The 130,980-nt window shown below is 38.3% G+C and overlaps 5 protein-coding genes and 1 pseudogene across 8 annotated transcripts; 5 read left to right on the top strand and 1 right to left on the bottom strand.

The window, feature by feature from the left end:
* Positions 1-17,635: 17,635 nt before the first annotated feature.
* On the bottom strand, positions 17,636-21,566 carry LOC306860387 (glutathione peroxidase 7-like). Its single transcript, XM_079402058.1, has 3 exons — positions 21,310-21,566; positions 19,553-19,814; positions 17,636-19,083 (listed from the first exon to the last, which is right to left on the bottom strand). The coding sequence occupies exons 1-3, from the start codon at positions 21,442-21,444 to the stop codon at positions 18,920-18,922; spliced, it is 561 nt and encodes a 186-aa protein (XP_079258184.1). The 5' UTR covers positions 21,445-21,566; the 3' UTR covers positions 17,636-18,919.
* A 4,088-nt stretch (positions 21,567-25,654) lies between these two features.
* On the top strand, positions 25,655-56,474 carry LOC306860621 (terminal uridylyltransferase 4-like). The gene is made up of 30 exons (XM_079402404.1): positions 25,655-25,844; positions 28,667-29,144; positions 30,247-30,383; positions 32,386-32,502; positions 33,975-34,152; positions 34,264-34,352; positions 34,441-34,492; positions 35,545-35,614; positions 35,736-35,862; positions 35,946-36,065; positions 37,621-37,797; positions 37,874-38,048; positions 39,235-39,737; positions 40,558-40,708; positions 40,844-40,930; positions 42,764-42,867; positions 43,985-44,042; positions 44,129-44,232; positions 44,357-44,446; positions 45,335-45,448; positions 45,541-45,618; positions 46,715-46,892; positions 50,346-50,393; positions 50,710-50,792; positions 50,878-50,993; positions 51,066-51,220; positions 52,164-52,267; positions 53,227-53,773; positions 54,785-54,937; positions 55,538-56,474. The coding sequence occupies exons 2-30, from the start codon at positions 28,730-28,732 to the stop codon at positions 55,618-55,620; spliced, it is 4,413 nt and encodes a 1,470-aa protein (XP_079258530.1). The 5' UTR covers positions 25,655-25,844; positions 28,667-28,729; the 3' UTR covers positions 55,621-56,474.
* Positions 56,475-58,703: 2,229 nt separating this feature from the next.
* LOC306860848 (cytochrome P450 2D16-like) lies at positions 58,704-63,350 on the top strand. Of its 3 annotated transcripts, none has more exons than XM_079402808.1 (6): positions 58,704-59,093; positions 59,251-59,407; positions 60,563-60,715; positions 62,657-62,841; positions 62,912-63,014; positions 63,162-63,327. In XM_079402808.1, the coding sequence occupies exons 3-6, from the start codon at positions 60,571-60,573 to the stop codon at positions 63,191-63,193; spliced, it is 465 nt and encodes a 154-aa protein (XP_079258934.1). In that variant the 5' UTR covers positions 58,704-59,093; positions 59,251-59,407; positions 60,563-60,570; the 3' UTR covers positions 63,194-63,327. The 3 variants fall into 3 exon arrangements, with proteins under 3 accessions (XP_079258934.1, XP_079258932.1, XP_079258933.1); XM_079402806.1 differs by having other exon boundaries at positions 58,707-59,093; positions 63,100-63,350; XM_079402807.1 differs by lacking the exon at positions 58,704-59,093 and having other exon boundaries at positions 59,392-60,715; positions 63,100-63,350.
* A 613-nt stretch (positions 63,351-63,963) lies between these two features.
* Positions 63,964-68,260, top strand: LOC306860846 (cytochrome P450 2B4-like). Its single transcript, XM_079402804.1, has 9 exons — positions 63,964-64,171; positions 64,315-64,474; positions 64,862-65,014; positions 65,779-65,939; positions 66,292-66,465; positions 66,673-66,814; positions 67,489-67,676; positions 67,749-67,890; positions 67,975-68,260. The coding sequence occupies exons 1-9, from the start codon at positions 63,977-63,979 to the stop codon at positions 68,163-68,165; spliced, it is 1,506 nt and encodes a 501-aa protein (XP_079258930.1). The 5' UTR covers positions 63,964-63,976; the 3' UTR covers positions 68,166-68,260.
* A 33,053-nt stretch (positions 68,261-101,313) lies between these two features.
* Positions 101,314-105,863, top strand: LOC306860847 (cytochrome P450 2B4-like). Its single transcript, XM_079402805.1, has 9 exons — positions 101,314-101,677; positions 101,821-101,980; positions 102,376-102,528; positions 103,307-103,467; positions 103,919-104,092; positions 104,300-104,441; positions 105,061-105,248; positions 105,321-105,462; positions 105,545-105,863. Exons 1-9 carry the CDS (start codon positions 101,483-101,485, stop codon positions 105,733-105,735), a joined length of 1,506 nt encoding a protein of 501 aa, XP_079258931.1. The 5' UTR covers positions 101,314-101,482; the 3' UTR covers positions 105,736-105,863.
* Positions 105,864-114,592: 8,729 nt separating this feature from the next.
* LOC306860943 (cytochrome P450 2J2-like) lies at positions 114,593-122,931 on the top strand (annotated as a pseudogene). Its single transcript has 8 exons — positions 114,593-114,664; positions 114,885-115,038; positions 118,075-118,372; positions 118,593-118,745; positions 118,829-118,970; positions 119,157-119,344; positions 122,522-122,663; positions 122,741-122,931. The product of its transcript is annotated as a cytochrome P450 2J2-like (transcript).
* Positions 122,932-130,980: the final 8,049 nt, after the last annotated feature.

Genomic DNA, 130,980 nt, shown 5'->3' with positions numbered 1-130,980 from the left:
GTGATCAGTCCAATGCTGCACAAGTGACAGGTGCTGGTCACAGTTTTTACGTGTGTGTGTGGGGGGGGGGGATGTAGGGAGCTGGGGGGGGGGGGGGGGTAGTATCAGAGTTCAGTGTTGCATGGGGTAAAAGAGGGGAGGGGAGGGGGGGCAAGGACGGGAGGGAGTTCAGCTTCCTGACAGCCTGATGTATGAAGCTGTCCTTCAGTCTGCTGGTCCTCGCCTGGAGACTCTGCAGTCTCCTCCCTGATGGCAGCAGACTGAAAAAGCTGTGTGTCGGGTGGGTGGGATCACCTGCAATGCGGAGGGCTTAGCGGGTGAGACGGGTGCTGTAGATGTCCTCGAGAGAGGGGAGAGAGACACCAACGATCTTCTCAGCTGCTCTCACTATGCGTTGAAGTGACTTGCGGCAGGATGCGTTGCAAGCGCCATACCACACAATGATGCAGCTAGTCAGGATGGGGGCCGGGGCTCTGGCTCTTCTAAGTTTGCGGAGGAAGTAGAGATGCTGCTGTGCTTTCTTGGCACAGCATAAATAAATCAAAGATTATTATAATACAGTTATTATAGGTAACTATATATTAAGCTTATAATTTCTAATATATAAATTTAATAAAGATATAAATATAAAGCATATATATATATTAATAGACATAGATACAAGATCGATCATGCATTCACTGCCGATGACCTGGGTCTTTCCGAGCATACTTACCCAGTGAAAGTACTGATGAAGAAGTACAGTCACTTACAGGGGCCGTCAATCCCAGCAATTGACAAAGTGAGTCCAGTACTACTGATTGGTTCTGACTTTCCACATTTGCTCATCCCTACTCAGCCTGTTCGCCTTGGCCCTTCTGGGGGACCAGTAGCAATATGCACTTCCCTTGGTTGGACACTTCAAGGTCCTGCCAGTGTGATTCATCTTCCCTTTGACAAGTAGCAGTGTTTTTTTTTTCCTTCAGTTGGACCTACACACTTTGATCTCTAGGGGCATGTGGAGAAACTGTGGCAAATTGACACTTTGCCAAATATCAGTGAGAAATCAGCCATCCGATCCCAGCTTGATCAGTGAGCATTTGACTTGTACTGTAAGTACAAGTCACTGTAAGGGTGAATGTGAGATATGCCACAGCCCTTGCCTTTCACTGCTTCGAAGGACAGAGCGAAGAATCGTAAAGGAAAGGGAAGTGGTGTGTGAACAAGTATGGTGAGCCATACTCGGAATTTGTGCTCTGCATTTAACCCATCCATGTGTACACACAGTAGTGAACATACACCCGGAGCAGTGGGCAGCCAATGCTGCGGCGCCCGGGGAGCAGTTGGGGGTTCAGTGCCTTGCTCAAGGGTCTCACCTCAGTCGTGGTATTGAGGGTGGAGAGAGTGTTGGTTATTCACTCCCCCCACCTACAATCCCTGCCGGAGCCGAGACTGGAACCCACGATCTTCGGGTTACAAGTCCAACTCTTTATCCATTAGGCCACGACTGCCCCAAATGCCACCAAACAAGCCATGACCTATTGTCAAGAGATCCAGAAGCTGGAAAATGCAGGCTATGTGAAGAGATTGACACCTGAGGTTGTAGACTCCTCTATTGAGTCATGGTACCTCCCTCATCACTTAGTCCACCACAATAATAAAGCAAGGCTTGTTTTCAATTGCTCATATCAGTACCAAGGACAAGCACTGAATGATCAACTTCTTCCTGGTCCCATTCTGGGTCCTTCCCTTCTTGGTGTTCTACTCCGGTTTCGTGAGCACACGGTGGCTATCAGTGGAGACATTAAAGCAATGTTCCACCAGATCAGACTTTTGCAAGAAGATCGCTCACTGTTACGATTCCTCTGGAGGGACATGAAGAGGGACTAAGAGCCAAGTGTCTTTGAGTGGCAGGTTCTCCCATTTGGGACTTCCTGCAGTCCTTGTTGTGCCACATATGCGCTACAAAGACATGTGAAAGACAACAGTGAAGGATACGAAGATGTTCAAAGGTCTGTAGAACAGGCATTCTACGTTGATAACTGTTTGCAGAGTCTTGACTCCCCAGAGAAGGCCCATAACCTCATCAACAGGATGCGCAGTCATTTGTCTTCTGGTGGGTTTGAAATCCACCAGTGGGCCAGTAATGTACCTGCTGTGGTAGAACACCTTCCAGTTGAAGCCAGAGCAGCCAGCACTGAACTGTGGCTTTCTGACCATAGTTTAGACCCACAAGAGCCAGCTTTAGGTCTCCGTTGGAATTGTCTCACTGACCACCTTGGATATCAGCAACGCCATTTTGATTATTTTGAACCCACACTACGAAATGTGTATAAAGTACTGGCCACACAGTATGATCCACTTGGGTATCTTATACCCTTCACCACAAAAGCAAAAATACTGATTCAAGATCTCTGGAAACTCAAGATTGGTTGGGATGTAATCATCCACCCGGAAAGCCTGTTAGTACAGTGGCAAGCCTGGGAAGCCGAACTGTCCAATTTGCACACTGTTGAGATACCCAGAGCATACATACCACCATGCGCCGATGCGGAGGACACACAGAGATCACACACATCCATATTTTCTGCAATGCCTCTGAACGGGCATACGGATTGGTCGCCTACCTTCACACTCAAGATCAGCAAAACCAGATACATGTAGCCTTTGTGATGGCAAGGTCCAGAGTGGCTCCCGCAAACAGATATCAATCCCCCATTTGGAGCTTTGTGCTGCTCTCACAGGAGCGCAGCTGGCAATGTTGCTCAGTAAAGAGCTGTCTATTCCTACAAGTGTTTTTATCCTATGGACCGATTCAACAACAGTCCTGAGCTGGCTGAGATCAGACTCCTGTCGCTACAAAGTCTTCGTCGGGACACGCATCGCTGAAATCCAGGTCATGACTTTGGGGTCAAGTTGGCAATATGTCAACACCACATATTTAACCACTAGAGGTGCATAGCTTTCATCTTACTGATAGCTATTCACTTTCCCTTTAAGACACTGCACTTTATACACCACACACACTGGGTCACATCAGTGTGTGTTCATGCAGAAAAGTACGTTTATTTTGCATTCTCTTGCAGAAACATGCATGTTAATAATGTTGATGTTATATTAATTTTGTAAGCGTATATCTGCACAATATTATGTTATTCGTTAATCTACGTTGGGAAGCTAACATGCTAGTTTCAGAGACACGTGCAATAGTGCGTAGTTGTTAATTTAACATATAAATCTTGATCTGTTAGTCATTTAAAGATAATTTGATATGCTACACTATCATAATTGTGAATTTCAGACCATTGGTGATTGTTTATCTGTTTATGTAATAATCCAAAAGTTGAAAATAAAGTATCGGGTAGGTGTAGGGAGAGCTTTATTGTACCAATAAGGTGGCATCAATTTGAATTAAAATCATAATTTACGCTCAATACATTATTATTGCATACTGTTTTTTTTACTACAATACTGAGATGCAGATAATTGCCACTATTTGCAACAAGTAGTATACATAGCACAAAATCCTGCTATTTTCACTTAGTGTAAATATAATCTATTGCTATATTGCATTTAGTTAAATAGCCTCTATCGCTGTTTACACAGTGCAAATAGCTGCTGCCTAAAAATATACATGCATGTACTGTACTCTGTATTATATTACCTTTGCATCAGAATACAAAAAAAAACTTGTTAACGCTAATGCGAGGGTGTTTCTAATACAGTGTCTATGGGAGTGACGGTAAATTTGACATAGTTCCGTCAAATAGTGATAGCAGATAACGTATTTACACTAAGCTTTGGGGCTTTTAAAGACTGAAAATGCCAAAGCGAAAAGCCAATTTATTGCAATTTATTCCCTGCATATATATATATATGTATATATATATATCAGATGAACACAAACTAAGATCTAAATCATCTAAACTAAATCAGCTCTCTTCTTATAAGACAAGTATGGGACGTCCAAAAATGACATTTCAAAAACTAGACAAAGTGAATATGACAGTAACTCATACAACCCCTGTTAATGAATCAGTGTCTTCTTAAGTGAAACAATGAAAATTACAAATACTAATATTTTAAACTTGACCGTCGTGTTCACTTTGTGTGGTTTCTGAAGTGGTCCTGTCCCCTTGCATTACACGGACTAAAAATCTTTGCTTGTGTTCATCTGAAGAAAGAAAGGTATAAACATCTGGGACGACATGAGAATCTTAATTTTCGGGTGAACTATCACTTTTAATAACAATGTGATGACGAGCTTAGAAACATATTCCAGACAGAATGCAAGAATGTGTTGAATTAATGAGGAGAGTCATAGAACTAAAACATACAACATTAACGTTTTGAAAGGCAACTTTTTTGTGATGTCTACGTCACTGTTTAAAAGGTATTTACTAATTATATGAATTAATGAGCAAATTATGTAATTATTAAGATTAAAAAAATATTCATTGAGAGTCCAAATTCCTACTCAATGTGTCACATGATGACATGGGGAAGTCGTGGCTTAATGGTTAGAGAGTTGGACTCGTGATCCAAAGGTTGCGGGTTCGAGTCTCGGGCCGGCAGGGATTGTAGGTGGGGGGAGTAAATGTCCAGCGCTCTCTCCACCCTCAATACCACGACTGAGGTGCCCTTGAGCAAGGCACCGAACCCCCAACTGCTCCCCGGGCGCTGCAGCATAAATGGCTGCCCACTGCTCCGGGTGTGTGTTCACTGCTGTGTGTGTGCACGTTGGATGGGTTAAATGCAGAGCACGAATTCCGAGTATGGGTCACCCACAAAAATATTAATTATATTTCAATTTTCATCACTGATTTTATTTGCACTCAATCTTGTGCATTCAGCCAATATATTATACAGCTAATGGATCTATCAAAACAGAAATATAATGAATAAACTTTTTTAGGGGAAAACACAACTTTGCTACCTAAACATGCTTCCTCTGATTTGATGGTGAACTTTTGAAGCCAGACATTTACCTGATGAAAGTCATAACTGAAGTAGAACTGTGTGCTTGATGCATGGAAACAATGATCATTGGTTCTCACGTCAAGCACACACTATTGAGCTTCCGTTTACCATATTTAATGTGCATAAGATAAGATAAAATAAAAATGTAATGTACCTTTTAAGTTAAAATAAAATTGTGAGTAAAAAGTACTGTTTTTTCTTCAGAAATGTAATCAGGTACAAGTAGTCCGTTTAAATTGTACTTGAATAAAGTAAAAATCCCCCAAAATAATACTTAAGTAATCAAGTAAAATTACTCAAGTATTTTACACCTCTGGTCGCTGGGGTATATTTGTAGCAACAGCCACAAATACATTGTATGGGTCAAAATTATCACATTTTCTTTTATGCCAAAAATCATTAGGATATTAAGTAAAGATCATGTCCCATGAAGATATTTTTTAAATTTCTTACCATAAATATATCAAAACTTAATTTTTGATTAGTAATATGCATTGCTAAGAACTTAATTTGGACAAATTTAAAGGCGGTTTTCTCAATATTTAGATTTTTTTGCACCCTCAGATTCCAGATTTTCAAATAGTTGAATCTCAGCCAAATATGGTCCTATCATAACAAACCATACATCAATGGAAAGCTTATTTATCCAGCTTTCAGATTATGTATAAATTGACGCTTAAGACTGGTTTTGTGGTCCAGGGTCACATATTGTTTTAAGTACGTATATGTATGTATATGCTATTATGTCTCCACCAATGTCAAAATCAAACCTAAGCACTAGACTAGAAGAATGACAAAGTAGGCTACAGTAAACGGGTATGCACTTCAAACCAATGTGTTTATGATTATGATAAGAAATTAAAATAATAGGATAACAAATACCAGTTTTGCAACATTAAGCATCACAACCTACTGTTCTCTACATGTAAAATAACTGGAAGTGAATGTCACCGGAAGCCACGCCGCTCTTACGTAAAAAAATATGTATCAATAAATTTAAAGGTTATTGTCCTCGGTGTAAACCAGGGGTGTCAAACTCAGCTCCTGCAGAGTTTAGCTCCAACCCTAATTAAACACACCCGACCCAGCTAATCAAGTCCTTCAGGCTTATTTGAAAACTCTTCTCTGTGTGTTTTTTTTTTTTTTAATTGCCCAGAAGCACTCTAATAAAAATCACTTCACAGGTGAGTCACCCCTGATATTTAATTTACTGCACAGTTCTATCATATTGATCTTGTCAGCGATTAATTTCTGTCTGTGCTTCTGCTGGCACTTAACCAAATCATAAGTCAAATGTTCAGACTGTAATTATTACTGACATTTTACTAGAACAGAGCTAGTCTGAGGACTTGCACATTTAAAACCATCATTTTCCTTTCAGATACGCTGCCTGGTGCAGGAAGTTACAAATATAGGGTTACATGGCAATCATTTAAGGATATAACTTTCATATCAATTCTTTTCCAGTCTGACTGAGATGCATGTCAACATATCATCAACACTGGGCGTTTGTTAATGACTAGCAAACAACAATCAACACGAAACTCAGCAGGATCCATTACTCATTACCATATTCATTACTAGAAGAAAACCATGTGTTCTGTGTAGCACACTCAGAATATCAGAATAATTTAATTCATCCAGAAGGTATGGGGTATGTACTGTATATCAGAGCTTCTTGTGCTAATAAAAATAAACAGATTTGAGAATGTTTAATTAAGCAGACTCAATAATTAAGATCTTATGTGAACATGTGAACTAAGGTTAATCACCTAAACAACTCTCTTTCTCTCTCTCTATACATGCACACACACACATATATATATATATATATACAAATAGCAATGAGACCTAAACTGAAAATATAAAAATAAAAGCAAAGTCAAAATGTGAATGATAAAACTACATTCTTTGGTCATTTATACTATAAATTCTAAATAAAATGGATATGGTATGAATGCTTTGACCTGATTTTATAATTTGAATAAATACATTTGTATGTTTAAATATATTATTTAATTTCAAATAAATCCAAGCTATAATGAGTATGACAACTGTTGGACAGTTCAGTAAAATAAGCTGTTGAAATGTGAATACATTTTTATTTAGAATAGAAAATGGACATAAACAGACTCTCTTGAGTCTTGAAATTCAAAGAGGTAGCTACTTTTCTTTGAATCATTTATAAAAGAGCCTCCTTCAGGCTGATCTGTTTAGCGGGTTGTGAAGTGTTTGCTTTGAAGGTTTGGAAATGAAAGCAGTTTCACAATCGTCTGACAGTGAGGAGTCGTAATCCGGTTATGGGATGTGCAGCTAAACATAGGATGAGTGATAAAAACACGTCTCAAACTTTCCTCAGCACTTTACTGTACTTTACAGAAACGTTTAACAAATATCCACTATGCAAGCCTGATGTGATTTATTGAGACGTGTTTGATAAAGCTGGCCATTTATAGTTTTTTTTTTCTGTCATCAGTTGAGGCAGCTGCTCAGACGTTCTGATATAGTACAGGGAGTTTTCAATCATCAAGCACATTATTTCTTCTGTTTATGTCAAGAAATGCTAATTTTTTATTATCTGTATGTGTTTTTTTCTTTGACGTTGTTTGAAGAATTTGAGACTGACGCTTCAGGATCCCCTCAGGTTTTAACACCATGATTCATCCGATGTTCTTCCTCTCGCTGTTGCTGAGGAGAAGACATGAGTTACGAGATGAGACGGAGGACACAAGGTGAGATCAAGAGATGAGTAGACAGCACTGAAACAAGCCCGTAAAATTATGTATAATCAGTCTCATATTCTGCATATAGAAAATTAGTTGCTCTCTGGGAGATGAGACCAATTTAGCAAACTGAATCTTTTTAATAACTCATTTGTGCCAACCTCAAAAAGACTTTTAAATAAGATTACTTTAGATTTATTCATTTATTTATGCATTTTTAACTCAGCAGATCACATTTTTTAATAATCCATTGATTTTGCTCAATGGAGTTATGTGCAGTTTCCTGAATCATTGATCAATTCAAGTCAAGTCAAGTCTGCTTTATTGTCAATTCTTCCACATGTACGTGCCGAGAATTGTAATTACGTTACTCTCAGACCCTTGGTGCATACAGTTAACATTTAAGACACTGACAGTAAATACGGATAAATACAATTTAAACATATGTACATACAACTATACAGATATACAAATGAGGACATTGTAGAAAAATAAGGAAAGAGATAGATAAAGTGACATAAGGCACATGGCAGAGTGCAAACCAGTTAAATAAAACAAAACTGTGCAGATATATGTGTATATGTATAGAGTGAATATATATAGTGCAAGAGGAGCTTATCAGTCTGAGGACATTGTAGAAAAATAAAAAAGGAGATAAATAAAGTGGCATAAGGCACATGGCAGAATAGATAGAGTGCAAACCAGTTAAATAAAACAAAACTGTGCAGATATATGTATAGTGCAAGAAGAGCTTATCAGTCTGTTAAAGTGATCAGAGAACAGTCTTTTTCTCAGACTATCCGAAGAGGTAGTTTGCAGTCAATGCTGGATGAGGTAGTGATCAGTCCAATGCTGCACAAGTGACAGGTGCTGGTCACAGTTTTTTTTTTAAATTCATTTAGCTGACACTTTTATCCAAAGCGACTTACAATTGCTATATATGTCAGAGGTTGCACGCCTCTGGAGCAACTAGGGGTTAAGTGTCTTGCTCAGGGACACATTGGTGTCTCACAGTGGATTCGAACCCAGGTCTCTCACACCAAAGGCATGTGTCTTATCCACTGCGCCATCACCACCAAGTGGGTGGGGGGGGGGGGGGGGGGGTCGCAGTATCAGTGTTCAGTGTTGCATGGGGTAAAAGAGGGGAGGGGGGGCAAGGACGGGAGGGAGTTCAGCTTGCTCTCGATGGTGCCTCTGTAGAAGGTGCACATGATGTGGGCCGGGGCTCTGGCTCTTCTCAATTTTCGGAGGAAGTAGAGATGCTGCTGTACTTTCTTGGCCAGTGCTACAGTGTTGTTAGTCCAGGAGAGGTCCTCTGTGATGTGCACACCCAGGAACTTGGTGCTGGTCACTCTCTCCACAGTCGCACCGTTGATGGTCAGAGGGGCATGCTAAGTGTGCACTCTCCTGAAGTCAACAACAATCTCCTTCATCTTCTCCACATTCAGAGAGAGATTGTTGTCACTGCACCACCCGGCCAGGCAGCTCACCACACACTGCTGCCTGCAGGTGAAGAGAGAGGGGGAAGGGAGTGGCAAAGTGTTAACAACACATCGCGCACTGCCAACCACACCCTCTTGTGACCCAGAGATAGAGGAAATTGCTCTTTTTTTGAAAATGTGGGTACCACTCCTCGGAGTCCAGTGGCGGAATAAAAACAAAAGGAAACAAAAGATTCTCCACCCGGAGGGAGTGGAGCGGACACCATCTCCCGAAGAGCAGATCCTCCCATCTCTGGGTCACCCGTCTCAGAGCCACTTACCCTTACACTTGCCGCCTGGTTTGGCAGGGGCCTGGACGGACTGGGCCCTGCCGTCTAGGTGGAGCCTGCTGCTTAGCTGAGCAGGGGCAGAGGCAGCTGCAGGGGGGTGCCCTCAGTGACGAACGACTGGGTGGAGGCAGCAGCTGGTCTTCGGGGGGAACTTAATTGCCTCCGTCTGCTTCTGTGCCGCTGAAAACTGTTGGGCGAAATTTTCAACGGCGTTGCCGAAGAGGCCGGCCTGACAGACAGGGGCGTTGAGGTACCGAACTTTGTCGGGCTCACGCATATCTGCCAAGTTCAGCCACAGGTGACAATCCTGGACCATTAAGGTGGACATCGCCCGACCCGGGGAGTGTGCAGTGACTTTCATCGCCCGTAGGGTCGAAACTACCCTTGTGCAGTTCCTTGAGCGCTTTGGCCTGGTAGACCTGCAGTAGCGCCATAGCATTACATGCTCGGGAGGGGAGACGCGAATTACCCCGCCATAAGGTAGCGGTCTTGGGACACAGTTGCATCGCCACAGATCGCTCCACCAGGGGGAGCGCCACATACTCCTTAGCCGCCCCGCCATCGAGGGTAGTGAGGGAGGAAGAAGGACCAGACCGGCTTCGGGCAGAAAAAGGTGCCGTCCACGATTTTGTCACCTAATCATGACCATCACCAGGGGCCAGGTAATGATCGCATCCAGTAGCACAAGGTCTGAATGACATCTTGAAAAAGACGCAGGGTGCTCTTTTAGGAATTTGCTCTCTACTGGTGCTTAAACGCACAGGGAAATGGCCGCGGCTACACAACAGTACAATAGTGCAAGCCTGTTGTGAGCACTCACACTCTCGTTGAAGACGCAACTCCCAGCTGTATAAACAGCAATCTCGTTGAAGGTGCCCTCTCCACGAGCTGTGAGAACAGCTGTTTTTGCTCTCTCGTGAGATCGCATTTATTTATTTATTAGTACTTTGTATTACTAAAGAAAAATGAGGAATGTTACCTTGGCAGCTAGCTAAAATAAAATAAGTTTAAGGTTTATTGTATTTTATTTCAGTTCCTGTTTATATTATTTCAATTAATACAGATATTTTTTTATACCGTGTATTATTTCCAATCAAGCAACAATTTGGTTGAATTATGAAAACACCTAAAACAGTTTCTCAATGCCAAGCTATTGTCATGTCATGGTCTCCACCTGTCTGTCTATAATGCACACAATTAGTGTGAAAATCCTGTTCCGTTTGTTTGTATTTACATCAAGTGTTTTCCAAATGTCATTTCCATCACCGTCATACTATTAAACGGAGTACATCAGTTGAGATGTGATGCAGGTTTGCTCACTATTGAAAATTGTTAGTTGACAATTTAAACAAGTGAGAGTGTAGAAATGTGTTTTTTGAGAGAGTTTTTTTTCCTAACATCTAAGTGGCGTGCCAGTAGTTGAAAAACACCCAGTTGTGTAACTAAAAATCTGAGCTACTTGATATTCTGAGTGCTGTTGGTAAATCAGAAAGGTTTTGAATAGTGAGTGTGCATAACAAGACAGCAGCCACGTCATGTTTGCTGATCAGGGAAATTAAAATTCCTGCTTCATTCAGAATATTGAAGAGTGTTTTAACCTTTAGAAGGCTTTGTTCTGACTAATGATCAGAGTGATGACTTATCAGATGTTTCAAACATATCCTCTTCTGCTCCGCTGTTCATAAACCTCCTGGCTGATGCATTTAATTCAATAGACAGCGAGTTTCCAGTGGGCTTTCTTTCTGCTGTTACTTGTGTGGGTTTGTGTGTGGAATGTGCTTTTTCTTACATAAATTACATTGTATTTGCCATGGTGTTGTGGGTGATTATATATACTTTTTTAAAGGAATGATTTACCCAAAATGAAAATTTGCAAAACATTTACTCATCCTCAGACCATCCAAGATCATTTTTTTTCTTCTCATGGGAACAGATTTGGATAAATGTAGCATTACAGCACTTGCTCACCAATGTATCCTCTGCAGTGAATGGGTGCTGTCATAATAAGAGTCCAAACAGCTGATAAAAACATCACAATAATCCATAAGTAATCCAAACCGTGCAGGCGTGACAACAGAGTTGTGGATCCAAATGCAAAGCTTTATTCTATAGAGCGTAGTCAGAACAGGCAGGGTCAAACACCAGCAAACAATCACATCCAGGGCAAAGACAAAAGAGTAATCCACAAGAGTGGCAATGGCCAAGGCAGGCAGCAAACCATAATAATCAAGGAAACAGTCCAGGGTCAAAACACTAAGGCATAGAAACAAGGAAACTAACACGGAAACTAGGAATGGCTAGGAACAAATATTCATGGCAGCCATATCACCCTGTTGCCCAAGACTGGTTGCCCACTGAAGCTAAGCAGGGTTGAGCCTGGTCAGTACCTGGATGGGAGACCTCCTGGGAAAACTATAGTGATGGCGACACTATACTGTCCTTCGGATGAGACATTAAACCGAGGTCCTGACTCTCTGTGGTGATTAAAAATCCCAGGATGTCTTTCGAAAAGAGTAGAGGTGTGACCTTGGCATCCAGGCCAAATTTGCCCATTGGCCTCTGACGAATATGGCCTCCTAATCTTCCCCATATCTACTAATTGGCTTCATCACTCTATCTCCTCTCCACCAATAAGCTGGTGTGTGGTGGGAGTTCTGGCGCATTATGGCTGCCGTCGCATCATCCAGGTGGATGCTGCACACGAGTGGTGGATGAGGAGACCCCGCCTCACAATGTAAAGCGCTTTTAGTTCCTAGAAAAATACTATATAAATGTAATTAATTATTATTATTCAATACTCAGCAATGTGTGTCTGTGTGAGTGCAACCTTTATAGTCCTCCTGACAGGAAACAGGAGGAGTCCGAGATTGGGTCCTAGACAGAGGGTTATGGGAAATGAAGACCAGGGTAAGCAGTAACGATAAAGGGTAGAGTGCCCTCTAGCAAAGCAGACGGGAACTGCAGCTGGTAAAAACACACAGCTGTTCACTTCACAGGATGTAAATTTATGGATTGGAGTTGTGTGGATTGTATTGTACTTGTTGATTTATGTGATGTTTTTATCAGCTGTTTGGATTCTCATTCTGACGGCACCCATTCACTGCAGAGGATCTTGGTGAGCAAGATGTAATGCTATATTTCTCTAAATCTGTTCCCATGAAGAAACATATTCATATAAAATGTGTAACATTAAACACATCCAGAACATTAGTACATTTAAGCATTAAAAGGCTCATAGGATGCACATTTTCCACAAGTAACATACTTTGGTTAAAATTTCTCAATGGTAGTGTAAAGCAACACCCTTTTTACCCTGTCAAAAACAGCTCTGTTCACAGCAAGCCATGTTCCCCGTTGGCCAAGTGAATTACTAAGCGAACAGAGGTTAGTTAATTGAAAGTATGGGATTTCCAAGATAATCAAATATCTAAATTAATACATAATTGACATTTGTGATTGGTTTTTAATTAGAAATACCACCTAAATTTAATGATCACTTGAAACTGGAGTCAGATTGAACACGGAGCTAGACTAAAATTGAAACTAAATCCTGATAAATTAAGTGAACTTTGCAGAAGCGCAAGTAAAAGACTTACACACATTATACCTTCGCCCACTAATTGGATTCCATCTTTGATCCAATCTGGGTGGAGCCTTACACTTGCTAACTAGCACCATTATTAGGAAAGACGATTTGCAAAGATTCATAAAAAAAACTTATACTCACTTCTTCTGTAGGTGAAGCTGGATTTAGGTATATAGATCGGGGGTACATTCCCTTCAAAAACAAACATAATCCACTGCGTCTTCAGAGGCTCAGAGTAAATGAAGCCTAAAGTTCATTATAACATCCAACAACAAAACACCTCAATCGCTTAGGAGCCATTCTTGTCTACATCTGCTCCGGCATCGGAGCAACGGCGGACTGATGACAGCTCTAAGATAAAACACCAGTGTCAATCAACAATTGTGGGAGGGGCCTGTGCAGAACTACTTCACTCTGCCAAGAATCTCAGAACAGCCTTATCTGAGAAAGTGTTCATTAGTATTGAGGATTTTAATAAAAAAAGTGCTGGGTGGGTTTTTATCATTATAGGGTGGATGTGTACACAAACTGCCAACACACATTTCAGTTCAAACAATATGTAAAAGTGAATTTAGCATCCGATGACCCCTTTAAGGACATGGAGGTGGAGACCATGACCTGATTATCAATAGTCGTTTGATAGCTTGACCTTGCGAAACAATAATGAATTGACTTTAGATGGTCATGTAAACCCTTTCTAAAGTTCTGGAAGAAAGAAAATAATTCAGTGTTAGTAGATTAAAGTCTTAGAGGCATATTGCTCTATCACAGCCTGAAGAAATGAATAAAATCATTCGAGATTACCTTTGGAGTAGGCGTTAGGAAAAAACTTCAAATGAGTTTCAAAAAGATGTATGTAATGTCTTCATTTAAGTAGTCATGTAATGAGAAATCACTCATCCTTGATCTTTTCAAATAAAAGAAATTGATGATAAAAGTTATTCAAAACTCCCTTTCATGATGTTTCATCTGTCCTATCACTGTGGTGTCGTCAGCGAACTTCATGATGATGTTGTCCTTAAGGGAGGTGACACTGTCATGTGTGAACAGTGTGTAGAGCAGTGGTCTTCACTTTTTTGTTTTCACGAGAGCCGCACTGATAGGACAAAGTCAATAGTAGAGTTGGGTATCATTTGAATTTTATAAATTCCGATTCTGCTAATCGATTCCGATTCTTATCGATTACCATTTTCGATTTCTATATGGTTAAAAAATTAAGTCAAACATTTAGATATCAAACATTTATTCTGTCTCTTTTTGCAAAGTATTTAATTGCTGCTGAATACCATGAACAAAAATCAGCCAGCTACATAAAAACTGGACTCGATTAAGAGCTGTTTGTGTGCAAAATAGAGCTGCATGATTCTGTATAAATTGAGAATTTTTTAATGGAGGTTGTAGTTCTCTCACAATTCTGAAGAAAAAAATATTAGACAACTAAACAAAATCTCATGGAATTTATGAATGGAATGATTCAATGGCTCAAAATGTACTTGTTTATTAGTGGACGAATCTGTGTTTTTTAATGAATCTCTTGAATGATTCAAAGACAAATACATTTTTAACAGCCCCTTTTCGCCACCATTATAAAAGATGCACACAGAAATTGATAGTTGGAATTTAAATTTGAATTATATAACAAGCATCCGATCCCTGACCTTGAATTGAAATTGATGTCCGATTCCCAATCCTAGTCAATAGGAGAGCCGCTTTTACCACAAAGTATCAAAAGTTAAATATCTGGGTCATTCTTTACCATTTACCAGTCACATTTGGAACAGCTAAAAGTCTGTCTTCACTGGACGCAACAAAGAAAACATTACAAATCATTTGAACTTTATTTATCTATTTATGAAGCATCAGTGCGTCATAAATAGAATGAGGAATCAGTTTACTGTGTCGTGTCGTCGCGCTGCATCCAGTATAGACAACATCATAATGGGTTCTATTCTCTTTTGTCGCCACACGCCACTCGCGTCTGGTGTAGACATGGTGTGAGTTTTTTTTAATGGGTTATGTTATAGCCCTGCTTGATTTTAATGATTTCATGAAATATCTGTATTAACTGCATGATCATATCATGGTATTATTTACTGCCATGCAAGCCGCATAATGAGTAACACTGGTGTAAAGGACGGGACTGAGAACACACCCTTGTGGGATGACAATGTTTGTTATGATAGTAGCTGAGGTCCTATTTCCAATCCTGACATACTGCGGTCTACAAGTCAGGAAGTCTAGGAGCCAGTCGCAGAGTGTGGGGTGTAGTATTTGTTTTTAATATTTGTCACCTGTGCCTCGTTTCTGGTTGTGTATTTAAGTCACCCTTCACCAGAGTAATTTGCTCAGTGTTTCCTGTGCACCTCAGGCACCTCATGAAACTGATTTCGTACAGGCAGCGTGACGGTTTAATGGTCTACAACAAAATAGAACGAGTTTTGGTGATAACTAAATGAATATTTAGTTACCATCATACTAATTTCTAGCTAGAAATAACACCAAACGTGCAAAACGCTTGTCAGAAATATACATTTACACCACCAAACGCAACTTTCAGATGCCATTTTTATTTTTTAGCTCAACTGTCACAGAATGGAACGCACAGGATTGTGGGATATCAAAGGTAGTGAAGGATACATCTATGCTGCCTTCAAAATTCGATCAGAAGAAGGTACCTCCGGAGACAGGAAGTAAAGCAGAATTTGGATTCGGACGTGCCTTGCTGCCTTCCTGCCTTGAAGGCAGCATTTTAGAGCTTTTAGACGCAGCACAAGTCTAGGTCAGTCTTGTGCTCTGCTTAATGGTAGTGATGGGCAATTGAAGCCACGTGAAGCCTTCGAGAGTGTCGTAAACAGCGCTATCTGGTGGTTAGTAAAAAATAAAGCAGCCAAATGCCTGTGAAAGAAGCTCTGTCAGACTAAGCATCCACCTCACTTTCCATAGAACGATTCATGTTCTTCGATTCGTGCAAAATAAAAGCCTAACAGTGTGTATTTGTTGAATTTCTGTCTCTGATAAATGAATTTACTGTGGCATTTAATGCAGTACGATATCAATATTATGTACTGTAATAGAAGAATAATGTACACATATGAATTGCATATGGTAAATGTTTAATTTTCTTGAAATAATTTGTACTGTTCATATTACTTGAATGACTGGGTATTTAAAAATGTAATTGAATAAGTCTGAATGAAAGCTTACTCATAAAGCAAGATCTGGGGGTTCGAATATTCCAACATACAAAGTGTAAAAATTGTAAAGCAGTTTTGTCCTCCAAAAAAAAATTATAAAAACAATTTTCTGTAACACTTTATTTTACGGTTACATCTATTAGTTGCTTATTAGCATGCATATTACTAGAATATTAGCCATGTATTAGTGGCCTTATGTATTAGCCTTATTCTACATCCCTACTCCTACAAATACCTAAACTTAACAACGACCTTCCTAACTATTAATATGCAGCAAATTAAGAATTTATTGAGGGAAAAGTCATAGTTAATAGTTAACAAGTGTTACCTATTCTAAAGTGTGACCAAAATCCCCTTTCTCAAATCAGGCTGTTCTGAGATTGCTGTCAGAATTACGTAGTTCTGTATAAGAGTCAGCTGAGAGCTGTCCACCTCTGGTGCAGGGGAAGACAAGATGTCTCCGATTAAGCTATTAAGGTGTTTTGTTGTTGGATGTAATAATGAATAAAGCAGTCATTATTTACTCCCGACATCTGAGCTGCTGAAGACGCAGAGGATTAACGTTACTTTTGCTTTGAAGTGAATGTGCCAATCCTGATCTACATAAATGTGTCTATGTTCACATGAATCATTCGTAATCCAGCTCTATAGAAGAAGTGAGTATAATGTTTTTTTCTATGAATCTTTGCACCTTTCTTAATAATGTACTCGTTAGCCAGTTTCGCGGCTAAAGTAAAAGTAAACAGTACTGAGCAGTCATGAGCATTTAAAGCAACATGGACTAAAAAAACAGCGTGCATGGTAAAGAAGGTGTTTTTTACACTACCATTGAGAAATTTTAAACAAAGTATGTTATAGACTTTTTATTAAGACCCTAAAGAATAAAATCAATTTGTGTAAAATGGGCATCCGATGACCCCTTTAATAATAATTTTAATTTTATATGGGCAAGCACCACCACTCACATTTTCTTCAGAGAAATATTTAGATATATTCCTTTTTTATTAATAATTGTTAATATTTAAACAATAGCTTTAATAATAATTTTTATTATGCATGGAAAAGTACCACCACTCACATTTTCTTCAGATAAATATGAATATATGTTATTTGTTTATTATTGATTCTTAACATTTAAACATTAATTTTAGTTATTTGAATTTTATATGGGCAAGCACCACCACTCACATTTTCTTCGGAAAAATATTAAGATACATTCATTTTTAATATTTAAAAACTAATTTTAATAATAATTGTAATTTTACTTGGATAAGCACCTCCACTCACATTTTCTTCAGCTAAATATATTTGTATTATTAATAATTTAAAAAAATAAAAATTATTTTAAATGGGCAAGCCCCACCCCTCATATTTTCTTAAGAAAACAGCATTAAGATATATTAATTTTATTATGGATTTTTAATAAATAAACATACACTTTTAATAATAATTTTAATTTTACACATACAAATGTGAGAACCACCACTCACGTGTCTTCAGAAAAATATAAATATAGGTTACATTTTTTTTTTTTTTTAAGATTTTTATTTATTTTTTCAGAAAAATGACCTTTCACCGAATAAACAAAAATGGAAAATTTAGAAAAAAACTTTTAATGGAGCCATAAAACTAAAATATATCAGGGTCAAAACAGATTTCAGACAGATCACAGAAACAAAAATGATAACGGGAGTAAAAATAAAAAATTCTACTCCAGAATCATATTGCTCATACTCATTACTTTCTGTAGCTCTATTAGACATAGCATGTAGTATGTCATTAAATATAACAGGGGTGCAAACTTGTCAGGAGTGAAAAAGGTGACAAACTTTGCACCTAACATACCTGTACATACTGAATTGTCTATTTTGTACATTGTGTTTGTGCTATTTTTGCATATTGTCCATTTTATATATTTGTACATAATTTTTTTTTATTATCTGTGTCCTGTCCTGTCGCTGTCATTCTGTGGAGCTACTGTACCTAAAACAAATTCCTTGTATGTGCAAACATACCTGGCAATAAAGCTAATTCTGATTCTGATCTGATTAAAAGACATTTGAGTGACAACTACGGTCTACAATCAACTAGGATTGTTGTTAAGATGTTACATGAACTTAGTCAGGGGAAATAAACCACAGTATCTTCATTTCAGCACTCAAATTTTTGAAGCAGCTGATGTGGACAGTTGCCTGCAGCGACTAAAAGTTAGGCTTCAGGAGTGGGATTGGTTGGATGCGGGAAAGAAAATTAAGGCAAGCCAATCAGAGGCAGAGTAGGGCGGGTCCATTCCTTTGCCAAAAGGGAAAAAAAACGCTACAGGTGACGTGACACAGGTGACTCGCAGATACGACAACGACTACAACCTAATTCATGGTGAAAACGGCGAATTTCGCCGAAAGGTGACAAGTTAGCACCCCTGATATAAGCATGAAGTGTTTTTTATGGTTTATTGATAAAAGTGGTCTTTTATTACTTGAGTTCTCGGTGCTTCTCTTTGCAAATGTGGAAAGAGAACAAATCTAATAAAACCTAGTTGAGGAAAGATCATTTAAAGTGGGTTGCGCTGGTGTAATCTCACATTTCATACTTTGAATAGGCCTAAATTAGCATGTGTTTCTTCAAAGAGATCTGTTTCTGAGGTCTGAGTGTCTACAGTTTTCAGAGCTGAAGACGATTCAGAGGACTAAAGCTCTTCTTTCCTCTTAATGATCAGCTTCCGAACCATATCTGCTATCCGTGGGCGAATTTCTTTGACAGAGACATCATGACCCCACGCGTCAACAACTTTGCCATCAGTGTCGATGAGGTACTTCCAGAAATTCCAGGTCGGCTCTTTCCTAGACGCCTCTGAAATTAGAAGAGAGTGTGACGGGGCATTTAGATGAGAGCGCAGCATGTCAAATTAATAAGCCACTAGACTGTGATCTTGTCTGAAAATTAAACACCTCCTCACATTGCAGATGAACCGTTTGTGGGCACTTCAGTGGAAACACTTGATTTGATATTTTGTATCTATTCCGACATTTTGAAGTGTGATTTAAGTGTTTAAATACTTTTTGATTTCACTGTAACCCTAGTAAACAGAGAACGTTCCCATGCAAAAAATGATAAAATGGAATGTTATTTAGAATGTTAATGGAATATTCTCTCGAGCGTTTGCATAACCAATTAAAAATGTTTTTAAAACATAAAAAAAACTGAGAGTTTTGAATGATCAGAGAACAGTTCAGAAATATCGTTTTTTTAAGGGAACATCCTCAGAGCATATTATTTTTGCTAGCTGGGACCTCACGATCATCAAATCTGTTCCACTCACCCACGAGGTATTTGTAAGCATTATTGGCTCCTATTCCAACCACAGCGATCTTGCTGAAGATGGGAAAGGAAACCCCATAGACCCGCCGCACAAAGCTGTCGATCTCTTTATCGCTGCCGGGCTCCTGCTTGCCGAACTGGTTGCAGGGGAAGGCCAGAACGTTGAAATGAAACGGACCGAAGTCTTTTTGCAGCTGCTGGAGGTCTTTGTAATGCTCATCAGTGTAACCGCACTCGCTGGCCACATTCACTATCAGTGACACCTAAAAACACAGTACAGTAACATCAAGAACATCATACGCCAGATATGATAGATAGATAGATAGATAGATAGATAGATAGATAGATAGATAGATAGATAGATAGATAGATAGATAGATAGATAGATAGATAGATATTTTTTAGTTTAAACACTGTTGTTCAGCCGTTCTCCAATGTACTTCCTGCTTAAATCCTGCAGATTTAAGGTTTATGATCATAATCGCACAGGGTCTCTGTTTATTAAACTGTATGAAGCTTTTTGACTCCGTGTGACCGTGAACACCAATTATGCTCTAAAAGCCAAATGAAGCCATCGGAGCCAATCTGCAGCAGCTCTGAGTCACTGGTGAGTGAAGAGCCGCTGTGACGTCATTTATGGGACTCTATCGCTCTTTCTTTCTCTGTTCTTGAGTCTCTATTTTACCTTTTCACTTCCTTTAAGTCTTCTCAATGATAATCAAATGTACATGTGTCCTTGTGTAAATTAGATTTTTCCATATATGTAAATAATACAAGATTGCTGTGCTGATCAGCCTTTGAACTATAATATCAGCTCTTCTGATAAAGACGGAAACAGATCTCACCTCTATTAAGCCTGCCGTGTTAATAAAAGCACTTCATGATTGTATTCCTTGTTTAGTGTTAAAATTGACTCTTCATTTGGTGGCTTACTGCTACTACACTTAAAAGGATGACTGATCGCATGTAATGCAAATCTATTTATTTTAAACACAGGTTATATGAGGAGTGGTGCAGCAGTGGTAGTAAGGGTAGTGATAGTAATTAGTAGTAGTACAATAATATATATATATATATATATATATATGTTTTGTCCGGTAAACTGAAAAGTGTGCTCAATTCACAACTATCTAAAAGAGTCAGATTTGGAGAAATGTAGCATTCCATCACTTGCTCACCAATGGATCCTCTGCAGTGAATGGGTGCCGTCAGAATAATAGTCCAAACAGCTGATAAAAACATCACAGTAATGCACAAATAATCCACACCACTCCAGTCTGTCAATTAATGTCTTATGAAGTGAAAAGCTGTGTGTTTATGATAAACAAATCCATTATTAAGGTGTTTTTAACTTCACTAGTCCTCTATCCATTTTATCCATGCAGTTTGAATTATGTGCAATACTTATCTCAGTCAGACGTATTATTAAATGCAACAATGTATGTTAATATTAATGAAAGTTATTCTGAAGTGTTCCCTTACCTTGCCAAATATCAAGTCATACCATTGAAACCCACAGCAGGGGCTGAGATATACTGCAGGAGGCTGCCACGTAGACACAGAATGAATGAAGCACAACTCCAGACTGGTTAGTAGTTTACCGAGGGAAATGCTAGAAGTGAGGAAATCTTACTGCACCGTTAAAGCATGCATGAGAAAAGCCCAGAGTGATGCAACATTAGTATTAAAGGTTTTTCTTACATGCACGTTAGTTGCATCTTACGTCTGCAGCATCAGAGATGATTTCTGGAGACTCACCGATCCTCTGTATTTTTCCAGAGAAACTAACCTCCCTCTAATGTTCACAACCTTAAACGAGTAAAAGTCTTTCTGTTTGGTCTCGGCCAGACATGATAAAATCAGTAAGGTTAGCGCTCTCAGAATCGTCCCCATAATGCTGTGAGATTCCTCTGATGTCTAGTGAACGGGACGGGTCCGATGCAGGGTAAAAAATCTAAACACCTAGAGCAGAATGAGCGGAACTTTAGTGATGCATGGCCCAAACAACCAATCACAAGCTTCCGCATTCCTCTGACCGCGCGCGCGTGAGTGAAAGCTTGTAACTTTAGAAATGTTTTCAGATACTATATGTTAATTGAGGTAGGCTAAAAGAGACCCGAAAAATACAAGAGTTTACATCCTATCATACTATAACTTATGGAAACCCGTTTCCAGAGGTGTACTACTCAAAACTTTTACTCAAATGAAAGGAAAGATACTCTACTAAAAGTACAAGTATCTGGCCAAAAACATACTTGAGTAAAAGTAAAAAAGTACTTTACAATTGTAAGTTGTACTCAAGTACTAAAAAATGGAAGTACTTTTTTTTTTTTTTTTTTTTTTACATTAGGAAGTTTGGTTAATGGGAGAAAACGAAACAAAATGCAATGGCACAGGTCAAACACATATATTGCTGCGATAACAATTAAAATGCAGCACAGTGGAACACACACACACACACAAACGTGCAGAGAAAGGGATTAAAAGGAAACTCCATCCTGTCCACCCTCATGCCATCATATATATATATATATATATATATATATATATATATATATATATATATATATATATATATATATATATATATATATATATATTTATATACACACAGGTTTTTCAATTCAAATTTATTTGTATAGCGCTTTTCACAAATCATTGCAAAGCAGCTTTACAGAAAATTTACAGAAAAGTTTCTACATTATATTGAGGAGTATTGGTGGTACTGTAAACAATCATGCAGTTAGTTAAATATATATAGTTATACTTTCGTTTATCAGATGAACACAAACTAAGATCTAAATCATCTAAACTAAATCATTTCTTTCTTCGTATAACAAGTATGGGACGCCCAAAAATTACACTTCAAGAACTACAGTAAGTGAATATGACAGTAACTCATACAACCCCTGTTAATGAATCAGTGTCTTCTTAAGTGAAACAATGAAAATTACAAATACTAATATTTTAAACTTGACCGTCGTGTTCACTTTGTGTGGTTTCTGAAGTGGTCCTGTCCCCTTGCATTACACGGACTAAAAATCTTTGCTTGTGTTCATCTGAAGAAAGAAAGTTATAAACATCTGGGACGACATGAGAATCTTAATTTTCGGGTGAACTATCACTTTTAATAACAATGTGATGACGAGCTTAGAAACATATTCCAGACAGAATGCAAGAATGTGTTGAATTAATGAGGAGAGTCATAGAACTAAAACATACAACATTAACGTTTTGAAAGGCAACTCTTTTGTGATGTCTACGTCACTGTTTAAAAGGATCATTAATCTTTTAATTGTTTATTTGGGGCATTGTGTGTGTGTGTGTGTGTGTGTGGGGGTCTCAGCAAATATTGCTACATAATGAGCAAATCATGTAATTATTAAGATTAAATAAATATTCATTGAAAGTCCAAATTCCTACTCAATGCGTCACATGATAACATTATTAATACAACTTATCCACTACCTGGTAAGAACATCACTAAACATGAATTACAATTAAGTAAACATACAATGTTCATTTAAACACTTTTTTGGAGATTTGTAACATTTAATAAAAGAAAATAATAATAATTCCCACAAAAAATATTAATTATATTTCAATTTTCATCACTGATTTTATTTGCACTCAATCTTGTGCATTTGACCAATATATTACACATGTGGCTCTATCAAAACAAAAAGAATAATGAATACACTTTTTTGGGGGAAAACACAACTTTGCTACCTCCACATGCTTCCTCTGATTTGATGGTGAACTTTTGAAGCCAGACATTTACCTGATGAAAGTCATAACTGAAGTAGAACTGTGTGCTTGATGCATGAAAACAATGATCATTGGTTCTCACGTCAAGCACACACTTTCCATTTCCAATATTTAATGTGCATAAGATAAAAATGTAATGTACATTTTAAGTTGAAAAAAAAAAATAGTAAGGAGTAAAAAGTACTGTTTTTTCTACAGAAATGTAATCAAGTAAAAGTACAAGTAGTCCATTTAAATTGTGCTTGAATAAAGTAAAAAGCTGAGTGAGCTGTCATCAGACTCTGGTGCAGGGGAAGACAAGAATGTCTCCGATTGAGGTGTTTTGTTGTTGGATGTAATAATGATCATAGCAGTCATCATTAACTCCCAACATCTGAGCCGCTGAAGATGCAGAGGATTAACGTTACTTTCGTTTTTGAAGGGAATGCACTCCCGATCTTATGTTCGTGCGAATCATTCTTGATCCAGCTTCACCTCCAGAAGTGAGTATAAGGTTTTTTTTTTGTGAATCTATGCAAATTGCCTTTCCTAATAATGTGCTAGTTAGCAAGTTTCGTTGCTAAATGCTGCTAAAGTTTACAGTCTGCTCGGAAGAGAGGGGCGGGGTCAGCAGAGCTCATTAGCATTTAAAGCAACATGGACTAAAATGGCTTGCTAAAAACAGAGCTGATTTTGACAGGGTAAAAAAAGGGTGTTTTTACACTACCATTGAGAAATGTTGACCAAAGTATGTTATAGACTTTTCATTAACACCCTAAAGAATCATGTCAATGTGTGGAAAATGAGCATCCGATGACGACTTTAATATCGGGACTTCTTAATATCACAAAATCTTTCAAATTGCGAAATGATTTGCGAACGCGCTCGATCCGAAGTTCTGATATGAATCAAAAGATTTGTGAACCCGCTCCGAAGTCCAGATCTAGGTCAAATGATTCACGAAACGCGATTTGAAGTCCCAATCTGAATCAAATGATATGCAATTTGATTGGAGAGCTTCGAATAATTTTGCTGATTAAAAACTGATTATGACTTTCGAAAAGCTTCGTTTGACCCATCACTACATGCTTTTTTAAAATCATTACAAGCGATGTCGAAATTCGAAAATTAATGGCTCGTTTGAGCTTGTTTTTGCTGGTGAATCGAGTTTGAATCATTTGGTTCCAGCGTAAATGACTCATTTAATTGAGTTGGTTTGTCTGTTCCTCCGCTTTTGCACCTTCAGCTAATATACGACACTGTCAGTAGGATATTAGCTCGCTAGTTTATGACATTAACTGAAATAAGTGAAAAAAGTATGATATGTACAAATAAAATACCCATTTCAAAGACGCTTTCCACATCAAAACATCCAACACAAGTCTACGAATATATTCTGGTGAGGTTACCGGTTTACTGCTAACTAGCGTTAGTGAAACACCCTATTAAAATGAGGAGCTCCACCTCAAAATACCTGTTAGATGGAAATATTGTGCAGTTTGTAGTAGCCTATATTTGAAATAGCTTGACCACTGCAATTCAGTTGGTGACAGCAGTTGAAAGCATTCAGTCATCTCTTACCATTGAAGTGAATGTTAAATTTATTAGTATAAATTTGAAATAAATATGGATTTTAATGGATTTTAATACTGATATTGAATGCAATAAAAATAATAATTAGCTATTTGTAGCTATTTATTTAGTTATGTAATATTTCTGTATAAGAACTTTGCATTTGAACATTATAAAACTTATTTTCGGAATATGTTTTTTTATATATGCTTTACTTATTAATTATTTATTTATCTAGGCTATTTGAATCTATTTAGCTACAAAATATTTAATGATAATAGCAATAATTTTACATTTTGTAATTTGAAACCGTTAGGCTATTTATTTTATATTTATATGTTTTTAAAATGCATATGAACACTGAATGAAATAAGCAAATATCAACCTACCTGCTGTTTTTAAATCTTTGGCAAACCAGGAAAATTATGCGTTTTAGCCTGGAGAATGTTAATTATAGCTTACTTAATTTTTTTTAATACAAAAAACAGATATATGTCTATAATTTATTTTATTTATGTTGTACGTTTTTATTATTTATTATTATTATTTGAACTAATATTTTAATGTATAAACAAAAAAAGTCATTTAAATATTTAATATCTAAAAAGTACTTTTTAGTTTTGGAATATTTTCATTAGGCTAATTAAGAAGAAGAATGGTGATACAATTTAACGTTAGATGTGACGAGAGTTCTCTTTTAGAGTGTTGGCATTCATTATTTCCGCCTGCAGGTGCGGAAACGTCGCGTCGCGTCGGACTCTAGTTTCGTTTCTCCGCCTGCCGCACTGACGCGGCCCACAATCCAGCGCGCGAGCGGAGTTAACATGGCGCGTGCGCTCAGCGACTTAAACAGGGCCGAGAACAACAACATCAGCGCCGGGATACATGGCGTTTAACGCGACGCCGATCCGTCACCGCTCCCTATGATCGTTCTCAGCATGTGCTGCTGATCTACCGCACGTTAGTGAATCCAGGTAAGACAGAAAAGTAAAGACACAAATGAGGAAAAGGTCCGCGATGCGTTAGTAGCGCAGCGCACAAGCTAACGTTAAATGTATACACTGACAAAAGTTTGGGGGAATTACTTAATTTTTTAAACTTGTTTTGCGAAAAATACACAATTCTAACTGTTTATTGCTTACTTGCAATTGCGTTCTGCATGCAAGTATGCTGGTGATGATGAATTGCTCGTGTTAGATCATTGCAAGGTTATATGCAATGTTTTTATAATTGTAATAGGAAGTCAGAAACAGGCAATAACTTTTAGGATGTTAAATCAGTGCTGGTACATGCAAATAGTGTCCTAATTCATGTTTGGACTCTAATGTGTGACTGTAAGTCCTGTACGCCTGTAGTTTTGTGTTTGTTCAGGCCTACAGGTCATTAAACTTGATATTGGGACCAGGTGAAGGGTTAAATATTTGTACATTAGTTTTGCTTTCAGATGCATATTTTAATTTAATTTCAATTTTTTAAATGCAATATGTAATTCTTTAATTAAATAATCTGATATTTAGTGTGTATTACACATTTTACTTCTGAAGTTATAATAATGTTTAAAATTAAGCAGGAAATCACTCATTATAATGGTGATATTTTGCCTTTTTGGCAATTATTCTGTAATAATCTTAATACCGTATGCATTATGTGATCTGACCCACTACATTTGCTAAAAAGATGCAGGATATATTTTTTTAAAAATAGCAGGCTGTCTGTTAGTAGCGCAAGCAACGCCAAGAGCTTGGGTTCGAATGGACTGATAAAATGTTTGAATGCAAAATTATCTGTCAAATTCATCAATGTAAAACTGTGCAGTATTAAGTACGCAGATTATGTTGAAACTAACTAGCGAGGAAGCATGTTTCTGACACCGAATAAAAAATAATTAATTAAAAAAAGGTAATTGCAACATTCTATCTCACATTTCTCATTGTCGCAATTCAGAGTTTGTCTCAAAATATGGACTTTGTTTCTAACAATTATGATTATTTGGAGATTTATATGCATGTATGTTTTTTATTTATTTACAAATAATTCTGTATATATAATAATTTTGTTTTGTTTAAAATGTAATACAATGTTATTTTATAGATGTGGTTTTTAGTATGCATATTTAAAATACATAAATTGAATGCAATAATAATATTTAGCTATTTAATACTTCTGTATATAATAAAACAAAGACATTCACACAAAGATCAGTCATTAGTCAGGTGGCGACAGCATTTGACCACTGGATTTACTAAAATCATTTCAGGTTTAAGCAGGGTTTCAACATTGCATCAACTACTGATGAACACATTCATTTTTATTTGAAATATTACTTTGTAGGTTTTTTTAACCATGTATTATTAATTATAACTAATTAAAATGCACATATTCATGTTATTTCTTAGATGCATGTAATGCAGGCATTCCAAAACTTTTTGTCATCTAAACCTTATTCACCAAATATATTTGCTTTAAGTACTGCTGAGATTTTAAAATAAATATTTCAATAATTATCACATTTGCATGTTCACGGTTTCTTTGATGTTGATTAATGATCACATGGCATGCAGGTAAATAAAATATTTCATCTTTTTTAGTAAGTGTTTTATTTAAAACAAAGACTATAGAAACACAAAGACTGTTCACTCCTATACTTATGAATGGGAGAAACTGCAACACGCAATATGGAGGATTAGTCCCACCTTCGAAATGAAAGAGTCACATTTCCCATAGAAACCTGACTAGACCTGCCAATCCACATGCACAGTATAAGCAGGTTATGATTCAGCATGCACATTGCCTGGTCTAGCCTGAAAAATAAGCTTTGTAAACGCTATTTGAGTATAAGAAACAACATTCGTGGGGCAATTAATTTCAGATTTTTGTTGCTGATTTGACATGATGTTGACATAATGTGAGTTCAGCGAGCAGTTTTTGAGATTTCAGGATTCCCCTGTTCATTAAGATTGTCTTGTATGAGCTGACTGGAGGCGTTGCAAATATGGCCGCCAAGTGAAGAGACTTTCCTCGAAAGGGAGTTCAAAAAAAAAAAAAAAGGGAGTTTTTTTTAAAATGATTTATTTTAATTCAATTTTTTTATGAATTAATTAATTGTCAGCTTTTCATTAAACTCACAACCCACCTGCAGTTCCTTTACGGACCCTAGTTTGGGAAACTGTAATATAATGTTTAATGCACTTGAAATTACAATGAATGGAACAAGTTTTCTTACTCTTTGCATTTTTTACATCATTATGGTACAAGATAATGCTATTTAAATCAATGTAATAAACGAGTTAAATCAAAAGTAATCTCAAAGTAATCTGATTATATTACCTAAAATGTGTAATGTAACCGATTACGTTACTGACTACAATTTTTGTCATGTAATCTGGAATCAGTAACGGATTACAATTTGTTAGTAATCTACCCAGCTCTGCGTATGAGGACATTGCCCCATGTCCCCACTTTTCAAATTGCTTATAAATCATTCAGAGTAAGTTTTTTTTTTTTTTTTTTGAGAAAGTAAAACCATTACGCCTATGGGATGTCCCCACTTTTCACAAAAACAAACGTATTTATGTATGCTTTATCTCTTTACCTGCCTGAATTTAATACTCCATATTATTTAGTTGGAATAAAATTTATGTATTTAATTATATAAATAATATTTCCAAGATCATGACTAGTTGCCACTCATTGAAGTACTAAGCTAATTTTCACTTCGCAATATTGCCAGATTCTTCCTGATTTTTCAAACATTTCTGGTTCCCCAAAATCTGATTTTGTCGTGTTTCTGTTCCAGAAACCTTCAACCCAGAGCCCTTTGGGCTTTTCTTCAGTCTCGTCCAGAGAGAAGTGGAGTGGCATGGAGGACCCGAAAAGCCCTGTGAAGGTGATCAAACCTTCCCGCTCGAGTGGGGGCAAGCCGTCGTCCTCCAAACCCCAGCGGGAGAGCGCCAAAGTTCCGAGCCGATGCAAGGATGTCGTCCCCAGGGTGAAAGAGGAGATCCAGGGCGGCCCCAGCGCTGGCAGGAACCACACCGGCAGCCCCCAGGAGCCGGGGAAGGGCAAAGCCCGCCGGCTGACAGGCAGAACTAACTCTGGCGAGAGGGGGAAAGGGAAGCCCCAGCCCAGTGATGGCCGTCATCATAGCCAGGAGAACAAAACTCCGGTCCCAAGCTCCGGACCGGTCAAGGATGTAGGAGCAGCACCGCTGACCAGCACAGCAGAGGAGATCTCAACACACGACAACACCATCACCGCTAAAGACCGCATAACCGGTGAGAAAATACACTCCGATAATCTGATGAGATCTGGACAATTTAGGATAGATGAACGTGTGGGGTCTGTAATGTTTTTGAAAGAAATCTCTTTATGCTCACCAAGGCTGCGTTTAAATAATACAGTAAAAATGTGGTAATATAGTCAATTAATATTATTACAATTTAAAATAACTATTTTCTATGAATATATTGTAAAATGTAATTTATTTCTGTGATGCAGCGCTGAATTCTCAGCATCTTTACTGCAGTCTTCAGTGTCACATGATCCTTCAGAAATCATTGTAAGATGCTGATTTGCTGCTCAAGACACATTTCTGATTATCAATGTTGAAAACAGTTTTGCTGCCGAATGTTTTTGTGGAAACCTGATTCTTCTATGAATCGAAAGTTTAAAAGAACAGCATTTATTCAAAATAGAAATCTTTTGTACAATTATAAGTGTCTTTACTGTAATTTTTTATCAATTTAATGTGTCCTTACTGAATAAAACTAGTAAAAAAACATTTAAACTCTAGTGTATATTTAGTACTGGCAAAAAAATACATGCATGAAAACGCTGAATACAACTATTTAAAAAAAAATATATATATTAAATTCAGTAAAGGTGTTTGAAAAGAAAATATTCATCATCTTTTGACAAGACCTGATATCTGTGGTAGTATTGGTGTTTACCATGTTTTGCCTTTCTTTGGCAGTGTTATCAATGTATACATTGTATTATAATTGAATTATGGCATAATTGTAGGTTTTTGTGTCCAATAATATTTGTAAGCGTGTTAAGTCAATATTGTGTAAAATAATTTAATTTCTGCAATTGTGTGTATTGATTTATTTTATAATAATTACTAATTTAATATTAATACAACATTCAAAATTATAATGATGTATTTGTGATTCATATTTATGAGTTAGTTAGTGTGTGTGTGTGTGTGTGTGTGTGTGTGTGTGTGTGTATTTACCGGTATGTATGTATTATATACGTGTATGCATGCATGTGTGGGAGTGTTTGTGTATTTTAGTTTTTTTTTTGGGGGGGGGGGCAGACATGTAAAGACTAATGGTTGGTTATGCTATCGGTGTCTGTTTCTTTAAATCTCAGGTGTGGAGGCGGGCAGACAGAGAGGCGAGGTCACACTCGAGGCTGTGGAGGTTGGAAACCTGACCTCTGACCAGCAGCTGGGACTCAAACAGGCAGAGGAGAGACTGCAGAGGGACTACATCCACCGGCTGCTCAAGGTAAGACATACTTGGAAAAGCTTGATATTTATTGAGGAAGCGCTGTTGTACTTGGTTGTTCAAGTCCACCAATTCAAAACGCATTCATTAGAAATGAATTAGTACATGATAAGCTCTATCAGACAGTGTTTGTGATAATGTAGATTACCACAGAAGATCATTTTGACTAGTTCAGCCTTATCAGGTGTTGTTATGTAAAGGTCATTATTGCTGAAATGCTTTAAAAGTGTAGCAACAAGACTTTATAATTTTACATTATATGTGTTAACATGAGACTAGTTTGACAGAATAACTTACTTTCCCTGTCAGTGTACAGTTAACGCCTGCCATGAACAAATAGAGCTGGTGACTTTATTAAGATTAAATGTATTTATTAATTTATTTTAATTTATTTAGGTATTCATCATTTTTTGCATGGTTTTATGTTTATTTAAAGTTTTATTTGTTTTTATTTACTTTTAATGAATTATTTTAATAATATTCAAGGATTTAAAAAAAAAAATTTACTGCTAAATTAAGAATTTATTTATTCATTTATTTTTTATTTATCTATTTATTTGTTTTAATTTATATTTCTTTATGGTTTTATTTAGTTTTTATTTAAAATTATAATTTATTTATATTCAAGGTATATTTATATATATTTGTTCTTTTTACATTTTTCCAGCTTAATTTAGAATATTTTTATTTTAATACTTTTTTTTAAAGGATTATTTGTTTATATTAAAGTTCTTACTTTTTTTTACTTTTCTACTGCTGTGTGTAGAACTAATTATTATTATTATAATTTGTTTTGTTATTGTTTTGTCATTTATTAGTTTTTTATCTATTTATAGTTTCATCTATTTAACTATTTATCAGTTTGTTTAATTTTGTTTTTTGAAATTTAAAATTATTTTAATGATATCCAAGTTAAAAAAAAAATATTATTTTTTTTATAACAGCTTTACTGCTGTTTTTAGGATTAATTGTCAAATTTTGAGTCTAACCCTATAGAGCATATTTTCTTTAAAGGGGTCATCGAATGCGTCATGAACTTCTACAAGTTTGAACTGAAATGTGTGTACACAACCACCCTATAATGATACAAATCCATCCAGTGTGTTTTTTTTTTTAATCTGGTTAAATCATTTCCCCTTTCTCATATCAAGCCGTTCTCAAATGCCTGTCTGTGGGACGTCACACAGACCCAGACCCCTCCCACGATTGTTGATTGACACTGGCGTTTTTACCTTAGACCCGCCCTGAGCGAGCTGTTACAGTCCGCCATTGTTTTGACGCTGGAGCAGATGTAGACAAGAATGGCTCGTAAGCGATTGAGGTGTTTTGTTGTTGGATGTTATAATGAACGTAGCGGTCGTCATTTACTCTCGACATCTGAGCCGCTGAAGATGCAGTAGATCACGTTTGTTTTTGAAGGGAATGCACCCCCCATCTACCTAAATGTGTTTATGTTCGCGCAAATCATTCATGATCCGGCTTCACCTACAGAAGTTAGTATAAGGTTCTTTTATGAATCTTTGCAAATCGCCTTTCTTAATAATGTGCTAGTTAGCAAGTTCAGTGGCTAAAGTAAACAGTATCATGAGAACGGTTTGTCACCCCATGGAAGAGGGGGCGGGGTCAGCAGAGCTCATTAGCATTTAAAGGAACATGCACTAGAACGGCTTGCTGAACACAGAGCTGATTTTGATAGGGTAAAAAGTGTTTTTTACAATACCATTGAGAAATTTTAACCAAAGTATGTTATAGACTTCATTAAGACCCTAAAGAATCATATCAACTTGTGGAAAATGGGCATCGATCAGTATAAATGTGACCATGTTTTCACACTTACTAGCTGATTTTACTTTTGAATGACGGTGAAAAGCGCCTTGTTAATCGAATCAGAGTCGTTGAGCGCCTCTTGATTTCTCCAATTAGCACATCTGTGGAGCGTGCGGATGTGTGAAGAGATGTGGCGTGTTGTGATTGCTTTCTCAGCCGTTGTGTATTTCCACAGCCGTCGCCGGAGTACCCCAATTTCCAGTATATATGCAAACTGTGTTCAGTCCATGTGGAGAACATCCAGGGTGCCCACAAGCACATTAAAGAGAAACGTCACAAGAAGAACATCATGGTGAGGACGCAGGCTATTATCTTCCCAACACTTCTTTCTGTGCTGGTTTTTCTGTGCTCTATGAAATCAGTGACTTTAAGCTTGGACACAATTATTCTGTGCTAGTTTCTGTTGCCAAACGTTTTTTGTCAGCCGATAGCTACAGTGGTGTGAAAAAGTGTTGGCCCCCTTCCTGATTTTTTAAAATTTTTTTGCATGTTTGTCACACTTTAATGTTTGAGGTCATCACATTTAAATATTAATCAAAGATAACAAGTAAACACAACATACAGTTTTTAAATGAAAGGTTTCTTTTATGAAGGGAAAACAAAATCCAAACCCACATGGCCCTGTGTGGAAAAGTGTCATAAAATATATTTAATCTCTTTTAGTTAGGGTTTGATTTTGTAGAATTAGACCTTGTTGTGATGGTGTCTCAGTCCACATTACATTCACACTGGGATTTTAGGAATCCAGCCAGTGTTGTTTTAGTATTTTGAGTATTTATTTTGAGATGTTATTGGAGTTTTTATTAATGCTTTGAATACGTTTTTGTTTTGGATATTTTTTCATTTAAATTTTTGTTAAAGTTTTAGTAATTTACGTTTGTTTTTGCCATTTTGGTTTAATTTTTGTAATATTTCTATGTAGTTTTTATTATTTTATTTCAGTTTAGCTGTGTTTATTTAGTACATCAAGTTAATCTAAATGAAAACGAGAAATGTTGCACTGAACCCAACCAAATTGAATAATACAAATAATATATTATTAATATAATATGAACATTTGATTATTTAATAAAATTAGTATTTTACACTGCAAGTTTACAATATTAACATTAAGTTAAAATGTTTTAATAATTACAAATTTAATGGATTATGTTGCTGACTTTGTTTGCCATGTGAATAGCCCTGAGGCTAACATTGCATTAAAAAATTAATAACGCAAACAAACAATATTAAAAACAATTATTTAAACTTTCTAATCCTTGAGCTTCAAACATTTCAAATCCTCTAGATATTATTTTGGTAGAATGTTTTGTAATGTTCTACCCACAAAAATGTATAAAAATGATATAAATTATAGAAATTGTTATTAGGCATGCAAAAGAATGCTGCATGTCGCTGTTAAGGTCATTGCACGCTGAGTCCAAAATTTTCACATGCGGTTTTCCATTTTTCCGTATTGCCCATCCTTTCAAAATGAATGCTACGGATGCGGCAGAAAATCGAACCTGATCAGAATTTATTTTTTAACGGACATACCTTTTGGAGGCAGTGTGCAAACGTGATTGACACAACGTGAGGTCGTATTTATTTTTTTACGTATGAAAATTTCGTGCAGTGACCTTTTAGCGTGCTAAAACCCTATCAGGAAAGAAGCATTCTGTATTAATCACCTTTAAAGCACCAGCACCAAAGATATAATAGCTAAATTTTGGATATTTTGTGTTGGATTTGACTCATTTGTCTTGTTTATGTGGGTCTTTGCAGGAAAAGCAGGAGGAGAATGAGCTGCGAGCGCTGCCGGCTCCCTCTCTGGCCCAGTTGAAGGCACTAGACTCGGTCGTGCTGGAGGCGGCAGAGACGCACGGCATCTCGGAGGAAGACTTCACGCTGAGGCAAGCCGTGGTGCTTCGGATGGAGGGGATTATATGCAAACAACTCACAGGTACAGTGCTTGGGTTATAGCTTGCACTAAACTTGATGTAAACTAAACTGAAGTCAAGAAAATGTTTCTTCCAGCCTGCTGAATATCTAAATGCTTGTTTTATCTTCTTAGCGTGTTCTCTCCGTCTGTACGGCTCCTGTCTCACCCGCTTCGCCTTCAAAACGAGTGACGTGAACATCGACGTCTCTTATCCCTCCACTGTGAGTCTGAACGAGCGTGCATGCTTCTGTGGGTACGTGTCAGTGTCTTACTATGTTTGTTGAAGTTTTGCACCTCTCTGTTGTGCAGATGACTCAGCCTGATGTGCTGATCCAGGTGCTGGAGATCCTCAAGAAGAGTGGTAAGTTTCCCTTTAATTCAACTACAAGCCATTATAATCCTACACTAAGTTTGAATGGTCTGAGGAATCAGTATGTTGTTGTCTAAAAAAAATCCAACTTGTATGTTTTTGCTTCATAATTCTATATAGATATCCAATGTAATGAACAGGTTTTTGTTAAAAATGAGGTTTGTCAAAATACATTTTCGAGTTAATTACTTATGCCGATTGATTAATCAAATTAATTTGATATTAACTCCCATAGTCTTGGCAAACAATAAAAATGTAAAAAGCCACAGAAAACCTAATATAAATGAATTAAATTCTGTTATGTCTATAGCAAGTACAGTTTTACATTTTAAATATTTGTCTGAGTTGGACAAGTGTTTGACTAATACTGTACATTTGTAGTACAAATATTTATGTTTACATTATATTTTCTTATATACAAATATTACTTAATGTATTTTATAATTATTTATATATATTTTTAAAAATACATGTGTATGTATTTAACTTAAAAATAAACAAATGTTAAATTACTAAATATGTATAATGTAGTTTAATAATATTTAATATGATTTAAGTTTATACATTGTACATTTTAATATTTTGTTTTATATTTTATGAAATAAATTATGTAACTTAAAAACTGAAGGGGGAAAAAGTGTAAAATTAAAGGATATATAAAACATTGTATAATGTTATTTAAAAATGTTTTACTATTTTAATATTTTTTATATTTTGTGTATATATTTATATTTATACATTAACACAAAAAACAATAATGGGAAAAAATTACTGAAATTTAGGACATTACTATTTATAAATAAAGAAAAACAGTAGTCAGAAGTTTGTCCAACCTGTTTAAAACAGAAAAATATATGAATGTAAAGTTTAGTTTGCTAATATCTTTGCTTATACGAGTCTACAATATTAATTTCCATGAGTTAAGACTTTAGATCAGAAGGTTTGTAGTATAAATGTGCTTCACTAACAGCTGAAAGTTGATAAATGCACCAGACTTGAGTTTCGAGAGCTCAGATTAACTCAAGTTTCACTTTTGTTTCCAGTGGAGTTTGCTGAGGTGGAGTCAGAATTTCATGCCAAAGTCCCTGTTGTTTTCTGCAGAGATGTGGCCAGGTCGGTTTAACGTCAGCAATAAAACGCTTCTATAAATAGTCACAGCACACAAAGAATAAACAGTTAAAGACATCAATAATAGCCTGTCATGGCTGATAGGAGTTTTTTGTTGTCTCTGCAGTGGGTTAATGTGCAAAGTGAGCGCAGGAAATGATGTCGCGTGCCTCACCACCAATCACCTTGCAGCTCTGGCCAGACTGGAGCCGAGGCTCGTGCCGCTGGTTCTGGCCTTTCGTCACTGGGCCAACGTATGTATGGCTCGCAATCAGGTTTCACAGACATTACAGTAACCGTTCTCACCGAGGTCTAACGAGATTGTGTTTATCTGTAGCTGTGCCACATCGACTGTCAGGCGGAGGGAGGAATCCCGTCCTACTCGCTGTCTCTGATGGTCATATTCTTCCTGCAACAGAGAGCCAAGCCCATCCTGCCCGTGTATCTAGGACACTGGGTACGATCTCATGTTTTAGTCAACCTCAAATGGATCTGTAATCTGAGTTAGTTTTTAAACTGGGGGCTGCAAGAGGTCAGTGGAAAAGCTTAGAGAAATAGTGTCAAATAACACATTTATAATAATAATTATTCGCAGGATAAATTGATTTTAATAAATAATGCATCTTACAGTACTTGAGATTTGAAAAAAAAAACATAATTGCAACATAATACAGACTACGTGTTTTTCAAATGTTTTATGCATGCTTATAATAATTAATAATAATCATAATTTTTCACAGTATAAAGTAATTAAAAAATGTTTAAATAAATAATACAGATAATAGCACAGTACTGCAGTGAGTGGGGGGAAAACAATAATTGCTAGATGATAAACTAAATGTTTTCCAAGTAATTTAACACACATTTAAAGCAATTTTTCACAGTATAAATTGATTTAAAGGAGACACATTATGCCCCTTTTTACAATATGTAATATAAGTCTCTGGTGTCCCCAGAATGTGTCTGTGAAGTTTCAACTCAAAATACCCCACAGATCATGTATTATATCATTTTGAAAATGCCTATTTTGAGTGGAAGCAGAAACACTCTGATTTTCGTGCCTGTTTCTTTAAATCCAAATGAGCTGCTGCTGCCGCCCCCTTTCCAGAATAGATTCCAGATTATAGCACTTAAAACCTGGAAAAGTCAGATTTTCATGATGTCACCTTTAACAAATAATGCTTCTAACAGTGACTGAGAGAAAAACATAATAGAAACTAAATATTTTACACAATTTATGATATTCCTTATTCACAGCAAAATTGATTTGCATAAAATATTTTCCAAATACTATTTTATGCATATAATATTAATATTATTTTGCACTATAAGTTGATTAAAAAAAAATAAAAATAAACATATACATCTAATAGCACAGTACTATAGAGAGTGTGAAAACTGCATATTTATTATAGAGCTGATAAAATGTAAAAACTGTAACTTGAATGCAATGTAAGTCGCTTTGGATAAAAGTGTCTGCTAAATGCATGTAAATGTATTATAATATTTATTTTTCACAGCGTAAAGTGATTCAGAGTTAGTAAAACATCTAACAGCAAAGTAATAATGAAAAATATAGCAACAAAGTATTTTCCAATAATTATTTCTGTGTATTTATCATTTGGCCTTTAAACATAAATATTAGCATTTTCCTATTCAAATATACATATTGGCCCGGTTTCACAGGCGAGGCTTAGCTTAAGCCAGGACTAGGCCTTAGTTAAATTAAGATATTTAAGCAGCTTTTATAAAAATGCCTTAGAAGAAAACGTTACGTGTGTATCTTGAGACAGAACAATGGAACGGACATATTTTAAGATATGTCAGAGCAAGATATTTTCAGTTGAGACAGCTCAAACATGCATTTTAGTCTGGCCTTAAGCCATGTCTTAAACCGGGGGATAGTGTTTTAAATTTTAGGATGGGATCCCCCATGAGGATTATCATGTTTGGAGGCTTGTTACATCTTTTTTCGATTGAAATAACTGTATTTTTGTTTCATGTCTGCTCAGATCAAGGGCTTCGACGTGAAGCGTGTGGATGAGTTTCACCTGACGGGAATGGAGTCGGACTCGTTTGTGGGTTGGGAGCACAGACCCGCACCTGCTGGCGAGGGCCGCAGAGACGGCAAAGCCAAACCTGAACCCAAAACCCAGACCGAGAAGAAGGGTGAATATGCTAAGGGCAAGGTGAGCGTTTCACTGCCACTCATGACTGTATTACAGTCCTTAGTGTGAGTATTATCAGTAACGTGTGTGTTTGTAGACTCGTCTGACGCTGGAGCAGCCAGTGAGCGTGTCTCTGGGTCAGCTGTGGCTGGAGCTCCTGTGCTTTTACACGCTGGAGTTTGCTCTAGAAGAGCACATCATCAGCATCCGTCTGAAAGAGCTGCTGCCGCGGGAGCTCAAGAACTGGCCTCGCCGCAGACTCGCCATCGAGGGTGAGACCACAGACGTCTGAGATCCAGTGTGGTTAACACTGATGGTGCTTTGTGAACACTTCATTTGATGGTTAATTTCTTGAACGCACTTGGTTTCCATCCAAATGTTTAGCTTTTTTCCGTTCATTCAGCAAAAGGCGTAACGGTTTCAAATAAGATTTATAGATTTTGTTCAGCCTATCTGTTTTCCTCCTTTATGGATGCACTGTTAATGAATGTAAATGAAAATGTTAATGAAAGTAAAACAATAACTCTAAAAACTATTTTTTTTTTTTAATGCAGCAAGTGAATTTATGAATGACAACATTATAAAATATTATTAATCTTAATTCATTGAAATAAAATTGTTACATGTTGAAACTAAAAAAAAAAAAAAAAAAACAAGTAATAAAGTTTTAAAGTTATAAAAATGTTTTTTGGACATTGAAAATAACAAAACGCAAAATTACTAAAAAATAAACTTGGGCAGTATAAAAACGAAAGCCATTTTAAACTATTAAAAACGTTGTAATAGTGTATTAGTAATACTAAAATTTAACTAAAAATGTTACTAAAATCAGATATTCTAACAATATTATTATATTCAGAATATTATAATATTCAGAAAGAATATCTATGTAGTAAGACTGTGTGAAAGTACTTTTATATAATGGCTAATAGTTTAGTACATTTAAATATTTTTGTTTTAAATTAGTTGCTCAAACTTTTGTACTTTTGAGATGCTCAATTTTTATTAAAGTGTATATATTTTTATATAGTATAATTTTAATTATCTAGTACAAAATATTACTTATCATACATTAATGTTTATATTAATATTTTGTTAATTGAGCAATTAATTGTTAAACTTGGTTAATGTTTTAAGTAACATTAACTTTTCTTAATCAATGCTAAAGATGTATTGTTCATTGTTTGGTCAGGAATGTAATGTAAACAAATGAAGTTTTACTGCAAAGTGATACTGATTAACTTAAGATGAGCATGAGATGATTGCACAGGTAATCTAAAAATGAACACTTCAATTTCCATTATCAACCGATACTGATAAACAATATCAAAAACCACAGTATTTTACAATTTAATCTGTTTTAAGTGAATTCTATGTTTGTTAGATTAAGATCCATATGAAAAGGAGCAACAACTGCAGTATGAAAGCATTTGTAAATGACTAAATGGTGTGTTTCAGATCCGTTTGCGTTGAAGAGGAACGTGGCTCGCAGTCTGAACAGTCAGATGGTGTTTGAATACATCCAGGAGCGTTTCCGCACAGCCTACAAGTATTTCGCCTGTCCTCAGAGCAGGAACGGAGCGAACGCCAGCCGCGGCTTACTGAGGAAGAAACCCAGACGCTCTCGCACGGGCCGATCCTGCAGCCTGGGCCGAAAGAAGAGCGGCGAGGAGGACGCAGACAGCAGTGATGATGAGGATGAGAGAGATATGGAGGAAGAGGAGAGTCTGAGAGCGGGGTTCACAGAGCTCCTGGTGAGTGACACTGGGATGGACACCAGATCTGAGTCTCTTTCCCAGAAACCCTCCACAGCTGAGTCTTCTTTTGCCCTGAACGGCCTGCTGATGGACAGCGAGGAGGAGGAGGAGCAGGATAAAGATCAAGAGATGGAGAAACAGGACAGTATTGCTCCAGAAGACATGCACTACATCTTTGACAGGATGATCTTCACTGGAGGAAAGGTAATTGCACAGGAGACTGTAAATATTTGTGGTGCTTGACTTATATTGTACATATGTTTGGCTCATAAATCGGGTAGATATTGATCTTGTGTAGAGTTTGTGTGAACTATATCCGGCTTCTAAATAATTTTTTTCAGCAAAGTGTTTATTAATCAATGTTTTTAAGTGAATCGGCCAAAACAGCTCTCAAAATGGTCATTAGGTTTTTGCTTTTTGCTTTTTTGTAGTATATTTGTTTTTATGCTCACCAAGAAATGTATTTCTGTGATCAAAGCTGAATTTTCAGCATCATTACTCTTCAGTGTCACATGATCCTTCAGAAATCATTCTAATATTCTGATTTGCTGCTCAAGAAACATTTCTGATTCTTATCAGTGTTGAAAACGGTTGTGCTGCTTAATATTTTTGTGAAAACAGTGATACATTTAGTTTTTCAGAGTTTATTGATGAATAGAAACTTACAAAGATCAGCATGTATTTGAAATAGAAATCTGTTGTAACATTATAAATGTCTCTACCATCACTTTTGATCAATTTAATAAACCCTTGCATAATTTAAGAGGAAAAAAAAACCTCTACTGACCACAAACCTTTGAACGATGATATATAAAAGAGGTTTTAAGGTACAGCAGTGAAAAAAATTGACTGTTTAATTATAAGAGATGGCGGAATTATCATGCAATCCAATAATTCAATCGTCTGGAGTCATTTTTTTAATATAGTTTATACTATGGCACACATGTGCATCACATGTATTATGGTAAATAAACTGGTTCTGTAAACCAGAAGTTAAATGTCTGCTGGTTGTTTTGCTTCTCAGCCGCCAACGGTCGTGTGCAGCATCTGCAAGCGAGACGGCCACCTAAAAGACGAATGTCCTGAAGACTTCAAGAAGGTCGAGCTGAAACCCCTGCCGCCCATGACTGAGCACTTCAGAGAAATCCTAGATGGACTCTGCATGCTGTGCTACTGTGAGCGCCGTCCCATACTTTACCATCATCTGTTTTAATACTCCAGTGCATTCTGATCAGTCAGCTTGAGTGCATTTATTTACATTTACCCTCACATTTACTTCAGGCTCAGCTGTGATGTTTTTGTGTTTGTAGGTGAGCTGTCGCCATCTCTCATCGAGCAGCAGAAGAGGGAACAGATTTTGGGCAGTCTGGAGCGCTTCATCAGAAAAGAGTACAACGGTGTGGAAACGCATTCATACATGTACAACAGCGTTAATACAAAAAACATGCAGTAGCAAAATATATATATTTTTTTTTATTTTTCACTTGGTTGAAATGGACCCTTTTCACATTTCCTGGGTTTTCAGAAGCAGAAGTTGTCATATACAGTGGGGGAAAAGATTATTTGATCCCCTGCTGATTGTGTACGCTTGCCCACTGACAAATAAATTATCAGTCTATGATTTTAATGGTAGGTTTATTTTAACAGTGAGTGACAGAATAACAACAAAAATCCAGAAAAAACGCATTTAAAAAAAGTTATAAACTGATTAGCTTTTTAATGAGTCAAATAATTATTGATCCCCTATCAAACAGAAAGATTTCTGGCTCCCAGGTTTCTTTTATTCAGGTAAGGAGCTGAGATTAGGAGCTATCTCTTAAAGGGAGTGCTCCTAATCTGTTTGTTACCTGTATAAAAGACACCTGTCCACAGAAGCAATCAATCGATCAGATTCCAAACTCTCCACCGTGACCAATAACTCTCAATCTCCCTTGGTCTGTGGCTCCATGCAAGATCCCACCTTGTGGAGTTTCAGTGATCATGAGAACGGTGAGGAATCAGCCCAGAACTACACGGGAGGATCTTCTCAATGATCTCAAGGCAGCTGGGACCATAGTCACCAAGAAAACAATTGGTAACACACTACGCCGTGAAGGACTGAAATCCTGCATCACCCGCAAGGTCCCCCTGCTCAGGAACGCACATGTACAGTCCTGTCTGAAGTTTGCCAATGATGCAGAGGAGGACTGGGTGAAAGTGTTGTGGTCAGATGAGACCAAAATCCAGCTCTTTGGCATCAACTCAACTGTGTTTGGAGGAGGTGGAATGCTGCCTATGACCCCAAGAAACCCACTGTCAAACATGGAGGTGGAAACATTATGCTCTGGAGGTGTTTTTCTGCTAAGGGGACAGGACAACTGCACCGCATCAAAGGGGCGATGGACGGGGCCATGTACCGTCAGGGCCAGGGCATTGAAAATGGGTCGTGGAAGGGTATTCCAGCATGACAATGACCCAAAACACACGACCAAGGCAACAAAGGAGTGGCTCAAGAAGAAGCACATTAAGGTCCTGGAGTGGCCTACTTTCCACTACTTTCAAAAGAACAACAAATTTTAGGGAGACTGATTATGGCAGACATAAGAGAGAAAGATGTCAGATTTACCATCACTTTCTCAGATGTTGTATTAGAAACAGCCAGAGGAGTGTTAACTCTTTTTATTTGTGTAATTTAATGTCAAAGTATGCAACACAAAGTGTATATATATATATATATATATATATATATATATATATATATATATATATATATATATATATATATATATATATATATATAAATAGCTATAAGTATTTAAACAATTGCTGAATTTACAATAGGTTTCCACAAACTGGGTTTCATGATCTGATGAATAATAATTTATTAAATCATAATAATGTAAAATAAAAAATAAATCATTTTAAAATAATAAAAGCACAAACTGCAGTAACGGACACTATAGTGTATACAAAAACAATAAAAAATTTTCATGCTTTCAGTTAATTTCTAAATGACTTATGCTAGCCATATTGATCCATTCTTGCCAAGAACCGCCCACTTAGGCAGGAAGTGACATATAAAACCACCAACTACAGTTCATTCCATCAATACATCTAATGTTTGACAAACGCTGTGAGTTTGATCCATGGAAAAATCTTTCTCAGTTTTTTAAGATTCTAAACAGATCTGTTAACTGCATTATCCCTATTTTTGACACAAGTTAATCTGTGTTCTGTGTGTTTTTGTTCAGATAAGGCCCAGCTCTGTCTGTTTGGCTCTTCTAAGAATGGCTTTGGCTTTCGTGACAGTGACCTGGACATCTGTATGACACTGGAGGGTCACGACACCGCTGAGGTATAAATGCTGTTGCCCCTTCAAAAGAGGGACATGCTATATTTTATATTGATTTTGACACTTTTATTTTTTTGTAAATATCTGTATCATTAGGCCAATAATTTTTATTTCATTTCATTTTTGTCATGCAAAATTTTAGAAGTACTAATAATGTGCGTTATAATATGTTGATGACTGTTTTCCCTTACTTTAAATGGTGTTTTGTTTAAAAACATTGAAAAGGAGGATTTTTGTTTTTTACATTTAGTCGTTTAGCTGATGCTTTTATTTAAAGCGTCTTACAAATGAGGACAATGGAAGCAATCAAAATCAACAAAAGAGCAATGATATGCAAGGGCTATAACAAGTCTCAGTTAGCTTAAAGCAGTACAACAGTAGTTTTTTTAATTATATAATAAAAAGAAAACAGAATAGAGGAAGCTAGTGTTAGAGGCCTTTTTTGCTTTTGTTAATTTTATAATAAATAAAAAGAAAACAAATAGAATACAATAATATTAGAGAAGCTAGAGTTTTTTTTTTTTTTAAAGAAAACAAGCAGTTAGTAAATGAATAGAGTGCAAGTCTAAAAGGGAAATGTTTTTTTTTTTAAGAATATAATTAGAGAGTGCTAGAGTTAGAGCGTCAAATAAAGATGGAAGAGATGTGTTTTTAGCCGATTCTTGAAGATGGCTAAGGACTCAGATGCTCGGATTGAGTTGGGCAGGTCATTCCACCAGATGGGAACAGTTAATGAAAAAGTCTGTGAAAGTGATTTTGTGCCTCTTTGGGATGACACAATAAAGGGATGTTCACTAGCTTCTAGAGGGTACATAAGTCTGAAGTAATGAATTTAGGTAAAGGGGTGCAGAGCCAGTGGTTTTGTAAGCAAACATTAATGCCTTGAATTTAGCCAATGCAAATTGATAAACAGAGGTGTGACGTGCATTATTTTCGGCTCATTAAAATTAATCTTGCTGCCCCGTTCTGGATTAATTGTAAAGGATTGATAGAACTGGCAGGAAGACCTGCCAAGAGAGCATTACAATAGTCCATCCTGGACATTTTTATTTTTCAATTTTTAGCCAATTATTGACTCTCCTGAGGTTTAACTTGTTACACTTTCTCATTTTTCTTGCAGAAGCTGAACTGTAAGGAGATCATTGAGGGTTTAGCCAAGATGCTGAAGAAACACACAGGTACGGGAGCGATTTATTTTGTGAAAATGAAGTCAGTATTAGTTGATTCTTCAGCGATGACGGATTCATTTATTTGTGTGGTTCAGGTTTAAGGAATATTTTGCCTATCACAACTGCTAAAGTGCCTATAGTGAAGTTTGAACACAGGCAGAGCGGACTGGAGGGAGACATCAGCCTCTACAACACACTGGTGAGACACACTCTCTCTTATATTATATTATGAGTCTGTATGAAAATTGGCTACTTCATTATAATATTAGTTATTAGAATTAGGTATTTATTTATTTGATTTGAATGTTGTTTTTGTTTGTCAGGCCCAACACAACACCCGGATGCTGGCCACATATGCTGCTTTAGACCCTCGTGTGCAGTATCTGGGCTACACTATGAAAGTATTTGCCAAGGTAAGACCATCGTAAATGTTTTAATTTTCAGAATGTAGATAGTTGCGTAAAATATTCCGTACAATATTCAAACATGCACATTCAGACAGCTAGTGCTAAAGGAACATGTGCGTGAGTAGTTCATCTACTTGCATTTTAATTAAACTTTTTCTGATGTTTCAAATGTCGTTTTTTTTTTTTTTTTTTTTTGCAAGAAATTAATACTTTTATTCAGCAAGGATGCATTCAGTTGATCAGAAGTGGCAGTAAAGACATTATTATGTTACAAAATATTTCTATTTCACATAAATTGTTATATTGAACTTTTGAACTTTCTATTCACCAAAGAATCCTGAAACAAAATTTATAACAAAAATATGAAGCAGCTCAACTGTTTTCAACACTGAGAATAGTCAGAAATGCTTCTTCAGCTGCAAATCAGCATATTAGAATGATTTCCAAAGGATCATGTGACACTGAAGACTGGAGTAATGATGCTGAAAATTCAGCTTTAATAAAAAATCAATGACATTTTAAACACATTTAAAAACTGCTATTTTAAATTGTAAAAATATTACTGTATTTTTGATCAAATAAATGCAGCCTTGGTTAGCAGAAGATACTTTTTTTTTTCTCAAAAACATTAAAGAAAAATCTTACTCGCCCAAACGTATGAACAATAGTGTATACATTGAAGAAAATAGTGAAGGAAAAAATCTACTTATTAATTAGACCATAAGAGTTCATAAAACTGTTATTTAATAATAAAGTGTAAATTTAGTGTACCATGTCACTGCTCTCTTAATTCTCTCCTTATGTGAAAGCATAGGAAATTACTGTGTGCTATAGTATTGACTACATACACACTAGGAGAAAAAAGGATGTGAAACGTAAATGTGTGTTTTGCAGCGCTGTGACATTGGCGACGCCTCCAGAGGAAGTCTCTCATCCTATGCTTACATCCTCATGGTGCTGTATTTCCTACAACAGAGACAACCACCAGTCATCCCTGTGTTACAAGAGGTACAGCGCCCTTACACAGAAGTACTGTGGTAGTACCATGGTTCACTGATAATATGGGTGCCGTGGTACTGAATGATTGTGTTCTTCTGCAGATATTCGATGGGAACACTGTTCCTCAGAGGATGGTGGACGGCTGGAACGCTTTCTTCTTCGATAACCTTGATGAGCTGGTAAGCAGGCAATAATGCAGTTTTGTTTGTCACAGTACGTTGAAGAGGCTTCATTCTACTTATATTGTACAATTTTTATTAATTTAATTGTTTATTAGATATTAACAATTTCATATTTACTTTCATTAGAAAATCCACCAAAATAACAATAATTGATAGTATATATTTGGTATTATTAGTCATTTAAAGCAATTGTAGCAATTATTATTATAGCAATTGTCACTAAATACACAAATAAAAATGGTAAATTATAATAACATATATATATATTTTTGTTATTTATAATTATAACAAAAAATAATCTATTATTTAGAGACAAGTAATTACAAAAATAATTAGATTACTTAATAATATAATGCAAGTAAACACATACATACTATCAGTTATGGATTTTCTGTTATTTAGTGACAAGTAATTACTATAAAATAAAGAAAATCCATAAATGATAATATGTAGTAATTGTTAGTAAATACACAGAAAAACTAAAATTTATTTGTAATTACTTTTCGCTAAATATACAAAGAAAAAGTGATAGTATATATTTTTTATATTAGTTATAGTGCTGTCAAACAATTAATCGCATAATATATTTGTGTGTACTGTGTATATTTATTGTGTATATATAAATACACACACATACAGTATATATTTTGAAAATATTTACATGTGTATATTTATATTCATATAATTTATAGTATATATAAATATATTTAAAATATAAACAACATATTTTTCTTAAATATATACAGGCGTGTGTGTACTTTTATAGACATAATAAATGTACACATGCATATAATGTTAACAAACTTTTATTTTGGGTGCGATTAATCATTTGACAAGACTAATTATTTATAATTCTAATATTAATAATCAAATTTGCTGTAATTTTCACTAAATGCACAAAGAAAAACAGTAACTAGTATTTTTTATTTTTTTTTATAATAGTAGTAATAAATTATTAGTATGTATTTTTATATTATATTTGGCCAACGTCACTGAATGTGATAGACTTTTATTCACTTGGACACTGTGAACAAATTATGCGTTCCGATGCATTTTCGGTGTGCACTATTTATTGTGTGTGTTTTGTGTCCAGCGGCGGCGTCTGCCGGAGCTCCATCAGAATAAGGAGACGGTCGGGGAGCTATGGCTCGGCCTGCTGCGCTTCTACACAGAAGAGTTTGATTTTAAAGAGCACGTCATCTCCATCCGGCAGCGCAAACGCCTCACCACCTTTGAGAAACAGTGGACGTCCAAATGCATCGCAATCGAAGGTTTGAAACGTTCATTATCGGCATACAGCGACTTCACTGTCACTGTATGCCGATAACTCTGTCACTCTGCTCTGAAATATACAAACATTAGATTGAGTCATTTTATTCATTTGTTCATTTAATTAATTCAACCTCTCTAGATCTAAATTTATATATAAAACAATATATTTAATTCATTTTGTACATTTGTTTTATAGTAGTATTTGTCATCCCATCCTTTCCCCCCCCCCCCAAGTAGATTTACAATGTTTAATGCACTAAAATACAGCAAATATTTGTTTTTATTTATATTTTTTCTTATATTATTTGTAGTGCTGTCAAAATTAGCGCGTTAACACAGGCGATTCATGTTTTCAGTTTAACGTGTTAAAATTATTTAACACCGTTAACGCTGGGGTTGGCTACCCCACTCGTAACTGCTAATTCTGTCTCTTTTTTTTCTTGACAAGAAGTGCATTTATTCAGTCGCAGAACGTCTTTACGAGCACATCAAACAGGACACGTTTCAGACGCTCTTCAACTTCACTTCAGCGTCAGGCGCGAACGAGCGTGGAAACAGTACTGTGCTCGCAGCGCGTGCTCTTCAATACACGCACAAAGGTGCTGGCGCGCGCATAGCCTGTATAATTTCATATCAAATTGCGAAAGAAACTACGAGCATGCAATGTCGTGATTCGTTAAGTCATGAAGTTACCAAAAAGGCAATTTAAAGCTGCCATAAAACTGTGCATGCATGTAATATGTTATATAGTAGGGTTGTGCAATTAATCGCATGCGATTCTCATGCGCATCTCGTCAGTAAAGCCGGTTCCGTGATTGGCGGTAAATCTCCATCACCTGTTTTCAAATGGAGCGGTAGTTAATACACAGAGCTGTAGTTCACTGACAAGCTACGCGATATCGCGTTCATAATCGAATGCTATTCATCTGCGATAATGAACGCGATATCGCGTAGCTTGTCAGTGAACTACGGCTCTGTGTATTAACTACCGCTCCATTTGAAAACAGGTGATGGAGATTTACCGCCAATCACGGAACCGGCTTTACTGACGAGATGCGCATGAAAATCGCATGCGATTAATTGCACAGCCCTATTATATAGCCTATGCTTTACATTAAGAACATGTCTATGAAATGGTTTTTCAAAACTGTCCTGGAGCATCTCCCTCATCTAACACACCCGATTCAACTCATCAGCTCATTAGAAGAGACTGAAATGGGTCAGAAAAGGTAGAGTTGAGAGAAAATACAATGCATGTCAGATCCGCGTCATGTTCAGTAGCAGCAGCTCTTAAAGAAATAGAAGCATACAACCTAATAACCAGCTGCTGTGATGTCTGTTCATCTAGAACAAAAGAAAAAAGAGGTAATCAATAACTTTTATAGTTTTAAGGATTCATCTGTATTTAGTGTTTGAAAACTTTATTCAATTTCTGTATATTTCTGCTGAGGGGCACAGGTAGATAAATATGACATTTATTATAATGGGTTTATGTGAAGATTGTTTTAAGTTCACTTTAATTAGAAGTTATTTTTAAAGGACCCATATTGTCAAAACTGAAATTTCCTGGCTTTTTTCATGATAACAGAGGTCTAGGGGCTGTGTAACTACCATACAAGTTTCAAATCAGTCATTTCGCAGTAAAGTGCACACAGCCTGCATAAAGTAGCTGTGCCTTTTCACAAGCCCTTGTGACTTCCGTAAAAATGTGACGTCTGATCAACTCAGTCACCGCCTTCAGTCACCATCCTGAGCACCGCCCTTTTATAAATCCTTTTGCCAAACCCCCAGACAACACTGCATCCATGCCATTCTTGAGCAACAACACGGAAACATGTCGAAAAGGTTAACTTTAAAGGACGAAACCAGATCGGCCGATCTGTAACGTTACACTCCCACTCAAAGAATGATCTGACAGGATTGTTACTGTGAGTGGATCACAGCTAACATGCATAGTAAAGACAAACTCACCTGTTCATCTAGTCATGATGATGATGTAAATATATTTCAGTTTCAGCAGGCAACTATTATTCCAGCCACAATTAATCACAACCATGTTTATACAATTACAAATGATTATATATAAATTGTCAGTTTGTTGTTTTACACATGCACATATAATATTATTTCATACACAACATAGTGAGATGCAATAAATCTTCAGACGCACCCATAACAACAAAAGACAATACTTTATTGAACCTTTTCTGATAAGAAGTGTGTGCTGCAAACAAGCATTTTTGACGATGGTTTCTGTCCAGTCCGCTCGTTTTATCGCGTTTAACCACAGCTGTAGTCGGTTTTTTGTCTGGCAGTGGCAGCAGGTATGCGATCAAATTTCTAATTTTAGGCTGTATTACATCGATTCTGGCACCCAACATCACAACAAGATGATATTTTAAGCTCCTTATGAAGCTGAATCTGCGCTGGTTTGTTTTGCTTCCAGCTTAGCGCGGTGACGTAATTGTGACGTCGGCCCTACATCATGACCCTAGTTACCTGTGGTTGGCCTAGCCGTGCGTCACTCAGAAAATAACAGGCCAATCATAAGAGAGGCTCATGAATATTAATTAGACAGGCCAAATCAACCTGTTGTTATCAGAGCTCATGAGAGAAGAGCTGTAAAAATATATTGAGATGGTTTTTGGTACTTATACCGCGAATATATATTCTTAAGGACATTAAAACCTAAAATAAAACTCCAGAAAGGTGTACAATATGGGACCTTTAAAGTCTAATAAATGTTAAAATTGATAGCTCTTAATTATAATGTAAAATTGAATGGCTATTGTCAATGGTTGAATATTAGGGGGAAACATTTTTATAGGGAAGTCACTATTAATTGCTATCAGTGATACTGGCCTTCAGTCATAAAAAATAAAGATGCCATTAAACGCACACAAAAAATATACTGTTTATTTTGTTTGTACATTTAATTTGAAGATTGAATGTGAAATTATTGCAATATAAAAGTATATTTAATTTTTTTTTTTGTTAGGTGGGATTAATCGCAATTAATTTCAGAAAAATATGCGATTAATTAAAAAAAAAAAAATCGATTGACAGCACTGATTATTTGTAAAAAAAAAAATGTTGCATTTGTATTTTTTACGAATTTGTAATTTGATTTTATTTGATTAAATATACAAAATTATATTTTTATTTATAATTCAATTAAAAAGTTATCTATTTTTAATAATTGTTTCACTAAACGCACAAATACAAATAGTGTATATTTAATTATTATTATTATTATTATTATTATTATTAAAAAAGGTAGTTTTAGTATTGTATATTTAGCCAATGCTGAGGTAACTTCACTGAATGTGACCGTTACAGTTTGACTTCTAATATTCAGCAATATTTCATTTCAACAAGACAATTGTTACATTCCCCCTAGCGAGGTTAAATGTTATATGCTGTGTTTTTACATGACTATTTATTTTTAACAGATCCTTTTGACTTGAATCACAATCTTGGGGCTGGTGTTTCTCGCAAAAGTAAGCAAAACTATCCCATTCCTCATATTTTTGCGTTTTTTGCTCCAAACAGAAGTTCTAGTAAAGGGGTAGGCAACTTCGGTCCTTGAGTGCCGATGTCCTGCAGAGTTTAGGTCCAACCCTGAAAAAAAACCTCACCTGCCTGTAGCCCTAGTAATTCTGAAGACCTTGATTAGCTTGTTCGGGTGGGTTTGAGTAGGGTTGGAGCTAAACTCTACAGGACATCGGCACTTCAGGACCGAAGTTGCCTACCCCTGTTCTAGTAAATGTATGGTGGATTATGTCTCACTCGTTCTCTCTGCCTTTTATTATACAGTGACTAACTTCATCATGAAGGCCTTCATCAACGGCAGGAAGCTGTTTGGAACCCCGTTTTACCCTCAGCCGGGAACAGAGGCCGTGAGTCGCATTAAAACTGCTCCTGAGCTCCATCAGCCTTCACTTCATACCTCGTTTCATCTTCGTGTCTCTGTCTCTCTGTCAGGATTACTTCTTTGACTCGAAGGTGTTGACAGATGGAGAACTGGCTCCTAATGACCGCTGCTGTCGGATCTGCGGGAAGATCGGCCACTACATGAAGGACTGCCCAAAGAGGCGCAGGTGCGCTGTTCAGACGTGCAGAAACTTTTACCTTTTACAGCAAAGTGCTTAGCTGATCTAGTCTGTTTTCAGATTGAAGAAAAAGGAGAATGAGCGCGAGGAGGAGGTCAGAGAGGAGGACAGGGAGCCGAGAGAGAGGCGTTGCTTTCAGTGTGGTGATATGGGTCATGTGAGGAGAGACTGTCCCGATTACAAACACCTCCGTCAGAGAGCAGCGGCCGGACCAGGTACAGCTCTACTTAACTCGGTCGTTTCTTCTGTCTGATTTGTTAAGTAACGCAGCCTCTCCAGAGCTGAACTTCTAAGACCGTACAGTTTATGAATATATTTAATAAATAAATCTAATAAGTATTTTATATCTATCCATCAGTCTATCTATTTAGTGTGTGTGTGGAGAGATCTGTTTCGAAGTACATTTTACATGTGAAATATTAATACTAATAATTAATATTATTAAATAATACAGTAAAAATACAGTTTGTATTATTATAATGTATATAATTATTTATTTGTGTTTTATAATTAATTATTATTAGTTATTCATTTTCACTATTAATAATTAACTACTATTCACAACTTTTAATATATATATAATTTTTTTTTCATGAATATATTTCAGAAATTAAAGCAAAAATAAATATAATAACTATGTATAATGCATAAACAAAAATAGAATGATGGATAAACAAATATTAATAAATTTTATCCTCATTTTTAACGTAAACGTGGACTAATTTCAACTTTAATGTGTATGGCTTCTGGTTTCATCCGCTGGTTTAATTTTAGCCCAGCAAAACAGTCTATGTTGCTTGATATTGCAAAACTGGTATTGATCATATTATTTTAATGTATTATTATAATCATAAACAGACAGGTTTGTAGGGCTATTAGTGTTACTGTTTACTGCACTTTTGTAATTTTAGATATTTAACTATAGCGGCTAATGAATCGGAAGTTTCGCACATTCACATAGAACAGTTTAGTTCCGTGTCACAAAATAAGATGGATGGTTATTGCAAAGGATTTTTATTGTCTTTAGTTTTATATTGTATTGTCATTGCTGATTTTATTATGCACTGTTTTTTTACTTGTACAAATAAGTCTTGAAACGACTGTCCAGTAGTGGGCAGCACATAAAAGCATTTGAGTATGATTGCTCTTTATTTCCAGTTCCTCACATGGTCCGGGCCATGGCGAGCTCTCAGTCCATCCCCATTCCTCAAGGTGCTTCAGTCCAGGATCGGGTCGGAAGGAACAGGCAGACCTCTGAATGTGTAAGGACCAGAACCCTCTACTGTCAGCTGTTTCTGGGTGATAGAGGCCCACTTTCTTTGAGAAGTAGTTGATGTTTCTTAGTATTTTATTTTATGCTTTGAAATTAATTTATTTTGCCAGTTAAAATTAAATTTCAACTAAATAATTTGGACTAAACAATACTGGTTACAAAAGTACAGTGAAAATCTGGTTTAATTTTTAAGTAGTATTTTATCTATGTATAATTTATTTCTAGTTACAATTAATCTTCAACAATTTTCAACAAATAAAAATGTTTTAATTTCTATAATTTTTATTTAGATTTAAATTGTATATTTTTTTTATTATGTTAATAAATTATATAATTATATTCTGTTTACTTTTCAGTAAATATACAAAGAATGTTAATATGTATAATACTATTTAGAAGTGATATAGTGTATAATAAAGTAAATATTATTTTATATTAATTTATTAATTATAAATTAATATTTAGAATGATTATATTAATATTTCTATTAAAATATTATACATCTATGTAATTAATATTTTCACTAAAATGTAGTAATTAGATCTGTTGTATATTAATTGTTTTTAAATCTAAAATAAATAAACAGAAATACAAAGTATAATTAGTAATTAATTTTAACATTAATTTTAATAGTCTAAGAAAAATATTTACTCTGTGTATATATATGTATATAGAATTACATCTATACTGAATATATATATAATATCACATGCTAACACCTGTAAATATAAGCGTATAAACAATATATATATATATAAATAAATTGTTTATACGCTTATATTTACAGGTGTTAGCATGTGATATTCAAGGTTTTGCTTAATTTTTTTGTTTGACAAAAAATCATTGTAAATATATAGCAAATATTCAGTATCACCCAGCAACAGAACATCAATTTTCATATTCTCATTATGGTTTTTAGATTAACTTTTTCTGTCTGTTTCCTTTCAGTCTGATACACGTCAGACTCCACCGTACTCCCCTCAGCCGTCTCCCTACAGCCAGGCGTCCATCTCTCCGCAGAACAACAAGCCTTCCTCTGCATCCTCTACCTCCAAACCCTCCCAACCGCAGCCGCAGGTTCCCCAGGTCCAGCTCCCCATCTTCAGCTTCCCCCACTCCCACCCGAGCCAGTATCACGCTGGGCTCTCTGCGCTGGGCCTCCTGCCTGCCCACCCCCAGCAGCCACCCCTCACCTCGGCCTCCTGGCCCATCCACGGCCCTCTCATCCAGGGCTCTGGGGTCTCCACCGCCTCTGGCCACCCGTCCTCTCCAGGCCTGAAGTTCGCCGTCCGGGGTGGCGGGAGCGGAGGCGGGCCGGCGGTGAGCCCCGCCCCCATGAACCTGAACGACCCCAGCATAATTTTCGCTCAGCCGTCGACAGGACGGGTGGCTGGTGGAGTGGGCGGAGGCCCCGCCAGAGAAAGGGGGCACCCCTGGCACAATCACCATCTCAGTCAGGGGCCACTGGTGGGGAACGGCACCATAAACAAGACAGGTACACACACGTGGTGCTCACACTCACTGGTTAGTGTGTCTGTCGCTCGGTTTCAAAACCTAGTGAAATGCTTTCTAAGGAGATTTTCCTTACGGAGATCTAGGCTTTATGCAAATAGCACTCTGATTTCAATTAATTTTGACATTAGCATGTTGCTAAGTTGACACAGTAAAAAAAAAATAATATCTAAATAAATGCCACGTTATAAAAAATTTTCTGTCTTTTTTAATGCTGTTATGGAAGAATCTATTATTATTAAGTAATGAATAAGTAATCTAGTTATTTTTTAATAAATGAACATAACAGACAAATGAAAACTAGCAAATGTATATTATTTTTATTTTATAAATGTCTATTATATATAAATAATTCTTAAAAAAAACATTGTCAGGATAATATTTTTATATTTTATCCTCAAAATGAAAAGGACCCTTTTTTCCATTTTGCTTTTCTAATATGAAATTAGATTTTGCATTAAGAAAAATACTGTTTAGTTATTACTAATTAATTTGAGCTATTGGGAGGAAATGCCAAAATGTCAAAAAAATAAATAAATTAAATTAAAATGTTTTTAATTAATTCATTTTTTGTGCTCATGTAACCAAGGCTATGTGGATATGGAAAATAATATTACCAATCCAGCTCTACATTATGTGCTGCTAAATATGTGGTTGTGTTCAGAGATGAGTGAAGTCAGTGCAGTGTCTGTCTCTGAGCTCAGGTAAGTGTCACAGGTGTTTTGGGTTCACCGGGTGACTCCACAGCTGTTACACTGGGAACTGGTTTTACTACACTGCTCGTCCTTGATTAGAGCTGTTTCACCTGGAACCCTTTGAAATCACAGTCTAATGAAAACCTTGCTTTTTGAAACTAGTTTAAATAAGGAAGGTGACCTGAAAGCTTGTGGTTTCACAATGGTTGAGTGACAGTTTGAAAATTGTGTTTGCTATTTTGCTGTCTGTTAGTTCAGAGCTGTGTGTTCACTCTTCTCTCTCTCTCTCTATATCTCAGATCCTAATTTCCCATCTCAGTTTGGTGGTGTGAGTCAGGGCTCTCGGTCCTGGGATCACAGCAGTGCTGCTCCGTTTTCGCTGTCTCCATCCTTCATGCCTTACCGTCTGCCACCCTACCTGCAGCAGCCCAACAAACCCTTCATCTCACAAGGTACCAGTCCTGTTTTGTCTCTTTGACATGTTGACAATAAAACATTCAAACCTTGTGAATTTATATCTTTATTTGAAGTAGAAAGTAACAATGGAAAGTTTTTATTTTATTTCATTTTTTTTTTGTTAGTTTTACTTTAAGGTCAATGGCTTTTAAGTCGGTTCAAACCCAATAAGTCAATCATGTAGTGGCAAAAACATTTCCTATAGCAGTAAAAGTCAAGAAATGACCAAAAAAGTAAAACCAACATGATTTCAAACCAATGTGTTTTATTTAAGGGCTTAACTGTCTTAATGTCACAATGCAAAATAATTTAATGGTGCTAAAACTTTGCTGCATTTTCTTGATGTAGAATAGTATTTAGTTTACTTTTTGATTTTGTGGTGAAATATGACCTAGACACGTTTTCATGACATTCCCTCAAGCATATTGCCATTCCCGTACATTGAGAGGAACTAATTGATGCATGCAACACGTTTTCCATAGACATCAAGTTCCCTCAGAATATTCCTCTCTATGGTTTTTACAGGCCACAAATGCACACACTGATAAATCCGGAAGCATTTCCACTCACAACAGCCTTTTTTGCCTCTCTTGCAGGTCCTGTGGTGGCAAATCAACATTACCCGCTGATTCAACACGGTCGGCACGGCAATCTCAACTACATTCAACAGAAGAAATGAAGAAGGACACTTCACTTTGTAAACCAATGCCTAAGGTTCTTATAGGAAAAAAAAGACTAACTTTGCATCATTTGGTCATTTGGAAACTTTTTAAAATGAATTTTATCATTTTTGTACAGTTTTTGTTTTATTTTCCTTTTATTTCGGTGTGTATCATCACATTGATTTGTGATACAAAATGTCAAATATTTTAATACCCCTATTTTTGGAGGGGTCCAAAAGTGTTTTTATTTTGTGTAATATAAGGTTTTAAAATGTATTCACTTTATTTTTATTAGCTGTATTCCTATTTTGCTTGCTTAAGGACAAGGCGTTAGATAGGAAAATCAAACATAACAACCCAATAAGACAATTATGTAGTGCCAAAAACTCCCTATAGCAAACCAAGAAAACAGACAAAAAAAGAACAGTAAAAAAATTAAGAAAAGTCCAAAAAAAATAAAGAAAAAGCAAACCAACATGCTTATGTGTTGCCTTTTTATATATCTTTTTAAATGCCTTTTTATATATTTTTGTGTTTCAAAATGTCAGGTATCGCATGTCTGTGCAGCAATCTGAGCTGAAAGCATTTTCAATGCCTTACCTTTGCTATTATTTCACTGTCACTTTTACATACCTTTCCAGACCTCTTGCATAGTTTCATTAATAAAGACAAGATTAGGGTGTAGAATATCCATTGGCTGTGCTGAGATTTAGTGTCAACAATGAACATGTTAGTAGAGAGCGTTGAACTTGTCAGTTATTTATTAAACTTGCACAACTTGTCTTCTGCAGCATGTTTATTCCTCTTTTTAGACTTAGATCCATTTACTCTTGTCAGTGTGTTTATAAAGGGAAAATGAGTGTTGTGCAGGAATATGTTTTTTGTTCTTTGTCTTGATTGATTAGAACCTTACAGTCTTAGCAGGAATGACTAGCATAACTAGACAAAAACATGAACAGGCACGTCAAACTCCCACCCCTACTGTGTCCTGCCCAGGTGTGTCTCACTCATTCTGGAAACTAACGCTGCGGGCTCTTTGATCGCCCCTGGTGGCTGGCTGCAGGACAGGTCATAAACCCTGCCCTCTCCATGTAAACGAATGGGACTTGAGTCATAACAGAATAATTACACTTCCAATACAATTTTCCAAAATATGATTTTGGTCATTTAAGATAGTTATCATGCTGCTATATGTTCAATTGTTCGTTTTTGTGGTAAGTTTGATTTTAGCTAGTAATTTGATGCTATGAAAACGGGGCGTGTCGTTATGGTTGATTGGGTCTGCGGGAGTTTGGCTCCGCCTCACGACTCTTCTGCGCAGACTCTGGCTGTGTCCAAATTCAGGGTCTGCATCCTTCGGAGTACTCATTTGAAGGATGTTACGTCACAGCGCCGCGATGAAGGCTGTCCAAATTCGTAGGATCCTTCAAATGCGGCCCACAAATACGTCCTCCTTTTCCCCGAATTGGAAGGATGGGTGTGGTGGATCCTTTCCCGTCCTACCTATCCCATAATTCTTTTCGGCAGAGTGTAATGGCGGACGAAGCGAGCGGTAGCGGAGTGGGAGAGGAGTTTCTCTGACAAAACAAGCTAAAGTTTATGCTTCGGCTCAATGAATTTGTAGGAGAAATTAGTAGAATACTTAAAAACAAATAAAAATAGGCTATAATGGCTTACCTGGATGTGACTGTCTTGTAGTCTGATATAAAAAACTCTCCGACAACGAGCAAAGAAAGTATTTAATTTATTTAATTGCTTTATTTCTTCCAAAAGAATTAAAATGAGGAGAATAACTCTTTGTCCATTTTCCCGCTTCTTGCTTGGCGCTGTCACGGTTGCTAGGCGACAGGATATGAGCAACGGGTAAGGGAGGGAACTGAAAGAAGGGTAGGCTGTCCAAATTCACAAACACCGACTTCCGGGTTTTGCGGACGTCGGAGGATCCCTCCTCCTTCAACCGGGTAGGAAGGATCCTAAGGAGGATGCAGACCCTGAATTTGGACACAGCCTCTGGCTCCAAACGAATCTCTACTGCGCAGACTCGGGCTCCAAATGATATCATTTACTCACAATGGCAGCAGCCATACTGAGATGTATTCGCTTCACTTTTCTATAATGGAAGGAAGCGGAGACGCGTCGTCCATCTTTTTTTACAGTCTATGGTCCTATGATGCTGTAGTCTCCTCAACCTCAACCTGTTGAGTCTTTAATGCTACTTGACGCAAGCATGTGGACATAATGATTGGCCAAAACATTTATTTGTTCTTGTTGCTGGGGTGCTCACAAGCCTCAGTATTTAGGTTAGCTTCAAATGCCTTTAAACCAGATTTGATGTTATACAGTGGGGAAAAAAAATTATTTGATCCCCTGCTGATTTTGTACGTTTGCCCACTGACAAAGAAATCAGTCTATAATTTTAATGGTAGGTTTATTTGAACAGTGAGAGACAGAATAACAACAAAAAAATCCAGAAAAACGCATTTAAAAAAAGATTTTAAGATTTGCATTTTAATGAGTGAAATAAGTATTTTATACTGTTTTATATTACAACATTCAGGCCTGTACAGGTGTAAACCAGATTTATATCTTGCAGGTATGGCCCATATGTTAATGCAAAATTGTACTACATGCACTTTATCTATATATCCTCAATCTAAAATCCAAAATCACAGTTTTCCTTTAATATAACATATTCTGTCCCGAAGTGCTTTCTTCAGCTCCGGCAGGTCAGTGGTTGGTTCTGAAAATGGATGGATGAATGGATAGATAATATACTATGAAAAAAAAAAAAGTTACTACACATGCAGAACTCTATGCAGGGCATGCTTTACCTTTGCTATTATTTCACTGTCACCCATCCCTTTCCAGACCTTTTGCATAATGCTATTAATAAAGGCAAGATAAGGTGTAGAATATCCATTGGCTGTGCTGAGATTTTTTTGTCCACAATGCACATCATGGCAGTAGAGATCTTTGAGCTAGTCAGTTATTTACTAAACTTGCACAACTTGTCTTAGTTCACTGCAGTAAGTGAACTTCACTTAGAATCATGTATGATAGTGTTTATAAACGGAAAATGAGTGTTGTGCTGAAGTATAATCTTTTTTTTTGTTCTTTTATGTCTTTAATGTTTAGAACCTTGCAGCCTTAGCATTAATAACTAGCATAACTATACAAAAACATGAAATGTCACGTCAAACTCTCAGTCCCACTGTCTCCTCCCCCTCTTGCTCTGTGTTTATTAAGCTCATGGTTGCCTGTTGCTTTTGTTTGTTTTGAAATGAATCTGTCATCATGTGGACTACTTTCATGAAGTTAGACCTGGCCTATGTATGCCTGGCGGTCTTTCTAGGTTTGATCTTTCTGGTTCTGATTGAGATCTTTAGGATTAATTCCTACAGAGGTCAAATTCCACCTGGTCCCAGACCACTGCCTTTTGTGGGAACCATACCATATTTTTTTAAAGAACCCAATGGAGATCATAAGATCGGTGAGTGTTTGCTTTGAGTATAAAGCTTCGCTTTTGTGGAAACGTGTCTTATGTTCCCCATACGCTTTAAAATGGTCATGTTGACTTCATTCAGAGGTGAGACAATGTCTAAGCCACTTTAATTGTGTTGAAGTGCTGTGATATCTTTTCTGAGCAGTTATCTCAGTATGGAGAGATGACTATCTATGTCTGGAGAAAGCCAGCAATATTCCTCAATACAATCGAACTTGCGAAGGAAGCCCTTGTCCAAAATGCTTCATCTTTTTCATGAAGGCCACCTGCACCTCTTCTAATCTGGATCACTGATGGATATGGTCAGTAATACATTGTGCTGAAAATGAATTGGTGTTGTAGGGTATATTAGTACATCCAAATTGCAATCAAATGGAAAAAAACGGATTAATTCCAAGATTGTTGATAGATGCTGTAACTAAATGCTCTCCCTTATCAAGTAGATACAGTTGAAAAACTATCAAATTTAACTTATTTTGTCTTCTGGGCAACAGGTAAGTAGCTTCTGAGAGGCAATACTAAGTACTTATGTTTAGGCAAAATGAGAAAAATGTACACATCTTCATTCTGTTGAAACGTTTACACCCCTGGCTCTTAATGCATTGTTTTTCCTTCTGGAACATAACTGAGCGTTTGAACCTTCTGTAATAGTTGCATATGAGTCCCTCAGCTGTCCTCAGTGTGAAAAGATGCATCACAAAATCATATAGTTATTGTTGCAAAGGGTTCCAATACACAAAAATGCTGAAAAAACCAAAGAAATTGTGGTACCTGAAGGATTTTTCTGAAGAACAGCAGGCCGTTTAACTGTTCAGGACAAACTAGGGACTCATGAACAACTATCAAAAAGCACACCTGTGGATGAACAACACAGGTAACAACACAGTTTTAAGAATAAAGTGTATGTAAACGTTTAAACGGGGACATTTTTATAAATTCAACTCTTATTTTCGCTTGTGGACTATATGTAAATTACTTTTATGTAAAATATCTTAGGTCAGTACTGAATGCATTTTGTATAATCCCTCTTATTTTGGTAAAATATTTTACATTTTCCAGATTCTGCAAGGTTTGTAATCTTTTGACCTCAACTGTATTACGGTAGACCATGCTGGAACTAAAAGCAGCTTATTGCATGGATTTTTATTTTTTATTTTTTTATTATCTGGTTGAAAATGGTCTTGATCACTTGAGAAACCAGCCAGTGAAGTTGAGGTTTTGATCCTGTTGTCTTGCTTCTAAACCTTTCAATATCACGTAAAAGTGGTCTTGGTCTAGATTTTAGATTTGATGCAAGTCTAATCTAAGATTCTGCCAGCCAATGGGGCCAAAGTCAACTTGGTAGACCTGCCTAATCAAGATGTTTAGGGATATGCATCCATTTTAGTTGCCTTGTCTTTGTTTAACTTGTCCATGTATATACTGCTAACTCTGAACGTCTGTTCTCTCTCTGTAAGGTATCATAATGGCCACATTTGGCCACTCCTGGAGGGAGCAGAGACGGTTTGCTCTGCACATGCTCAGGAACTTTGGCCTCGGGAAGAAATCTATGGAGGAATGTGTGACAGAGGAAAGTAGTTACCTGGTTCCTGAAATGCTCAAATTGGAAGGTTAAGAATTTTAGTCTCTGTTTTCATTGTTCAGAGGTGCTGTAGACTCTCAATCATGTGCCACCTTGTCCTGTTGACTCTGGGTTAGATACAAACAAACATGCTGTTTCATGCAAGTATGCAGACATGAAGGCTTGGTCAAAACATTTCAAGTACATTTATGAATTCTGAGGTGGGTTAGAGTATGCAAAAACTGTATTGTGTGTGTGTGTGTGTGTATATATGTATATGTGTGTATAACTACTTCATTAAATGTATCTGTTTTATGACTAATTTAACCTGATCAGTCACTATAAACTGTTACCAATCTAATCTTTTTCAACATCAGCAGAAGCCATCCCTGCACTGCAAAGGTGTAAAAAAAGAAGAAGCTGCATCTGTTTATTTACAGTGTTTATAAAAAAAAAAAAAAAAAAACCTTTTAGAGGGTGAAGCTGCAATATCATGAAAAAAAAAACTATAACAATTATTAATACAATATCAAGAGCAATAATCAACAATGTCAAAACAATCTAAGAATCGTGCTTTTTACAGATTATACAACCAATATTTTACACTGGTTACTTCAGTAGCATGAAAAATAAAATGGTTATTCAAACTAGGAATAGATTATATAAAGAAAGTGAGCAAAGAATTGATGAGTCAATCCATGACTTGAGTCTAATGTGAATTATGCACTTTCACAATAACTCCTGCTATAATCTTTTAAGCTTTCTACACTGCAAAATCAACACTTACATCTTTTCTTCATTTTGTTGTTTTTGATGAGAGAATTTGCGCTCACTTTAACGATTCAGCGTTCTCCATGGTGACCAATCAAAATGCCCCTGATTGGATAGTGCATTCATTAGCTCAGCAGAAGCATGTGTGATTGGTTAGGCTGCAAACCACGCGCAAAAATTAAATCTGATGCAATGTAAGCAAATCTGCTGTAAATTAAATGTCACAATCGACTGTTTTAATTAATTTCACATTTTACTTTAATCGTTACAGTCCTAATAACTGTAAGTAAATGTAGTTTACTACCCACTTCAGTATTTAGGTTACCTTCAAATGCCATTAAACCATCAAAGCTTTGTGTAAAAACAGGCCAAATTTGATCCGTTATTCACTGAAAACTCCGTAACTCTCCACAGCTCTCAAATCTCATTTGTACAATATTTCCACATATCCATGTAACTATTGATTTTAAGACGCACAACCAATGACATTTGGTGTTGTTGACATCAAACCTGGAGTGAAGTGTCTTGGATATGCCCAAATGCGTGTATTAACAGTTGCCAGTTCATGGCTCTCCTGTTGGTCTTTTAATGCTCTGAAGAATTATTTACTATAATATTCTCATTTCATTTCCTACGGAGCCCCTTAGAGCTCATGGTGGTGGAAAGATTTCGGGGTGGGTGAAAAAAATTTGGGGTGGGAGGAAAAAATATTTTTCAAATCTTTTGCATTCTCTCGCAAAACTTTTACGTTCCCTCGTAAAAGTTAAAAACTTTGCATTCTCTCGCAAAACTTTTGCATTCTCTCACAAAGCTTTGCGTTCTCTCGCAAAGATGTTTGCGTTCCCTCGCAAAACTTTTGTGTTCTCTCGCAAAACTTTGCGTTCTCTTGCAAAGCAAACATCTTTGTGAGAGAACGCAAACATCTTTGCGAGAGAACGCAAAGTTTTGCGAGAGAACGCAAAGTTTTGCGAGAGAACGCAAAAGATTTGAAAAATATTTTTTTCCTCCCACCCCAATTTTTTTTCACCCACCCCGAAATCTTTCCACCACCATGAGCTCTAAGGGGCTCCATAATTTCCTGTAACTACTGTTCTGTAAATGGAAATCTGTAAATGCAAGCAGTGTTTTCAACTTTTCAGGATGTCAACATTCCAGTGGCTTACTTGCAGTATTTTAGCATTGGAAAAACCTTTACTCATCAGCTTTCTGTTCATTACAGAGCGATATCATGAGATTGTTCGAGTGCTGGGTTACGACCGCTTGCCCAGCATGGATGACTGTGACAAACTACCGTACACAAACGCCACTGTTCATGAGATTCAGCGTTGTGCCAATATTGTACCCTCTGGTGTGTTTCATGAAACGACTCAGCCCGAAAAACTACGAGGATTCGACATTCCCAAGGTAATGAATGGAGCATAGCTGTGTTGTGTTTCTTGATTGAAATTGATTTGCTAACAGCTTGTTTGTCTAGGGCACTGCAATACTTGATAACTTAACAGCAATTTTAACTGATAAGGAGCACTGGAAGTACCCAGACACTTTTAACCCAGAGTCTTTCCTCCCTTTCTCCTTGGGTGAGTCACCTTTGACTATGACTTCAGTAGACCTAGAGTAAACACAAGTAGGTTGACACGATTGTTGATTATCTCCATTTATCAGGTCCGAGGGTCTGTCCCCTAGCTAAGATGGAGCTCTTCCTCTTCGTCACCTCTCTCTTACAGCGGATTCGTTTCTCCTGGCCACCTGGTGCTAAGGAGCCAGACATGAATGGGATTGTGAGTTTGGTCCGTTCTCCTGAGCCATTCAACATCATCTGCTACAGCAGAGGATCCAATCCATCAGTACACTTTCCAATATCTACACGAGTTTTCAAAGTTTCCATCAGTTTTTAGATATAGCTCTGCAAATTGATGTTAATAGTTTTAGCCCTGAAAGAATTATATTCTAGTTTAATTGCTACGGTTTTGAAAAAAAGATGCTGTACTTATTGATGTTAAGTGTAGAATCTGCTCTAATAAATTGTAAAGCTTTTTTCTCTCATGATGTAATCTTTCATATGACTGCTTATATTAAAACAGTCAGGCCTATACTGGTGTAAACCAGATTTATATCTTGCAATTGAGGCTCAAATTCACATGGAGCCGCAACACATACTGTTTGTGTGCATGTCTGAATTTGTTGAACTGGTTGAGTTAATGTATATGTGCTATATGTGTGCTATGTAAAATCAAAGTTTTCATGTAATACAGATCCTTTTTGACAATTTTTTATAAAACCTTCAGTATATTTAATGCATGTAAATATACTCTAAAGAATAAGGAATGGGTGGAGTGGGAATTTCCATTTATCTGTCATTTCACTGTCACCTTTACACCCTTTTCCAGACCTCTTACATAACTATGCAACTTGCAAAAACATGAACCAGCACAAAACTCGTCAAACTCACACTCCCACTGTGTCCTCCCCCTTTTACTCTGTCTTTATAATGCTCACGGTCATCAGTTGCTCATGTTTGTCTTGAAATTAATCTATCATCATGTGGACGACTCTCATGAAGTTAGACCTGGCCTCTGTATGTCTGGCTCTGTCTCTGGGCTTTATTTTTGTGGTTTTGTTTGAGATCTTTAGGATTAATTCCTACAGAGGTCGAACTCCACCTGGTCCCAGACCGCTGCCTTTTGTGGGAACCATACCATATTTTCTGAAAAACCCAATGGAGTTCATAAGATCAGTGAGTGTTTGCTTTGAGTATAGAGTCTTTGCTTTTGTTGAAAGGTGTCTTATGTTCACCTTACTCTGTAAAATGTACGTTGACTTAATTCACAGGAGAGGCAATATGTTGTGTTGAAGTGCTGTGATATCTTTTCTGAGCAGTTATCTCAGTATGGAGAGATGACCACTGTGTATCTTGGTAGAAAGCCAGCAATATTCCTCAATACAATCGAACTTGCAAAGGAAGCCCTGGTCCAAAATGCTTCATCTTTTTCAGGAAGGCCTCCTATACCAATTCTAATCTGGATCACTGATGGATATGGTCAGTAATACATTGTGCTGAAAATGAATTGATGTTGTAGGGTATATTATTACATCCAAACTTCAATCAAATAGAAAAAGCTAATTAATTGCAAATATTTTGATAGATTCTGTAACTAATGGTTCTCCATTATCAAGTAGATATTATGGCAGACCATGCTGGAATGTAAAACTAAAACCAGCTTCTTGCATGGTTTTTGGTGTCTAGTCAAAGATGGTCTTGATCAACCAGCCAGTGAAGTTTTGATCTTGATGTCTGTCTTCTGAAACCTTTCAAGGCTGAGTAAATGTGGTCTTGGTCTGCATTCATTTAAGTTGTCTGTCTTTCTTTGTTCAATTCGTCTATGTATTTTCTGTTAACTCTAATGGTCTGTTCTCTCTCTGTAAGGTATCGTTATGGCCACATTTGGTCTCTCCTGGAGGGAGCAGAGACGGTTTGCTTTGCACACGCTCAGGAACTTGGGCCTGGGGAAGAAGTCTGTGGAGGAACGTGTGATCGAGGAAAGCAGTTACCTGGTTCCGGAAATGCTCAAATCAGAAGGTTATTGAGAATATTAGTCTATGTTTGAACATTTTCAAAGTTAAGAGGTGCTGTAGACTCTCAATCATGTGCACACCTTGTCCTTTTGAGTCAGAGTTAAACTTGCTACTTGAAACATGCTACTCCACGCCTCTGATTGAATACTGCATTCATAAGCTCAAAATACACATGTCCACTTCATCCAATGCTGTTTATGTTCTCTGTGTTCTTAAATTTCCTGGTACAAATGAGAAACCGCTTCAGATTCAGTCTGTGCAGGAAACTGAACAAATCATTCAAACTGAGTCGCAAACCAATTTTTCCAACTTGTTTAATCAAGAACAGAATCGACTCAAAAGAGTGATTTATTTGTGAATAGGACAACGCTCTTGCCCCAGAAATAAATGAGACCGTGCGTGCTTGGAATTAAATATGCATTTCTTAGCATGTACTGCTTTAAAATGAAGTTTCGAAAGGAATGTCGTCCAGTGTAGCGAAGTACAGTTTTTCGTTAGAAGTGTACTCGAGTTAAAGTAAAAGTACCCACCTTTTAAATCTACTCGTAAAAGTACAAATTGTACAAAATATGTCTTCAAGTAAATAGTTTGTTACTACCCACCTATGTATGTATTATTTTTGCTTAAATTTAGGTTAGCTTCAAATGCCATTGAACCAGGATCTTTTTTTATTCAGAAAGCCAGCTGTGATATCAATTTAAATTTATTTACTTGTCAAGATTAAAACAGTACTTGCCAGAGACTAACACATGATTTTCTTTGTTGAAGGCAAGCCTTTCGACCCCCAACATGCAATACAGAATGCAGTATCCAACATTATCTGTTCCATCGTGTTTGGGGATCGTTTCGACTATGATAACAAGCGCTTCGCATACCTTCTGGAAATCGTGAAGGAGAACATTATTCAGTCAGGGTCACTTATTGGACAGGTATGAACAACAAGTACTGCATATGTTTTTATCTTAAGACTATCCCAGTATCCAACTGGATCAGAAGGTTGATCATGTTCACTATCACTATTCCCACAGATTGTTGACACATTGAGGTAAACTCTACTAAACTTTACCAATAAGGCTGAAGGCAATTACTTGACCAGGGATGTCCAGTCCTGCTTCTGGAGGTCCATCTTTTTAAAAAGTTTAACTCCAACTTATTTGAAAAGGCTAATCAATCAGGTGTTTTCGACCTAGTTGAAGCTAAACTATGCAGAATTCCAGGAACAGGACTGGAGACTCCTGCAGTTGATGCAGAATAGTTAAATGGAGCCACTTTCTTTTCCAGGTGTTTAACTTGCTTCCCATCATCAAACATTTCCCAGGGCCACACCAGAAAATTTATCAGAACACAGAAGAGTTGAAAGCGTTCATCAGGGAATCAGTCAAAACACACAGAGAAACTCTGGATCCAGACAGTCCACAGGACTTAATTGAGGCCTACCTGCTAGAGATCGAGAAAGTGAGATAATCATGAACAACCTCTCTAGAAACAGTATTGTCCACTATTTGATAGTTGGTGGGAGCTTCATTCCTAGTTTTATTTCTGATTGGTTGATTGGAATTTTGTTACAGGACCTTTAGTATTTTAAAAGGTGAAATAAGTAAGCAGTTAGGGAACTAGATATGGTTGGTTAAATTGAAATGTCTTTTTTTCTTCATGGAGCAGCAAAAATCCAACGAGGACTCCACATTTCATGAGGATAACATGGTTATGTCAGTAGCTGACCTTTTCCTGGCTGGAACTGACACCACAGCGACCACCATCAGATGGGCCCTCATTTTCTTGACTAAATACCTAGATGTACAAGGTACTTAAGCTGAAGATTGTCAGCATTCTGTAGCTCAAACAGTAGATCATGGTCCTTGGAAATGCCAAGATGATAGTATTGATACCCAAGTAATACATGCATTGATAATGTGTATCTTGTAAGTTCTGTAGGCTGCTTTGGATAGAAAGTACTGCCAAGTCTGTAAGTGTAGTTATAAAATTGATTAGGTGATAAAGTGTTCTGTTCTTTTGCATACAGTTCAAGGGTTAGTTCACCTAAATGTGAGAATTCTGTCCTCTATCAATGGTAATAGCTTTGTTTGAGGAACAGACCAAGTTTCATCATTCACTGAAAATCCCCTCCTCCACAGCTCTCAAATCTCATTTATACAGTATTTCCACATATCCATGTAACTATTGATTCTGAGATGCACAAAACCGATGGCATTTCATATCGTTGACATAAAATCTGGTGTGACCAAATGTTTATATTAACAATTGCCAGTTCATGGCTCTCCTGCTGGTCATTTGTTGCTTTGAAAAATTTGGTACTGTAATATTCTCTTTTCATTTCCCACAACTATTGTTGCAAAGCTGTAGCATGAAACATTTGTGGAATTACTGAGAACAAATTGTGAAATCTGTAAATGCCAACTAGGTTTATACAAATTGTACCACACAGGCCTTTACTCATCAGCTTTCTGTTCATTACAGAGCGATGTCATGAGGAGATTGTTCGAGTGCTGGGTTACGACCGCTTGCCCAGCATGGATGACCGTGACAAACTACCGTACACAAACGCCACTGTTCACGAGATTCAGCGCTGTGCCAATATTGTACCCTCTGGTTTGTTTCATGAAACAACTCAGCCTGCAAAACTACGAGGATACAACATTCCCAAGGTAATGAATGGAGCATAGATGTGTTGTGTTTCTTGATTGAAATTGATTTGCTTACAAATGTTGTTTTTCTAGGGCACCGTGATATTTACTAACTTAACAGCAATTTTAACTGATAAGGAGCACTGGAAGTACCCAGACACTTTTAACCCAGATAATTTCTTAGATGATAATGGACATTTCTTCAAACCAGAGTCTTTCCTCCCTTTCTCCTTGGGTGAGTCACCTTTGACTATGACTTCAGTAGAAAAAAAAACAAACACTGCACTGATACGATTTTGTTTTATCTCCAATTTATCAGGTCCGAGGGTCTGTCTCGGTGAGACCTTAGCTAAGACGGAGCTCTTCCTCTTCGCCACGTCTCTCTTACAGCGGATTCGTTTCTCCTGGCCACCTGGTGCGAAGGAGCCAGACATGAATGGGATTGTGAGTTTGGTCCGATCTCCTGAGCCATTCAACATCATCTGCTACAGCAGAGGATCTAAAGAGTGATCCATCAGTACACTTTCCAACATTTACACGAGTTTCCATAGATGTTTTAACTGGCTGTCAAAATTAACATTATCTATGTGATTATTTTTTTTTTCAGTTTAATACATTAAAAATATTTAACAAAATGTATGCAGCGTCCATTTTTTTCCTGGCATACTTTGGTTAGCATTAGTAGACCATATGAACACCTTATCAAGCATAAGACACAAAAGAGAGCTTTGCACGCACAAAGCAAACAGGCTTCAGACAGCGCCAGTAGCGTATTGACTCTTTAATGCTTCACCAGCCAAAAACTCACAAAATTGTCAAAATACCCGTTTCTCGTAAACACACAGTATCTTAAATGAGGTAGAAAGTCCTTAATGACTGCAGAGTTTGGATGCGTGTCAGATCCGTGTCATGTTTATTAGGTTTTAAAGAGACAGCACTGCATTTAAAGTGAAACCGGCTGCAGTCTGTCACTGATGTAAATCAAAAACAAAGGAAAAAGAGAAATCACTCACTGCTCTGCTCTGCTTGCTAACCATCCAGTGTTTAAACCTCCTCACCTTAGCCCGCATTCACAATGGTAAACTTGCGGTAATGTGTTCTAATTTGAGTGGTACTGGTAAGTTTCAGCGGTAAGTACGAGCTTTCTGCCATTCGTCATGGCATCATTACATCATGTCTCTACACATAAAAGAATGAGTCCTTTTCTAGTGGGCTGTGTGGATGCTGCAGGCGGTGGATCATTTATAGTCTTTTCTCACAGCAGCTGGAATAATTCAATTTATCATATTGATGGCGGATTGTAATCTAGAAAGGTCCAAACAATCACATCAGTGACAACTGGAGATTCACCTGTAGTCCACAGGTAACGCTAATACACATTAAATACATGTAATCACGGAATGCTGATGTTGTTAACTAACAATTTATAACAATAATAATTTGCATGGTTTGATGTGATATGAGCTGAGCGATTGTTAGATTTAATCACCATTGGTAGTGCATAGTTGTTACGGCCTCGGACCTGTTAGCTCCTCCTCCTTTGCGGTTTGCCTGTTTGTTACGTCTCCCCTAACAGGTGAGCGGAGCACAGGTGTGGCGTGTTGCGGGTGATTGCTTCAGGACCGCGTGTGGTTGTTTCCAGTATCCTGGGTGTTAAAAGCTCTCCAGACCTGGTTGAAGGGGTCGCCGCTTCTCCTTCTCTCCTGCACCGCTTTTGCTGATTTTGTTTCCTTTTTGCACGACACTTCATATACCCTGATGGCATATGTTTTTGTCTTTTAAGTTTAACAATTACACTGACTTTATTTAATTTACGTTGCTTATTCTTTATCTTTAATAAATATATTTTTGAAATCAAATAATCCGCGTGGTCTCCCCTCTCTGTTGCATAGCCAGGCATAGGCTGTATGTAACAGATTGGTGGCTCGTCAAGGGATTTGAACGTTCGGGACCTGAAACGACAAATAGACTGGGGGGTTCGTCAAAATAAGGATTTGAAACAACATCGGTAAATATATATATTTATATTTTTTTTAGGCTTATAACTAGGTTTTGAATAGCCTAGTCTTATGAAGCTTTATATATATTATGACCGTTTTTATTCGTTTGATTTGTGAAGCGCTTTTGATAGTTCATTGAGTTGAACGTTTTTGAATCATTGGGAAGACGCATGTGGATTAGTTTGAAAATTAATTGCGTTCGAAGTTATTTCATTTATTATTTTTCGTTGTTGGTGCGGAGAGGGGGAGAATATTTTGTTAAATTTGTACCTGAGCTGTTTCGAAGTATTCTATGCCAGGTTGAAGAATTTGCGGTGAGCTATTGTTTGATAAGTGTGGGTCTGCACTGCGCGTTTAAGATTGAGTTTATTGATAAAGTATTCGATAAAATAATTATCGGAGCATTGCGAGTGCCTGTCAAGTTTTTGTTTTTTTTGTTTGTTATTTTAGTTTGTTATTTTTGTGCTATCCTGGGCAGAGGGCACCGTCGTGGATGCCTGCTTTAACGACATTTTGTCGGGGGAGTTAAGGCACCGCTGATATTGTGTATTAAAAATCTCAGTCCTTGGGAGATGCATGAAGAGGATCGCTGTTTTTCTTGGTTTTTTTTCTCTTCCTTTTTACAGGGCAGCTCCGTTTTGTCTCGTCTTGATGCGCAGTGTTGTGGCCACGCTTACATTTGAAAAGGTGAGCTCGTGTTTCTTTAGTATCTGTAAGGAATTGTATGCTGTAGAATTAGTTTAATTTTTATGGCTAGTTTGGAGGAATTTTTTTTAGCTCCATCTGTGGAGGTTCTGAATAATTTGACAAAGGATCAGTTGCGTCAAGTTTGTGAACATTATAACTTTGACCTGGGTTTACCCAGAACAGCGAAATTAACCCAGATCAGAGTGTCAGTTCAGGCGGAATTGGTCATTAGGAATATTCTTTCGTCACCTGCATCTCTAATTATGGAGGAGTTAGAGTTCGGAGAAACAACGTCGACACCTCTTTCGACAGAGTTTTCTAAAATGACACTTACGTTTGAGCAACAAAAGGTTTTGATAGAAATGCAACAGAAAGATAGAGAAGCTGAACGTCGAGAGAGAGAAGCTCAACGTGAGGCAGAGCAGAAAGAGAGAGAAGCTGAACGTCAAGAGAGAGAAGCTGAACGTGAGGCAGAGAGGAAAGAAAGAGAAGCTCAACGTGAGGTGGAGATGGAAAGAATAAAAAGTGAACGTGATGTGGCTTTAGAACGGCTGAGATTAAGCGCTGAAGGTAGGCTTTCAGTTGATGGAGGTGAGGGTATTGCTCTTAGGGGGTCTGTGCGTTCCCCTGATATATCTAACATGGTTAGGTTGCTGCCGAAATTCAATGAGAGAGATCCCGATATATTTTTTTCTTTATTTGAGAGTGTGGCTGATGACCGTGGATGGTCTGACTCTGAGAGAACATTGTTACTCCAAAGTGTTCTTGTAGGTAGAGCACAAGAAGCGTTTATTGCGTTGCCCGTGCCAGATAGAAAAAAAAATGTCAGAGTAAAAGAGGCAGTGCTTAAAATTTACGAATTAGTTCCTGAAGCTTATCATCTGCGGTTTCGCAGTTGGAGAAAAGGAGACAAACAGACATATACAGAAGTAGCGCGGGAGTTGAATAGTCACTTTAATCGTTGGTGCTCTGCAGTGGGAGTTACTACTTTTGAAGAATTGTCTAATTTAATTGTTTTAGAACAATTTAGAAATATCCTTCCTGAGCGTGTTGCTACACATGTATTTGAGCATAAGATGAAAACCGCAGCGGAAGCTGCAGTTATGGCTGACGATTTTGCTTTGACACATAAGTATAGTTTAAAAGAAAACAATACAGGTAAGGTTTATCAGGAACAACGTTTTAGACGTTTCAATAGAGTTTTGGGGTCGTCTTCGTTGGGTTCATTGGAGTCAACTACTCAGAGTAAAATAGATTCACACTCAAATCAGTCACACAGAGGTGCTGTGAGTTTTCGCAGAGATTCTAGGTATTCTGCGTTTACACCTGCTAGTCAGCCTAAGAACGATGCTGATGTGTGTCGATATTGTTTAGAAAGGGGGCATTGGAAGAAAGATTGTCCTGTTTTAAAGGGGAAAAGTCAGAGAAATGGTACTGAGGTTGTTAGGGGGGTCACACTTGCTGTATCTGAGTCAGTGATACCTGCTAAAGTTTTGGTGGGTGAGACTGAGGTTAAAACTGAAGGTGTTGTGATTTCACCTCTGCCATCGGGCTTGAGTTCTGCTGAAGTTAGTGAGAGAAACGGTAGGGCTGATTCAGTTATAACGGGGGGAAGTGGTTACTTTCCTTTCGTTACGGATGGTCTTGTTTCACTGGTGGGTAGTTCCATCCAGGTGCCAGTTAAAATACTTAGGGATACAGGGGCATCTGAGTCTTTTATCTTGGAGTCTGTTTTGCCTTTTTCTGCTGATTCGAGTATTGGGAACAATGTTTTAGTCCGGGGGATTGGGTTGCAGGTTGTTTCTGTTCCTTTGCACAGAGTTAATCTGCGGTCTGATTTAGTACAGGGGGAAGTAGAGATTGCAGTCCGCCCTTCCTTACCTATAGAGGGCGTCCATCTTCTCTTGGGAAACAATCTGGCTGGAGAGCGTGTCTGGCGTGATATACCGCCCCCTGTAATTGTTAAGAATGTTCCCTCTAGTGCTGATGACAGTGACGTTTGTGGCCAGAATCTGTCTGTCTTTACCGCTTGTGCAGTGACACGGGCTATGAGCTGTGCCTTTAAGGATGATGTTTCCCAGACTAGAGAGTTTAAGTCTGTTGTTGTGCCTAATTTACCATCACCTCTCTCTCATAGTGATTTTGTTGCAGCTCAAAAGGAGGATGTGACATTAAAAGATCTGTTCGTTGGGGTGTTACCACCTGAGGAATTGCGCAATGCAGTGAGGGGTTATTTTGTTCAGGACGGGTTGTTGATCCGGAAGTGGTCTTCTCACACTGATGAAGGGGTTGATGATCCAGTGTTTCAGGTGATAGTACCTGTTAAGTTTAGAGATTTGGTCCTACAGACAGCTCATGGGGAGGTAGCTGGGCACTTGGGGGTAAGGAAAACGTATGACCGTCTTATGAAATACTTCTATTGGCCTCGCCTAAAGAAGGACGTGGCATCCTTCATTAAGACGTGTCATGTATGCCAGTTAACAGGGAAGCCTAATCAGGTGTTGAAGCCAGCTCCACTCTACCCTATTCCAGCTGTAGGAAAACCATTTGAACATCTGTTAATTAACTGTGTGGGACCATTGCCTCCATCTAAGTCAGGGTGTGTTTACCTGCTGACGGTGATGTGTCAGTCTACCCGATATCCTGCTGCCTATGCTTTGCGTACAATAACCACTAGATCTGTGGTGAAAGCCCTTTCACAGTTTATTTCTATTTTCGGTATCCCTCATACTATACAGAGTGACAGAGGCTCTAATTTTACATCACGCATGTTCAGAGAAGTGCTTGAGGAGTTGCGTGTGAAACACCAACGTAGTAGTGCTTATCACGCCCAGAGCCAAGGGGTTCTGGAGCGTTTTCATCAGACACTGAAATCGCTTCTCAGGGGTTATTGTGTTGAGCTTAACAGAGACTGGGAAGAAGGGCTCCCATGGTTAATGTTGGCAGCACGAGAGGTAACCCAGGAGAGTACGGGTTTCTCGCCTAATGATCTGGTATTTGGCCATAGAGTTCGTGGACCTTTAGCAGTCTTACAGGGGGAGCTGAAGAGTCCTGAGTCTCCTGTAAATCTGTTGGACTACGTTAACGGTTTTCGGCGTAGGTTGTTTTTAGCCTGTGAGATGGCGACGGACAACCTGACTAAAGCCCAACAGAAAATGAAGAGATGGTATGACCGTCGAGCTGAGCCAAGGGTTTTCAGTCCGGGTGATCAGGTTTTGGCCTTGTTGCCAATAGCAAACTCTCCTTTCCTTGCAAAATATACAGGTCCTTATAGGGTTGTTCGACAGGTATCAGACCTGAATTATTTACTCTCCACACCAAATCGTAGGTGTTCCACTCAGCTCTGTCACATAAATCTGTTGAAGTCCTATTATAGCAGGTCTTCGGTCTCTGGAACAGCAGAGTCTTGTGACCTGGTTAAGCCCGTTTCTTTAGCCACAGTTGTTGAGCCTAATAGGGCCTTTGATACTCCCTACATGGTGGCAGCACGTAGTGGTGAGGATATGGTAGGTCCTGATGACGGTGTGCTGAAAGCGTGTCTGAGGAACTCTGAAAAACTGGCGGAGTTGAATACACTGTTTGGACATTTGCCAGAGGAACGTGCATCAGAACTGTCGTCTTTGTTGTCTGATTTTTCTTCTTTATTTTCAGACACACCATCATGTACTCATTTAATTGAGCATGATATTGATGTTGGTGACGCAGAACCAATAAGACAGCGGTTCTATCGGGTGTCACAAGATAAACAGCGACATCTAGAGGCAGAGGTGAAGTACCTGTTGGTTAATGGGTTGGCTAAGCCTTCCTATTAGAGTTGGGCTTCACCCTGTATATTAGTGAGTAAACCTGATGGGACACAGATTCTGTACCGATTATCGTAAATTGAATAACATAACGAAATCGGATTCTTTTCCACTTCCAAGAGTTGAAGATTGTGTTGATTGTGTAGGATCTGCAAGGTTTGTGAGTAAGTTTGACTTGCTGAAAGGTTATTACCAAGTCCCTTTGTCATCTCGAGCTCAGGAAGTTTCAGCTTTTATAACACCATCTGGACTATATTCTTACACTGTTATGAGTTTCTGTTTACGAAATGCTCCAGCCACATTTCAACGACTTATGAATCGTGTCGTTTCTGGTTTGCAGGGATGTGCTGTGTACCTTGATGATGTGGTTGTGTATAGCGAGGAGTGGTCTGAACATTTGGACCGTATTCGGGCTCTCTTTACTAGGTTTGTTGACGCTCGCCTCACTGTGAATTTGGCCAAGTGCGAGTTTGCTCAGGCTACAGTTGCATATTTGGGGAAGATCGTAGGGCAGGGGCAAGTGAAGCCGGTCCATGCTAAAGTGGTGGCTATTGATAAGTTTCCTGTTCCTACCACCAAAACAGAGTTGCGGCGCATTTTGGGGATGGTAGGGTATTACCGTAGTTTTTGTTCCAACTTTTCTACGGTGGTAGCCCCTTTGACTAACCTGTTAAAAGCTAAAGTGAAGTTTGAATGGACTGTGACCTCTCAGACTGCTTTTGATAATGTCAAGCTGTTGTTGACCTCTGCTCCAGTTTTGATGGCACCCCGTCTAGATCAGCCTTTCCGGATGCAGGTTGATGCAAGCCATGTGGGGGCTGGTGCAGTGCTCCTACAGAGTGATGAGCAGGGGGTGGACAGGCCAATATGTTACTTCTCAAGAAAGTTTAATTGTCATCAGTTGAATTATTCAACTATTGAGAAGGAAACATTGGCGTTAGTTTGGGGTCTCCAGCAGTTTGATGTATACTTAGCTGGGGGTGCTGTTCCTATTACTGTTTATTCGGATCACAATCCACTTACATTTCTCCACTCTTTAAAGAGTCCTAGTCAGCGCCTTATGCGCTGGGCTTTATTTTTACAGCCATACAATTTAGAGATACGGCATATTCGGGGAGTGGACAATGTTATGGCTGACGCTTTGTCCCGTGCTCCGGGTGGGCTGGAGTGAATGTTTTATCTTGTCCCATCTTCCTCTCTTCCTGTTCCTACACTCTCTTCTTCTGCTTAGTCTCCTTAAATGTAGCTTTTCCGGTACCGGGATTTGCTGGAGTTCTGGTATAAGGGAGGGCGATTGGAGCTGCTGGAGGGTAGAGGGGTTGGGGGCTTGTGGACAAAAGAGTTCTTCTGTCCAGTCCATGTATGCAGTTCATTTACATCTCGGAATTAAAGTTAAGTGCTCACTTTAAGATATAGAAATTATTTTTAAAAATTAATTTTGTATTGTGTGGGGTTTTGAAGGTTTTTTGCAGAGGCCTTTTTAGGGGCCTCTGTCTTAAGGGAGGGGGTGTTACGGCCTCGGACCTGTTAGCTCCTCCTCCTTTGCGGTTTGCCTGTTTGTTACGTCTCCCCTAACAGGTGAGCGGAGCACAGGTGTGGCGTGTTGTGGGTGATTGCTTCAGGACCGCGTGTGGTTGTTTCCAGTATCCTGGGTGTTAAAAGCTCTCCAGACCTGGTTGAAGGGGTCGCCGCTTCTCCTTCTCTCCTGCACCGCTTTTGCTGATTTTGTTTCCTTTTTGCACGACACTTCATATACCCTGATGGCATATGTTTTTGTCTTTTAAGTTTAACAATTACACTGACTTTATTTACTTTACGTTGCTTATTCTTTATCTTTAATAAATATATTTTTGAAATCAAATAATCCGCGTGGTCTCCCCTCTCTGTTGCATAGCCAGGCATAGGCTGTATGTAACAATAGTATTTTAATGCTTTTTTTTTCAGTTTGTCAGAACAACAATGGCGGACATATTACTTACTTGTTCAAGTGACATTTTATGGTGATAAATTCTTATTTGGGTCATACTTCCGAAATGTAGAATCTGTAATTCCGAAGTATAGTATCCACACAGGTGCGGTGACTGACAGCCACACATACTCCTCAAAATATTAAATTAATCTGCGCTGAGGGGCCATGCCAATGCATCTGATCACATTGAAAAAACTTTTGTGGTATAAAAATTCAGGTTATCCTAGTTAATTCTATTGTCTGTGGTCACAGTTTAGTAGACAAATGTTTACATATGTAGTAATGGCTTTGCTCAGCAAACTTTGTAATACAACTGCATTTTGTTACTACAAAAGGTTTTGATCCGTGAATTTTCTGCCTGTATCACTGTAAAATGTCGAGAAAACTATATTGTAATTCTCTATGGCTAAAACTAGCAAAGTAGTAATTTAAGCCTGACATTTACTACCGTGTATCAAATTATGGTGATTCTCCCTCAGCGAGGACTTTAATATGCAGCGTTTACTATACAGATACTCAGGTGTCATCTGTAACGAGCCTGAAGTGGCCATTCTTCTTACTTATGACAGAGAATTCCATAACGAAGTTGAAATGAAAGATTACTATTTTCATATACAATCCGAATTCCGGAAATGTTGGGACGTTTTTTAAATTTTAATAAAATGAAAACTAAAAGACTTTCAAATCACATGAACCAATATTGTGTTCAGCTGGATCTTTTCAAAATGTCTTGCTTTTTCAGTCCTTTGTTGCCCCCGTGCCAACTTTTTTGAGACCTGTAGCAGGCATCAAATTTGAAATGAGCTCATTTAGTGGATAAAAGTGTAAAATTTCTCTGTTTAAACATTCGTTGTGTTCTCTATGTTCTATTGCGAGAACATCTAGTAATTAAGTTAATTGACGTCAGGTCTGGAACATGATTAGCTATAAAAAGGATGTTTTAGAGAGGCAGAGTCTCTCAAGATGGGCAGAGGCGCTCCAATCTTTGAAAGAGTGTGCAAAAACATTGTGGAATACTTTAAAAACAACGTTCCTCAACGTCAAATTGCAAAGGCTTCACAAATCTCATCATCTACAGTGTATAACATCATCAAAAGATTCAGAGAAACTGGAGAAATCTCTTGTGCGTAAGGGACAAGGCTGCAGACTTTTGTTGGATGCCCGTTGTCTTCGGGTCCTCAGATAACACTGCATCACTCATCAGCATGATTCTGTCATTGACATTACTAAATGGGCCCAGGAATACTTCCAGAAACCACTGTCGGTAAACACAATCTGCAGATGCCAACTAAAGCTCTATCATGCAAAAAAGGAAGCCATATGTGAACATGGTCCAGAAGCGCCGACGTGTCCTGTGGGCCAAGGCTTATTTAAAATGGACTGTTTCAGAGTGGAAAAGTGTTCTATGGTCAGACAGGTCCAAATTTGACATTCTTGTTGGAAATCACGGACGCCGTGTCCTCCGGGCTAAAGAGGAGGGAGACCTTCCAGCGTGTCAGTGTTCATTTCAATAGCCAGCATTTCTGATGGTATGGGGGTGTATAGGTGCATACGGTATGGGCAGCTTGCATGTTTTGGAAGGGACTATGAATGCTGAATGGTATATAAAGGTGTATATATAAACCCTTTTTCTGTTAGTAAACATTGTGACGTTTTTCTGTGGGCGGAGCTTAGCTGGAGGCAGAAAGATTCCTCTGACTGCTTCACTAACGCTAGCTATGAAGTCTGTTTAGCTTGTTTTTTAATAATAACTGGAGAAATTCTGATTTTACCTGCAGATTGTTTTTCTTCAGTTCCAAGATGGCGGCGCGATCAGACGCAGCGGATACTCCGTGTCCCAAAGACGGTGCTTTTATGTCTTTTAATGTCGTCTGTTCGTCTCCAAATAGTGTCAGTTTACCGCTAACTCATAAGGATATTACCCCAAAACTCATCTATGATCGCCAAAGTCTTTTGGATATCGGCAACGCATACAAACAACAACTCTCGCCGGCAGCTACTGAGAAGCTACGAGGCCTTTGTTTACTGCTGGAGCCGGACCTCGAGACCACGGCCTCGCCTACTGATGCTACCCGCACAAGGCAGTGTCGCAAGCGGTGTGAGGCGGAAGGAAGCGCGGTAGGCGCGGGGGTATTCAAGCTAGGCTAAGAGCTAACCCCACAAGACCGGCTCTTCCAACACTCATGCTCTCAAACGTTCGCTCTCTGGAAAACAAACTGGACTTAATTCAACTCAGTCTGTCTACACAGCATGAGGCAAGGGATTGTTGTGTGTTTGTTTTCACCGAAACATGGCTAAACGACAACATCCTGGACTCCGCTATTCAGCAGCACGGGCTAACCACCTTCCGAGCGGATAGAGATTCATCACTGTCTGGTAAGGTGGCTTGTGTGTGTATATCAACAAAGACTGGTGTAACAATGCTGCGGTATTATAAAAACACTGTTCATCGCTGGTGGAGTTTGTTTGTGAAGTGTCGACCATTCTATCTGCCGCGGGAGTTCACGGTCATTGTTATTGTTGCAGTTTACACCCCCCCCCCCCCATGTGCAAACACTAAGGACGTGCTTCGTGAACTGTATAACGCCATCAGCGAACAACAAACAAATAGCCCTGATGGCTTTTTCATCATAGCCGGTGACTTCAACCATGCAAACTTAAAGACAGTTTTGCCAAAGTTCTACCAACATGTGAACTTTGCAACAAGGGGAAACAACACACTGGACTTTGTTTACACAACAGTAAAGAACTCTTACAAGGCTGTACCCCACCCCCACCTCGGGTACTCAGACCACATCTCTGTTATGCTAATCCCAGCATATAGACCACTTCTCAAACTCACCAAACCGGTTCAAAAGCAGATCACAGTATGGCCAGACAATGCCACCTCAGCACTGCAGGACTGCTTCCAGGACACAGACTGGAACATGTTTAAAGAGGCACCCACCTACAACAACCACACAGACCTGCATGAGTACACTGAAACTGTGACTGCTTACATCAAAAAGTGCACTGATGATGTGACAGTCACCAAGACCATCACCACACGTGCAAACCAGAAGCCGTGGATGACAGCAGAGGTTCGTGGGCTGCTAAAGACCAGAGATGAAGCATTCAGATCAGGAGATAAAACAGCCCTCAAAACAGCAAGAGCCAATCTGTCGTGTGGCATCAAAAATGCAAAACGGTCATACGCTCAAAAAATCAACAATCACTTCACAGACAGCAGAGACACACGGAGCCTGTGGCAAGCCATTCAGACCATCACTGACTAAAAGCCCCCGCCACAGGCCTATGATGAGGACACATCCCTCCCCGATGCACTCAACCACTTTTATTCACGGTTTGAAATGCAGAATGACATACCTGCACAAAAACTGCCCACACCACCCAACGACCGGGCGCTCTGTCTGTCTCCAGTCGACATAAGGAAGACCCTATCTAGGAATAACCCACGCAAGGCTGCGGGTCCTGACAACATACCTGGCCATGTTCTGAGAGACTGTGCTGCACAGCTGACAGATGTCCTAACAGATATCTTCAACACCTCGCTGAGCCAGGCAGTCGTCCCCACTTTTCAGATCCACAACAATCATACCGGTACCAAAGAAATCACCTGTGTCCTGTCTAAATGACTACCGTCCCATAGTACTGACTCCAATCATGATGAAGTGCTTTGAGAGGTTATTCATGCACAACATCAAAACCAGCCTCCCCAACACACTCAACCCGCTCCAGTTTGCATACCGTCCAAACCGCTCTACGGACGATGCAATTTCATCCACCCTCCACCTGGCTCTTACCCACCTAGAAAATAAAGACTCCTATGTTAGAATGCTGTTCATTGACTTCAGCTCGGCATTCAACACAATAATCCCACAACAGCTCATAAATAAACTAAACCTGCTGGGCCTTAACAATTCCCTGTGTAACTGGATCCTGGACTTTCTAACCGGAAGACCTCAGTCAGTCCGTGTCGGCCACAACACCTCGAGCTCTACCACACTAAGCACAGCTGCCCCACAAGGCTGTGTGCTCAGCCCGCTGCTCTTCACACAGCTGACCCACGACTGCACTGCCAAGTTCAGCTCCAACCACATCATCAAGTTTGCTGATGACACAACAGTGGTAGGTCTCATCAGCAACAACGATGAAACGCACTACAGAGAGGAAGTGGCACAGCTGGCTGAATGGTGTGGCACTAACAATCTGTCCCTCAATATGGAGAAGACAAAGGAGGTTGTGATGGACTTCAGAAGAAACTCCGTTGACCACCCCCCACTGACCATCGACAGCTCAACTGTGGAGAGAGTCAGCAGCACTAAATTCCTGGGGGTGCACATCACAGAGGATCTCACCTGGACCACCAACACCATGTCACTCTCCAAAAAGGCACAAGAGCACCTACACTTTCTCCGCCAGCTGAAAAGAGCAAGTCTCCCTCCACCCATCCTCACCACATTCTACAGAGGCACCATTGAGAGTGTGCTGACCAGCTGCATCACTGTGTGGTATGGGAACTGCAGTACTGCTGACCGCAAGACCCTCCAGCAGACAGTGAACACAGCTGCAATGATCATCGGTGCCCCTCTCCCCACCATCCTGGACATTTTCCTTACACGATGCTCCAGCAAAACCAACAGCATTGTGAAGGACTCCACACATCCCTCCCACAGTCTCTTCCAGCTCCTACCATCAGGAAGACGGTACCGGAGCATCAGAGCCCACTCCGCCAGACTGCTCAACAGCTTTTTCCCCCAGGCTGAGAGCGCCCTGAACTCAAACCACCCCTCCCCCCTCTGAAACCCCATGCAAACCCCTACCTGCTGAAACATGGGTAAATATTTATATGAAGCATTCGTATAGTTTGTATTTTTTATCTTCTATTTTTTAGTTGTATAGGGTAAATACTTTTGTATAGTATACTTATAGTTAAATCTGTCAGTAGGTTAGTTGTGTATAGGTTTATAGTGTTTTTTTACTTCATTGTTGTATGTCTGTATTTATGTAGCACCGTGGTCCTGCGAGGCACGACATTTCTTTCCACTGTATGTCCCCACATGTAGCGGAATGACAATAAAGCTCAACTTGACTTGGACTTGACTTGATATGTAAGGTATAGATGCACTGTCCAGGACCATGATTGTTATTTGAAAAGGTTAACTTTAACGGACGAAACTAGATAAGCCGACCCGCACACGCTTTTACTCAAAGGATGGACAATCTAGGATTCCCTTCGGTTGAGTGACTCACATCTAACGTGTATAGTTAAGACAAACTCACAGTGTCTATCTAGTCATGAAGATGATATATTTCAATTTCAGCAGGCAACTATTTTTACAGCTACATTATTATGCCAAGCCACAATTAATCACAACAATGTATATACAATTACAGTCAGGTCCATAAATATTGGGACATCGACACAATTCTAACATTTGTGGCTCTATACTCAACCACAATGGATTTCAAATGAAACTAACAAGATGTGCTTTAACTGCAGACTGTCAGCTTTAATTTGAGGGTATTTACATCCAAATCAGGTGAACGGTGTAGGAATTACAACAGTTTGCATATGTGCCTCCCACTTGTTAAGGGACCAAAAGTAATGGGACAATTGGCTTCTCAGCTGTTCCATGGCCAGGTGTGTGTTATTCCCTCATTGTCCCAATAACAATGAGCAGATATAAGGTCCAGAGTTCATTTCAAGTGTGCTATTTGCATTTGGAATCTGTTGCTGTCAACTGTCAAGATGAGATTCAAAGAGCTGTCACTATCAGTGAAGCAAGCCATCATTAGGCTGAAAAAAAAATAAACAAACCCATCAGAGAGATAGCAAAAATATTAGGCGTGGCCAAAACAACTGTTTGGACATTCTTAAAAAGAAGGAACGCACCGGTGAGCTCAGCAATACCAAAAGACCCGGAAGACCATGGAAAACAACTGTGGTGGATGACAGAAGAATTCTTTACCTGGTGAAGAAAACACCCCTCACAACAGTTGGCCAGATCAAGAACACTCTCCAGGAGGTAGGTGTATGTGTGTCAAAGTCAACAATCAAGAGAAGACTTCACCAGAGTGAATACAGAGGGTTCACCACAAGATGTAAACCATTGGTGAGCCTCAAAAACAGGAAGGCCAGATTAGAGTTTGCCAAACGACATTTTAAAAAGCCTTCACAGTTCTGGAACAACATCCTATGGACAGATGAGACCAAGATCAACTTGTACCAGAGTGATGGGAAGAGAAGAGTATGGAGAAGGAAAATAACTGCTCATTATCCTAAGCATACCACCTCATCAGTGAAGCATGGTGGTGGTAGTGTCATGGCGTGGGCATGTATGGCTGCCAGTGGATCTGGTTCTCTTGTATTTATTGATGATGTGACTGCTGACAAAAGCAGCAGGATGAATTCTGAAGTGTTTTGGGCAATATTATCTGCTCATATTCAGCCAAATGCTTCAGAACTCACTGGACGGCGCTTCACAGTGCAGATGGACAATGACCCAAAGCATACTGCAAAAGCAACCAAAGAGTTTTTGAAGGGAAAGAAGTGGACTGTTATGCAATGGCCAAGTCAATCACCTGACCTGAATCCGATTGAACATGCATTTCACTTGCTGAAGACAAAACTGAAGGGAAAATGCCCCAAGAACAAGCAGGAACTGAAGACGGTTGCAGTGAAGAAGGCCTGGCAGAGCATCACCAGGGATAAAACCCAGCGTCTGGTGATGTCTATGCGTTCCAGACTTCAGGCTGTAATTGACTGCAAAGGATTTGCAACCAAGTATTAAAAAGTGAAAGTTTGATTTATGATTATTATTCTGTCCCATTACTTTTGGTCCCTTAACAAGTGGGAGGCTCATATGCAAACTGTTGTAATTCCTACACCGTTCACCTGATTTGGATGTAAATACCCTCAAATTAAAGCTGACAGTCTGCAGTTAAAGAAAAGCTTGTTCGTTTCATTTGAAATCCATTGTGGTGGTGTATAGAGCCAAAAATTTTAGAATTGTGTCGATGTCCCAATATTTATGGACATGACCGTACATATGATTAAGCATATAAATCATCAGTTTGTTGTTTTACACACATGCACACAGACATTATTTCATACACGACATAGTGAGATGCATAAGAAATCTTTAGAAATGCCCATAACAACAAAAGACAATATTTAACCTTTTCTGATAAGAGGTGTGTGCTGCAAATGCGAGCATTTTTGACGATCGTTTGTGTCCAGTCCGCTCACTTGATCTCGTTTCACCACAGCTGTCATTGTTTTTTTGTCTGACAGTAGCAGCAAATATGTGTTAAAATTTCAAATTGGTGCCTTTACAACATCGATTCTGGCACCCAACATCATAAGATGATATTTTAAGCTCCTTGTGTAGCTGAATCTGCACTGGTTTGAATGGGCCGCCTCCAGTTTTTGATTTGTTTTGCCTCCAGCCAGCGCTTTGACGTAACTGTGACGTCGGCCCTAAAAGGGTCTATAAGATACAAATATATAAGATATAAATTTTGTATCTGACACACTCTGAGGAAGTCTGGGTGGCCAAAATGCATCGGCGTGTAGTTTATGTTTCTAGATTGAGCCATGTTTTAATAAAGGATTTTTTTACCTTTTGGAACTGGAAGAAGTGCCTTTGATCCGTTTTTTTCTATAGGTATATAAAGGTTCTAGAGCAACATATGCTCCCCTCCAGACGACTTCTATTTCAGGGAAGGCCTTGTGTATTTCAGCAGGACAATGCAAAACCACATACTGCAGATATTACATCAGCATGGCTTTGTTGTAGAAAAGTCTGGGTGCTGAATTGGTCTGCCTGCAGTCCAGATCTTTCACCTATAGAGAACATTTGGCATATCATTAAACAAAAAATACGTCACAGACGACCACAAACTCTTCAGCAGCTGGAAACCTATATCAGGCAAGAATGGGACCAAATTCAAACACCAAAACTCCAGAAACTCATAACCTCGAATATCCAGACATCTTCAAACTGTTTTGAATAGAAGAGGAGAAGCTACATCATAAACATGTCCCCGTCCCAACTATTTTGAGACCTGTAGCAGGCAACAAACTTGAAATGAGCTCATTTTGTGCATAAAATTGTAAAATTTCTCAGTTTAAACATTTATGTTATCTATGTCAAGTCAAGTCACCTTTATTTATATAGCGCTTTTAACAATGTAAATTGTGACAAAGCAACTGCACAATATCAAAAAAGGAAAATAGTGTCAATGTCAAATGAAAAGATAAAAAAAAAAAAAAAAGATTTTCAGTTAAAGGCATTTAATTATTGAATTCAGTGATGTCATCATCCAGCTCAGTTCAGTTTAAATAGTGTCTTTGCAATCAGGTCGACGATATCGCTTGAAATGAAGTGTCCCCAACTAAGCAAGCCAGAGGCGACAGCGGCAAGGAACCACAACTCCATTGGTGACAGAATGGAGAAAATAACCTTGGGAGAAACCAGGCTCAGTCGGGGGGCCAGTTCTCCTCTGGCCAAACGAACCAGCAGTTCAATTCCAACTGCAGCAAAGTCAGATTGTAAGGGCTCAACTGGTTCCAGTGGACTTTCCCGATGGCTGTCTAAGTGGCGTGGTCCTCACTGGGGATCTGTCTCTGTCGCTCATACAGGTGTCTGGCCTCCGCCGACGATCAGGGCCACATACATCATCTCCCGGCACCGATCCACCATCTGATCCAGATACGGACTGAGAAACAGAATAGAAACAGACAAATATTAGCGTAGATGCCATTCTTCTTATGATGTAACGAGTGCATCATGTGTTATGGGGAGTGTTCCCGGTTCTGGTTGATCTAATTAATGCAGCCTAACAATCCTTTAACGGATTTGAATAATAGAAGTGTATTTGTGTGTTATGTGTAAGCCAGGTTAAAGAAATGTGTCTGAAATCTAGATTTAAACTGACAGAATATGTCTGCCTCCCGAACAGTATTAGGTAGATTGTTCCAGAGTTTGGGTGCTAAATAGGAAAAGGATCTGCCGCCCGCAGTCGATTTTGATATTCTAGGTATTATCAAATGGCCAGAGTTTTGAAAACGCAGCAGACGTGGAGGACTATAATGTGATAAGAGCTCGCTCAAGTACTGAGGAGCTAAGCCATTCAGGGCTTTATAAGTAATTAACAAGATTTTAAAATCTATACGATGTTTGATGGGGAGCCAATGCAGTGTTGACAGAACCGGGCTAATATGGTCGTACTTCCTGGTTCTAGTAAGGACTCTAGCGGCTGCATTTTGGACCAACTGTAATTTGTTGATCAAGCGTGCAGAACAACCACCCAATAAAGCATTACAATAGTCTTGACCTTGAGTCTTGACTCTATAACCTTGAGGTCATAAACGCATTAATTAGTATTTCTGCATTTGACGTTGAGAGCATAGGTCGCAATTTAGATATGTTTTTGAGATGGAAAAACACAGTTTTACAGATGCTAGAAACATGGCTTTGTCAAGTGTTAGATAGTGTTCTAAGTTTTTACATGTGGGGTTTTTAGGTCTGATAATTAACACCTCTGTTTTCAGAATTTAGTAGTAAGACTAAATTACAGGGTGGTGATGGCGCAGTGGATAAGACACATGCCTTTGGTGTGAGAGACCCGGGTTCGAATCCACTGTGAGACACCAATGTGTCCCTGAGCAAGACACTTAACCCCTAGTTGCTCCAGAGGCGTGCGACCTCTGACATGTATAGCAATTGTAAGTCGCTTTGGATAAAAGCGTCAGCTAAATGTAAATGTAAATGTAAGAAGTTACTCGTCATCCAGTTTTTTATATCGACTATTACTGTCACCTTTATGTTATCAAGAGCTGATAAAAATGTAAAAACTGTAACTTGAATGCAATGTAAGACGCTTTGGATCAAAGCGTCTGCTAAATGCATAAATGTAAATGTTTGTTTATTGTGAATAAAATATTGACTCATGTGCTTTGAAATTCTTTTAGTTTTTATTTTATTCAAATTTAAAAAATGTCCCAACATTTCTGGAATTCGGGTTGTACCATGGTATTTACAACTTCCAAAGTACTTAACATAAAATCCACCAAATGTGCAGGGGCAGATCCAGGGACGAAGTACGGCCTTCACAAAAAAATAAAAATAACATTTTAACTGAGGGTTACCTGGACCCCAAAAGAGGGAATTTTTCAGAGTGGGATGGAATAGTCTTCCACCCAGAACTGGTTGCAGGTCCCTACCTGGACAACCCCTATGAATTAATATATATCCTGGCTACACCCCTGCAAATGTGTAAATGTTGTATTGCTAAAGGTTGCATCAACTTCCTTGTGACTGAATTCTTACTTCTCTTACTGTTTTTCTCACCTTTAGACGCCTATTGCATCATGTGATTGAGGAACAATTATTATTTCTGATTAGACATCTGTAAGCTTGTCAGTCTTTTATTTACAAGAGTCATTCTGTCTTCTGTCAAGTTTGTTCTTTGGCGAATGTAAACCATTATGATTGTTCATAGATTATATTAAATATTTTGTTGTTTATTGTGCTTGACATATTGGGATGAGATATATGCATTCATCACATCAGTCATATCAACACAACTGAAAGGGTTAACTGCAAGTCCAACTCGTCCAGTGTCTCCACCCTCTTCCGCTTTTGCTTTTATAAAACTCACCAGTCATTCACTGCTCTTGTGTTTGTTTTGGAATGAATCTGTCATCATGTGGACGACTCTGATGAAGTTAGACCTGAACTCTGTATGCCTGGCTCTGTTTCCCGGGTTTGATCTTCACGGTTCTGTTTGAGTTTTGAAGGATTATTTCTTGCAGAGGTCAAATTCCACCTGGTCCCAGACCCTTTGCCTTTTGTGGGAACCATACCAAGTTTTGCGAAGCCATTTGAAGCTATAAGATCAATAAGTCTTTGCTGTGTTTCCGGTAGGGATTTAGCATTTAATTCATACCTGTTTTAATATTGAGATGCACTAAATTTGCTGTGGATTTTCTCTGAGCAGTTATTTCAGTATGGAGAGATGTCTACTGTGTATTTTGGGAGGAAACCAATGATAATCCTTAATACAATCCAGGTCACTAAGGAAGCCTTCGTTCAGGAAGCCTTTTCTGGAAGACCATTTTTTCCTCTTGTAGACTGGCTAACTTAGGGACTCGGTCAGTAAAATGTTATTTAGATTTTTTAAATGTGGATTTTTACACTTTTATAGCAAAAGGTTCCAAAAGGTGGTTTTCACAGTAGATTACACTAAAGAACCTTTACATTTAAGTGATTTCGTTGAGAGCCAATGACACCATTTCCCTTTGCTTCAAAAATGTGAAGACTGAATTTAGTACTTAACCAGATTCCAGAAGGTCCTGAGTAAATTACCTTTGTGAATTGTGACTGTTTGCACAAGTGGTGTAATAATTTAGGACATAGCCTACATACATATATATGGCATACATTTTGAGAGCATAACAACTGAAAGTCTGAAACGTCAGTCAGTAAAGCCTTTTTTAACAATGGCAAAAATGTATATTTTTAATTAAAGAGAACTTGGTGTGGGCTGCTTTTGGTGCCTGGATTTGTGCTTCAATAATGAAATCCAGGTTTAAGAATACACTAGAAGTGAAAGACGTCTTAACTCAGGTAGATTGCATGTTTTCTTGGCTTGCTGGATGTTGGGCTCATGATCAGTAATCACGTTGTTTGCATTCACCAAAACTGCCTTGCTGAAATCAAAAGGCGGACGGAGAAGGGATTCGAGAGTCCTGCTCGCCATGAAGCAGGAGCGACCAGCCAGAAGAGGATTCTTCAAGATCTTAAAGCCTTCAATTCAAACAGTAATTTGTCCAGAAAGACTGATTTATTATAAACTGTGCTAATATTAGCTAATTAAATTCAGATTGTGTAGTAAGCTAATAACATTGTTGTTACACTATCACTTTTAGCTATTATGCCGCCCACAGTTGGAACCAGCTTCCAGAAGAGATCAGATGTGCTAAAACATTAGCCACATTTAAATCAAGACTCAAAACTCATCTGTTTAACTGTGCATTTGTTGAATGAGCACTGTGCTATATGTCCGAACTGACTGCAATAAATTTTAGGTTTAATCATTTTCTTTACATTTATTTTAAATCATTTTCTATATCATTTTTAAATTCCTTGTTTTTATTATTTTTATTTCCATGTTTTTATTGATTTTAATGTCTATTTCACTTTCTTTTATGTAAAAGCACTTTGAATTACCACTGTGTATGAAATGTGCTATATAAATAAACTTGCCTTGCCTTGCCTTACACTATCATTGACTTAAAAGTGCTCTGAGCTGATGTCAGTTTTAAATTTACAAGTAATCAGGACATTACATGGTCTAACTGTTACACTTACTACCCTAAAAATACAATCAAGTCCAGGGATCAGTGTGGGAAATGGTAGTATAAAGTAATTTATTATTTCAATAGGCTATATTTTATTATCTATTAAATTTCATAGAGATGTACTGTGCTCGTTGTCACATCGGACACAAATATGGCGGCGAGAATAACGGAAGTGACGTCTTTGGAACCCATGAATACTTTTTGTGTGCAAAGAAAACAAAAATAACAACTTTATTCAACAATGTTTGGAATCACATGAGTAATTAACGACATTTGGGTGTACTAACCCTTTAATACATTTATTTACTCCGTCTTGCGTCGTACCTAATATTTAGCTGTTCTAAATTCACTGTAAACCACAGCTTAATGCTTAATTCTCTTTTTCTCAGGCATTATATTAGCCCCGTTTGGTCACTCCTGGAGGCAGCAGAGTGTGCTCTGCACACGCTCAGGAATTTTGGCCTGGGGAAGAAATCAGTAGAAGATTGTGTGCTAGAGGAAAACCATTATCTGATTGCTGAAATGCTTAAAGCAGAAGGTATGAAATGTTCATGCTCCATTTGAACTCATTCCACAATCGGGCTGTGAACAAGCTCATCTGTGCTTTCAAAGATCAAACAGCATCCAAGTCTTTTTGAAACACTTATTATATTTGTGACATTAAAAATGTTGACCACCGCAAACACTATCAGATGGGAACTCATCTATTTGATTCAAAACCCAGATGTACAAGGTACTTAGGCTAAATTTTAGCGGTGGACACATTTTTTCCAATGTTTTCCAAAGTTTCTAAATTAAATACATTTAATATTTAAAACAATAAATCTAATATGTGACACTATTGTTTTGTTGAAGTGCAAGCGCCACTGTTTCCTTCAGGAAATGCAAATCTACTTCCATTTTGTTGCTCAACATAGAGCAATGTCACAAGGAGATTGTTCGAGTTCTGGGTTATGACCGCTTGCCCAGCATGGATGACCGTGACAAACTACCGTACACATATGCCAAAAAAAATAGTTTTTCTTTGTTATCTGGGTATATAAGGGAGGTGACAAAACACTACTTTGCGATTCTGTAGCCAGATCAGCCCGTAGTGTGGAGTGTATTTCATATGCTCAATATGTATCTTCTTGAAGTCAGGTATACATTTTTACTCTTAGATTAATCTTTAAACAACTGATGTAATGTATTTTCTTATTTTTGAATTGGCTTCTTATTATGTAATTGGCATAACATTTTTTACCTGACTAATAATAAATTGTTATATTTGATTTATTCTGATCTCTTCTGAAAGCATTTTTCAAGTAGATTAATGTGCAGTGCAGGGCTGTCCAAACTCGGTCCTGGAGGGCTGGTGTCCTGCAGAGTTAAGCTCCAACTTGCCTCAACACACCTTTATGGAAGTTTCTAGAATGCCTATAAGAGCTTGATTAGCTGCTTCAGGTGTGTTTAATTAGGGTTGGAGCTAAACTCTGCAGGACACTGGCCCTCCAGGACCGAGTTTGGACAGCCCTGGTGTAGTGGTATTTCCACAAATCTGCATTCGGGACAGATCATACCAAAGCACCAATGGATGAACCATGGGGAGCACCATTAGCTCTCGTGGTTATAGTAAAAAAATACACTTTTTGTTATGAGTATGCAGGCGCAGCTCACTTAAAGGTATTATAACCACTCCCACTCTGCGTCCTCTGAGTAAGTTCAGAACTGACGAGTTTGTATCTGTGATTCACTAAAAAATCGGTCGAAGTGTAATTCCTGTGTGATACCTGGTCCCTAATGAACGAAAAATTGAAAGTATGGGATTTCCAGAATAATCAAATATCTAAATGAATGTACAATCGATGTCTGTGATCAGTTTTTAATTAAGAATATTGTGTAAATTTAACGATCACTTGAAATTGGAGTCAGATTAAGCACGGCGCTAGACTAAAATTGATACTAAATCCTGATAAATTCAGAAGTGTGAGTAAAAGACCGAGCATGTATTAAACCTTCGTCCAGGCCGCTGGATTCCGTTGTTTGGACTAGCGGGTGGATCCTTACACACACATTTACTTGTGTATGATTTGTATAATGAAGTGCTTTTACTTCAACTGAAAAACGATGTGTAATCGAACAGTTCTCATTTAGAGAATAAAGGTTTTTAAATCTGCAGTAAATATCTTCATTTTTTTTCCACCAGTACACTGTAAAAAGTGATACTGACTTAACTTAAAAGAATTGAGGAAACCCGTTGCCTTAAAATTAAATAATAATTGAATAAAAAGTTGACAATTGACAATTCACTTAACTTATACTTTTTTATTATAAATTACTTAATAATTTTAAGGCAACAGGTTTCCTCAATTTTAAGTCAACTTATCACTTTTTACAATGATAAGAAGCCTTTTTTATGAAATATGGTGTCATCAAGCAGCACTGTTTTCACTTGTAAAGTGTTATCTGTGCATTTTCTCTCCTGATTCAGGCGAGATTACTTTTTCACTAGAGAAAGCAATATTGTGAATAGAGGACTCGTATTTTAGCCAGAAGCAACATTAGAAACATGATGGATTTATTTCTTATAAACACGCAGCTTTTCACCTCACAAGATGTTAGTTGATGGACTGGAGTGGTGTGGATTATTGTGTTTTTATCATCTGTTTGGATTCTCATTCTGATGGCACCCATTCACTGCAGAGGATCCATTGGTTAATAATGGATATGAAAGTTTTTTTGTTAGTCTTGTGTCAGAAGTGAGGAACGAGCTGCTGAAACTCCACAAGTAAGAATTTGAGTTACAGGCAAAACATCACCCTTTTGTGCTCGTTTCAAGTATTGCATATGAAAAGGATAACATTTAGAAAGTCTGTAATATTGCATTAATTCTGCAATGTTTAAGGCATTGGCTACTTGTTGCATTGATGCATACCTAATATGGGCACTAATTTTACTGTGGATCTTCTCCGAGCAGTATGGAGAATCTCAGTATGGAGAATTGTCTACTCTGTATTTTGGGAGGAAACCAATGATAGTCCTGAATACAATCCAGGTCGCTAAGGAAGCATTAGCTCAGGAAGCTTTTTCTGGAAGAACATCTATGCCTCTTATAGACTGGCTAACCAAAGGACTTGGTCAGCAACATGTTTTTTAATTTTTGATATGTGGACTTTACACTATTTCATTCTATATTTTAAAGTACACTTTTGCAGTAAAAGGTTCAAAAAGGAGGTTTTCACAGTAGATGCCAATAAAAAAAAACTTTAATTTTTAACAGTTCTTGAGAGCCAAACGACACCATGTTGCTTTGCTTCAAAAATGTGTATGAATTTAGTACTAGATCATATCAGTGTTGCAAGCAAATTTTATTGCATTTAAGTGATGCTGTGATGTCATTGGACGTTACGTAACCAAAATTGCATCACAAGAAAATTACATAAAAATAGGGCAAAATGGGTTAATATGAAATAATTTTCTGTATTGATTTAACCTGTACTTTAAATTACACTTTGCTTTTGTGTATGTAAACTTAAAGGGATAGTTCACCTTAAAATGAAAATTCTGTCATTAATTTCTCATATTCATGTCATTCATATATGAAGGTAAAAGAGTAGCAAAGCTCAAGAACTTGTTGATTTGTACAGTGACCGGGAGGGGACATGTTTGGTTCACTTACTTATGTTGTGAATTTCATATTCAGTTCTTTGGTTTTTGAACCAAAGAACTGAACAGTAGGGTAATAAAAATGTGCAATTAATACATTTTTGCAATTGCATTTTTTCATTTATGTTGTATACTCTAATAGACATTGAGCAGCCAAATTATTCTTGAATGGAAATTGATTAAAAAAAAGAAAAAAAGAAGAAGCTTCAAATAGGCCTTATCCACTGTCACTCTCCAGTGGACAACGTTAATATCACAGCTTTTAGCCTAAGGTTTTATCACATAGGCTTTGAAAATAAAATAAACTGAATAAATGATTACCTATAAGTGTTTTTCCCTGTGAGCACTAATTCACATAACAAGCAATGTCGCCTAAAAATTAATAATAAATAATGTACTGTAGGCCTAGAGACTAATATGGAACGTTACTCCAAATATATTCACAATATAATATATTAGAATATAATAATACAATTTTAATCAGAACACATGTGAACTTACTGGTAAAAATGAATGCAACACATCTATAAAGAAAAAAATAATTCACCGCACAGTAGACCTAATTTCTGAAAAGTAGATAATATGATCAGCAGATATCTATAGACTTTCTTCACATTTCTGGGTTTCTCAGCAGCGGAAGTCGTTATAGTTGGATTAACTTCAAGAGCAGTGAATGGGAGTTCCACAAAAATATTTTTTTGCATTCTCATTTGCTCAAATAGCAAGGGGATTTACGATGCTGATTTCTGAGAAGTACATAAAAAGTAGACAAAGTATACTTTCCCATTTTTAGTTTACAAGAAGTATACTAATAGCACACTTGAATAAACTGCTTTTTCGTAAGGGTATCATTGCACTTATTCACACGTAGCCTACGTTATTCGGGCTTACGTTATCCAGACGCTGCACCATGCACTTATCCACATGTATTGTACTTTATCCAGTTTACAAATCACACCTTATAGCAGGGGGGTCAAACTCAGTCCCTGGAGGGCCGCAGCCCTGCAGAGTTTAGTTCCAATCCTGCTCCAACACACAAACCATGTAGTTTTCAAATAAGCCTGAAGGAATTGATTAGCTAGATCCGGTGTGTTTAATTAGGGTTGCATCTAAACTCTGCAGGGCTCCGGCCCTCCAGGAACTGAGTTTGACACCCCTGATTTATAGGTTTGGTCGTGTTTTATGCAAATGACTAACTTCGTGCACGCAGCCGCTCATTTAGAATATTCCAAATTCACATCAGAACGCTGTTGAGAACAAATTAATGTACGAGTTAATATGTTGTGAATTAGGAGGATATTTTTTGAGTTCTCCTATGTGTACAAATACAAACTAATCCATGCAATTATAAGTGAATGAGACTCATTGTCTAAACTTTATTTGTGTTGAATTGCTGTGATATCTTCTCTGAGCAGTTATTTCAGTATGGAGAGATGACCACTGTGTATTTCGGGAGAAAGCCTTCAATAATCCTCAACACAATCGAACTTGCGAAGGAAGCACTTGTCCAAAATGCTTCATCTTTTTCATGAAGGCCACCTGTACCTCTTCTAATCTGGAACACTGATGGATATGGTCAGTAATGCATTGTTCTGAAAATTAATTGGTGTTGTAGGGTATATTAGTACATCCAAATTTCAATCAAATAGAAAAAGCAGATTAACTGCAAGATTGTTGATAGATGCTGTAACTAAATGCTCCATTATCAAGTAGATATTAGGGGTTTTCACACCGGAACTCCGTTTGGGGGAACTAAATTAGCTCCTATTTCAGAGTAGGGTCTAACACTGTACACTGATTGGCCAAATGCATATGAAAAAAGGGCTACCCAGCATTTTTAAAAAGCCATGTGAAATATTTACTTCACGAATGTGAAATCAGCGTTAACGGCATTTAGCTACCTGTTGTCTGCAGTGTTGTTCAGCGCTCATTGCATCCTCCATTCACCGGTTGTTGATGTTTGTAAATGCTGCGCATAAAGACCCATGCTGGCTAGTTCCCAGAACTACGCGGTGCAAAAGCCCCTATTACAGTATGTCAGACTATGCTGGAACGTAAAACTAAAAGCAGCTTCTTTCATGGTTTTTGGTGCCTGGTTGAAGATGGTCTTGATCACTTGAGCAACCAGCCAGTGAAGTTGGAGTTTTGATATTGATGTCTTCTGAAACCTTTCAAGACCGTGTAAATGTGGTCTTGGTCTGGATTTGGGGCTCAAGCAGTCTACTGTGAGTCTAAATCTAAGATTCTGCCAGCCAGTGGAGCCAAAGCCAACTTAGTAGACCTGGGTAGTCGTGGGGAAGTCGTGGCCTAATGGTTAGAGAGTTGGACTCGTGATCCAAAGGTTGCGGATTCGAGTCTCCGGCCGGCAGGAATTGTAGTTGGGGGGAGTGAATGTCCAGCACTCTCTCCACCCTCAATACCACGACTGAGGTGCCCTTGAGCAAGGCACCGAACCCCCAACTGCTCCCCGGGCGCTGCAGCATAAAATGGCTGCCCACTGCTCCGGGTGTGTGTTCACGGTGTGTGTGTGTTCACTGCTGTGTGTGTGCACGTTGGATGGGTTAAATGCAGAGCATGAATTCCGAGTATGGGTCACCATACTTGGCTGAATGTCACTTCACTATTCACTTCACTAGTCAAGATGTTTAAGGCTACACATCTATTTTATTTGTCTGTCTTTGTTCAACTTGTCTATGTATATCCTATTAACTCTAAAAGTCTGTTCTCTCTCTATAAGGTATCGTTATGGCCACATTTGGCCACTCCTGGAAGCAGCAGAGACGGTTTGCTCTGCACACTTTGGCCTGGGGAAGAAGTCTGTGGAGGAACGTGTGACAGAGGAAAACATTACCTGGTTCCTGAAATGCTGAAATCAGAAGTTTATTGAGAATTTTAGCCTATGTTGGAACATTTTTAATGTTCAGAGGTGCTGTAGACTCTCAATGACATCCTACCTCATCCTGTTGAGTCAGAGTTAGAAACAAACTTAAAATTAAGTAATGAGAGGAACGTTGCCCAGCATGGCGAAGTACAGTTTTTTCCTCGTTAGAAATGTACTTAAGTTAAAGCAAATGTACTTACCTTTAAATATACTTTTAAAAGTACTATTTTTAAAAAAAATGTATTAAAGTAAATGTAGTTTGTTACTACCCACATCTGTCTTTATTATTTTGCTCAGTATTTAGGTTGGCTTCAAATGCCATTAAACCAGATCTGTTTTTATCTGTTTTTTTATCTGTTTTTATTCCGAAGCAGCGCTACGGGAGGAAACTAGAGTCGCAATTCCAACATGGCGACTCTAGGAGCCTGTGGCAGGGACTTAGAACCATCACGGACTATAAAACACCACCCTCCAGATCGGGGAATGCGGACGCTTCTCTGGCTGACGAGCTGAACACTTTTTATGCTCGCTTCGAGGCTGCAGCTAATCACGCTAGCGGCGCTAGCAGTGCTAACTGCATGCACGCTGAGGAAGCCGGTGAGGACAACGTGTTCACCATCACGGAGCATGACGTGAGGAGGGCATTCAGGAGAGTGAACATCAGGAAGGCAGCAGGACCAGATGGCATCACAGGTCAGGTTCTGAAGGCCTGCGCTGACCAGCTAGCACCGGTGTTCACCGAGATCTTCAACCTCTCCCTGGAACAGTCCATAGTCCCCTCATGCTTTAAGCAGTCCACCATTGTTCTTGTCCCCAAGAAACCCCAGCCCACCTGCCTAAACGACTATCGCCCTGTAGCCCTCACATCAGTGGTGATGAAGTGCTTTGAGAGACTGGTCAGAGACTTCATCATTGCATCACTACCAGACACACTGGATCCACTACAGTTTGCATACAGGCATAACCGCTCCACGGAGGATGCCATCTCACACCTCCTCCACACCACAACAAGTCACCTGGACTGCAGAAAAGGGAATTATGTAAAAATGCTGTTTGTGGACTACAGTTCAGCGTTTAACACCATAATTCCCTCCACACTCACCTCCAAGCTGGAGGTCCTTGGTCTCAGCACATACTTGTGCCAATGGATCTCCAGCTTCCTGAAGGACAGACAGCAAGCCGTACGGATGGGTAAACACACCTCATCCTCCATCACCCTAAGTACTGGAGCCCCTCAAGGTTGTGTTCTGAGCCCCCTGCTGTACTCACTGTACACTTATGACTGTGTGGCCACTTCCAACTCCACCACCATCATCAAGTTTGCTGATGACACTGTTGTGTTGGGCCTGATCTCAGACAACGACGAGACGGCCTACATACAGGAGATTAAGAACCTGGAGAGTTGGTGCCAGGTGAATAGTCTACACCTGAACATCAGCAAAACTAAGGAGCTGATAGTGGACTTCAGTACGAAGCAGGAGCGGTCATACCAGCCGATCACGATCAACGGGACTCCAGTGGAGAGAGTGGACAGCTTCAGATACCTGGGTGTTCACATCACGCAGGACTTGACTTGGTCCTGTCATACCAGCACCCTGGTGAAGAAGGCCAGGCAGCGTCTGTACCATCTGAGACGCTTAAGGGACTTTAGACTTCCCTCTCGGGTGCTTAAGACTTTTTACACCTGCACCATCGAGAGCGTCCTGACGGGCAGCATCACTTCCTGGTTCGGGAACTGCACTATGCAGGACAGACGAGCCCTCCAGAGGGTGGTGCATTCAGCGGAGCGTACCATTCACACCGAGCTCCCTGACCTGCAGGACATCTACAGCAAGCGGTGCCTGACCAGGGCCAGGAAGATAGTGAAGGACCTCAGCCATCCCAACAATGGACTCTTTTCTCTGCTGCGTTCAGGGAGGCGCTTCCGCTCCATGAAGGCGAACACAGAGAGAATGAGGAGGAGCTTCTTCCCGCAGGCCATTCGGAGTCTTAACCTCTCTCCACTCTAATCACATCACCCCACACTTCCACTTTGCACATTTTCATTACATCTGCACTAATTTGTAGAAGGTCACGTAAGGATAAATGAGTGGGACTTACATACCATTTGTCTTTAGTATTCCTTTTACTCACTTACACACTTTACTGCACTGCACAGCACACGGACACTTTATCACTGACATACACTTTACTTTTTATAGAATCTATATAGAATCATATTCTATTTTATTCTTCATATCTATTTTTATTCACATATCTATTTGTTATTTTATTTTATTGCTAGTTTATTTCTATATATATGTTTACTGTACTTTTTCTATTTGTATTTTTGTAAACTTGAGGTTTTTTCTTAATTTTGTCGGACAGTCGTACAATACATTTCACTACATGTCGTACTATGTATGTATATGTATGTGACAAATAAAATGTGAATTTGAATTTATTCAGAAAGCCAGCTGTAGTGTCAATTTAAATTCATTTACTTGGAAAGATTATCTTTAAAGTATTAAAACAGCACTTGCCAGAGACTTACACATGGTTTTCTTTGTTGAAGGCAAGCCTTTCGACCCCCAACATGCAATACAGAATGCCGTATCCAACATTATCTGTTCCATCTTGTTTGGGGATCGTTTCGACTAAGATAACAAGTGCTTCGCATACCTTCTGGAAATCGTGAAGGAGAACATTATTCGGTCAGGGTCACTTATTGGACAGGTATGAACATGTACTAAATATGTTTTAGCTTACGACTATCCCAGTATCCAACTGGATCAGGAGGTTGATCATGTTCAATCAGGCTGTAGGCAATTACTTGACCACGGATGTCCAGTCCTGCTCCTGGAGGTCCACCTTCCTAAAGAGTTTAACTCAAACTCAAACTTATTTGAAAAGGCTATTCAATCAGGTGTTTTAGACCTAGTTGAAGCTACACTATGCAGGATGGTGGAATTCCAGGAGCAGGACTGGAGACTCCTGCATTTGATGCAGAATAGTTATATGTAGTCATTTCTTCCCCCAGGTATTTAATTTGCTTCCCATCATCAAACATTTCCCAGGGCCACACCAGAAAATTTACCAGAATGCAACAGAGTTGAAAGCTTTCATCAGGGAAGCAGTCAAAACACACAGAGAAACTCTGGATCCAGAAAGTCCACGGGACTTTGTTACTTCTTACTTGGCTCTCACCAAAGGCGGACGCATTTTTCTCTCCCTCTCCTCCCCTTACCTTCCCTGCTTTGCTCTCTCGTCTCGTCTCATCTATTATCTAATACTTGAGAGACTCTCTCTGCACTGCTCTCCAAACTGAAAAATCATGGATTTGATCAACTGGTCTCTCAACGCAATTGACACCATCTTCTCGACGAGAAGCTTGGGTTCGGGGGAACCTGACTGCCCTGCCGGAACATTCGCAGCTGGCTACACGATGGACGCATGGGAAAGGTGGTGGGTCGTGTGTCTGGCGGCTCTTTCCGTGGAGGACATTGAAGATATCTACCTATTCGGAACCATTATAACAGGTCTTCTGCTGATTTGATTAGGCTTTGCCCTGGGTTATCGAAGAATTCAGGAAACGGGAACAGCTGTCAAAAGCCTCACAAGGCTGCCCGTCATGATTGAAGCAGTGGGCAGAGCGGTCAGCACTGAGACTGAGACTATTAATCTCAATATGGATACCATCACGGAGAAGCTCACGGCTTTGCAAAGGAAAATTGATGGATTTGGAGACCAGAATGGACAAAGAGAGTAGCCGTGAAAATTGGAATGTGGCTACTCGACCCAAGACCAAACAATCGCAATCTTATCTTCTTTCGGCTCCCCTACACCAGCAGACAAGGTCGCTGTTGGGAAAAAACAACCCCGGGAAGAGCACTGCAGTGAGACGCTCTTGCGTTCCTCCCCCCTTCCACAGACACCTGCTGATTGTTGACTCTGTCTGGGTCCTGATCAAGGCTGTCTTCATGGCAACTTGCTGTGTCGCTATCACATTCTGCGGACTGAGACAACTTGATTTGAATGCCAGCATGGCGGCTCTCCAGGCCTACAAATACACGAACTCTACATACATTCACACACACACATAAGCACATATATACAGATATGCATTCACCTCCCCACTCCCGATCCATCGCCTTCGCCGCTTTGTACCGCCAGTCTGACAAGCTGGTCTGTGACCAGCGCCGAGAATGGCTGCAGGACCGGATGGCTGCTTGCCGGAGCTGGATTACCTCCCCTGTTGCAAAGTCGTGTGTCTATGTTGTTTTGATTATGTGCTTTTGTTGCTGGGGTGTTTTTCCTGTTCTCACACTGTACTCCCAAAGGAGCATAGTCTGGGGGTTACCCCCCCCCCCCCCCCCCTCCCCATGTTATGTTATGCTGTATTTCACCTCAATTACCCTGTCTTCCTGTCCTGTCTACCCCCTTGTCATATTGTATGTATGTTGTGTATGTATGGACAGGTTGATGGCTAATTTCGCTGGTACTTGTGACAATAAAGGGCTACTACTACTACTTTATTGATGCCTACCTGCTAGAGATTGAGAAAGTGAGATCATCATGAACAATCACTCTAGAAACAGTATTGTCCACTATTTGATAGTTGGTGGGAGCTTCATTCCTAGTTTTATTTGTGATTGGATTATTGGAATTTTGTTACAGGACCTTTAGTATTTTAAAAGGTGAAATAAGTAAGCAGTTAGGGAACTAGATATGGTTGGTTAAATTGAAATGTCTTTTTTTCTACATGGAGGAGCAAAAATCCAACAAGGACTCCACATTTCATGAGGATAACATGGCTATGTCAGTAGCTGACCTTTTCCTGGCTGGAAATGACACCACAGCGACCACCATCAGATGGGCCCTCATCTTCTTGACTAAATACCCAGATGTACAAGGTACTTAAGCTGAAGATTGTCAGCATTCTGTAGCTCAAACAGTAGATCATGGTCCTTGGAAATGCCAAGATGATAGTATTGATTCCCCAGTAATACATGCATTGATAATGTGTATCTTGTAAGTTCTGTAGGCTGCTTTGAATAGAAAGTACTGCCAAGTCTGTAAGTGTAGTTATAAAATTGATTAGGTGATAAAGTGTTCTGTACTTTTGCATACAGTTCAAGGGTTAGTTCACCTAAATGTGAGAATTCTGTCCTCTATCAATGGTAATAGCTTTGTTTGAGGAACAGACCAAGTTTTATCATTCATACCCTCTGGTGTGTTTCATGAAACAACTCAGCCTGTAAAACTACGAGGATTCGACATTCCCAAGGTAATGAATGGAGCATAGCTGTGTTGTGTTTCTTGATTGAAATTGATTTGCTAACAGGTTGTTTTTCTAGGGCACTGCAATACTTGCTAACTTAACAGCAATTTTAACTGATAAGGAGCACTGGAAGTACCCAGACACTTTTAACCCAGAGAATTTCTTAGATGATAATGGACATTTCTTCAAACCAGAGTCTTTCCTCCCTTTCCCCTTGGTTGAGTTACCTATGACTTCAGTAGACCTAGAGCAAACACAAGTAGGTTGATACGATCGTTGATTATCTCCATTTATCAGGTCCAAAGGTCTATCTCGGTGAGACCCTAGCTAAGATGGAGCTCTTCCTCTTCGTCACCTCTCTCTTACAGCGGATTCGTTTCTCCTGGCCACCTGGTGCTAATGAGCCAGACATGAATGGGATTGTGAGTTTGGTCCGTTCTCCTGAGCCATTCGACATCATCTGCTACAGCAGAGGATCCAAAGAGTGATCCTTCAGTACACTTTCCAATATCTACACAAGTTTTCAAAGTTTCCATCAGTTTTTAGATATCGCTCTGCAAATTGATGTTAATAGTTTTAGCCCTGAAAGAATTATATTATAGTTTAATTGCTATGGTTTTGAAAAAAAGATGCTGTACTTATTGATGTTAAGTGTAGAATCTGCTGTAATACCCCTGTAAATTGTAAAGCTTTTTTCTCTCATGATGTAATCGTTCATATGACTGCTTATATTAAAACGGTCAGGCCTCTACTGGTGTAAACCAGATTTATATCTTGCAATTGAGGCTCAAATTCACATGGAGCCGCAACACATCCTGTTTGTGTGCATGTCTGAATTTGTTGAACTGGTTGAGTTAATGTATATGTGCTATATGTGTGCTATGTTAAAATCAAAGTTTTCATGTAATACAGATCCTTTTTGACAATATTTTATAAAACCTTCAGTATATTTTATACATGTAAATATACTCTAAAGAATAAGGAAATAGAATAAGGAATGGGTGGAGTGGGAATTTCCATTTAACTGTCATTTCACTGTCACCTTTACACTCTTTTCCAGACCTCTTGCATAACTATGCAACTTGCAAAAACATGAACCAGCACAAAGCTCGTCAAACCCGCACTCCCACTGTGTCCTCCCCCTTTTACTCTGTCTTTATAATGCTCACGGTCATCAGTTGCTCATGTTTGTCTTGAAATTAATCTATCATCATGTGGACGACTCTCACGAAGTTAGACCTGGCCTCTGTATGTCTGGCTCTGTCTCTGGGCTTTATTTTTGTGGTTTTGTTTGAGATCTTTAGGATTAATTCCTACAGAGGTCGAACTCCACCTGGTCCCAGACCGCTGCCTTTTGTGGGAACCATACCATATTTTCTGAAAAACCCAATGGAGTTCATAAGATCAGTGAGTGTTTGCTTTGAGTATAGAGTCTTTGCTTTTGTTGAAAGGTGTCTTATGTTCACCTTACTCTGTAAAATGTACGTTGACTTAATTCACAGATGAGACAATGTGTTGTGTTGAAGTACTGTGATATCTTTTCTGAGCAGTTATCTCAGTATGGAGAGATGACCACTGTGTATCTTGGTAGAAAGCCAGCAATATTCCTCAATACAATCGAACTTGCAAAGGAAGCCCTGGTCCAAAATGCTTCATCTTTTTCAGGAAGACCTCCTATACCAATTCTAATCTGGGTCACTGATGGATATGGTCAGTAATACATTGTGCTGAAAATGAATTGATGTTGTAGGGTATATTATTACATCCAAATTTCAATCAAATAGAAAAAGCAAATTAATTGCAAATATTTTGATAGAATCTGTAACTAATGGCTCTCCGTTATCAAGTAGATATTATGGCAGACCATGCTGGCATGTAAAACTAAAACCAGCTTCTTGCATGGTTTTTGGTGTCTAGTTAAAGATGGTCTTGATCACTTGATCAACCAGCCAGTGAAGTTTAGATCTTGATGTCTTTCTTCTGAAACCTTTCAAGACTGTGTAAATGTGGTCTTGGTCTGCATTCATTTAAGTTGTCTGTCTTTCTTTGTTCAACTCATCTATGTATATTCTGTTAACTCTAAAGGTCTGTTCTCTCTCTGTAAGGTATCATAATGGCCACATTTGGTCTCTCCTGGAGGGAGCAGAGACGGTTTGCTTTGCACACGCTCAGGAACTTGGGCCTGGGGAAGAAGTCTGTGGAGGAACGTGTGACAGAGGAAAGCAGTTACCTAGTTTCTGAAATGCTAAAATCAGAAGGTTATTAAAAATTTTAGTCTATGTTTGAACATTTTCAAAGTTAAGAGGTGCTGTACACTCTCAATCAAGTGCACACCTTGTCCTTTTGAGTCAGAGTTAAACTTGATTCTTGAAACATGCTACTTCATGCCTCTGATTGAATACTGCATTCATAAGCTCAAAATAAACATGTCCACTTCATCCAATGCTGATTATGTTCTCTGTGTTCTTAAATTTCCTGGTACAAATGAGAAACCGCTTCAGATTCAGTCTGTGCAGGAAACTGAACAAATCATTCAAACTGAGTCGCAAACCAATTTTTCCAACTTGTTTAATCAAGAACAGAATCGACTCAAAAGAGTGATTTATTTGTGAATAGGACAACGCTCATGCCCCAGAAAAAATGAGACAGTGCGTTCTTGGAATTAACTATGCATTTCTTAGCATGTACTGCTTTAAAATTAAGTTTCGAAAGGAATGTCGTCCAGTGTAGCGAAGTACAGTTTTTCGTTAGAAGTGTACTCGAGTTAAAGTAAAAGTACCCACCTTTTAAATCTACTCTTAAAAGTACAAATTTGACAAAAATGTCTTCAAGTAAATATAGTTTGTTACTACCCACCTCTGTATGTATTATTTTTGCTTAAATTTATGTTGGCTTCAAATGCCATTGAACCAGGATCTGTTTTTATTCAGAAAGCCAGCTGTGATATCAATTTAAATTTATTTACTTGTCAAGATTTTCTTTAAAGTATTAAAACAGTACTTGCCAGAGACTAACACATGATTTTCTTTGTTGAAGGCAAGCCTTTCGACCCCCAACATGCAATACAGAATGCCGTATCCAACATTATCTGTTCCATCGTGTTTGGGGATCGTTTCGACTATGATAACAAGCGCTTTGCAAACCTTCTGGAAATCCTGAAGGAGAACATTATTCAGTCAGGGTCACTTATTGGACAGGTATGAACAACAAGTACTACATATGTTTTTATCTTAAGACTATCCCAGTATCCAACTGTATCAAAAGGTCGATCATGTTCACTATCGCTATTCCCACAGATTGTTGACACATTGAGTTAAACTCTACTGAGCTGGTTTTTGCCAGCTCAGTAGAGTTTAACAAATACTAGTTTAGGCAAATACTAAACTCTATTTGCCTTCAGCCTTATTGGTAAAGTTTACCAATAAGGCTGAAGGCAAATACTTGACCAGGGATGTCCAGTCCTGCTTCTGGAGGTCCACCTTTTTAAAGAGTTTAACTCAAACTCAAACTTATTTGAAAAGGCTAATCAATTAGGTGTTTTAGACCTAGTTGTAGCTAAACTATGCAGGATGGTGGAATTCCAGGAGCAGGACTGGAGACTCATGCAGTTGATGCAGAATAGTTAAATGGAGCCACTTTCTTTTCCAGGTGTTTAACTTGCTTCCCATCATCAAACATTTCCCAGGGCCACACCAGAAAATTTATCAGAACGCAGAAGAGTTGAAAGCTTTCATCAGGGAAGCAGTCAAAACACACAGAGAAACTCTGGATCCAGACAGTCCACAGGACTTAATTGAGGCCTACCTGCTAGAGATCGAGAAAGTGAGATAATCATGAACAACCTCTCTAGAAACAGTATTGTCCACTATTTGATAGTTGGTGGGAGCTTCATTCCTAGTTTTATTTCTGATTGGTTGATTGGAATTTTGTTACAGGACCTTTAGTATTTTAAAAGGTGAAATAAGTAAGCAGTTAGGGAACTAGATATGGTTGGTTAAATTTAAATTTCTTTTTTTCTTCATGGAGCAGCAAAAATCCAACGAGGACTCCACATTTCATGAGGATAACATGGTTATGTCAGTAGCTGACCTTTTCCTGGCTGGAACTGACACCACAGCGACCACCATCAGATGGGCCCTCATCTTCTTGACTAAATACCCAGATGTACAAGGTACTTAAGCTGAAGATTGTCAGCATTCTGTAGCTCAAACAGTAGATCATGGTCCTTGGAAATGCCAAGATAATAGTATTGATTCCCCAGTAATACATGCATTGATAATGTGTATCTTGTAAGTTCTGTAGGCTGCTTTGGATAGAAAGTACTGCCAAGTCTGTAAGTGTAGTTATAAAATTGATTAGGTAATAAAGTGTTCTGTTCTTTTGCATACAGTTCAAGGGTTAGTTCACCTAAATGTGAAAATTCTGTCCTCTATCAATGGTAATAGCTTTGTTTGAGGAACAGACCAAGTTTTATCATTCACTGAAAATCCCCTCCTCCACAGCTCTCAAATCTCATTTATACAGTATTTCCACATATCCATGTAACTATTGATTCTGAGATGCACAAAACCGATGACATTTCGTCTCGTTGACATAAAATCTGGTGTGACCAAATGTTTATATTAACAATTGCCAGTTCATGGCTCTCCTGCTGGTAATTTGTTGCTTTGAAAAATTCGGTACTGTAATATTCTCTTTTCATTTCCCACAACTATTGTTGCAAAGCTGTAGCATGCAAAAATTTGTGGACCTTTACAGACCTTTACTCATCAGCTTTCTGTTCATTACAGAGCGATGTCATGAGGAGATTGTTCGAGTGCTGGGTTACGACCGCTTGCCCAGCATGGATGACCGTGACAAACTACCGTACACAAACGCCACTGTTCACGAGATTCAGCGCTGTGCCAATATTGTACCCTCTGGTGTGTTTCATGAAACAACTCAGCCTGCAAAACTACGAGGATACAACATTCCCAAGGTAATGAATGGAGCATAGATGTGTTGTGTTTCTTGATTGAAATTGATTTGCTAACAAATGTTGTTTTTCTAGGGCACCGTGATATTTACCAACTTAACAGCAATTTTAACTGATAAGGAGCACTGGAAGTACCCAGACACTTTTAACCCAGATAATTTCTTAGATGATAATGGACATTTCTTCAAACCAGAGTCTTTCCTCCCTTTCTCCTTGGGTGAGTCTCCTGTGACTATGACTTCAGTAGACAAAAACTAAACACTGCACTGATACGATTTTGTTTTATCTCCATTTATCAGGTCCGAGGGTCTGTCTCGGTGAGACCTTAGCTAAGACGGAGCTCTTCCTCTTCGCCACGTCTCTCTTACAGCGGATTTGTTTCTCCTGGCCACCTGGTGCGAAGTGGCCAGACATGAATGGGATTGTCAGTGTGGTCCGTTCTCCTGAGCCATTCAACATCATCTGCTACAGCAGAGGATCCAAAGAGTGATCCATCAGTACACTTTCCAACATTTACACGAGTTTCCATAGATGTTTTAACTGGCTGTCAAAATTAACATTATCTATGTGATTCTTTTTTTTTTACAGTTTAATGCATTAAAAATATTTAACACAATCAACGCAGTGTCCATTTTTTTCTTGGCATACTTTGGTTAGCATTAGTAGACCATATGAACACCTTATCAATCATAAGACACAAAAGAGAACTTGCGCTGTCTGTGATGCAGCTCTCTGTGAACACAGGCATCCGGCATGTGCACACACAGAGCAAACAGGCTTCAGACAGCGCCAGTAGCGTATTGAGTTGTCTTTAATGCTTCAGCAGACAAAAACTCACAAAATTACGTCAAAATACCTGTTTCTCGTAAACACACAGTATCTTAAATGAGTTAAAAAGTCCTTAATGACTGCAAAGAGTTTGGATGCGTGTCAGATCCGTGTCATGTTTATTAGGTTTTAAAGAGACAGCACTGCATTTAAAGTGAAACCGGCTGCAGTCTGTCACTGATGTAAATCAAAAACAAAGGAAAAAGAGAAATCACTCACTGCTCTGCTCTGCTTGCTAACCAGCCAGTGTTTAAACCTCCGTACCTTAGCCCGCATTCACAATGGTAAACTTGCAGAAATGTGTTCTAATTTGAGTGGTACTGGTAAGTTTCAGCGGTAAGTACGAGCTTTCCGCCATTCGTCATGGCGTCATTACATCACGTCTCTACACATAAAAGAATGAGTCCCTTGCTAGTGGGCTGTGTGGATGCTGCAGGGGGTGGATCATTTATAGTCTTTTCTCACAGCAGCTGGAATAATAAAATTTATCATATTGATGGCGGATTGTAATCCAGAAGGTCCAAACAATCACATCAGTGACAACTGGAGATTCACCTGTAGTCACCAGTAGTCCACAGGTAACGCTAATACACATTAAATACATGTAATCACGGAATGCTGATGTTGTTAACTAACAATTTATAACAATAATAATTTGCATGGTTTGATGTGATATGAGCTGAGCTATTGTTAGATTTAATCACCATTGGTAGTGCATAGTATTGTAATGCTTTTTTTTTTTTTCAGTTGGTCAGAACAACAGTGTGTAACAAGATGTGTTACTTACTTGTTCAAGTGATATTTTATGGTGATAAATTATTATTTGGGTCATACTTCCAAAATGTAGAATCTGTAATTCCGAAGTATAGTATCCACACAGGTGCGGTGACTGACAGCCACACATACTCCTCAAAATATTAAATTAATCTGCGCTGAGGGGCCATGCCAATGCATCTGATCACATTGAAAAACTTTTGTGGTATAAAAAATTCAGGTTATCCTAGTTAATTCTATTGTCTGTGGTCACAGTTTAAGTAGACAAAAATGTTTACATATGTAGTAATGGCTTTGGTCAGCAAACTTTGTAATACAACTGCATGTTGTTACTGCCAGAGGTTTTGATCCGTGAATTTCTGCCTGTATCACTGTAAAATGTCGAGAAAACTATACTGTAATTCTCTATGGCTAAAACTATCAAAGTAGTAATTTTAGCCTGACATTTACTCCCGTGTATCAAATGATGGTGATTCTCCCTCAGCGAGTTTACTATCCAGATCCTCAGATACCATTCTGGGTCATCTGTAACGAGCCTGAAGTGGCCATTCTTCTTACTTATGACAGAGAATTCCATAACGAAGTTGAAATGAAAGATTACTATTTTCATATACAATCAGAATTCTGGAAATGTTGGGTGTTTTTTAAATTTGAATAAAATGAAAACTAAAAGACTTTCAAATCACATGAACCAATATTGTGTTCAGCTGAATCTTTTCAAAATGTCTTACTTTTTCAGTCCTTTGTTGCCCCCGTGCCAACTTTTTTGAGACCTGTAGCAGGCATCAAATTTGAAATGAGCTCATTTAGTGGATAAAAGTGTAAACTTTTTCTGTTTAAACATTTGTTCTCTATGTTCTATTGCGAGAACATCTAGTAATTAAGTTAGTTGACATCAGGTCTGTAACATGATTACCTATGTGGCTGGGGGCTAATGCCATCCAATATGTAACATATATAATGTAGATGTTTTCCCACCACTACAGGTTTTTTCCAAACAAATGGAAGGAACAAGCAGAGAGGTGCACAACAATCTTCTTTATTTGACACTTAAATATACTTAAAAAAATATAATCATACAAAACACAATTAGTTAGAAAAACAAATCGCAAACACAATACTGTTTTACATAAAAATATTATTCAGTGGCCACCGGTAATGATGTATCTTGACTTGACAATATCAATATCCCTTGGGATAATTCAACACTTGGGAAGGAAAAGAGGAAAACAAAACAGAAAACCCCAGTAAATGTGATACAAACAAAACCCTCAAAAATTCACACTCTCCCACAAACCAATAAAGCAAAATAAAATTTCCCTGACTCAAAATAAATAACCAAAGCCACACAACAAGCCAACCAAAGAAAACAAAAGAAAACAGTAAACCCTCCCCACAGCTGATAACCCTTGCTGGTTGTAAGGGAAATGACAGTCAATTATATCAATAGCTACTCACAGTTCGTACAACAAAACAAAACATAAAAACAAATGAAACACACTTAAATCAACAAAACAAACAAAAAAACACCACCGATTAATCTTAACACCCACACACAGCACACGCACTCCCACTCACACACGATTAGTTCATTATAATGCGACTTGAACACACACACACACAATCAAGTGCCCTTGAAGAAGACAAACTACTCCTCCGCAGCACAGCGGCATCGTCCAGCCACCACACAGCAGAAAGACAGCAACAGACAAGTTTCTATAAAATAATTACCCGATGGGCATTAGACACGTCCACTAAAAGTTTAAATCTTACATCTTTTAAATAGCAAACAACTTACAAAATACCATATGAGAACCTACCTGCAGCACAATTAACTGGCTCTCGATACGAGTGGTGAACCATCCACCAATCCTGTCAGGATCACGCTAAAAAAAACGCCGGCCCACTGTTAGGCCGTTTCTCAATACCAAGTTCGCAGAGTCTGGACTTCCGTCCTTTCGAGTTTGGACTTGCCAAGTTCGACTCAGAAGAACGAACTCTCGAGGACGGGAGGACGAACTGAATTCTGGGTTATGGCCCGTATCAAGTCCCCACAAGTCACCTCTCGATGCATCCTCGGTAAATGGGGCGGATCAAGAACACATCCGGGGATTTGAACTGGACTTGGCTAGATGTGAACTTTGAATTGGAACAGTACTTGGGCAGCGACTGATGACGTTTCACAAGTCCACAAGAACACAAGTACAGACAAGTACGCATATTGAGAAACGGCCTTAGTCAACGCTACCTCTCAAAATAAAGTGGCAACGTAAATCAATACAATAACCTGAAATGCGTTGATGCGGCTGAACACCCTCAGGCCCCCCACGCGCAGAGTTAGAGAAGAATTCCAACCTTATGCAGGTTACTGTGTTTACTACAGGCTCAACACACTGCCAGTATACCATGCCAGAGGAAAAACAGAAGTAAAGGAAAATCTCCACGCTTTTTAAAGGGGCCGTGAACTTAACTTCTGCCCAACTCCATCCAACCACACAGAACGGAAAACCCACCAAAGGGGATCACCGCATTACAGAGGCAGAGTCTCTCAAGATGGGCAGAGGCTCTCCAATCTGTGAAAGAGTGTGTAAAAACATTTTGGAATACTTTAAAAACAACGTTCCTCAACGTCAAATTGCAAAGGCTTTGCAAATCTCATCATCTACAGTGTATAACATCACTGGAGAAATCTCTGTGCGTAAGGGACAAGGCAGCAGACTTTTGTTGGATGCCCGTGGTCTTCGGGTCCTCAGATGACACTGCATCACTCATCAGCATGATTCTGTCATTGACATTACTAAATGGGGCCAGCAATACTTCCAGAAACCACTGTCGGTAAACACAATCTGCCGTGCCATCTGCTGATGCCAACTAAAGCTCTATCATGCAAAAAAGGAAACCATATGTGAACATGGTCCAGAAGTGCCGACGTGTCCTGTGGGCCAAAGCTCATTTAAAATGGACTGTTTCAGAGTGGAAAAGTGTTCTATGGTCAGACGAGTCCAAATTTGACATTCTTGTTGGAAATTACGGACGCCGTGTCCTCCGGGCTAAAGAGGAGGGAGACCTTCCAGCGTGTCATCAGTGTTCATTTCAAAAGCCAGCATTTCTGATGGTATGGGGGTGTATAAGTGCATATGGTATGGGCAGCTTGCATGTTTTGGAAGGCACTATGAATGCTGAATGGTATATAAAGGTATATATAGACCCCTTTTCTGTTAGTAAACATTGTGACGTTTTTCTGTGGGCGGAGCTTAGCTGGAGGCAGAAAGATTCCACTGACCGCTTCACTAATGCTAGCTATGAAGTCTGTTTAGTTTGTTTTTTTAATAATAACTGGAGAAATTCCGATTTTACCTGCATATGTAAGGTATAGATGCACTGTCCAGGACCACGATTGTTATTTGAAAAGGTTAACTTTAACGGACGAAACTAGATTAGCCGACCCACACACGCTTTTACTCAAAGAATGGACGATCTGACAAATCGGAGGATTCCCTCCAGTTGAGTGTGTCACATCTAGCGTGTATAGATAAGACCTACTCACAGTGTCTATCTAGTCATGAAGATGTATATATATTTCAATTTCAGCAGACAACTATTTTTACAGCTACATTATTATGCCAAGCCACAATTAATCACAACAATATATATACAATTACATATGATTAAGCATATAAATCATCAGTTTGTTGTTTTACACACATGCACACAGACATTATTTCATACACGACATAGTGAGATGCATAAGAAATCTTTAGAAGCGCCCATAACAACAAAAGACAATATTTAACCTTTTCTGATAAGAGGTGTGTGATGCAAATGTGAGCATTTTTGACGATAGTTTGTGTCCAGTCTGCTCGTTTTTATCTCGTTTCATCACAGCTTTCATTGGTATTTTGTCTGACAGTAGCAGCAAATATGTGTTAAAATTTCAAACTGGAGCCTTTACAACATCGATTCTGGCACCCAACATCATAACAAGATGATATTTTAAGCTCCTTGTGTAGCTGAATCTGCACTGGTTTGAACGGGCCGCCTCCAGTTTTCGTTTTGTTTTGCCTCCAGCCAGCGCTTTGACGTAACTGTGACGGCGGCCCTAAAAGGGTCTATAAGATACAAATTTTGTATCTGACACACTCTGAGGAAGTCTGGGTGGCCGAAATGCATCGGCGTGCAGTTTTTTATGTTTCTAGATTAAGCCATGTTTGAATAAAGGCTTTTTTAACATTTTGGAATCGGAAGAAGTGCCTTGGATCCGTTTTTTCTATAGGTATTGTGGCGGGAGGAGCAAACGACAGACACAGTGGGTGTGGCGTCAGGCCTCGGAGAGGCTTTTATTAAACAAAATAATAAAATAAAGTGTTCAAAGGAGGTAAAAGTGTCCAAAAATAAACAGGGGGGGTCTGGTGTCCTCGTCGTGCTGCAGGGTTTGTGAAGGAAGGCAGTGTTCTGAAAGGAAGGGTCCAGATAAGGGGCGGTCGCACGCGCTCCCCTCTTGGGACCGGGGCGCGAGGGGCACCGGCTTCTTCTAGTGGCTCCGTCCTTCTTCGGCCCGCGGCGCTTCCGGGGGATAGTACGGCCCCGCATCCTGGCCCGTCAGCCGTCTTGCGGGTGTGGAACTCGATCCATTCTCGACGCTCCCTTCCTGGACCCACGAGGACACCAGCGTGCATGCATGGGGAAGAGACCGGTCTCCCAAGGAGAGGCGTGCTCTGCATTTAAACAGTGGCAGTGATGAGACTCTATTCAGATCAGGTGTGCCTCATCACACGCAGCCAGCCCTGGCTGTTTCAGCACCCCTCCTCTCTCACACACCCACTCCTGTCGGGAGCCTGGTGAAGGGCGGCGAATAGGGGATGGGGTGGTGATGATAATAAGGGGGGAGGCAGCCGACTTGTCACAAGCGAGCGAGAGGGGATGACGTCGTCAGGTGTTGCCCAACTGCGCTGTCTAGGCTCCGTCTTGCCCGCATTCTCCACCACTGTGGCGGGAGGAGCAAACGACAGACACAGTGGGTGTGGCGTCAGGCCCACGAGGATACCAGCGTGCATGCACGGGGAAGAGACCGGTCTCCCGAGGAGAGGCGCGCTCGGCATTTAAACAGCGGCGGTGATGAGGCTCTATTCAGATCAGGTGCGCCTCATCACACGCCGCTGGCTGTTTCAGCGCCCCACCTCTCTCACATACCCACTCCCGTCGGGAGCCTGATGAAGGGCGGCGAATACGGGACGGGCTGGTGATGATAATAAGGGGGAGGCAGCCGACTCGTGACAGTATATAAAGATTCAAGTGCAACATATGCTCCCCTCCAGATGGCCTTCCCTGAAATAGACGCCATCTCGAGGGGAGCATATGTTGCTCTTGAGCATATGTATGAGCATATGTATGCTCCCCTCCAGATGGCATCTATTTCAGGGAAGGCCTTGTGTATTTCAGCAGGACAATGCAAAACCACATACTGCAGCTATTACAACAGCATGGCTTTGTTGTAGAAAAGTCCGGGTGCTGAATTGGCCTGCCTGCAGTCCAGATCTTCCACCTATAGAGAACATTTGGCACATCATTAAACGAAAAATACGTAAAAGATGACCACAAACTCTTCAGCAGCTGGAAACCTATATCAGGCAAGAATGGGACCAAATTCAAACTAAAACTCCAGAAACTCATAACCTCGATACCCGAACTGTTTTGAAAAGAAGAGGAGATGCTACATCATGGTAAACATGCCCCCGTCCCAACTATTTTGAGACCTGTAGCAGGCAACAAACTTGAAATGAGCTCATTTTGTGCATAAAATTGTACAATTTCTCAGTTTAAACATTTATGTTATCTATGTTCTATTGTGAATATAATATTGACTCATGTGCTTTGAAATTCTTTTAGTTTTTATTTTATTCAAATTTAAAAAACACCCCAACATTTCCGGAACTCGGGTTGTACCATGGTATTTACAACTTCCAAAGTACTTAACATAAAATCCACCAAATGTGCAGGGGCAGATCCAGGGGTGAAGTACGGCCCTCACAAAAAAAAAAAATATAAAAATAACATTTTAACTGAGGGTGACCAGGGGCCTGTTCCATAAAAGACGCTAAGAAAAGTGGGGATTAAAGTCCAAAACCTGACTTGAAATAACCTAACAAATCAATCGGGACTAAAGCGGTTCCATAAACGACAATTCAAGTTCACGCAATCTGACTAATGCTATCCAGGTTCAGTGAGTCAGGATAATGTGACGTACTCGCTTATTCTGAAGCAGCCCTTAATGTCGATCATGGATCAAATCGATCCACCATAGCAAACAGCGAATATTTGTGCTGTTTAACGCATTTGAAACAATGTGTTTTCCTCAGTGCATAACTGATACGTCACAGGTATATTTTTTACATCTGTAAATGTCAGAAAGCCATACAAATATATCCATTTAGCTGTCAGGAGTGGGCGAGGCTTATGCGGGAGAACGAGCGCTGCGGCGCGCATGCGCGCTACACAGACGGAGCAGAATAGAATACTAGCGCAAGAATTCTGAATAAAATATACATTCTGCTAAAATATTTGTTGTTGGACATTAAATGTGACACATAGAATTTTACTACATATAAGTGTATTTTTATGATAGCAGCAACTGTTAATCACTAGCTCAAATGAGTTAAATGTGTGTTCCTCTTATCAGTTAAAATGTACTCTGATTTCTATTATAAATTTAAATTTTTACTTCAGTGATTTTAACTTTTGATTGTGTTTTTATGCTTTAATGCTTTAAAGAGCCATTTTAGATTGTAATGTTTTAATGTTCTAATAACCATAAAAGGTACAGCTGTCATAAATTCAGAGAGAAAGGCTGCATGGCTAGAAACTGCTGATCAACTGCATGCACAAGTAGCAACTATGTTAAAATGTCATTCGCCTACATTTTGGGCACAATACATTAAATACAGTTGGATGTAGCCTATTGTTTATTTATTTGATTATTTAAGGCGTATTTTCTGTACTTTTATTTTTGGACCGATAATAAATTAAACTGATTGTATGTGAGAGAGTCAGTGGTAATATGGATGCGTTCCTATTGGTCAGAGTTAGAGGAGCTCAGCTTAGCCTGACAGTTAGCCTGCTCCGGACCAGGTTAGTTTGCCAGCATAAGTTGCCGGGGTAACTGAGTTTGAACTTTTTTAAGTTTGATTTATGAAACCGAATCTACCAAAAATAAGCCTGACTAACCGAAATAAGCCTGGCTTATACTCTAATCTTGGTTTATGGAACAGCCCCCTGGACCCCAAAAGAGGGAATATTTCAGAGTGGGATGGAATAGTCTTCCACCCAGGACTGGTTGCAGGTCCCTACCTGGACAACCCCTATGAATGAATATATATCCTGGCTACACCCCTGCAAATGTGTAAATGTTGTATTGCTAAAGGTTGCATCAACTTCATTGTGACTGAATTCTTCACCTCTGTCTTAGTTGTACTGTTTTTCTCACCTTTAGACGCCTATTGCATCATGTGATTGAGGAACAATTATTATTTCTGATTAGACATCTGTAAGCTAGTCAGTCTTTTATTTACAAGAGTCATTCTGTCTTCTGTCAAGTTTGTTCTTTGGCGAATGTAAACCATTATGATTGTTCATAGATTATATAAAATATTTTGTTGTTTATAAAACAATAAACAAAGTTAAAAGTTGCTTTTATAAAACTCACCAGTCGTTCACTGCTCTTGTATTTGTCTTGGAATGAATCTGTCATCATGTGGATGACTCTGATGAAGTTAGACCTGAACTCTGTATGCCTGGCTCTGTTTCTGGGTTTGATCTTCATGGTTCTGTTTGAGATTTTAAGGATTAATTCTTGCAGAGGTCACATTCCACCTGGTCCCAGACCCTTTGCCTTTTGTGGGAACCATACCAAGTTTTGCGAAGCCACTTGAAGCTATAAAATCAGTAAATCTTTGCTGTGTTTCCGGTAGGGATTTATCCTTTAATTAATACCCGTTTTAATATTGAGATGCACTAAATTTTCTGTGGATTTTCTCTGAGCAGTTATTTCAGTATGGAGAGATGTCTACTGTGTATTTTGGGAGGAAACCAATGATAATCCTTAATACAATCCAGGTCACTAAGGAAGCCTTCGTTCAGGAAGCCTTTTCTGGAAGACCATTTTTGCCTCTTGTAGACTGGTTAAACAAGGGACTCAGTAAAATGTTATTTAGATTTTTTAAATGTGGATTTTTACACTTTTATAGCAAAATATTCCAAAAGATGGTTTTCACAGTAGATTACACTAAAGAACCTTTACATTTGAGTTATTTAGTTGAGAGCCAATGATACCATGTCCCTTTGCTTCAAAAATGTGAAGACTGAATTTAGTACTTAACCAGTTTCCAGAAGGTCGGTTATAAAACAGATAGTTCCGGTTCTTGATTCTGATTGGTTGAGCTGCGTTTGATGCCATTATAAATTATATACCTGTGACCTCATTAAATCAGAATGTGTCACTGAATTTGTGTTGCTGTGGTTACACATACTGTATACATTCATTCATTTAGCAGATGGTTTTATACAAAGCGATTTAGACCTTCAACTAAGGAAAACAACAAGCCATTCATTTTAAAGAGGCAAATAAACACAGGAAGTGCTCGTAATACCTGCAGCACGTTTCAGACATGGTTTAGATGAGTCCAAGCTAGATCGGGAGGAATTAAAGAAAAGCGAAAGTAAAGTTGTTGTTGTTTTTGTTTTTTTGTTTTTAAATTAGGATGCAGTCAATGTATTCTATGCATGTATTATGTTTTTCAGCTAAATTAATTTTGTATTTATTTAATGAAGTATGAGTGACCCCTGCTGGCATGATGATTTCGTCATTCCCTCATTAATGTGTTTGTGTGGAAGCCCACATTTCCGAAGTGCTGAGGGAAAATTACACACAGAAAATAACACAGCATATTAAAACAGTTCCAGTATCTGTTCTGATTTGAGCTCAGTGAGATGAGGCACGTTGTCAGTTGCTGGCACTATCAGGACTATTTTCTTCTTTTTTTTTTCTAGCGGAAGGATAACATTTCATGATTTAACTTTAAAGACTAACATTAATGCGTTTGTTCACCCAAAATTAATTAATTACTCGCCCTCATGTTGTTCCAAACACGTAAGACCTTCGTTCATCTTCGGAACACAAATTAAGATATTTTTGATGAAATCTGAGAGCTCTCTTACCCTCCATAGACAGCAATGTAACTGACATGTTCCCAGATCCAGAAACGTAGCAAGGACATCGGTAAAACAGTCCATGTGAAATCAGTGGCTCAACTTCAATTTTGCGAATCTATGAGTATTCATAGGTTCCATGTGACGTCACAGTGTTTTATCGCCGCCATTTTTGTGTCCGAGTCACAGCTGCGTGACCTTTCAGTCTATGGTCACAGCAGCACAACTACCAGAGGAAGATCAACGAAACACTCCCAGAAGGTTCACAAGGTTACAATATGCCCGGGATATGTTGTGCTGTAACAACAGTGGTCAGAAAAACCCAGAACTACAATTTTATTAGATCCCAAAGAGGTTAGATTGGCAGAATAAATTGTTGGCTTCAATCAGAAAGCACCACTGGCAGCTAACGTACGGTCAGAAAAGGATAATAAGGGACAATTGTGATTCTTTATAAGAGAATAAAGGACGCTAAAAGGGCGGAAACAAACAAGATGGCGCCGTTGTGTTTGGCCCGCCGTCTCTCACGATCAGTTCTGTGTGTTATTTACCGACCCCCTCAGTTTAATAATGCTTTTCTGAGTGAGTTTGCTGATTTTTTGGGAAATGTATTAACTATGTACGATAACATTTTACTGCTTGGTGATTTTAATGTTCACATTTGTTTTCCCGGTAAACCACTATCTAAGGATTTCTGTAATCTTATGGATTCCTTTAGTTTTACCCAATGGGTGCAAAGTCCCACGCACATCAAAGGTCACATTTTGGACCTGGTATTCTCCCATGGTTTTTCCATTATGGACATGGAAATCGGACTCAGGCTTCTCTGATCACAAATCTCTGACTTTCACAACTGCCCTTCCTCGTGGATCTAGTACTTCATCTGCTCCTGCCCGCTGGGTTCGATATTTTTCCCCTACGGCTTCCGAGGATTTTGCTACTGCTTATAAGGCAGTTGAGGGTCTGTCAGCCACAAATTGGTCTGTAGAAAATTTTGACACTAATACTTATTTTAATCTTTTTAATAACATCTGCTTGAATATTGTTAACGATATTGCTCCTCTGAAGATTAAGCGCTCTATCAAAAAATCTGCTCGTTGGTTCAATGACTCGCTCACTTCGACGAAACTGTAGACGTGCAGAACGCAAATGGCGTAAGGACAGGCTGCAGGTGTCCTTTGACATTCTAAGGGAGTCCTTTTCTATTTTTCAGAAAGCTGTGAAGTCTGCAAAATTCAAATTTCTTTCTGGGATTATTTCTGAAAATCACCATAGGCCAAGAGTTTTATTCTCAACTATAGATGCTGTTTTAAATCCAACTGTTGATGTTTTCCCTGATTTGTCTGATTCCTTATGTGAAAACTTTGCGGCCTTTTTTGTCGAGAAGATAACAAGGTCAAGACCTCAATCATCGGCTGCTCTTCATATTTCCCATGAAATAACCGGGTGCTCTTCTACTTGGAGCATGTTTAGTTCTATTTCCCTGCAAACCTGTAAAGACATTATAACTCATCTGAAACCTACGTTTTGTCCGTATGACAGTATCCCATCACACATTTTTAAGCAAATTGTCGATACTATAGGGCCTGATCTCCTGTTTTTTTATCAATATGTGTCTGAGTACTGGCATGGTCCCTGACTGCCTAAAACATCCTTCCGTAACTCCTCTTTTGAAGAAACCAAATCTTGATGTGTCTGATTTAGGTAATTTTAGACCAATCTCGAATCTCCCTTTTATCTCAAAAATTTTGGAAAAGGTTGTATTCACTCAACTACATTCTTGCACCAACATTATTCTCTCTATATTTACTGCCATTGGGTTCCATCTTTTCCAAATATGGAGTTTCATTTCACCTATACGCTGACGATACCCAATTATACATCCCTTTAAACATAATGATTCAAGGTCCATAGAGGTTTTGCTAGCCTGTTTTCATGAAGTGAAAACTTGGCTTTCACAAAATTTCTTAGCCTGTTCTAAATTCACTGTAAACCACAGCTTAAAGCTTGATTCTCTTTTTCTCAGGCATAATATTAGCCCCGTTTGGTCACTCCTGGAGGCAGCAGAGTGTGCTCTGCACACGCTCAGGAATTTTGGCCTGGGGAAGAAATCAGTAGAAGATCGTGTGCTAGAGGAAAGCCAACATATTGATGCATGTTTCTTTGCAGGCAAGTCTATGGACCCACAGCATGCCATACAGAATGCCGTTTCTAACATTATCTGTTCCATCGTGTTTGGAGATCGCTTTGACTATGACAACAAACGTTTATCATACCTTCAGAAAATCCTGAATAATCACTTCATGCTCATAGGGTCAGGTATGATCAAATTCTTAATTTTATTATTTAATTTTATTATTTTTATTTCATTCATTTATTTGTTATTGACCATGGTCACCCTGTGTGAAAACAAATATTTGCAGAATTTTAATATCAGTTAGGTGGTGAGTCATGTAACCCGTAGTGATTACAAACAAGTAATGGGAATGATACATTAAGTTCCATATTTTCTTCAATGATCTTATAATTGTTTGATTATCTTAGATTTTAAACTTAGTCCCCTTCATCAAGCATTTCCCTGGGCCACACCAGTAGTTATTGGGTTTCATCCGGGATGAAATAAAAGAACACAAGGAAACTCTGGATCCAGACAGCCCTCAAGACTTCATTGATGCCTACCTGCTGGAGATCGAGGAAGTGAGATCACCGTTAATGAAAGAAGGGTTCTCATTTATCCATGTAGCTTCAGTAAACTGATGGATTTGTTTCATGTGGAGCAGCAAAAGTCCAACGAGGGCTCCACGTTTCATGAGGAGAACATGAGTATGTCAGCACTTGACCTGTTTGTGGCTGGAACTGACACCACCGCGAACACTATCAGATGGGGACTCATCTATTTGATTCAAAAACCAGATGTACAAGGTAATTAGGCTAAATTTTAGCGGTGGACACATTTTTTCCAATGTTTTCCCCAAAGTTTCTAAATTAAATACATTTAATATTTAAAACAATAAATCTAATATGTGACACTATTGTTTTGTTGAAGTGCAAGCGCCACTGTTTCCTTCAGGAAATGCAAATCTACTTCCATTTTGTTGCTCAACATAGAGCAATGTCACAAGGAGATTGTTCGAGTTCTGGGTTATGACCGCTTGCCCAGCATGGATGACCGTGACAAACTACCGTACACAAATGCCACTGTTCATGAGATTCAGCGCTGTGCCAACATTTTACCTCTTGGAGTGATTCATGAAACGACTCAGCCCACAAAACTACGAGGATACGACTTTCCCAAGGTAATGAATGGAGTGTAAATAAAGTGAAGTGACATGTGGCCAAGTATGGTGACCCATACTTGGAATTTGTGCTCTGCATTTAACCCATCCAAGTGAACACACACACACACCATGAACGTTCTTTTTATTCATATATTTTTAATGAATAGGTTGATCTAGAAAAACCTGTTTAAACAATTTGTTGATGAACAACATTACTTGAGGGTGTGTATAAAGAATATCAGAAATATCATCAGATATCAGAAGTCATAAAACACTAAGAATAAAGAAATTAGATTAAGAGATTATATTTTTATTCCAACAAATCAACCTTACTTGTCCAGAGACCTAAATGAATTGTATAAATATAAAAATTATGTAAGAAGGTTAATTAGTGATGAAACGGTTATGGTTTGACGATAAATCATTGCCGTTTAAAATTATGTCCTTAAAACCATTGGCTATTTGAATATTGTGATTTGAAAAACTTGCAGTAAATACTGCTCAGCATTAGGCAAAGTTAATAAAAGTCTGAAGCGGATGCAGCATGCAGCGTGGGTTCATTTTCTATGAAAACATAATGTAAGGCAGAGTGCTGAGATAAATTATGTATGAATTAATTAATTCTATGATTGAAAATGGGAGAACCGAATATCTTCAGAAAAGTTTCATGGCATTTGCTTTTTATCTTTGCTCCATGTAAAACCAAATAAAGTAGTGTTTGTAAGCGCTGTCAGACAGTAGATTTACATTTTCATTCAGCCTGTCTGCCATTTTTGTTCAGAGCAATACGAAAATGTGATCTATTTATTTATTTAATAATTTTTTTGTAAATTTTGTGTAGATGGAAAACAAGTGAATGTGCATTCTAAAAATCTCAGCACTGCAGATAAAGATAAGGTAGCCTATGTAGAATCGTTATGTAGTAGATAGAATGCCTATAATCAATTGTTTTGACTGATATGTTTCTTAATGATTTAAACATTGAAATATGAGGTTTATCTTTTTTTTTGTCAGAACTTTATTTGAACATGTAGTAAAGTAGATAACGTGATGTTGTAAGTCACCCAAGTCATTTCTTTTAATGTTATTTATTTTATTTTGTGCAAACAAAAAGTAAATAGTGCTGCTAATTTTATTTGTTGTTTTTCAACATAAAACTTATAAAACTTGTGTGTTGTGACGGTGAGGAAATTTTCCCACCGGTTAATCGACGTGTGACAACACCGGTAATACCGGTATTACCGTGGTGGTGGTGGGGTCATTTGAGTTTTCCCTCTTTTCCTCGAATTTGGGCAATTCGGCATCAAACAGTTGTTTGTTTGAGTTTTCCCTCTTTCCTTTGCTTGTAAAAGCACCGTGCGCATTTTACTTTCACTTGGGGGGAAAATCACACAGTTTAAATAAAATAAAAACTAGCAAATACTGTGGAACCAAATAAATGAGAAACAAATGTTAAAAAAAAAAAAACCTTCCAATATCACCTTAGATAAATGGCAGGTCAACAGGCTTTTCAAAATCCAAAATAATTTTTTAAACAGGCGCTTTTACATTTCGTTTTAAAATTCTTCTGCCATCGTCTTGTCTGTCTCACCTCACTCTTCTGTCAGTCACCTCGGCTCACTCTCCTCACGTGTTCAATGAAATCTGATCTGTGATGCGCGACTGTCGTTCGTTCGATGTGTTGCATTGAGCAGCCGTGTTCAGTTTTAATTGTAGTGTCTATTCTCTAACTGAACTAAATGATTTTTATTACTATTAAAAAAAATCTAAATTACGGTGAGGGACGGTGCCGCGGTGGGCAAGTGAAGTAACCGGTGTTGCGGCTTAACACCGGTATCACCGCCAACACCGTCTATCGCAGCAAGCCTAGTGAGTATATGAGTACTTTTTGAATATTTCCAGGACGTTTTAACAATACCGTGATAATACTGATAACCGTGATCATTTTGGTCACTATAATCGTGATTTGAAATTTTCATACATCACTAACATTACTACAGGGTTTACAAATGTACACTGTGAAGTCTGAAAACCTGATAATCTGAAATGAATTAATAATGGAGGGAAAAGAGGGCGTGCTCGTCATGCTTGTCACAACACAGCAGCCACATATAGCCTATACAGTATATAAGCATAATTATATCTAATATAGGCTTATGTTTTATTTATTTTTCCCTTTTTATTCGAAATACGTGTTAACTATAACATAAAATATCTCGATTCTCAAATATGTGTAGATGCATTCTGCACCTTTATATATTTTGTTAGTTGATCTATAATGGGCAATGGGCAAAGTAGCCTAATAGTGTAATCTATTACTTTAAACCCCATGTCATGGGTGTCATGCCATAAATTTTTTTTAATACGACTGAATTTGTATTTAATGTGAACTTAATAGAAACATTGTAATTTACTAATTATAAATCTTTCATTGTACAGAAAGCAAAGAACATTTACATTATCAAATAAATTTTAAACACTCTCAAAAACTCATTATAATCACTGAAGCTGTTTACACTGTGAAATAAATATCCTACTTACATCGTATGTACATCTGCACTTTGTTGTTTCTGATGAGAGAATCCTTCAGTGAACTAGCACACTGAACAAAACATTTCCACGATGACTCATCTGAACACCTCTGATTGGTCATTGCATTCATAAGCTCAACAGAATCTTGTGTGATTGGTTACAATGTGCAGCTGTAAAAACGTGTCTGTCTCTGGCTTTAGCGCCTGCCAAAGCGCTAACGCAGATTTGAATTTAGCAGCCAATGCTCTACCGCACTGCACGTTAATAACGCCAGTGTGATTGTATGAAATATAAAATATATTATTCAGCTATTTTTTGTCTTATGGAAGCTGCATTCAAAATCCACTTGGCTCAAAAATCTGAGGGGGCATGTGCCCCCTCACTTTGAATGGGCAAGACGCCTCTGACGCTGTGTACCTTCTTTACCCCTACAGTTTTCATATTAGTACCTCAGAGTAGTAACATGTTCTCCTATGGTACTATTTTGAACCCTTTAGGGATAAAGAAGGTACAAAGTTGTCACTTAGAGGCTTTGAGGTGTCCCTTTGCCCCAGTGACAAGCTGTTGTACCCCTAAAGGTAAAATTGCATATTTTCTGAGTATGGGTTAAGTGTTTAATTTTTGAAAAGTTTAATTCAACTCTACTAAACTTTCCTCATACAAGGAACTATGGTCATGACAAATTTAGCGGCAATTTTCAGTGACAAGGAGCACTGGAAGCATCCCGACGCCTTTAACCCCGAGAATTTCTTGGATGAAAATGGGAACTTCTTCAAACCAGAATCTTTCATCGCCTTTTCACTGGGTGAGTCAGCTGTTTGTGAAAGTAATAAACAGATTTAACCATTAGGAAAAGTTACTGATTTGTGTGTTTTTTATCAGGTCCGAGGGTCTGTCTCGGGGAGACTCTGGCGAGGACGGAGCTCTTCTCGTACATCACCTTTCTCCTACAGTGGATTCATTTCTCCTGGCCACCCGAGCCACAGTCCATAGACATGGATGGGATCATGGGCGTTTTTCACTTTCCTCAGAGTTTCAACATCATCTGCCGCAGCAGAGATACCAAAGAGTGACCATCAGTAACACGAAACACATCATACAGACACCATCATATAATTTCAATAAAAATCATGCATTTCCAGTTTTTCACTTGACATTAATGTATGTTAACAGTTTTGAATGTTTAAGCACAGCGATATATTTAAGTAATCAAAAATTAAATGTAAATTTTACTGTCATTTGGCATTTTTTATATTATTATATTATTTTATAATAAATTAATGTATTTTATTGTATAATAAAGTGTATGTACATGCAGTTTTATATCATTTGAATAGCAAACTGTCAAACAGGTTTTTTGTTTTCAGATTCCTTTGAAATCTAAAGTTTTTTTCCCAAATAACATTTTTTTTTATCCAGTAACAGTGAACATTAATGAGAAAATTTAGAGTCAAACTATGCACCGGATCACATCATAGTGGGTTTATACTGTAAGTGGAGCCAAATCTCACACGTGCATTTATGTTCATTTTGTAGATGTAGATGAGTTGATTTCTTTATCAGAACATATTTGGAGAAATGTAGCATTACAGTGAGGCAAAAATTATTTGATCCCCTGCTGATTTTGTAAGTTTGCCCACTGAAAAATAAATGATCAGTCTATCATTTTAATGGTGGGTGTATTTTAACAGTGAGAGACAGAATAACAACCAATCCGCATTTCAAAAAAGTTATAAACTGATTAGCTTTTTTAATGAGTGAAATAAGTATATGATCCCCTATCAAACAGCAAGATTTCTGGCTCCCAGGTGTCTTTTTATTCAGGTAAGGAGCTGAGATTAGGAGCTATCTCTTAAAGGGAGTGCTCCTAATCTCAGTTTGTTACCTTTATAAAAGACACCTGTCCACAGAAGCGATCAGTCAATTAGATTCCAAACTCTCCACCATGACCAAGACCAAAGAGCTGCCCAAGGATGTCAGGGACAAGATTGTAGACCTACACAAGGCTGGAATGGGCTACAAGACCATCGCCAAGCAGCTTGGTGAGAAGGTGACAACAGTTGGTGCGATTATTCGCAAATGGAAGAAACACAAAATAACTGTCAATCTCCCTTGGTCTGAGGCTCCATGCAAGATCCCACCTCATGGAGTTTCAGTGATCATGAGAACGGTGAGGAATCAGCCCAGAACTATACGGGAGGATCTTGTCAATGATCCCAAGGCAGCTGGGACCATAGTCACCAAGAAAACAATTGGTAACACACTACGCCGTGAAGGACTGAAATCCTGCATCACCCGCAAGGTCCCCCTGCTCAAGAAAGCACAGGTACTGACCCGTCTGAAGTATGCCAATGATGCAGAGGAGGACTGGGTGAAAGTGTTGTGGTCAGATGAGACCAAAATCCAGCTCTTTGGCATCAACTCAACTGTGTTTGGAGGAGGTGGAATGCTGCCTATGACCCCAAGAACACCATCCCCACCGTCAAACATGGAGGTGGAAACATAATGCTTTGGGGGTGTTTTTCTGCTAAGGTGACAGGACAACTGCACCGCATCAAAGGGACGATGGACGGGGCCATGTACCGACAGGGCCAGGGCATTGAAGCCAACCAGGGCATTGAAAATGGGTCGTGGACGGGTATTCCAGCATGACAATGACCCAAAACACACGGCCAAGGCAACAAAGGAGTGGCTCAAGAAGAAGCACATTAAGGTCCTGGAGTGGCCTAGCCAGTCTCCAGACCTTAATCCCATAGAAAATCTGTGGAGGGAGCTGAAGGTTTGAGTTGCCAGTCATCAGCCTCAAAACCTTAATGACTTGGAGAGCATCTGCAAAGAGGAGTGGGACAAAATCCCTCCTGAGATGTGCAAACCTGTTGGCCAACTACAAGAAACGTCTGACCTCTGTGACTGCCAAAAAGGGTTTTGCCACCAAGTACTAAGTCATGTTTTGCGAAGGGGTCAAGTACTTATTTCACTCATTAAAATGTCAATCAATTTATAACTTTTTTGAAATGCGTTTTTCTTGTTGTTATACATTCTCTCGCTGTTAAAATAAACCTACCATTAAAATTATAGACTGATCATTTCTTTGTCAGTGGGCAAACGTACAAAATCAGCAGGGGATCATATAATTTTTTTCCCTCACTGTATATCACTTGCTCATCAATAGATCCTCTGCAGTGAATGGGTGCCATCAGAATAAGAGTCCAAATAGCTGAAAACATCGCAATAATCCACAAGAAATGTTTGTGTGTGCTTGTGCGTGTCTCATGTATGATTAATTAGGTTAATCTGTGAGTATGGGCAGTCCCAGAGGCTTGATGTAGTGAATGTATTGTAAACACTGCCCTCTGGTGGACAGGAGCTCATCCACAGTGGTTGAGTCCTGAGTGTCAGTCTGTGTCAGATGAGGCCTAAAACAACTCCCAAATTCTCATCAGAAACCTTCAGCGCTGCTTCATAGTCTTCTCAGACGAGTAAAGAAAGTTCTTCCTGTCAGACACAGGGATATTTTATCTACGCAATAACGAGCTGATTATATCTGAGCTGAGGTTCTCAAATCTTTTGATTCAGATTGATTTTTAACAACAGTTTTACTACAAATACCATGGTTATTTTTATTTTATTTTTTTTTTTTGTAATAACAGAATGGTTTAGAGCCAGGTTTATGTTTATATGGCATTTAGCTATCAGGAAACACAAATTAATTAAATTATATTTTTCTATATTCTCTTTTGTGCACAATCCAAAGAAAACATCTTTAAAAAACCACTGCTTTAATGTTGTTGACTGATGAATATGCTTATGATTTATGAATATGTCGGCCATCATAGCTGGGCTATGAATAAAGACTTTAGATGACATGAAACTCTGGTCAAAAGTCTATCATAAATGTGAAAATGTAGTTGGATGGGGAGGGGGTGTTTTCTGATATATATATATATATATATATATATATATATTTATTTATTTATTTATTTTTATTTTTTTGGGGGGGGGCTTGTAGGGCACAATAATTTTGTTTAAGAAGCAGCTGTCATACATGAAGGCACACAGGCTGCAGGAATATGATGATGGAGGAGGAAATACTACAAATTATCTGATAAACTGTGGTGATAGTAAGTGGTTTTGCTCAACATTGTTTGGAGGGTTTTTTTTTTTTTGGTACCAGGGTATGGAAAAATGAAAAGGTAATTACAACTTTTTATTTCACAATTCACAAGCTTTGATTGCAATTCCCAGTTTATATCTCACAATTTAGAATTAACATCTCGCAATTCTATTTTTTTTTTCCTCTGGATGAATCAACATTTTATATTAGCAGTTCTAGAGTTTTCCATTCTGACTTTTTTCTCGATTCCGTCTCATTTTGAGGAAGAACTCAGAACTGTTTAGATAACGTTTAGATCCTGACTTTATTTCTCACAAAGAGTTTATATTTCACATTTCTAAGTTTACATCCCACAGGTATGTCACAATTCTTTCTCACAATTCTGACTTTCTCACAATTTTTGCATTTATATCTTATAATTCCGAGATTCTATCCTGCAATTCTGACCTTTTTAAGAATTCTGAATTTACATAAAAATTCTGAACTTCATTTCTCACAATAAAACTTTTATATCTTGCAATTCTGACTTTTTTTATCGTAATTGCAAGTTTATATCTCGCACTTATTACTATTTCTCACAATTCTCAGAATTGAATTAGAGACAAACTTGCAAACTTTTTTCTTTCACTTGTGAGTTTGTATTTCGATTAAATAATTTTTGTAATTGCAAGATATTAACTCAAAATTATGATAAATTAAGTCAGAATTCCGAGATATAAACTCAGAATTGAGAGAAAAAACTCCCAATTCTGACCAAAACCAGCTTTAAATGATCATATGTTTATTAATTTGTCAGATCATGCAGGTTGGTGTCAGTCCTATGTCATGTGTTGTGTTCCCGCCTCATGTTTCCATATTTGGTTTCCTGTCCTTGTTTAATGTGATAATTAGTTTATTCTTGTCCAGCCATGTTTGTCTAATTATCTATGATTACCTGTGTATTTAAATTCCTGCCTTTTCAGTTTCGTGTCGTCTGGTCTACTCGTTACTTCCCGGTGTTCCTGTCTGTGTCAGCCTTGCCTTATGCCCTGCCTTGTTTGGAGTCATTAAAGACTGTTATTTTGAGTTTACATCCTTGTCTCGTGTTCCTCGTTCATCCTTGCTGTGTGCACCATGACAGAAGACCAGACTACACAGTAAGCGGGTTTTTTTTTTGTTCCTGTTTGTCTGTCTTGCGGCAAGGAAGTCGTCGCTAATAATCCCACTGCAAGTCCGCAAGGGAGTTCGGCGGGATCGCTGCGAGTCCGCCCTCCGTGCTTCTCCCTGCGGAAGTGGAGGCAGTTGCTGAGGGACCCTGTGAAGGGCCCCGACTCCTTGTCATGCCTAGAAGAAGCCTCAGCTTCTGAGCTAACCCAGGATGGCTTCCTGTTCCTGGGGGCTGTCCTGTTCCTGTGTGTTTAGCCCTGTGTGGGCTGTCCTGTTTGTCTAGCCCCGGAGGGCTCCTGATACCCCCGAGTTGCCCCATGGAAATTTTGGGGGGGTGTAGAAGGGTTCCGGCGGGAGTGGCCGGGCCGAGGGACGAGGTCACGGCCACGAAGACCACCTGCCATGGCCTCCTGAGCTCCCTGCACCGCCATGGCCTCCTGAGCCTCTTGTTCCGCCATGGCCTCCTATCTGTGTGTTCCACTCTGCGCCCACACCCCCTCCCCGGTGGAACTGTTACGGCACGGGACGCGCCTTCCGGGAGGGGGGAGTTATGACAGTCCTCTGTCGTGTGTCATGTGTTCCCGCCTCATGTTTCCATATTTGGTTTGTTCCCTGTCCTTGTTTAATGTGATCATTAGTTAATTCTTGTCCGGCCGTGTTTGTCTAATTATCTATGATTACCAGGTGTATTTAAGTCCCTGCCTGTTCAGTTTTGTGTCATCTGGTCTACTCGTTACTTCCCGGTTACTTTCCTGTCTGTGTCAGCCTTGCCTTATGCCCTACCTTGTTTGGAGTGATTAAAGACTGTTATTTTGAGTGTACATCCTCGTCTCGTGTTCCTCGTTCATCCTTGCTGTGTGCACCGTGACAGTTGGAGTGTGTCAGTTTGATGGTCGGTGTGTAAAAAAACCAGAAATCTTTAACTGCATGACATGTTTGTGACTTCTGTTGTGATTGTTTCTTTCATCAGTTAGGAGTGTCAGAAATAGTGTTTAGTTCAGTGCGTGTCTGTACTAAATCACTATTTGACATCTGCTGATTCTGCTCAGGTGTGTGACGTCCAGATGAAGTGCATTTGCACATTCAATGAAGTTTGACTTAATAATTTTTTATTTCCAAAGTTCTTCAGTGACTCATACAGTGAGATGTGGAAATGCTAATACATGGGTGTGTGTTTAAGCAGACATTACTCTATTAAACATAAGTATGGCCATTAATCTTTTTAGGATATTAAAATAAGGTTTTCTTATTAATCTGAGATTAGTTGGATCTGAGACTCATATTTCAGAATGTAAGCCAAATATTTTCCCTTTTCACCAGTTTTAATGTTTGGGCCAATTTTATTTATTTGTTTTGCTTATTTTTAAAGTTCTTAACTGTTTGTATCTGTTTTGTATCCATTTTTTCACATTACTTCAAAACGTATTCAGTTGTTGTATAAAAATTATTGATATTGCTGTTCCATTATTATGCCACAAAACTCTTGAACTCATGTTTTAGCAGACAGTCAAGCTCCATTCTTAAACATTTTGATTATCAAGTAAGAAATAATATTTATAAGAGTATTTATATATAAGAGTGTGTATATATATATATATATATATATATATACGCGTGCACACACACACACACAGTGCATGTAATCATTGCGAGTCTATAATAATAATAACAAAACTTTTACATTTGTTCATTTTGGGCTTCAGTCATTATGTTATTGACTTTTTATTTATTAAATTAATTATAAATGTAATTATTTCATAATCATTGTGAGTCTATAATAAACTTTTTCAAATAAAGTTGCATTTATTCAGTTAGCAGCAATTTTAACAGTTATATTGCTTTTAGCCATTTATTCACTTATAAGATGTTTTTCTTGATGTTTTAACATGTCGTTTTTTTTGTTTTTTTTTAAAGAAGATAAATCAAATAAATCATACACTAGCATTTTTTTGTGTGTGTATTTTTGCTCATTTGGACTATAGGGAAAACATGAAGTCATAAAACATGAGTCTTTATAATCATTGTAGTTTTTATTTATAATCATGGTTTTAAAATGAGAAAATATATTCTTTGTCTATGTCTTTATGCTACAGATATAGCTTTTAAGAGAAGTTCTTTTTAAATTATTTATTTGTTTTTTATTTTTACACAATTATTATAACAATTATTATAACTTCATTTACATTTATTAATTTAGCAGACACTTTACCAATTTGATTGCTTTTAGCCATTTATTATTTTACAAAGTGCTATTCTTAATGTTTGCAAGATAACGTTATGACCTACATGCCTCTTAAAACAGCTGAAGTTTTTAAAATGTTTACAAATTTATAAAAAAAAAAAAACATAAAAGAAGTCAAACAATTAGTGCCCAGGCTTGTCAGTAAATTAGTTTCACTCTTTAATCTTACTTGACATTTAATAAAACTCCTTGTCTTTTCTTTACAATAACAATCAATTGAAGTGTGTACTGCTCCACTGGCATTGAGAAGAAGGTATTATTTTAATATGCAAACCTTCAGCTTGTTCCAGCACACATGCTGTTACATGTAAAGCGGTCAATCGTCTGGCCTGAAAGACTTTGATAAACATCTGTGTAATTGTTATGAATGTGAAACCATAACGCAGATTGACTCACCTGTTCACACACACTCGGCTCTTATCATACCAGACTGATGACAATAATGCATTTGAAAATTTAAAAATGAGAGGACACACCTCTTTTCTTTGTCTTCATACTAATCTCATTTTCACTATTTTAGTGTTTTTGCGAAATGTGTCAGGTTTCTCTTCTTCTGTGTCACCATATGTAAAACATCAGAGGGCTTTATTTAAGCATGTTTAATTAATATACATATGTCTATATGTGTGCATGAGTGTGTGCATTTGTTATTTGGGTGTGAAGGTTCAAAAGGTTAGATATGCACAATATATATATATATATATATATATATATATAGGCTTTAATATTTTATACTACAAAATGGTGAAGAATAGTACAGAAATATGTGAAATGGGACATAAATAGCTTTTAAGTAGATATAAAGTAAATTGTTTTAAAAAATAAAACATGTTTAGAAACTATTATTAATAAAAAGCAGTAGTAATAATAATAATAATGGTAACACACACAAAAAATGTGTCAGTTGTTAACATTAGTTAATGTATTAACTAACTCGAACAAATAATGAACAATGCATTTATTACACTATTTATTCATCTTTGTTAATATTAGTTAATGCAAATACAGTTGTTCATTGTTTATTCATGTTAGCTCACAGTGCATTAACTAATGTTAACAAACACAACTTGAGATTTTAATAATGCATTAGTAAATGCTGAAATCTACATTAACTAAGATTAATAAATGCTGTAAAAGTATTGTTCATTCTTAGTTCATTTTTACTAATGTTGTTAACCAACGTTAACTAATGAACCTTATTGTAAAGTGTTACCATAATAATAATAATAATAATAATAACTATAATAATAATGTGCAATATATAAGGCCTATATTCTTTTTAAAATTATTATTATTATTATTATTACATTATACATAGTATAATTTATAAGGCTTCAGAAATGGCAATAATAATAATAATAATAATAACTGTCATATTACTTGTATTATTTTTGTTTACAAAAATATTATTACAATAATCTAATCTATTATTATTATTATTATTATTATTATTACTATTATTATTTAAAATGACATTTTGAGTAGTATTTATAAGGCATCAGAAATGGCAATAATAATAATATTAATGCATATACTCTTGTTAAACAGATTATTATTATTATTATTATCATATTGACATTTCTGCATACTTAGCAACAACAACAATAATATTAATAAGCC

The sequence above is a fragment of the Barbus barbus genome (assembly GCF_936440315.1).
Source record: "Barbus barbus genome assembly, chromosome: 41".
In the NCBI taxonomy this organism is placed as follows: Eukaryota; Metazoa; Chordata; class Actinopteri; order Cypriniformes; family Cyprinidae; genus Barbus; species Barbus barbus.
This window is presented reverse-complemented; position numbering and strand designations above follow the sequence as displayed.

Coding starts and splice junctions, on each gene's coding strand:
- LOC306860846 (XM_079402804.1), top strand. CDS start 63,977: ATGTGGACGACTCTCATGAAGTTAGACCTGGCCTCTGTATGTCTGGCT. Junction 64,172..64,314: donor CAATGGAGTTCATAAGATCA/GTGAGTGTTTGC, acceptor TTTTCTGAGCAG/TTATCTCAGTATGGAGAGAT. Junction 64,475..64,861: donor CTGGATCACTGATGGATATG/GTCAGTAATACA, acceptor TCTCTCTGTAAG/GTATCGTTATGGCCACATTT.
- LOC306860848 (XM_079402806.1), top strand. CDS start 60,571: ATGGCCACATTTGGCCACTCCTGGAGGGAGCAGAGACGGTTTGCTCTG. Junction 60,716..62,656: donor TGAAATGCTCAAATTGGAAG/GTTAAGAATTTT, acceptor TGTTCATTACAG/AGCGATATCATGAGATTGTT. Junction 62,842..62,911: donor GAGGATTCGACATTCCCAAG/GTAATGAATGGA, acceptor TTGTTTGTCTAG/GGCACTGCAATACTTGATAA.
- LOC306860847 (XM_079402805.1), top strand. CDS start 101,483: ATGTGGACGACTCTCACGAAGTTAGACCTGGCCTCTGTATGTCTGGCT. Junction 101,981..102,375: donor CTGGGTCACTGATGGATATG/GTCAGTAATACA, acceptor TCTCTCTGTAAG/GTATCATAATGGCCACATTT. Junction 105,249..105,320: donor GAGGATACAACATTCCCAAG/GTAATGAATGGA, acceptor TTGTTTTTCTAG/GGCACCGTGATATTTACCAA.
- LOC306860387 (XM_079402058.1), bottom strand. CDS start 21,444: ATGGGGACGATTCTGAGAGCGCTAACCTTACTGATTTTATCATGTCTG. Junction 19,815..21,309: donor TGGAAAAATACAGAGGATCG/GTGAGTCTCCAG, acceptor CTGTGTTTTTAG/GTGTCACTGATAGTGAATGT. Junction 19,084..19,552: donor TGCTTACAAATACCTCGTGG/GTGAGTGGAACA, acceptor TTCTAATTTCAG/AGGCGTCTAGGAAAGAGCCG.
- LOC306860621 (XM_079402404.1), top strand. CDS start 28,730: ATGGAGGACCCGAAAAGCCCTGTGAAGGTGATCAAACCTTCCCGCTCG. Junction 40,931..42,763: donor CATCAGAAAAGAGTACAACG/GTGTGGAAACGC, acceptor GTTTTTGTTCAG/ATAAGGCCCAGCTCTGTCTG. Junction 51,221..52,163: donor GAGAGCAGCGGCCGGACCAG/GTACAGCTCTAC, acceptor CTTTATTTCCAG/TTCCTCACATGGTCCGGGCC.